Genomic DNA, 115,284 nt, shown 5'->3' with positions numbered 1-115,284 from the left:
GCTGTGTCACCCAGGCTGGAGTGCAATGGCATGATCTCAGCTCACTGCAACCTCTGCCTCCTGGGCTCAAGCGATTCTCCTTCCTCAGCCTCCAGAGCAGCTGGATTACAAGTGCCCGCAACCACGCTCAGCTAATTTTTGTATTTTTAGTAGAGATGGGGTTTCACCATGTAGGCCAGGCTGGTCTTGAACTCCTGACCTCGTGATCTGCCCACCTCGGCTTCCCAAAGTGCTGGACTATAGGCGTAAGCCACCACGCCCATCCAAGGAGGCAATTTTTAACTGGATAGGGACACTGACTTACCCAAGGGCACTCAGCAAGCCAGTGGTAGGGTCACAGCAAGACTCCCTGCAGTCAAGGAAGATGCTTAAACACAAGGACTCTTCATCAAAAGGAGCTAGGGCTGACACACTGTGGAATGCCTCATTCCTTAGTCTTTCTGAGTCTTCATTTCCTCACCTGTGGCATGAGAATGATAGCAACCACTCCACACAGGAATGTTTTGAGATGTAATTAGAATAAGTATGCACTGTGCTTGAGCACAAAAAATATTAGCTGTTACAGTCATTTATTCTTATTTTGTCTTTGGAAGCAACTCTATAAGACTGAAAGAAAGAGAAGTACCACCTCCTCAAATACTGGCCCATAAATCTTTTATTTTAAAAGACAAAGAAAGAGCCACAGATCACACATGCATGGATCCATTCAAAATATTTATTTATTAAGTTCTTACTAATGGTAAAGGCATTATTCAAGGTGGTAGGAGAGAGAAAGGGGACTGTGAAATAGATTTCCTGCCCTCGGGGTCAGATTACATCTTTGAGGAGTTCCCAAGTTTCAGAAAATCAGATGTGAGGGCTGAGACATCATCTTGATTATCCCGTCATTTCATAGGTGGGGAAACTGAGGCCTGGATCAGGAGGTTGGTGGCTGATCTTAGCACTCTGGCCATTTTCCCTGCACCTTCTCTCTGTTTTTACCAGCTGCAGCCCTTTGATCTCAGAATCTGCGTTATGCCCCTCACTAAGGAACCGCCTTTGCAGAATTGTCAAAAGATGCTTGTGGAGAGTTGGAAAAAGCCCCCACCCTTATCTTTCTGAGGAGGAGCAGAGGAGGCTGAGCTCTTTCAGCATCCTCTGAAATTTTATCAGTGCGTATCAGAGAGCCACTGCATAGGGAGCTGGCTGGTGGGTGCTTTTTTATGTAGGCTTCTTCTTCCTTTCAATGGACAGTTCTCAGTGCTTCCCAGCCTCCTCCTTCTAATTCAGGTATCCTGTCCCCATTGCAAACCTGCCCAGAATGGGGTGGGTTTCTGGGCTCAATTATCACAAGTTGTCCTTGCCCATATGGATATAATGCATTATTTCATCTCTTAAAGGGGGCATGATGTGGCCAGGCATGGTGGCTCATGCATGTAATCCCAGACCTTTGGGAGGCCGAGGCGGGTGGATCACGAGGTCAAGAGATGGAGACCAGCCTGGCCAACATGGTGAAACCCTGTTTCTACTAAAAATACAAAAAAATTAGCTGGGCGTGGTGGTGTGCACCTGCAGTCCCAGCTACTCAGGAGGCTGAGGCAGGAGAATCACTTGAACCCAGGAGGCAGAGGTTGCAGTGAGCCTAGATTGCACCACTGCACTCCAGCCTGGCAACAGAGAGAGATTCCATCTAAAAAAAAAAAAGTAGGGGCGGGGGGGCATGATGCAAGGCAAAGCTGCTTGAGGTACATCCTGGTACAAAAATGGTTTCTCTGAGACAATAATCTCCATTTTCCACAGGCACACTTGACTTAGCTGATGGTTTAGAGGTGCTGCTTGCTAATCCTTGGACTGAAGTTGTTAATTTCCAACAGCATGGCAAACAACATTTTATTTCTGGTTTGTTTACAGATACATTTTCAGGGGCTGGACTGAGTGGGAGCGTTCTTGGACTAGGGTGGTAGGGATGCCGGGTCAGCCCACAAAACAACACAGCCCGGGCATGAGGCTTCTCTGAAGAACCCATTTGGGGAGCCACCCAGCCCCCTGCCTCTGGGACAGTGTTTGGGGACCCTATTCAAATGGCAGAGAGCGGCCTTCCTAGCCTGTGATGCAAGATTCTGCTGCCAGTGCTATGTATCAACAATTACCCTAGAAGTCTTTCCTGTAATTAACCCCAGCTTCAGGGACACTGCTATTTGCACATCATTCCCTCCTAAACACCGCCTCTTTGCCATTATTCCCTAGGAAGATGAGTCACTGAAGGAGATGGCTTATCTCAACTCAGTTTTTAACTAGCTTTTGTCTCCTGGAGATATTTGTCGATGATACTTAACATTTCAAACCAGGCACTTCTTTTCCCCTTCAACTTTTTTTTTTAATAACATTTTCTTCCTTTCTGCTTTTATATTTCTTCCTCTCCCTCCCATAGCCTTTCATGCATTCAGGATGTAAGAGAACCGGCATCAAAGCCCAGAGCCCTGCTGAATCCTCCTCCCCTATAGTAAGCGTGCCCTTTTCCTGTCTGATCATTGACTCATAACCACAGAGCGTCCCAGGCACAGGATGGGGGAGAGGGAGGGCTGAATAAGAGGTACCACGGTCTGCAGCCCCGGAGGAGACAAAAGTTGAGGATTTGTTGAACAGGACTTTTTTTCCCCTTTGGGGATAATTGTTCAGGACACTCTGAGCTGACCCAGTACAGAGTGGGAGTGAGGGGAAGCCAGCACCCCACCCCCAACCCATCAACTGGCAACTCCAACCAAGTGAGACTCCTGTGGTCAGGCTCCAAGACCCAAGGACAGGCCAGTCACCAGCCCATGCCCTGGGCACCACCAAGACTTTTGATTGCATTATTTAATTTTAAAGCAATTGAACATAGGCGTATTGATTGCATATTATGCGCTGGACTTTGAGCTGACAGGTGACAGATACAGGCAGGCTTAAACGCTGTGGAAGTTACTGTCCCCCTCCTACAAGACAGAATTTCCAGGCCAGAGACAGCCCCGAGCTCCCCACACTGCCCAGGTCCTCCCTCCCCTTCTGTCTCCATTAGGGATGAATGGGGATCACATCTGTTTCTTTTCTTGCTGAAAAGCAAGAGGCAAAGACCCTAAAATGGGGACAGACCAGCACACACCTGGGTGGTCTTTAAATTAGAAAAAGTTTTTTTTGCCAGAGTTCCTCATTTAAGCCTGCATTCTCAATATTTTTCATTGCTCTCTGCCCCTGTAGGTTGGGAGAAACGAGGTGGGTTGGGGGCAGGACTCTGGTGGGAGCATAACAGGGTACACCCCCCGCCCCCCGCATTGTCCCATTCCTCTCTGGGGTTCGCGCATGCTTCTCCCCACCGTTTCCAGCACTGGATTCTTCACTGGGCTGGCCAAGCATGGTCCAGGCACTAACAGCTCAGGGGCAGAGGCAGCGGCGGGTGCAGGCAATGAGGCTGCAGCCATTTCCATTTTAGCATACATGTGCAGTTTAGGTCCTTTGGAAAATTAAATTGTTTATGTTCTGGCTTGGTATTATTTTTATTTTAAGTGTAGAGTCTCAAGCCAGACTCTCTGGGGCAAAATCTCTGTGTTATAGCTGCCTGGCTTTGGAAACTGTGCCTCAGTTTTCTTATCTGTAAAATGGAGATAATAAAATCCGACCTCATTGGGCTGTGAGCAGTATTTGAGACTAGGTGTGAGCTCTGGTTTGTTGCTGGGGGCGGCCTCTAATGGTCTGCTTCTGCCTTCCTGTCCCACACTGAGACACCTTCCTCAGAGAGTTGTTGTGTCTCATTGAGAAACCTGGACATCTGTGGTTTCACTCAGCACTTTCTTTGTTAATTAAAATCACAAAGTAAGAAATAAGATGCCCAGGGTGAGTCACTCTCCTGGAGTCACCAGGCTCAGGCTTTCTCAGGGTAGTGGTGGTAGAGAAGTATACACCAAATATTATATGGGGATGTAAGTATACTAACAAATTATTTGGTTACCTGAAATTCAAGTTTAACTGGGGCATCCCATATTTTTATTTACAAAATCTGGCAATCCTGTCTGAGGATTTTTTTTTTTTTAAACTGGTGATTTGGTCAGATGCCCAGCATCCCTAAAGTAGACAGAGGCCAGATGGGCTTCTAGAGATGGCTCTTCTCGCCCGGCATGGAGGCTCACATCTGTAACTCTAACACTTTAGGAGGCAGCAATGGGAGAATTGCTTGAGCCCAGAAGTTCAAGACCGGGCTGGGGTACATGGTGAAACCCTGTAGCTACATAAATAAATAAATAAGCTGCGTGTGGTGGCATAGTGGTTCGTGCATGTAGTTCCGGCTACTTAGGAGGCTGAGGCTGGAGGTTGCTTGAGCACTGGAGGTCACGATCTTGCCACTGTACTCAAGCCTGGGTGACAGAGTGAGACCCTGTCTCAAACCAAACAAACAAGCAAACAGAAAGGCTCTTCTCAGGAATATTTGAAAGCTTCAGAGCAGATGGAAAGAGAAAGGGGTGTCAATGGGAACTCAAGTCTTCCCTGTTTCTTATGAAAATAGTGACAGCCATTCTCAAAGTAGCTGCCTATGGCTAAGAGGACAGAAAAATATGCCTTCTGGAGGTGTTGTGGTTTTTTTAGGCTTCAATATAGTTGTGTGTGTTTGTGTGTGTGTGTGTGTGTGTGTTATTAGGAGAGCAGAGGCCATGGGAGCAATTCAATTAGTGGCTTCTATACATCTCAGGGTCCCATGAACTATGTGATGCACAACATATATGCCATTCATTTTTGTATAAACATATACAATGTTTAGCCAAACTGCTTGGTATAACGGTTTAACTTTCCAAGTTCTTCTTGCTTAATTAACATATTCTGAGTTACAGAAAATTCTAACTCATTCATGAATGGGAGCGATTAAGTGGAGGAGGAATCAGCTATAAGGCATAATCCTGTGGTTGCTTTTTAGAGTTTGCCAAGAGAACCATTAAGTGAGCCTAGTTAGGCTTTTGTGTTTGCTATGTGAGGGGGGGCTGATAAGAATTATTATTATTACTTATAATTGTGAACAAAAAGTAAAATTACTGTCTTATGGGAGATTTATTGAGTGTTCATTTCATAGACGATGCTTCTTAATGAGCCAAATCGTGATCCACTGGGCTTATAATGTCAATGAGTGTAGCTTGAGTAAGAATGTTGTTTAGAAAACGTGTGTGTGTGTGTATGTGTGTGTGTGTGTGTTTCTTTTTCTTTCTTTTCCTCCAAAGAGAGTGATGAGAGAAATTTAGTCTCTGGCCACAACAGTGGTGTGATTCAGATCCCAGCATTTATAGAGGCAAATTAGTTGGTGCACCAGCATACTAATGTGGCAGACACCAGCCTGAAGGCAGAGGGGCTACAGGAGGGGCTTTCTCTAGGAGATACTTAAAGGTGACCAGAGACCCAAAGAGGGACTTTTAGGATGGAACAGCCCCCTGAGTCAAAAGAGGAAGTTTGCTTAGATCTTTGTGTTTTTCAAATGTTCTTTTCTCCTTTCTTTGCAAAACGGCAGATAAATATAATTTTCTGTTTGTTACATCAGTAAGTTTTGATCCAAGTCCCACAGTGAATGAATAACTATATAAATAAATACATACATAAATGAGGTCATCATTTCTTATTTAGATTTCTAGAGGAGATGGCTAGGAAATACTTTACCAAAATTAAAATTCCAATCTACATTTAGAGTGGCTAGATGATATTTCAGCCACTCCGTGCCTGATCTTTTCAAAAGCATGAGCTCCTTTGCCTATTAATTCCACAGCTTCTCTTTGAGAGAGAGTGAGGGATGAATTTGTAGGCTGGAGTTTGTGGCATGGCAGGAAATCAGAGACAAACTCTCAGAGATTAAAGGAGCTGGGACTTAAGGGTAAAAATATAATGGAAGCCAGTTTTTGACAGAAACTTTTTCCAACACATGTGCAGCCATCATGGCCAAAAATAACGTAATTTAGATTCACCTCTTTACCTGCAAGACAAGTTACTTTGTTTCCTTTCATTAATTGGATTGACAATGCATCCTTTATGAATTATAAACTAGTTTGATTTAAAAATATCTCCTTTTCCCTTCCATCTAACTTTATCTAGGATTTTCAAATCTCACTTTTGTGAATAAGTCACTCCAGTTTAGCTCCTAGGCATTGCACAGGATCAGCTGCCACATGGGTTGCCACTTGCCTCACCCTATTTTAAGATTTTTAAAAACTTAATTACAACAAGATGGAATATCCCTCTGTCAACAAGTCTTGGTACCTGCTGGCTCACTCTTTTTCTTCTTACCCAGGGCCCATCCTTTTTCTTCTCAAATCCTATTTAATTTTTGCATTTCCTGATTTTTATCTTGGGAAAACAAAAGCCAGCTGCAGTCAGTTAAGGAAACAGCTGAGGGATGCTGGCAGGTAGAGGCCTTGCAGGTTTTCAGCCTCAAATTGTGAGAACTGAAATGCAGCGTGTCAGGTTGCAGTGACTTCTGCACCTCCCCAGTTCTCTCCCTTCTGCCTGCAAACACACACGCGCGCTCACACACACACACACATGCATATGCATACGCTCATGCACACACAAGTCCCTTTTTCTCGCCTCTTGCCCGGCGTCCCCCTCACTTTCTACAGCTGTATTTCTAATCAGCAGAAGATACATCTTGCTTGGAGTCAACACTCCTTTTCTCTGCGCATTCTTAACCTTCTATCTTATGCATGGATCACTGGTTAGCTTAGAAATGCGCAGACACAAAGGGGGAGCTGACATGTGAGGTTTGACGGCCATAATGGCTGTTTATAAGCCTAATCCATCACGTTTAGTGGACACCTCCATTTTTGTCCCTCTGAAAAGGTATAAATAATAAAATGGGATAGCTCCAGCTCAGAGGTGCCTTGGTAAATATTTTAACTATTTACAAGATCTCACCAATAACAAAAGAAGCATCTGTACCATGCACAGAGGGGCCCCCGGTCATTAAGAGAGACCCAGATGGTTCATACCATTTAAACAACAATAACATTTCTTGATGAGAGAGCTTTTGTAACATGGTTTACATTTTTTTTCCATATCACATTGTGATATTCTGAATTTGCGCTCCTTTTTCTTCATTGCCCCCAGCAACCCTTCTAAAGAAAATCTCGCCAAATAGCCTTTGCCCCTAAGAAAAGAACAAGGCCTTGGAGGAACATGGCAAATGTGTGATTCAAAGCCCAATTCAGAGACAATTCTGAACAGTTATAAACCAGGCCTTCTTAAAGTCCAAATATTGACATGGGCCCACTCATTCTGTGGCCCAGTTCAAGGTTAGCGTTGGGTAAACACCCCCCTTAAGTCCCGAATGAGCTGTGCCATCTCAGACTGAGTGCATGAATCTGCCACACTGGGTTTGATTTTACTCTTTCATGCCAGGCATAAAGAGAGTAAAACGGAGGTCTGGGAACCCCAAAGGAGACTTTTGGAGTTAAACGTCTTTTTTCTTTGAGGACCCTGTGCGTGACTATATGGTTGGGGGCAGAGTGGCAGTGAAGGCACTGCATGGCTTTTGAAATCTTTCAGCAAGTCAGACTTTTTTTGTTCTGTGCCCAACGAAGCAGGGGGTATCTGCAGCCCGGGGCTGCTTAGTAACTGTTGGAAACTTTATTCTCTCTGAAGCACTGGGAAAGTCAAATTTTTCGTTACACAAAATACAGCAGAGAGAGAGGCAGGAGAGCGAGGCGGTTAAGGAACCCAGGTTCTCGTGTCAGGGTAGACCTAGTTTTCAGTCTTCTCTCTGTCCACACTAGCTGTGGGGCTCCTAGCAAAAGTTTCTCAGCATTGAGCTTCATTTTCCAACCTATAATATGAGGTCAATAATGATGTGAGCTTTGGATAATAACTGTGAATTACTAAAGATGACATACATTTAAAGCCAAGTGCTAAATGCGCTACAAAGGTTGCTATAATTAATACGAACAAACCTCTCATGGAGAAATAAAATCTTTTAAAACTAGAAGATGAGGTGGACAGCAATTTCACTTCATGCTTTCTAAACAGCACTGGTGTCTGAAATTTCCTATAGGGAAAAGAAACCAAAAAACGAGGCCATGTAACCACTCTCTAGGTCTTTCAGAAACCTAAATGTTCATTTTTTTTTTCCAAAGGCTCTATTTAATTTTGGAGCTCCCACTTTCCAAATTTGGTCAATAAAATTAACAGCCTCCTTTTGAGTGGAACATCACACCTCCAAATGAGCTCAAGCTGGCCCTGGGATTGTCCTTCGGAATGTGAGGTTTACATTTCACAGCTCCTCGCCGAGTAATGAATGAATCGGAGCTCGTAAACAAACGAGATCCTCGCTTCCCTTGTTCTGTGGCCCCCAACGTGGGGTGTGTGCTGCAAAGAAAAATATTTATCCTGTTTGTGTGGCGCTGGGTCCCTGAATGGTCCACCAATAAAACAACACCATAAAGGGCATTTCACAGCTGAGCTTGCAATTTAATAAACAGATGCAAACAGAAGGCCTTGGAGGTCAACAATTAAAAATAAACCAGCAGAGGTTCTCCTTGGAATTCCCTTTCTCTATAAAGCAGAGAGGACCAGGCCCCCGCAGCTGTGGTGGGGGAGGGTGAGGGGTGGGAAAGAAGGCTTTCCAACCCGTATGAGCTTGGGGGTGGGGTGGGGTTGTACCTGCTCTAAATGATTATTCCAATAACTCTCTTTCTAGCAAGAAAGGGAGACTTTGAAAGCAGACGACATGTAACTCACGGACCCAAAGTGGGCTGGAGAATGATACCGTAACCTTGGTTGACAGCAAATGCTATATCTCAATTTCTCTGTTTTATGCACCAAAGACAGTAAATATTGGAGCCAATGATCTGAAACAGTGGGAGAATCAAAGAATCACTTCTGTAGAGTTGGTTTTGGAATGGGTTTTCTACTTAAATTTGGAAATGTGTTTGGGTCTTGTGTCTGTCTGTGTGTATGTGTGTGATGCCTATACAATAGCAAAGCCACTAAATAAAGTCCTGGAAAGTTGGCGAGAGTCACCATTCCGTACCCATTTCCAACTTCTCCTTATACACCCTCTTATTGCTGCTCAAACCAAGGCTGTCCACGGCATGGATACACCTGTCAGATCCATAATCTGCCATCTACCTGTGTGACCTCAGGCTTCTGTGTCAATTCCTCCTGGCTAATTTTTCTGTTAAAAAAGGGTAACGACAGTACCTGGTTACTACTGGCTAAAAAGTGTTGGGTGAAGATTCAGTGAGGTTGTTCACGTGAGTCTCTTAAGACAGTGTTTGCACAAAGCAAGGACTCGAAAATGTTAGTTCTTGTTCACAGTATCTGTGCAGTCCGAGAAGGTTACACTTTCTTTCAAGGACCTCTGCTGGGGCAGATTACACTCACTTGATTTGCAAATGTGTTGAAGGCCTATAAGCCTCCCATTCCCACACACTTACCCACACAAAATCCCAAATGCCTACACAGCTAATGCCTGCAATCTTCCCACATTCCTCCACTGATAAGAGGGTGAAGGACGGGTTTAAAGATAACCATTTGCCATGGGGATAGACCTCCCACTGGGACCCAGGTCCATCTGATAGGCAGAATGGAAAGGAGCCCAGTGTCATGTGGCTGGTTGCACCAAGCTCCTCTCCCGCATCAGCTGTGAGTCCCCAGTGTAAGTAACCACTATGATGTGTCTGACTTATGCAGTTAGGAGCTTCCCAGCCCCATCTTCCTCACACAGGGGTGGTAGAGGCTGTGACCTCAGGAAATCACTCAAGTACTGGGTATTCAAGTGAATCCCAGTTATACCAGGGAGCTCCCACACAGGCTTGAGGCAGAGAGAGTGATGTGGCTCACATTTGGAGACTTGGGTGTTTTATGCACATCCAGACCCTCGTTCCTCTTCAGTTAGTTACTTGGGAACCACATAGGCTTGGGTTTGAGTTCTTCCACTGCCTTCTTTCTCTCCTTGAAACAAACAAGAGAAAATGCCAAGAGCATTGCTAGGAAACAGGATTCAGAACTAAAGTCTTCTTTTCATCTACATGTCAAATACCAGTATTTTCCACCTCTGTATCTAGTTTACTAGTATTTAAAAAATTCTTTTCTAGGCATCTTTTTATCTACCCCTTGGGAAAGCTCGAGTGAGACTATTATCATCCTACTGTCATCAAAAACAAAACAGATGTTCAGAGGTGATGTAGCCCCTTCCCAGCACATCAGGGTTAAATAGCAAAATTGGATGTTTTTACCCATAACTTTTATTTTTGCATTTTGATTTATATCTGAACTTTAAAAATCCAACTGTGGTAAAGTATAACACTCATACAGAAAAATGCCTAAAATATAAAAGCACGGTTTAACAAATAATTGTGAAGTCACTGCCTGAATAACCATCATTCAGGTCAAGATATAGATATCTCTATTCCCCTGGGTTCTCCTTTCTAATCAGGACACCCAGAATAGATAGAGGCACTGTTTCGACTTTTCTAGTAACCATTTTTCTTCCTTTATTTTATGATTTTACTGCCTATATGAGTTTTCATAAACAATATAGTTTAGTTTTGCTTCTTTTTGAATGTTACAGGAATAGATGCATATTGTATTTATTTATTTGAATTTGCCTGCCTTTTTGGCAATCATAGGTTTGTAAGATTCATCCATGTTGTTGAATTATACTGTGGTGCATTCATTTTCTTTATTGCTATAATATATTTCACTTTGAGACTGCAACTTGATTTATTTCCCCATTCTAAGTTGGTTGACTCTAAGCTATCTTCAGTTTTGTTTTGTGATGTAGATTGCAAAAATTGTTCACACCTCTATACGTCCAGGCCCTCTGCCAAGCAACTTACTTTGGGTCATTTTTAAAAAAGGCAGTGGTTCCCCAGGTGTGAGCTATGGCTTCAAGAGGGCTTATATGTCTCTACCTCCTCTCTTGCAGCTCTCCCACCACCATGAGAAAAATAAGGGCAGGCTAGGCTGCCAGTGCAAGGAGGAGGGTGAGAGCTGTGGAAAGAAGTAAACCTGAAAATAAATGAACAAGGCTAACCAAGATCTGCTGAACCCTGTAAATACATAAGCAGTAAATGCTTATTGTTATATAATGCTAATATCTTGTAATTGTTTGTTATGCATTATTTAGCAATAGATAAGTGATACAAGCTGCTCTAAGAAACATGCTTACACATCTTCTTGTCAAAATTAGAAATTTGCGGATTTTCCAACCGCAAAGCCTAAGTTATTTCCATTGCACTGGACCCTAGTCTTTATCAAGTAGTTTTGGTGAAAAATGTCAGCTAGAATTTAAAATCATACCCCTAGCATATGAGTCTAACTGTGAATAATCCACCCGTGGCTCTCATAGAACTACCTCTGTACCTTTTTTGTTTATTTGTTTTAGTTTTATTTTTATTTATTTATTTTACATTAGAAAATTTCAGCTTTTAAAATCTCTTCTTTGATTAACTGGGAATCCTTCTTGCTCATGGCATTCTCTTTCTTTGTTTTTATTTCTGAGTTCTTCAACAGAAATTGTGGAATGATCATAGAGTAAAGGTGTCTAGGTCAGATTAATACATGTTCTGAATCAACTGGAATCCGAGGTGTCAAACTGATGGCCCTGATGACAAATTAAGTCCACAGACACACCTTATTTAGTCTATAGAGTTTAAAAGTTGTTACTGAGACAACAAGAAAAAACAAAAACAGACATTTTACATAAAAACAGATTTTACACTTTTCTAGAGTCATCATAATATTTATTAACACTGGGTCTGTAGTCCTACTTGGTAAATATTGAATGAAGCTGAGGAGTGATTTTCCCTTTTGAGGAGTACGTGGCCTCTAATTTGCCACAATTCCCTTATCTCCTATTCTGCCCAATACTGGGACTGGGTACTGGTTGTCATTTATAATAGTCCATATGATTCTGTTTTCTAATGAAAGAGAACTATTTTTCTAACAAAAAATGGGGCAAAAAAGGGGGATTAAAAGGGAATTCTAATTTATTTTTCTGGCCACTATGGCTCTAATAAGTCTTTACTCAATGATTAATGTGCATTAGATCTCGTCACTTAGTTCTCAGCTCCAGAACCTTCAATGGCTCCCCACTGTCTATGGGATAAAGTCCAACCCCCTTATGTGGCATTCAGTCCCTTCACAGTCTACTTCCTTGACAGCCACATCTCCTACCCTATACATCTGTGAATTGTAGGCTCTAGAAACCCTGCACAAATCAGAACTTCTGGATCTTCTGCTCACTTCACATCCTCTTATTTTGGTCTATTTGCCCAGGCTGGAGTGCAGTGGCACGATCTCAGCTCACTGCAACCTCCACCTCCTGGGTTCACACCATTCTCCTGCCTCAGTCTACCAAGTAGTCGGGACTACAGGTGCCTGCCACAATGCCTGGCTAATTTTTTTTTCTTTTTTTGTATTTTTAGTAGAGATGGGGTTTCACCATGTTAGCCAGGATGGTCTCGATCTTCTGACCTCGTGATCCACCCACCTCGGCCTCCCAGAGTGCTGGGATTACAGGTGTGAGCCTCTGCATTTGTCCTGCCCATTAGTCTTTTTTGTTTTTTTTTTTTTTTTTGAGACGGAGTCTCACTCTGTTGCCCAGGCTGGAGTGCAGTGGCGCAATCTCGGCTCACTGCAAGCTCCGCCTCCCGGGTTCACGCCATTCTCCTGCCTCAGCCTCTCCGAGTAGCTAGGACTACAGGTGCCCGCCACCACACCCAGCTAATTTTTTTGTATTTTTAGTAGAGACGGGGTTTCACCGTGGTCTCGATCTCCTGACCTCGTGATCCGCCCGCCTCGGCCTCCCAAAGTGCTGGGATTACAAGCATGAGCCACCGCTCCCGGCCCCATTATTCTTAAATGCCATTTATCTGCTGTTGTATTAAAATGCTGCTCATCTGCTAAGGTTAAACTAAATTCTTCTTCCTCTCTGGGCCCCACTGTCAGTGTTAATTGTCAGAGTTCTTTTGAAACTTGAGCTCTATGTATCATCATTTTGAAACATAATTCCTTCTGTCCTGATGTACGAGCATGCACAAATGAATAGTGAACATCTTACTGAGTATTCACTCCATGCCAGGCACTATGTTACATGCTTCATGTGTGGTTCACTAAGCCTCACAACTGGTGTCTGAGATGATGTGAGCCTTATCCCCATTTTACAGATGAGGACACTGCGATCAGAGAGGCACAAGGTCACAGCCATGTAAATCATATAGCTGGGATTTTCATCCTGGTGTTCTGGCTTTAGACCCCAAGTTTCAAACCACTATGCCACAATCCCTGTCTAGTGTCTCTTACCGGATGACCAGATAAGTAATTGCCTGTTATTTATTTCTTTTTCTCAGTCAATCTTAGCATGATGCATTAAACGTAATATGTATGCAAAGAATGTTAAATGAATGATGGAATCAGTGACAGAAAACTGTGATGATCTGTTTACCATCTTCCTTTGCTTTTGAGAAACTGATGGTGTTACATTACTCCCAAAGCCTTTGTTTGTTGGTGGTTTGGGGTTACACATCTGAGACAACCTATCCAATCATCATTCTCTAATCTCCTGGTAACACTGGGTAGCTCCAGGATTGGCAAATAGTTGGCGCTGAACCAATTGGAATTCTTCCCTTGAACTTTGCAGACTGTAAGCAGGAGAAATCAGCAGTCTGTCATCAGTGGTTGGAGCTGTAAGACCTAAAACCTGGATGTTCTTGAAGACCATGTTTCCTGCCATGCGAAGAAAACCAGGCTGCAGACAGTGAAAATTAACAGAATAGGCAAAGAGAAACAGAAAGGTAAAACACAGAGAGATTCTGAATAGAATCCACTGTTTGTTACTGTTATTGTTCCTAAAATTAGTCACCTTCCTTGACCTTCCCCCAGCTTGAATTGTCAATCTTTCCTGGAATCCATGAGCCAGTATTTTCCCTTTTGTAGCTAAAGTGGTGTGAACAGCATTTCTGTTACTTCCAACTGAAACAGCCCTGATGGATATAGGCAGAAGTAGAATGTGGACTGAAAAGGGATTCTGTGTCACAAAGCTATTTTCTTGAACCTCTGGGCCACCCGTTAAAGAGATACAAAGAGAACACATTCTGTATTTATTATTTATTTAGGACTGCAAACGCATTATCCTTGGAAGTTAAAAAAATGGATAAGACACTTGCTGTCCATGAACTCATAGTTACAAATAATTAGAATTTTTATTCACTTCTGTACACTCAGCACCTGGCCCCAGGACTGGCACCTAGCAAGATTTCATAAGTATTTGTTGAATAAATAGATGGGATACCCAGAATTATGGAATGATAGCAAGGTAATGGGGGCATAGAAGAGAAAAATAAAATTCTACTAGGGTAGGGGAGTTGTAAATGGTTCAGGCAAAGTTTCGCAAAGAGGAGGATGTATTTGAACTGAGCCTTGAAGGATGTGTAGGTGTTTAGTAGGTAGAAAAGGAAATATGCAAGACGGAAGTTCAGATAGAGGGAAATATACGTGTTACAGCCAGAGGCATAAAGTGCATGGCAAATTACAGAAACCAAAGTTCCAGGAGGCTGGATGATGGTGTTAGAGAAGGCTGGGAGAAGGGGCTGGTGAGGTAGGCTGGGCTGAGTAATGCAAATAGAGAAGATTAAATATTTACATAAGCTCATTAGTGACACTGTGTGCATGTGACAAGTATGATTTAGTTTAAACCTCCAAGGTTTAAATACCCTAAGTGCAACTGTATCTTTTTTGAAATTCATTACATGACATTAATAGGCTCTTTCTCAGCTTCAGTAGTGATCATATTCATGATTTACTCCATCTCTCATCCCTGGGGTCAGGGATAGTCCATTCTGACCTCCATCCGTCCTCTCACACCTTCCTCAGGAACTAAACATTGGCTGCTAGAAAGCTCCCATTTTTTGTCCCACATAAAGGGAAGCAATTTTGCTTCTAAAGATTTAATAGGAGAATTCCCATTATTATGAGAACCAATAAAAAAAGGGATTCTGTGTCACAAAGCTATTTTCTTGATTTTCTGTGTCACCCATTAGATGCAATTCTATAAGAATCTTTTTTTTTTTTTTTAACAAAAAGAGGTTTAATTGGACTTACAGTTCCACATGGCTGGGAAGAATTCTTTAAGAACTTGTCAGGAGTCCTATAATATGGTAGGTATATCCTAGAAATATCTAAGCTCTCAAATTCCTCAAGGACAGAATCTCTTCTTCTAAAGACTTTACAGCCTAATTGAGGGGGCAAGATCAATATCATTAAGTCTGATAGAATCACTTGCTTTTCCAAAATGTTTGTAAAATGTTTATAGATTACAAAGCACTTCTGTGTGTCTTCTTATATTTGACCTTATCTGTGCAGTGGATGGTAATTAATGATTATTATGATATATTAGGCAGTGGCTAAGGCAATACTGAGTCTGAACCCTAAATTTCAATTAGGCCGAGGAGGGCAGATCATGAGTTCAATTAGGGTAAGTTTTGCTGCAGTAACAAAGAACTCGGAGATCTCAGTGATTTAACACAACAAAAGTTTATTTCTCATCTATGCCTATGTCCACTGAGAGGTGGTTAGGTGCTCTTCTTCTCACAGCCTTGTACCAGAACTCAGGATGATGGAGCAACCACCTTCTCAAGTGTTGCTTTCAGAGGGGAAGAGAGCTCTGGAGGGTCTCAAATCAGCAATTAAATGCTTTCTTTCAGAGGTAGCATACTACCCACTCACAACTCCTTGGTCAGAACCAGGTTCATGACCCCAGCAAAATACTACCAGGTGGGCCACTTGCTAAAGATAAGCAAGTCATACTTTTTGCTATGAGATTTCTAGTAGTTAATGCAAACAGGTTTATCTTTATGATGTCTGTATTTTTTTGGTGTCTATCAAACTTAAAAACAAAACATTGTTCAAGATAAGTAGATAAGTAGTTACTCCTGGGGCTGAACAAAATTTGAAACTTGCTGAAAATAGATTCCTGAACCTCACCTCCAGAAAGTTTGACTAATAAGGCTAATCGGAGATAGTTCAAGTGGAACATATCAGGACAGATGAATTGATTATTGAAATATTAAAATACTTCTTTATTTGTTGGTAAATACCAAATGTCACAGTCCCTCTGACATTTGTCTACCCCCCAATCCCACTACCTGTCCTGACCCCAACCCAGGACTCCTTGCAATTCTCCGGTGAATAAAGAGTAATGTTTTGCTGAGTTGAGTGTTTTGAAGTCTCTTATTGCTGCAGGTGATGTTCTGCCTGATTGGTATGATTCCCCCTAGTTGTTGAATGTTTCATATATGACCTTTGATGGTGAGGCCTGGGAACCGGAATTATATCAAGTACCCCAGAAGATTCAGATTCAGAAGAATACTGGCCATCCTTTTAGAAACACTGATCACACGACCTGATGAGCCAACCATGATAGTGACTGTATCAGAAATTCCCTAATGGAAGTGTGCAGAGGATGCAACGAGACCACAGGAACAGGACCCAGGCTTCTGGCAATGGGGGACTGGCATTGTTGGGGAATCTTCCAAGGAGAGATAAAGTTAGCAACACCTTGAAAGCCACTCTAGACCTCTCTAAGACCCAAAATTAGTAGAAGCCTTGGTTCACTTTCTCAGCTTAGCAAGAGATGCAAACTATCTATATATGCAACGGCCAGAGATTATGAAGCAGCTGCCTGCAGAGTGAATACAAAATGGCAGTATGGAGGAGGTATAGAGAGGGACTTCCTTCCAGTTGGTCCAGGAACAGAAAAGGACCATTTCCCCATTTCTGCACCTGCCCAACATGCATCACATATGAGAATGTCAGAAGTGCATATTAGAGTACTGTGGGAATTAATGGAATTTGGAGTGGTGTGGTGGATTAAAGAATTCCTTTTCAGAAATAGTTGCTCTCTCTCTCTTACACTTCCATGAAAGAAATATACTTCATTTTTGATCTTGGGTGTGATCACCTGACTTGTATCTGCCAATGGAATCTTAGCAGATGGGATGTGTCAGGGACTTGAAATGTGTCTGTGTGCTTGGTTGTGTAAGTGTACTCTGGTGTGTCCTCCATGACTATGAGAAAGACATGCCCAGACTAGCTCACTGACACCACAAGGAGGATGAGATCAGCTGCCTCACGGGCATGTGAACTAAGTAAGTGCCTATTGTTCTACGCCACTGAGATTTTGTGTTTGTGCATTGTGCAGCTAATGCTAACTACTGGAGAGGTTTATAACAAAATTGTGTCAAGGGCCAGAGAAGTCTACCCAAATGAGACTGAACTGTCTTCCTATATTGCTCCAAGGTAGCTGAGCTATTGGCCATGGTTCCAGGATATTCTCTTAAGAATAGAAGAAGGCCAAGCAAATAAAAAAGCCAAGGGATTTAAAGTCTACAGATAATTGTAATGTTGTATTTTCACAATTTATGGAGCACTATGGTGTACCAGGTTCATGGTGTGTGCTTTAGATGGATTAATTCATTAAATTAAAGTTCCTCTGTCAATCAGCCCCATGTCCGTATACTCTTTTCGGAAAAATTGTGGGGCCCACAGGGGGACCTGTATGCAGACTGTGCATTTTTTGGTTCCTGTCTAGACCATTCAACCCAAAACTGAAATAGCTGAACTGAACAAGGGGCTGAGCTTTAGGGAGTTGAAGTAGGGGAAAGGCAAGCCTGGGGAGCTTAAAAATAGTGGGAAAAACATTGCATAAGGCCTTGGAGATAAACAATGCAGTAGTTTCAGTGTCTCTTCCCATGACTCAAATCACGGGTCTTGGGAGTGTGTGATGGTTGTTTCTGGGTCATGAAAAGGTATTCACTTTCCAGTAAAAGGAAGGGTCCCACACCAAATAGCCTCTGGCGGTCTTATTAAAAGGCCACGGTGGGGTCAGCGTGGGACTCTATCAGTATCAGAAGAAGAGTGTAATAGTGGCTGACATGCCCTGAGCTTTAATGTTGTGCAAGTCAGAGGAATAAATGCTTTGTATGAATTATCTGCCTTAACGCTCGGAAGCATGTGTCCAAACTCTCCCAATTGTACCCACAAGGAAACTAGGGTTTGGGGACGCGGAATCACTTCCCAAGTAAATAACTCAAAGGGCTGGAGTTAGGGTTTAGAATCAGGATCCGTGATTTTCTAAATTTCATGCCATCATTAACAATTAATTATATATTGAGAAATGATACATTTGAAGTCTAAAAATCAAAATTCAATTTCAATCATGTGTTTCTGAGGAACAAGGCAGGGGAAAGGTTAGACTGTCAGCAGAAAGTAAAGCTGCTGTTAGCCTCTTAGACTGTACATTTTACCTCATTTCAACTCACATTGAGAATCTCCAAGTCACTGGTGACTGGACAAAGTCTCATGTAAGCCAATTGTTTTAGGACAAGGCAAAAAAGTAGAGAAGCCTTTATAAATTACATGAGCCCCCAGTCCCTACAGACTCCAGAGCTCCTGAGACATGAGGTATGGGGAGAGCTCTGAGGTGGCTCTGAGGCACAGGCTGGTGTGAAAACCCAACCTCCCCATTTTAGCGAGAGAGAAACTGAAGTCCGAGAGGGGAAGTGATTTTCCCAAGGGTCTGCAGTGAGAGAGCGGGTACCCCCACCCCGAACCCGGGTGGTCCCACACCCAGAGCAGTGCTCTGTCTCCTGTGTCATGCCCCCTTACCTTGTCAGTTCTGGGGTGTGACTCATGGGAGGAGCTGATTTGGGACTCTGCCATCCCAGGGCTTCTTTCTCACAAATGTCACTTTCTGGTTTTGAGGAATGAAGGAAGACTTCCAAAAAATTAAGTATTTGTAAACTAGTGCACTTTGTATTGTTTCTTAAGTTGACCCCTCTTGGATTTCCTCTCTCGATCTTTTTAATTTTTTTTTTGGTCAGAAGAAGGGGTTTGCTCGCCACCTCCATCATGACAATATGAGAGCTAGAGCTAATGAGAACATTTAGAGGTGCATCAGCCCTAGAAAGTGAGAAAAAAGAATCCCTGATACCCATATGATTCTTGGTAGAGAAAATTCTCAGTATGTTCTTGCACATGTAAACTTGGCTTTATTATCTTTGTGAGTGTGCACGTGCGTGATGGTGCTAGAGTCTACCATTCATTGAACATGTGGTTTCTGAGTAGCTATAAGACATTGCAGGGATTTAAGAGATGGCAAAGTAGTCCCATCCAACACGTCCATCAAGACTGGCTTCATCAAGGCTCTTTGCTTACAAGGAACAGAAATCTGCTCAGAACAGCTCAAGCATACCAGAGATATTTTTGGAAGGATCCAAGGATATCTCCCAGAAGGAGATATGAATGGGAATCAGGACTGGGCAAGTCAGGAACAGAAGTACTTCAGTGTTTCTCCTAGGGTGTCATGGTGTCTCAATTTTGTTTCTCTCTATGAAATCTCTGTGAATCTCCTTTTGTGGATTCAATCAGTCAGTTTTCTCAGTTGCAAATAAGAAATTCTAGCTGTATCAGGAGGGGACAATGGTGTTCCCATTGTTTTTAATCCAGTCCAAGCTGACTATATGTGGGTCACCTTCCATGTGAAGCAGTGAGTGGTGTTTCTTGTAGCTTCTTTCACATTTTGACATTTCACAGGATTTTATTCTATGCTGCCTTCTACCAAGCCGTTTGCAGGTGCTCAGGCAAGCTGCCCTTGCCATAGGAGAGAAAACTGGAGTGATTAGAATGATGGGTTGAGTGTGTTTCATTTCAGGAGAAAAGTTAATTTGATGATGAGCAGGTTATTTGGAAAGCAACAGCTTTGCAGATGGGAAGTCTTTTGACTATCCTCCTGTAATCTTAACACTTTTTTTTGATTGTGTGCTATATGCCAGAAAGGACTCTAAGCATTTTCCACATATCAGCTCATTTAATCTGCACAAAAATCCAATGTAGCAGCATAATTATGGCCTCCCATTTACAATCCGGGAACCTGAGGTACAGGGAGTTTAACCTAATTTGTCCAAAATAGAGCTGGGATTTGAACCCGGGCAGTCTAGCTTCAGAGTCTGCGTTCTTAACCACTATTCTAGTCAGTATCCTACAGTAGCATTAGTGCGTTAACTATTTGCCTGGAATACAGTAGCACCTTGTGCATACAATACTATTTCATTAAATGTACGCAAAAACCATGACTTGTAGTCAGAACCAACCTGCATGTGAAGAAACTGAGGCTCAGTGAGGTTAAATGGCTGGAATCAAGTCACGAAGTGAATAGTGACAGGCCAGGTGTGTGGGCTCAAGTCTAGCTGGACACAGTCTGGGCTTCAGCCCCCAGCTTAATACTGAAAAACAGAGGCTAGAGTGTTAGCCTAGAATATGCTAGGGAATAAATAGTCAAAAATGAAAAATGTTTTTAGGGCATTAAAAGAGCAAAGCAAAGATTAGTCTGAAGCAATTTTCTGTGTAGAGAAGGAGAACTTAACGAAACAAAGCCCTTCCTCTCCTCTCCGACCTATCCGAAGCAGATGCGTCAGAGAGAAAATCTGGCAGATATTGAGCAACTTACAAGTTCCCAACAGCTGAAAAGGGTTCAGCTTCAAACTGATCATTGTCAGAAAAGCAAATACAAATTTGCCCCAGAGCAAAATAACTTTCAGAAAATCAGGAAGAGTAAATGGACAGTAAGTTATGAACATAAAACTCTTTGTACTCGGCCCAATTAACCCTAACCCAAGGCAACCCTGTGCCCCTAAGCTATTCATTTAAGGGTTTTACAATTTATAGGCAGCCTTTCTCAGGGGAGGTCCTGCCTGGCTCTGATTTCAGGTTTCACAGCAGCACATGTGTAATCCTGCTGCGTCACAGCTCCACGACTCAGAAAATGCACGCTTCTCAGGATGGAAAGAGACCCGGGGAGTCCTCGGTGGGTGAGTTCTGCTTCCCTCCAAGTGGCAGGAGAGAGCCCTGTGGAAGAGTGTGCACTGAGACCTGCCAATTTCCACTCCGGGGATGAGTAAGGGAGCTGGGGCTGCTCCACCCTTGGCTCCCATTACACATTATACGCATATTTCAAAATATCATATGTACCTCATAAATATGTACAATGATTATGTATCTGTATTTGGCAGTATGTTGTGAGTGTCAGACACAGTGATAAATTAAACCCAAAGTAACAACTGCTACCTTCAAAGAGTGGCAGTCTATTATTTGATGTGATAAGAGCACCCAAGACTGCTACATAGACAAAGAGGCCAGGACAACGAGAGATGTGCATCTCCAGATCATTCTTCAGCCAAAGTGTCATTGTGGCTGCAGAAGGTGCGGCTGAGTGGAGGAGCAGAGAGAAAGTGTTCCTGAAGGGTAAGTAGAGGCCTGGAGATAGGATGGAGGCTGGAGAAGAATAGCTTGAGGAGCTTAGACCACATCAGATGCCTCATGCCCTGCTCTGGTGGGGGCTCATGCTGAAAAGGCAGGTGGTAACCAGGACGTAGGAAACTTTGAAATCAAAGCAGAAACTTTCAGACCTGATGGGCTGGGCAAGAGGGAGTCGTGGTAGGCTCTTGAGAAAGAAAGAGAGTCAAGAGCTTTCAAGTTTCATTTTACTAACAATGTTGTACTATATAGGCTTATTTCTAGGTTTTGCCAATTGCATCAAAGGGAAGAGATCAGTTTGCTGAGAGTGCTCACCTCTGTTGGAGGAGTAGAGGAGTTGGGGAGCGGGGAGGATGATGGTAAGGTGCTGGCGGCCAGGGCGCTACTTGTAAGCTGTCATTGGAATCAAGTAAGGGAGGGTGAGGACATCAGGCAGTGAGAAAGAGGCTTCAAAAGAAAATTGCCAGGGCATGGGAAAAGCAGAGTGCCAAAGAGGACCGTGTCTAGTTTTCTGGCTTAAGATTTAGAGAAATCTGACCCTCTGGTTTTAGTCTCCTGGAGTTTGCCTGAATGCATTAAATAATCAAAATGGAAAAGAGAAAAAGAAAGAGGGGAGAAAAGAAAGAATAGAGATGGAGAGAAGGACAGAAGAGAGAGGGGTAAGAGTGGAGGAGAAGCGAGGGGAGGGGAGGGGAGAAGGCTGGCAGGAAAGAGACAGAAACATCACACCTGCAGACATCTCCCAGTCAGTAAATCAATCATGTAGAAACAAGCCACGCATGGAAGTGTGTGGAGGAAGATGGTCAAAAATGGACTCCATGTATCCCTCATTTCCCTGGGTCATCACCCAATACTCTAAAGTTCAACAGAGACTATCCAATGACTACAGGGAAGAAAAGAAACTAGACTGTGTGTCTGAGTCAAGAGCTTTCAATTTTCATTTTACTCACAATGTTGTGCTGTATGGGCTTATTTCTGAATTTTTCCAATTGCATGCCCTTTGATATCTCAGGCCAGCAACGTTGACTTCATATGCACATCTTCTTTCTGCTATTGGTTCATACAAACATGATTGAAAAGCTGAGCATGATGGTTAATTTTTATATTTCAACTTGACTGAGCCATGGGGTGCCCAGACATTTGGCAAAACATTATTGTGTGTGTCTGTGAGAGTCTTTCTGGATGAGACTGACATTTGAATTGGTAGACTGAGTAAAGCAAGTTGCCCTCCCCATTGTGTGCACATCTCATCCAAATAATTGAAAATCTGAATAGAACAAAAAGGCTGAGTAAGAGGGAACCCCTTCTGCCTGACTGCTTGAGCTAGGACTTGCGTCTTTTCCAGCTTTCAGACTCAGACTGAAGTTTTGGCCCTTCTTGGGTCTCAAGCTTGTCAGCTTTCAGACTTTAGCTATACCTCAGCACTCTTGAGTCTCCAGTTTGCTAACTACAAATCTTGGAACTGATTTCTTCGCCTCCATAATAGAGTAAGCCGTGGATAGTCATGGGCTGCCTGATGATGTTTTGGTTAATGATGGATTGCATATACAATGGTGATCTCATAAGATTATACGATTCTATCTTTACTGTACTTTCCCACGTTTAGATATGTTTAGACACACAAACGCTTACCATTGTGTTATAGCTGCCTACAGTATTCAGTACAGTCCCATGCTGTGACAGGTTCATAGCCTGGGAGCAATAGGCCATACCATAGAGTCTAGGTGTGTCATGAACGACACCATCTAAGTGTGGGTAAGTGCACTCTAGGATGTTTGCACAGCCTCAAAATCACCTAACAATACATTTTTCAGAATGTATCCCCATTACTAAGTGACACATGACTGTATATACATAGTCTTTCTTTTGGTTCTGTTTCTTCTGAGAATTCTAATACATTCATGGAGATCTCTCTAGAAAAGGGTTGGGGTAATGGTAACAATGGTGCTGAGATCCAGGAAGTATTTGAAATTAACAAATATAGGAAGCTTGGAAGCAAGAGAGTCCCCAGCAGAGGCAATGGCCAAGGCAAAGGCTTCAAGAGTGGAGGAAGGCTGGTGGAGGGAGGGACTGACAGGTCAGTGTGGCCTGAGTGAGGAGTAGAAGGGGACACAGGCATGAGATTGGCTGGATATTCTGCATGCACCAGGCCACTCCAGGCCTAGGGAGGCTGATCGTATAGTTTATCATCTTCCCGGGACATGTCTGAGGGAAGAAGGTGCTATGAAAACCAAAATAACACTTTGAAACCAGAACTGTTCTGCACAAATTGAGGCCCTCCCTTTCAGGCCATTAGGAGTTTGTAATTTATTCTACAATCAATAAGGGATTCACTGAAGTATTCTAAGAAGAAATGTCACATGATCCTATTTGCATTTTAAACTCACCGTGGCTGCCATGTGGGGAATGGATTGAAGAAGGCAAGAAAAGATAAGGGCAGACCAGTGGGGACTAAATCTATTTAAGACTGCAACAGTGAAAGCACGCCTGTTTCCAGCCTGCTGCTCTGAGAATTTTAGACTCAAAATTTTACCATCAACTCTTACCTGACTTTCTAACCTGCTAGCCTGCCCTGTGGATTTCAGACTTGCCAGCCCCTACAGTCACATGAGCCAATTTCTTAAAATCTCTCTCTCTGTCTCTCTCTCTAAGTTTGAGTAAATAGTGTATGTAGGTATGTATTTACTATGTATGTATGTATTGTGGAGGAGGGAAAATGGTTCCCTCTACCTTTCTAGGTTCCTTGGCTGAGCTACAACTTAAATGGACACAAGACAGATCAACAGGATCTGTCTGACAGATCAACAGGAGCAAAACCATATTTATTACATATATGAGCACAGGAGTCCCGCAAATATATGAGACTCCAAGAGAGGCCAGATGATTGAAGCTTATTTAATATCCTGAGCTATAGAAAGGAATAGGGGCTTTGGCTTCTGAGGGTTGGTAGAGACAAATTTATGGAAGGGTGAGGGGAGGAAAAGTATAGTGAATAAAATTTGTCTTGTTATGCAGGTTAGTCTTTCAGGTAATAAAAGCTGTAATGGAGCTGCTCTTTCTGATACAGATACTAATGCATATTTTCTTTATAGATGTACATTTCTTTTACAAAAAAAAAAGGCTTTTCAGAGCTACTCTTGTGTCTGAAGTTTTTCAGAATAACCGACTCCAAATATGCAAAAGAAATATATTTTGGGGTGGCATATCTGGTCTCCTATAGTCATATTTGGAGTAGTATGTCCTGAGCCCAAACATTATACACACACACACACACACAGACACACACACACCGCCATATATGTACATATCCATATTATATATAGTATGTGTGTTATGTATATATTGCAAAAGTTATCAGTATCAAAATGGAGTCACTGATGTCAAACCCTAATGGAGAGACAGGAAGATCTGAAGGAAGGGGCCCCTCACACAAGCCTATGATGGGGATGACACATGGAACTCCTTGAAACCTCAGTGTTTCAGGTAGGCCACTTGCATGAGGAGACTTGGGTAGCAATGGCTGCCTTCACTAATTTATATATAAATATCTATCTATATAAATATATATTTATATGTAAATATATATGAGGTGAATATATAATTATATATACAATACACATATGTACATAATATGTATGTGTATAATACATATGTATATACAATTATACATATTCGTTCCTCATATATTACATATATAGAGAAATAAATGTAGATATATAATTATAATTCATATATAATTATAACTCATATATAAGTATATATGAGTTAATTATATATAATTATAACTCATATAAGTATATATGAGTTAATTATATATATAATTATATATATAAATTATATATATGGTTACATATGTATTTATAATTATATATATATGGAGAAAGAGGAAGAGAGAAGGAGAGAAAAAATACGTGTATGTCTCCCATTGGTCATTTTTTTCTTTTCTTTTCTTTTCTTTTTTTTTTTTTTTTTGAGATGGAGTCTTGCTCTGTCGCCCAGGCTGGAGTGCAGTGGCACAATCTTGGCTCACTGTAACCTCCACCTCCCTGATTCAAGCAATTCCCCTGCCTCAGCCTCCTTAGTAGCTGGGGTTACAGGTGCACGCCACCATGCCTGGCTAATTTTTTTTGTATTTTTAGTACAGATAGATGTTGGCCAGACTGGTCACGGACTCCTTACCTCAGGCAATCCGCCCACTTTGGCCTCCCAAAGTGCTGGGATTATGTGCGTGAGCCACTGTGCCCGGCCTCATTGGTTCTTTTTTCTGGAGAACTCTGACACAGAGTGGCACACAGAAACAATGCCATGTGATGACTGCAGTCATGCTTTTTTTTTTTTTTGGCTTAGAAGCCAAAAAATTGCCAGAAGGTAGGAGAGAAGCCTGGGACACATCCTCCCCCAGCTCTACTACCTTCAAAGAGAAGATAGCCAGGCCTACACCTTGATCATGGACTTCTGGCCTGCAGAACTTTAGACAGTACATTTCTATTATACTAAGACACCCAGTTTGTTGCACTTTGTTACAGCAGCTCTAAGAAACAAATACAGATTTTGGTGCATTAGTGAGATGGCAGAGGGTTTGCAGAGGTTATGGAAAGAAGGGAGTGGATTTAAGTCAAATCTGGAGGGCTCAGGGAGGGCTTGGATATGGGAAGAAGGAGGGGGATGGATTTTGACTTCCCCTGATCTGCTGCCTCTGAAACCCTGACCCTTCCTCTGACCCCCATGCTAAACTGCACACGTATCCTGGGAATTCTGTCTCGAGCAGTATTCTTGATCTCATTCTCTGCTCAAAGTGCTACAGTTACTATGTGGGGCTGCATGCAGATATTTGAGAACATAGGGTATTTTGTCCTAATGTAGACATGGCCACAGGGGACCTGGGTCTCTGTCCTGGGGTTTCCATGTGCTGGCAGTCAGGTCCCCTTGGAGCCTCTTGGAGAAAAATGGAATAAGTCTTCTCCAGTAATTGCAATAGTACTGCTGCTGAGACAGTCAGTAAATTATTTTCCACATTCACTGCTGAGAACTACAACAAAACCCACATGAACATTTTTTTTTGGATATAATCATATAATAGACCAGCTAACATTTGGTTAGCAGTTATCATATTCAGAAGACTGTGTTTCACACTTTGCAAAAATTTAACCCTCATGGCTAACTATGTAGTGAGTCCACAAATTACTCTCATTTTGGAAGTAAATAAGTAGAGATTCCATGAGTCCTGTTGAGGTGATCAGGTTTACCATGCTGAGACATGGTGGATCTAGGGCTGGTACCCAGGTCTGAGGCAGAGCAAGGAGTCTTAATCATCTTTCTGTCTTCTGTCTTTATCCCTCTCTCTCTTCTACACACACACACTCACACGTGCACACACACACACACTCACACACATGCATGAACCGTCACAGATAAACCCAAGGGAAGTGGCTCTGCTATTGTGGTTTCCAGCATTTCCAAGCTGGTGTGATTCTGAATGCCTCTTCTTAGACTAAGCTGATTCTAGAATAGTTTTATTATCTTAATGTTCTGCTATTCGGTACAAAAGATGCTGTTAAAGACAGAACTTATTCTTTTCCCATCTGCCACCCCTAGGTTTGAACCACTGCATGATTTTCTTGGGTCCTTTCTCCTCTGGGAAATCACCTAGTTGGACTTCCTGGGTTGGTTTTTTCACCTCTCATTCTCCACCACTGAGAGCTGACTTTTTTCCCACTGGGTTAGTGTTTCATCATACTCTTTAGCATTTTCATGAGGTTTGTTGGTAGTCCCAATCACCACCACACTGGGATACAGATGACAAAAGTTTAATTTTTTGAAACTTATATATCCATCCCCATACTCTTTTTACAACTCTGGCTCAAGGTGGGCAACTGTCCAAGGTAGATCAACTAGTTGTTTGCTATTCTTCTGTCTTCCTTGCTGTCACCTTCTGTGGTTTGTTTGAAAATCAATGTCCCCAGCCCCAGGGAAGACTTGTGAGGGACATAATCAATCTGAGTGGGGGTTTCCCAACCCTGGCACTAATTTGGCCTAGGTAATTCTTTGTTGCAGCAGACTATCCTATGCACTGTAAGATGTTTAGAAGCATCCCTGGCTTCTACCAACTATACATGCATAGCAGCAGCCTAAGTATGGACAATCAAAAATGTCTCTGGGAGGCAAACTCACCCCTAGCTGAGAAGCACTGATTTAAGCTGGTACAACCTCATGCTGTTTACCTTTTGCACTTACAGTTGGTCATGAAAGCTTTAATAAGATATTTTACCTAATGTAAAAAAAGGAGAACTTCTAAACACATGGCTGCTTTTTTCCTACTTTGAATGTAAACAGGAGATGCTTAGAACTGTGACAAAATATAATAATCAACTATATTTTGATCTCCAAACTTAGGGAAGCAGGGACAACATACAGGAGAAAGGTCAAGTAGAACCTGGACCATTGATGACATTATAGAACCACTATATCAAACCTGGAACCAGCAACCTCACCAACTGCAGACCTTGCTATATAAGAAAATTTAGTGGTGCAAATGATCTGGAATACTCAAAGTAATTATAAGAAAGGAGAACAAACGTGGGGGACTCACGTTACCCAATTTTAAGACTTTTCATAAAACTATAGTAACCAAGAAAGTGAGAAAGGATTGTTCAATAGATTATTGATACAGAATAGAAAGTCTGGAAACAGATCCACACAAATAGACTTGACTGATTTTTGACAAAAAGGCAAAGGCAATTCAATAGAGAAAGAATGTTTTTCTTCAACAGATGGGTCTGCAACAATTGAATATTCAAATATGACATAATATTAGTTATAATAATGACAATAATAATCGACATTGACCTATACCTCAAGCCATATACAAAAATTAACTCAAAATTGATCATCGTAGACCTAAATGTAAAACATAAAACTATACAACTGCTAGAAGACAACATATGAGAAAAGTTGGGTAATCTTGGCTTATACAAAAAGTGTTGAGATATGACATCGAATGCATGACACATAAGGGAAACAACCCAACATCCTTCAATGAGCAAATGATTAGACAACATGTGATTAATCCATTCAGTAGAATATTACTCAGCAATGAAAAGGAACAAACTTGATTAACGTAATGTAGATACATCTTAAATGCATTTTGCTAAGAGAAAGAAGCTAGATCATCCCAAGGGCTACTTATTGTATGATTCAATTTAATGACATTCTGGAAAAGGCAAAACTATGGAAGCTGAAAAGAGATGAGTGATAGCCAGGGGTGGTGGGATGGGGAGATGGGTTTGAATACATAGGCAACAGCACGAGGGTGATGGAAATGATCTGTAAGTGATGAATGCACAATTCTATGCATTTGTCAACACTCATAGAACTGTAGACTACAAAAAAATGAATCTTACTTTATATAAATTTTTGAAAAAGTCAACCAGGATGGAGGAGAACCCAAGATGGATTGCAACCTGTGACAATGAATCAAACTGTTACAAATGAATAATAACCACACTGAAGGCAGTGGAGATGAAGGAACTGATCTAAGTCACTTTGGAATACAGTGTTCTCACTGGATACTATCAGGCTAAAGGCAAAAGGAACCGCACACAAACACTGTACTCAGTTGGCAAATGTGTTTTTCACAGGGGAAGGGTTAGCAATTCCGAAACTATATGTATAGTAGCACTGGACAAATAGTATATATATTGCAGATAATGAGAAACAGGTTTCCCATGGTTGGAGGAAGAAATTATAATACAAATGAGGAAGTGAAGAAAGCTAGACTAAACCCTGTGGTGGAGATTTAGAGTCAGAGCTGTTAGTATAAACTCATGATTTTAAATATATATGTGTGTATACATATATATATATATATATGCAGATAGTTCAATAACAAAGTAAACATCAATATGTGTGTACACATGGGCTAGTGTTTATATATAGATTTACATTTCCTAGCTCTGTCTCCTTAAAAGACATAAAAACCATAACATTCCAGTATCAAGCAGCACTCCTAGCACTTAAATATCATTCTCCAATAAAAGAAACCAAGGCTCCTTGCAAAAGTGGTTGATTCCTGGGCTAGGGCAAAAAAAAAAAAAAAAAAAAAATCAAGATGAGCCTGGGGCATATTGTGGTGCCATAAAGCAATGAGTTAGACAGGAAGACTAAGTTCTAGTGATCTATTGCATGGCATGGTGACCCATAGTTATTAATACTGCATTGTATATTTCAAAATTGCTAGAAGAGTAGATTTAAATGTTCTCATCACAACAAAAGACAAGCTAGTGGATATGTTAATTAGCTTGATTCAGTCATTCCACAATGTATACCTACAACAAAATGTCACATTGTACCCCATAAATATATATAATTATTATTTGTCAGTTAAAATTTTTACAAAAGGAAGTACTTTAAAAGAAAAAAAAAGTAATATGCATGTTAAAAGGGCAGAGGAGACCAGGCATGGTAGCTTGTGCCTGTAAGCTCAGCACTTTGAGAGGCCTAGACTGGAGGATGACCTGAACTCAGGAGTTTGAAACCAGCCTGGGTAACACAGTGAGACCCCTAACTATACAAAATTTTTTAAAAAAATTAGCCAGGTGTAGTGGTATGCACCTGCGGTCTCAGCTACTCGGGAGTCTGAGGTGAGAGGATTGCTTTGAGCCTGGGAGGTTGAGGCTGCAGTGAGCCTTGACTGACTGTGCCACTGCATTCCAGCCTGGGTGACAGAGTGAGACCCTGTCTCAAAACAAAAACAAAAACAGCAGGAGGGCACAGGAGCCAACCTGAAAAAGTTCCCAACGATCTACACGATTGGGAAAATTTCAGCAACAAAATAAACAATGATATGATTGCTATAACCTAAAGAATAAAATATCCTTGTGTCTCTACTGATAAATAATCAAATAAAAACAGCAGAAAAAACACCTCTTCATCACAGAAAAATTCCAATTAATAGACAGAAAGAAGCAAGAAGAAGAAAATCACCACCGGAATACCTCAGTGTAAGATCCACTGATGGATGTTAAAATTAGTGAGCAAAAGTTTAATGAGAAGTAGGATATTTCTCATTAAATATCTCTCCCCACATATATTTATTAATTGCAAAGAGAAAACAGCAACTTTACAGTGGAGCAAGCTGGCAGTCACTACCTAATCCAAGTGATTCAGGTTAACATCACCAATGATGAGACATCATCACGTGCCTGCAGGTATAGAGCACTTTGCCTTGATGGCGTTCTTCCCATAAGGACAACCCTAGTCTAGTCATGGAAGAAGACTATATAGAAATTGGGGACCATTATACAAAGTAATTGGCCAGTACTCTTCAAAAGTTTCCAGGTCATAAAAGACAAGGAAATACTAAGTTGCCATAACAGATTGGAGAAGAAAATGAGGAAAATTAAGTGCAATGTAGGATCTTGAACTGAATCCTGGAACAGAAAATGACATAAGAGGAAAATCTTCAAAAAAAAAAAATCCAAATCAACCCTGTAAATTAGTTAATAGTCTTGTGCTGATGTTAACTTCCCATATTTGACAAATGTACCTTGGTTATGTAGGATGTTAATGTTAGAAGATGCCAGATAAATGGTGTATGGGACTCTCTGTACAATGTTTGTAGTGCTCTGTTAAGTCATTTCAAAGTAAAAAGTTTTGCTTTCAATTTATTTTTAAAAATTATTTACTTATCTGTTTTAGACACAAGGTCTTGCTCTGTTACCCAGGCTGAAGTGCACTGGCTTAATCATGTCACTTCATCTTTGAACTCCTGGGTTCAAGCAATCCTCTCGCCTCAGCCTTCTGAGTAGCTAGGACTAGAGGCACATGCCACCATGCCTGGCTGCTTAATATTTTTTTTTTTTTCTGTAGAGACGAGGTCTTGCTATGTTGCCCAAGCTTGTCTCAAACTCCTGGCCTTAAGTGATCCTTCCACCTCGACCTCCCAAAGTACAGGGATTACAGGTGTGAGCCACTGCTCCTGGCCAAAAGTTTTGCTTTCTTAAGCTACTACTAGTCAATGTTTGCTGCTGGCAAAAGCATCCTGAAGTAATACAAAAGTCTATTTTGGAATCTGGTTGTGGTGACAAATATAACCTGACTGCATTGTTGTAAGTTATGGGTACAACTAAGAAAACAGAATTTCGGGGAGCTCCTATAGGGACAGTCAACAAAAACTTCCTAAAGTGGATATATAAACATTTTATTCAGTGGTAGACAGTGAATTAGGTCTTCTTTATAATTTTCCCCATCTCTAAGTTTATATGAGTCATTTGTTGTATTTGCAAGAGGGGCCCACTTGTTTTGTAGCCAACACTTACCACTAATTTTTTTTTTTTAAATGGATCGGAATCTATTGTAGGAGGGGGAATGGTAAGCAGTGGAATGTAAAACGCAAACCAATCTATAGTTTCCAAAGGGCCTAGGGAGGCTGCCAAAATTAAAGTTGGCAGCAAACAGTTTACTAAATCTCTAAAGAAGAAAAAAAAAAGGTTATATTACAAGTCCCATAAATATTTCAAGAGTGGTAGGTAAAGTGTGTTTAATACTGATGAACAAAGTTTTAGCATGTATTGGAAAAACAGTTTCTAATATAAAATTACCGACAACTGGAAGTTATCTGCAAAATTTTATACCTAAGTACTTGCAGATGTAATTTATTTTTCTGACAGCACCGCCTGTGTAATGAAAGTTGCTTTTAATAAAACATGAATGCAGTTAGGTTTTGCCAATTAGGTTCAGAGGAGTTGTAATCAGTCTGATTCAAGTTGATATGTAGCTCCTTAAATTCAGCACTGACCCATAGAATGGCTTCAGTATTTCTAAAGTGTTTGCGAAAGACGAACTCCCAAAGCTCCAACTGCCCAGGCAGAAGGGAGGTGATCCTGGCCAACTCAGGACAGACGCCCCCCAAAGGGACCACAGTGGTGGTGGCTATAGAAAGCCATGTGTTCTGGGTTGGGTGTTAACACAAGATTACAACTGACATGAAAATAAGCCCATTCTCCATTTCATTTTATTCATGAAAACATGAGCAAACGTCTAATGCATGCAAACATCTAATAGCCATAGATCAATTATCATTTTTACACAATCAGCCAGAAGACAAACCCTGGTTTCTACTATGTTAGCACACTTCTTGATGCTGGGTGAGATTTCAAGATCTGTAAAGACATGCCCTGTCACCTTGAGCACCTTAATAACCTGTCATCAGAAGAAAAAATGCAACAAAATGCAGTTTTGGGGTCTAGAATGAGGTCATCAGTATTTTGAACTTTTCATTTGGGTCCCTGAAGTCTTATATTCAACAAATATTTGTTGTTTAAATATTTGCAAAACACAGGGGGCAAAAGATTTGAAACATTAGTTGGACTCAGCCAGAGACCTCTTTCTAATAGTTGCTATGTTTTCATATTTAAAAACACTAATAATAATTATTGCCCTGCCTAACTTATTGGAATGTTGGAATGGCACAGTACAATGATTTTAAAGGAAAGTTCTTTGAAACTTTAAATGCACTATGCAAATGTAAGTTACTGGTAAGTACCGGGAATAAAATAGAGGGCTCCTGTCAGTTGGAAATCTTATAGGTTGGTTGAGAAGGATGGTTTTTGCCTCTTGGGTTTCAAGTTTCCTGCTAGGTCACAGATTAAAGCATTTCATAGGCATGATCTCATACCAGTCCCGCAAGGATGAAGAAATGGATGCCTGGGCTAGTGCAGACACTCAGGTGAATGGTTGAGATAGACTCTGATACCGCATCTATTTTGCTCCAAAGCTCGTCTATTTCATCCGACGACTTCATTTGCTCCCTCACGAAGCCAATTAACAACGGAAGAGCCTAGAAATGTTCTGCATAAATGATGCAGACATAAACACCGTGGGGATATCAAGGCATTGCCTCCCCAGAGCTGCGGTTCAGGGCACACTTTGTCAGCTCTTCCTTCTCCGTTCCAGCCTGCACAGAGTTGGCAAGAAAAGTTAGTATTTTCTTGGTATCTGCAGCTGGTACTCCCCAGACAGGAACTGAAACACGCCTAACGGTGATTCATTCATTCTCAACTGTGTTTCTTCTTTCCTGTACCCCAGGGCACTTCCAGGTTCTGGCCCTGAAACGGAAGTCTATGTGTGAAAGAGACACAAAGAGGCAGCTTCCCAGCTATTTTCATCTCGGCTGGCTTGCCAAAGCCCCGTTTCAAACCTCTCTCCTCCCCCAAAGTCACTGGAATATCAATCACAGTAAAGGCGTGTTTCATTCCTTAATGGTAACTCCGACTCTTGGTTTGGCATTTAGATAATGTCCCTACTATCTGTCCCTTAAGCAGGTAATAGGGACAAAAGATGGAGATGGGCTGGTTCCCTGCAAAATCAGAGACTATAGCAGTAAATACATTTTATTGTCTTTTAGCCTGTTTGGCTGAAGCATATTGAACCCTCCTAGAGTTGGCATGAAGCATTTTTTTCAACTTGAAAAGCATTTTTTGTTAAATTTATTTTTATAGGTTTGAAATCATACTTCTTGTTCAGCGGCTTTTGAGGGACAAGTAAAAATAGCAGGAGACAATGGATTACAGAAATATTTAAACTGGCATAAACAGAAGGTGAGCTGGAACTAGAATAAGGCGAGTTGGAAAATTATGATATTTTGTATATTGGGTTTCTTTGCATTAATTTTAATTTAAAAAATTATTGCATTAAAGTATTATTGATCTTGAGTGCTAGGTATTTTGGTACCTCTGTAAAATTTGCACCTTGGGCAAGTATCTTACTGGCCTCAACCTAGTTCCGTCCCTGCATAAGACACGTTTATTATGCTACCCATGGACCTGTGGACTTCAGAAGACATTTTGTGGCTCCTTTGAGTCAACTCAAACGGGGCCCTGTTGGAGCAGGATGCTATCTCCCTCTTCTCCGAAAAACAACCCATGCTCTGCTTTCGTAACAGAAAATTATTCCGCGTGTCTGCTCTGGGGTATAGAGGAAGAAAGTATGCCATCTAGGCTCTGTGCACGAGCATGTTCAAGCCGGCACTGCTCAAACTTTAGCACGGATATCAGTCACCAGGGACCTTGTTAAAAATGTAGGTTCTGATTAAGCAAGTCTAGGATGAGGCTTCAGATTCTGCATTTCTAGCCAGTTCCCAGGTGATGCTGATGCTGCCGGTCCCTACATTATATAGTCCCTGGTAAGCCAGCAACTATAGCAGTAAATACATTTTATTGTCATTTAGCTTGTTTGCCTGAAGCATTTTTAACCCTCCTGGAGTTGGAATGAAGCATTTTTTCTTACTTGAAAAGCATTTTCTGCTGAATTTATTTTTATAGACCCTTTGAATAGCAAGGGTCTACAAACTGGTGGTTCATGGGCTATGTCCACAAACATGGTTTGTTTGGACCAGATTTTTTTTGTTTTTTAATTATCCAGATAGTCACCTATTCTTTAAAAAACCTCTGGAATATCTAGTAGCCTTGGACCAGCCTTTCTGCATAGTAATGAAAGGCTAGAGAATGGTAGGAACTTTTTTTTTAGACAGGGCATAGGTCCTGTATTTTCCTGTAATCCTCACCGCATGTATGCACAATGTGAACTTACTTAAACTTTTCCACTTTATTTGTTATTGGTCTGGACTACATAGGCCTTTGAATTTTGCAACCTCAGTCTACTATTTAGTTTGTCAAAAACATTGACTGGTATTCACTCAAATCAGAAACAAGCATATTGTTATTTGTTGACTCTTATTCTTTTATTTATTTATTTATTTATTTATTTATTTATTTATTTATTTATTTTTGAGACGAAGTCTTGCTCTCTCGCCCAGGCTGGAGTGCAGTGGCGCAGTCTCGGCTCACTGCAAGCTCCGCCTCCCGGGTTCACGCCATTCTCCTGCCTCAGCCTCTCCGAGTAGCTGGGACTACAGGCGCCCGCCACCACGCCTGGCTAATTTTTTTGTATTTTTAGTAGAGACGGGGTTTCACCGTGGTCTCGATCTGCTGACCTCGTGATCCGCCCGCCTCGGCCTCCCAAAGTGCTGGGATTACAAGCGTGAGCCACCGCGCCCGGCCTGACTCTTATTCTTAAGCAATTGGTCTATGTATCTTTGTGGCAATATTACTAACTTACAGCATATCCAAAGCTATGTTTAAAATTAGCCTCATGAACAAGAGGAAACAGCAGTAAAATTAACTCTCTAAAAGGCTTAGACCTTACTGACTCTTGGATTTTGAAACCATTGGAAAATTTTATGTGCGATTAAGTTGAGGACTGAAGAATTAATGGAAGCACCATCTACTAATTTGTGTTTAAATTTGGCCAAGGTGTATTGTAGCATTTGAAGCAGAAAGCATGGGACTATTACTTGAATTTGGAGTCTAAATGTTGAAATGGTACTCAAGCTAGTATAATTTGAATGATAATTACCAACTAAGTGACTTTTTAGGACACAGATGTTTTAAGTACCCTAGTTGTTGTTAATCACTGGCCATGCCCAGTTGCTCCTCAAATCCTGCCAATTCTATTCCCTAAACAGGTCCCCATCTATTCCCTCATCTTCCTTCTCCAGCCACTACTCTGACCTCCTCTCACATGGATCATTGTAAGGGTCTCATAAATGTCTTCTTGACTTCTAGTGTTTCCCTCTGCAAGTGGTCTTCCAACTTCCTGTGGAAGTAAAAAGCAAAAATTTACCAAGTTGCCCTCTCCTTAGACCTCCTCAGTGACTGTCCATCACCGACAGGACAAAAATTTAAAATTCCTTCCTGCCATGAAAGGCAGCACCAGCAACCATCTGTCCACCTCCCACACCGCACAAACCCCCTGCCCCATGATGCATCCATGCTAAAGACCCTAGAGCTCTAGGAATTTTCTGCAATGTATTAAATCTCTTTGCTTCGTACTTACTGGTCCCCAGGCACACTGGTTACCCCTTCAAGGTGTGCCCCGTAGCACATATTATATATAGTGGAGTTCCACATTATGTGGGCATTAAGCTCTAATATCAGAAAGCTTAGGGCAAAAATGAAGTATGGTTAAAACTATCTTGAGAAATTCTTTCTATCACCCATACCATAGAGTATATATGGTTTGTGATATAAGCAAAGCCAATAGTTCTCCATGTGGAACAAGGAGCTTTTAAAAAAATTGATTGCTGATTGACGTAGTTGAACTTTAAGAACTAGAGAGAGAGGAATTGAATTTTTGTTGGCCCTCAGTTTCCCTGGCTATGAAATAAGCAAGTTCAACTAAGTAATCATTAATAATTTCATTCAGCTTTACTATTCGAGACTAAGAATCAAATACAAGTGTCAGGCAGAAAAGATATGTAGGTGCTATGCTTGGGGTGCCAGGTACTTTGGAAGACCTACAACAATATTTAAGTGCAGCAGGATGGACACATTTTTGTGCAGTAGAACTCAAGGCACTTGGGAATTCCAGGCAGATCAACTTGGATCGTCCATTCTCCAAAGAGAAGCAATTAAAGTAATGCGTCCAAGCTACTCTTCTCGGATGCATGCCAGAGAAGGACATGGGTGAGAACATGGGCTTTTGGAATGTGCCGACACCCAAAAGATATAGGAGGGCAGCAAGATGGCAAAAGACTGCATGGTGCAATATGGCACCTCTCCACACTTCTTCAAGGCTTCAGGGAAATTACTGACTGAGGCTGTCAGGTGATTGGAGTTTTTGAAGAACATATCACAAAGGGTGCAGTGTGGCATAAATCTAAACCGAGAAGGCAATTGAAGAAACAATTCAGGAACAATCTTTTAAAACAATGATGCCAGGAAATTTGCAAAGAATTGAAGAAGGACTGGAAGCTTATCCAACTCTGGGTGATTCATATCAATCTCAGACATCCTCCAACCCTTTCTGGAAAAAGTTTCTGAAACAGAGTAGGGAGCAGAAGGTGGGAGGGAGAGCTTAAGTCGAAAGCTGTGACTATCTCTCCTCCTGATGAATCGATTTTCCAGAGTAGTGAGTTTCAATTCCCTCCAGACGATGTCCGAGGGGCTCTTCTGTTCATGAGAAACTAGAGCTGGAGGAAACTCATTTTGACGTTTTTTCCCCAGAATTGTTACGACAGTTTCCATTTGTGACCTGTGGTTACTTTTCTTTCAGGCTGTATGCAGCTCCCACTATTTCTAGCATAGCTCTGGTTTTTTTTTTTTTTTTTTTGCCTCCTTGTTATATAGACATCTGTGGTGTGTATTAGTTTTCCTTTTTGTGAACAACATTCTAACTTTGAGCTGTGGAAAACAATCATTTAATCAATAAATCTGATATTGACTATGCCCACATATGCTTATGACTCTGGTAAACTTAATCATATGAAGCAACAAGCAAATGAATAATAGATCATAGCGTTTTGTACCTGGACTGAACCTTTGAGATTATCCAATGTAGCACTCGTTTAACAGAAGCATCTGAACTTTAGCAGGTTTCAAGGCTTGTCCTTAGGATCATTTCATGGCAGAAATGGACAAAACCCCTCTCTCCCTCCCTTGTGTTCTTTGCCCTTCACTCTGGGAATCTGGGGTTGTTTCTGCTAGACTGCAAACAACATCTGATGAGGAATATCATTCCTTAATTTTGCCCATAGATCAAGAATCCAAAACTTTAATTTCCATAGGTGTGAAAAAGACAACATAAAATAGGGAAGTGGCTAATATATGATGTATTTTTGTAATTCATCCACTCTGTTATACATTAATAGGTAAAATCAAGCTTTATTCTCCCCCATCCCCAAGAACTTTTCCCCATTTTTTTCTTGAAATATTTATTATTTTAGGCGTCTTTAATTTTTCCATTTTTTGGTAGATACATGAATATAGACAACTGTTCATTAAAAGAAGGAAAGAAAAAGAAAGAAAGAAAGAAAGAAAGAAGAAAGAAAGAAAGAAAGAAAGAAAGAAAGAAAGAAAGAAAGAAAAACAGACTAGCAACATGATCAATGGCAATTGTCCCTAGGCCACATGGCAGGGATTGCCCAGGGATGGCGCATGCAGCAGCAAATTGCCAAGTTTCTACAGTGCCCAGCGCTATCCCACTGCAGCCACTGTGCTCATGTGACAGAGGAGAACCAGTGAGACTGGCTATTCTGATTTTCAAAAAAAAGTAAGATATCTGTATTTTTTTGTGAAATCTGAACATTTATATTTATTTTTTAAGAAGTTTTATTATTTATTTTCTTTAGAGACAAGGTCTTACTCTGTTGCCCAGGTTTCTGGAGTGTACTGGCTTCATCATAGCTCACTGCAGCCTTTGACCTCCTGGGCTCAAACGATCCTTCCACCTCAGCCTCTCGAGTAGCTGGGACTACAGGTGCATGCCACCATGCCCGGCTAATTTTTGTATTTTTTACAGAGACAGGTTCTTGCAATGTTGCCCAGGTTGGTCTCAAACTCCTGGCCTCAAGAAATCCACCCACCTCAGCCTCCCAAAGTCCTAGGATTACAGGCACGAGCCACCACACGCAGCTGAAATCTGCTGATTTCTAAAATGCTGACCACCTGTTTTTAGAGCGACATGAAACAAAAAAACACACTTGTCTGAGATGGAAAAGATGGGTGAGCTTTGGATGGAAGAAGAGCAGCAAAGAGAAAAGACCACAGTCTTTGAACTGGCTACAGATGTGCTCAAGTTCCAGCTCCACTACAGACTTGTTCCTTATTTTGGGCAAATACAGCGATCTTCCTTCTCAAGTTGGTTTCTCCAGGAAATAGACTCTGAGGTTCTGAGATCTGTGTGTGGGAGCTGTATCAGGGGAATTTACTAGAGGTGCTATCCGGAGCAATGTTGATGAGGGGAGAGTGAAGCATCACTGGGCAGAAAGAGAAGCTGAACCTCAATGAGGTAATGCTAGAGTCCTTAGCTGATCCACGGGGAGCTCTAGAGCTGTCATGGTCCTTCACCAACGTCTTGAACTAGGCAAGGGGGCTGAACCTTGGTAGCCCTGCACCACTAAGTCATAAGGTTTGGGCTATCTCTGAGGAGGGAAAAGCCGTTCCCTTCTAATTCCTGGGGAGGGATGAAAGTGTGAGCTGTTTGCAGCCAACACCCGCAGCAGCAAGGAGAATGAGAGAATGAGTGCCTTGGTCCTGAAAATGGGGTAGTGCTTGGGGTGGCACCTCAGCATCCACAGCACTTTCTGAGCCTCAGTTTCTTGTTTGGTGTAAGAGGGATAAAAATACTTATCTTTCTTGGGCATTATAAAGGTAAGGCAATACACCATATGCAAAGGGTCTAATCGTACTCGGCACATATCCAGCATGCAATAAAATGTAGTTATCAGTAGATATAAGCATGAAGTCACTTGACAGAAAATACTAGAAGCAGTGTAAGAGGAAAGTAATGGAGGTAGAAACAGTTATGACAAGTTTGGGATATTAAGAAAAGCAGAGGCCCAGCATAGTGGCTCACACCTGTGATCCCAGCACTTTGGGAAGCCAAGGCAAAAGGGTGGCTTGAGCCCAGGAGTTCAAGACGATCCTGGGCAACATAGGGAGATTCCCATCTGTACTAAAGAAAAAAATTTAGCTAGTGGTGCACAATTATAGTCTCAGGTTGTTGGGAGGCTGAGGCTGGAGGATTGCTTGAGCCCAGGAGTTCAAGGTTGCAGTGAGCTATGGTTACACCACTGCACTCTACTGCACTCTAGCTTGGGTGAAGAGTGAAACCTTGTCTCTCTCTAAAAAAAAAAAAAAAAAAAAGAAAAAAAGAGAAGAAAAAGAAGAGTAGAAGAAGAAAAGAAAAGCAGGAAGGGCAGCCATGGGTTTAATGTAAGCGATCACTTGGTATATAGCATGGATTAAATATCTTGAGACCAGATGACAGAGATTCTTCATATTTAAGCAAGGAAATCAGGACTGATGCAGCAGATACTAAGGCTTGAAGATGGCTGTAACTTACTGAAGGCAATCTGTGCTCCGATTCTGCATGTGTTCCTATTGTGGCAGAAGATGGTCAGTGGGCAATCAGCTTCCCTGGCTCTATGCTTAATGAGACATTAACTACAAGCAATGTAGGGTGGGCATAAAGAAAGGCTTACTTAAAATGGATAACAGAAAGATTGTCATGCTGCCTCTCAGAATGAGACATTGATTATCCTAGACCTATGGATTGAACTGGAAACTATTCTTTTATCCAGCCAGGTGGAGAAGTAACTTGAAGCTTTGGAAATGTGGACAAGGGTCTCTTGGGATATACCTGGTTGCTTGGAGTAGATCACTACACTACACCCCACCATATACCCAGAGGGGTATATAAGGCTAGAGTGCAGCATTGTTGTCTTCAGCAAAATACATGGAGGTCTGGCAGAAGCAGAGATGCTCAGTGCATCCAGTTTTATGAAAAGTTCTAAGAATATTACACATCAGAAGGTTGTCAGCTTAGTGTGACCAGGCGTCCAAAGTCAACTCAAAGCCAGCAAACAAAGGTGAACTTTTCCGTTTTCACTCTGGGACAAAAATGCACTGTGTGCTGCTCAGAACCAGCAAAGCCATGGGCAAGATGGCCCATATCCTGTTTAATGGTGGCCACAGATATTTCCTGGCTGAGAGCTCAGGTCAGAGTTACATATGAGCATGTGATTATATACAGAACTCATTTATACACAAGCAGACGAGACTTTCTTCTCCTTTTTTCTCTTTCTGTGCCTCTTGTAAAATGCCACTTTTGATCTGGTGTTGAAAAATTGCCGGCTTCCAAAAGTTGGCCTACTTAGTCCCCAAGGGACATTTTTAAATGTTGAGGATATGCCTGTTGAAAATATTCCCTTTGCAAAATTGGAGGAGAACTTCCTGCAGATTTCCACCGCCTTGCAGCAGCCCCGTCTTCTCCTAATGAAGAAATCACTTTTTACAATGTTCGTTATAAAATAGGGAATGGCTTGAATTATCTTTCTCTGCAGGGACTTTCATTTATCTGGAATATTCAACCTAATTAGCTAGCCCAACTGGTCAAGACTCAAGTTGATAGCCAGGGGCAGTCTTAATATGTTGAAAAAAAAAAAAAAAAAGTATACAGTAGCTCTTTAAGCAGATCCATAGTGAATATTTGAATACTTAATATATTTACTTGAACAAATAAAGAAGACTTTGATGACAGGGTTTCTAAACTCATCACCTGGAGACTGTGAGGGGTGATATTTCAAATTAGCGCAGATGCATCTAGAAAGTTAGCCAAGGCACGTCAGTGTTTCCTCTTAAATGCATTATTTCATGTGTGTGTGTTTTAAGTGGACACAATGATGTTTGTGCTGTCTTGTGGCCCAGCAAACACAAACCAGGGTATTATTTGGTTATCATGGGTGTGAAAATTCAAGTACGGGTCAGAGACTGAGCATCGGAAACAGTGAGCTGTTTCTTTGACAAGCGTTAACCAGCTTGTCAGGCAGGGACCCAGGAGCAAATGTTTCCACTCCCTTCACCGGATAGCCTGGAAAGATAACTATGCATCAGGTAGTTACTTAAGTGGAACCACTGGTGTAGGGTTACCAGAGTCTTTTCCTTTTAGTGCCCAAGGGCAAAGAGCATTGTTAATGACGTCTACACCGGAAAGTAGGTTAAGAGGCTTGACACCGAACTGTTGGCGGTATTACAGTTTAACACTTGGCGTCCTCTGACTCAATGCGTAGATGCCATTTCATGCTTTGTAGCTTCACAGAAAACTGAAGTTTAGACATCTGTAGGCGGAAGGAGTGGAATTGATGAATCATCTGTAGAAAAAAAAATGAAATATATCTTTGTTTCTTTGAACTCAATAATACCCGGTGCCTGAAATGTGAATGTGCTAATTACAGAGATTTCAAAGCAAAACCATAGCTTGCAAAGGGTAAGTGTGTTTTTACTCAGCATATTAACAATACCTTTAGAGTAGGTGCTGTCATCTCCTGAACAAAGGAATGTTTATGGAATTGAATGACAACAATGCATGGGAAGCCAAATCATAACAGGCACAATCATAAAATGTCTTTCTATGATTACATTTAACAGATTATTCTCTTATCTGTCCCTTTATTAAGAAGATGCCATTTTCCCATGAGAGCCAAACACTGCATCCAAAAACATACAACAAACAACACTTTCCTGAAATGCGTGCATAATTTTAGACAGAAATAAAGAGAACCTTGAATCTTGTTCTTTCTTACAATTAAACTCATACATTGTTTTAAATACTGCTTGAATGCTACTAAATTCACATGGATGCAAGATGGTGTGATGGTTAAGAGGCTGGGTTTAGCGATCAAAGTTTCCTCTTTTCACTCCTTTATTTGCAAAATGGGAATAAACATGCTGACTTTAAGGACTAAAGGATATAATACACAAAGGCTGTTTAGTGCCTAGCATATAGTATGTGTTCAGTAAACATTACCATCCCAAATATTATTATTTTTCAGGTAGATGGGTGAAAAGCTGAGCAAGTTGTAACAAAAGGAGGGCAAACTTTTTTTTTCTGTTTGCAAACATTTTTAAGCAGGAGAATCTGAAAGAAGTCTTAGGGTTTTTTTTTAACAGTAAGAAGTGGTTCTAAGATGATCTGATCCAATTCATCATTTTACACCACAAGAAACTAAGGCCCAGAGAGGGGGAAAGGACTTGCTCAAAATCCAATTGAATTCTCAGAAGAAAGAGGACTAGGCCCTAAATCCTGATATCCAGGGCAATATTGTTTCATTACATTCCCTGTCAATCTTTGAGCATGAAACTATGTTGATCTGGGAATGTATCATTATGTGTTATCAGTTAATGCGAGCATTGAGTCTAACTTATTCTAGCTGGTAACTGGGGTGAGTAATAATATTGCATACTTCACTAAAATTTTTAGATGGTTATTGTTTTAAAAGTTCCTTTGTACATGTACCTGAGTTCACATTATGTATGAGTTTTGGAATATGTAGTATCTATCTGTCTATAACTCTATAGGTGTATTTCAAGTGGAACTTACACACTGAGAGTAGGGGCAGTTTTTTACATGAATGTTAGAGACTTTTTAAATTTTAAGGCATTTGTCCTAAAACGTTGCTATTAGATTGATCCTGAGGGGTTAAGGTAGACTCTCACTAAGAAGTTCATGAGAAGATACTGCTAGAATACATTTTAGGTAAGAATAAATTTTCCACGGATTTGTTTGTCAACTTCCGTGATCAGTATAAGCCAAGGAACTAAGGAAATAAAACAGGAATATTTGAAGCAACATGAGGGGATGTTTCTAAATAGGGTGCTTTTCCAGAAGAGTAGATCCAGGGAACAGTATTAGGACATTGGACATCAGAAAAGTTAACTGAAAATGGTAAATACCAAGACAAGAGGAATAATGGAGGTCCCAAGCATCACTGAATTTGGAAGACTTAGCTACGATAAGCCTTTTCTTGCTAGTAACCATTGGTTGTCATGGTTCCCATAACTAACTTGCTCATTTGCAAAAACACAGAAAATGTTGGTTTGTGTGTTACAGGTTAATTTCTGGGATGGTTATCACCATGACTGACCACCAGTGTGTTTTACAGCAGGGGGATCTTGAAACTCAACACACCTTCTGAAACACTATAGGTAAGGAAAAAACAGAAAAACTGGCTGGGTTTTGTTTGTCTTGCAGGAGAAAGTTTGTCATTTTGATCAGGTAGAAATTACTCCATCATGGGCAGTTAACCTGCAGGAATATCTTTTTCAACCTCTGTCTGTAACCACTTTACTTTAATGACCTCCAATGCCCTTCAGGCTTCCACTGGCCTGAGGCTGTAAGAGAAGACTGAGAAGGCAAATACGACACACTCTAAATATTACTTACAAATAGCCCCATCTTCACATTCTTCTTGGAAACACACTTTGATTTTATTTGAGGTCCAGCTCAAGAGAATGAAACATGATTGTTCCAGGTCCTGTGGCCATGTGATTTTTTTCTTGGCAAAAGTTCTTTTTACACTGGAAATAAACCAATAGAAGGAGAAATCCAGCTTTTCAGGGGAAGTTTCTCTTCCAAAACGAAAAGACAGAAACTTACGCGGACAGTGCCTTGTACCTATGCTCCAGTCCCCTACTTGAAGGGACCATGATGTCTGGAGCCATTATAGCCATCTTGGGAGCATAAGAGAAAGTTTAAGAGATTTCCAGAGAATTTTACCCAGTGCTGTTACATTGTTCAGCTGCTGAATTAGCTCTGGAGGGCCTGTCTGTAAATTCTTGAGATATTTAAGCCTTTGATGTTTAGGTTTTTTGTTACTTGCAGCTAAATGTCTTTAATTAGATATAATGAGACTTTAGAGATGGCCTTAGTTTTCTTGTGGTCTTGTTCCTAACTTCCCAAATATTGGATGTGTGGTTATTTGAGTTTGGGAGATAAAACTCGGTCTCCTAATGATTTTGTGAGTTTGGCCAAAGTTGAAATTCTTCCAAAGGTCTGAGGACCATGGTTTCAGAGTAGGAGCTCTTCCTGAGACTACACTTAAAATATAAACTTCATTACTTTTGTATTCATATTAGTAATTTTTTTTTGAGACAGAGTTTCACTCTTGTTGCCCAGGCTGGAGTGCAATGGCGCAATCTCAGCTTATTGCAACCCCCACCTCTAGGATTCAAGCGATTCTCCTGGCTCAGTCTCTCAAGTAGCTGAGATTACAGGTGCACACCACCACACCGGCTGATTTTTGTATTTTTAGTAGAGATGGGGTTTCACCATGTTGGCCAGGCTGGTCTTGAACTCCTGACCTCAGGTGATCCGTTTGCCTTGGCCTCTCAAAGTGCTGGGATTACAGCTGTGAGCCACTGCACCCGGCCTTGTATTAGTAACATTCTAATTATTAAAAATTGGATAAGGCTGAGAAAAAAGGCAGATAAAAATTACTCAGAAAACTATTAACATTTTAACATGTTTATCTATAAGGATATATCTAAAATGGGGCCAAACTAAATCCTCTAAAGTTTTTCTATTCTTGATTATTATGAAATGTATTATAATTATTTTATTTTAGATTACTAAAAATTCTTAGAAAACTTGATATTTAATGAATGCTATAATACCTTTTAAAAAATTATCATATTTCAAAATTCACTTTTCCAGTTTATAGTATATTGGTGCTGTTTCTGAGTTTCACTCTTGTAAGTTACACTGTAGTGAACATCTCTATGCACCAATTTCAACTATGTATTTTATTAGTTCTTTAGAATAAGTCATAGCAGTGGAGGGATTAGGTTAAAAGGGATGAACTTTTTAATGATTTTAGTTGGAATGTAAATGTTACAAACTTTTTTCCCTCTTTTAAATTGAGGCGTAATTTACATACAGCAAAACGTACAGCACTTGGATCTTCCAGTTACAGAACATTGGTGCGGACATTTTAAAATCTCAGTGTTGATTACGTATTACGAATTGCTTTCCAGGAAGGTTGTACCAATTCACACTTCTTCCAGCAGGCTATATTATTATTGCTCTCATTAAAAACTCACCAGCATTGACCCCTAACACTTTAACATAGCTGATAATTTGGTGGACAAAAGTATCATTTTAATTGCATGCCATCTTCTTTCTTAGCTATTTGTATTTGTAGTGTCAATCACCTTTTGACTTTGAAAATTGGCACGTAAGTGGCGTCCCAAGTTTGGAAGAGTTATTTAAATTAAGGTTATTAATACTTTGGCAGTTACTTAATCATCATTTTGTGTTGGTTGTTTGCCTTTTAATTTCATTTTTATTGCTTACCAACTAATATTTTTAAAAAGTCTCAGATATATTACTTCTCAGATATATTATTTGTCTTTCTTTTATGATTTCTTCCATTGCTTTTATGCTAAGGAATTCCTTGCCCATTTTAAAATAATCACCTATATTTTCTTTTAAGAAAAGAAAGACTTATAGGTGATTATTTAAATCAGGATCATTTTTCAACCAATAATTTTGTTTTCCATTTGATCCACCTGTAATTTATTTTAGTAATGGTGTAAACAGTGGCACAGGTGCCCTGTAAGGCTGCTTCTCATCATACACTAAGAATTCATCCATACTAAAGGTCTATTTAATGGTTTTCTCATTTGTTTCTTTCAACCTGCCCATTTAAACTATTTTAGATTTTTAATACATTTTGATATTTTGTAGGGCAAGTCTTTTCTCATTGGCCTTATTTTTCGTATTTTTCTCCACTGGTCTGGACCATTTGTTCCCTAGATGAAAATCATCACTTTTTCAAAACTCTGGTTTGAATAAACCTATACGATATTGTCTTCCCAACCAAAAACATGATTCATCTGGTTTTATTTTATTTTATTTTATGATGGAGTTTCACTCTTTTTGCCCAGGCTGGAGTGTAATGGTGTGATCTTGGCTCACTGCAATCTCCACCTCCCAGGTTCAAGCGATTCTCCTGCCTCAGCCTCCCAAGTAGCTGGGATTACAAGCATGTGCCACCACACCCAGCTAATTTTGTATTTTTAGTGGAGAAAAGTTTCACCATGTTGGCCAGGGTGGTCTTGAACTCCTGACCTCAGGTCATCTGCCCCCTTTAGCCTCCCAAATTGTTGGGATTACAGGCGTGAGCCACTGCGCCCGGCCTCATCTGGTTTTATATACCAAAACCTAGTGTGGCTGACAGATAGTGTTCACAGATGCTCACATGGTCCCCCACATCCCAGACTCTTATGTAGCTGGCTTTGGATTAGATGACTAGTTCTGACCAATACACGGTAAGCAAAAGTGACCTCGTCACCTCTGGACAAGAAAGTCTCAGCTGGAAGCACCTCTGTCTTCCCCTTTTGCAGTGACCTCCTAGAGTCAGCCCAAGCCCACAGGAGGCTTTGCCCAAATAAGCAATAAGCATTTATTTCATAAGCTGCTGAGATTATAATTTTATTTTATTTTATTTTTTATTTTTCGAAATGGAGTCTCACCCTCGCACTCAAGCTGGAGTGCAATGGCACGATCTCATCTCGCTGCAACTTCTGACTCCTGGGTTCAAGCAATTCTCCTGCTCAGCCTCCTGAGTAGCTAGCTGGGATTACAGGCACCCGCCACCATGCCTGACTAATTTTTTTTTTTTTTTGTATTTTTAGTAGAGAGGGGTTTCCTAATGTTGGACAGGCTGGTCATGAACTCCTGACCTCTGGTGATCTGCCCGCCTTGGCCTCCCAAAGTGCTAGGATTACAGTGTGAGCCACCATGTCCAGCCTGAGATTAAAATTTTATTTGTTATTGCATCACCAATTTCCTTATACAAATCTCTTATTGTAAGACACTTAGGTAACATCTTGGAATCCTTTTATCTCATTTATACCCCATATCCAGTACTCCACCCTCAAGTCCCGTGCTCCAAGTCCTCTCGCCACTGCCATTGATAAAACCCTACATCAGTGGACTTGAAACCAGAATTTTTTCATCTGTTGGGTTACATAAATGTTTTCCCAGGGGTATGAGGAACAATTGAACAATCAATTTAAGGCAATCCATTTCCAGATCTGCAGCTCCCCTCTTCCCTTTACCCAGACACTCTGCCTCAGAAGGCTGCTGAGCTCATGGCTAGCCTTGGTGCCCTCCCCCTCCTCTGACCTTTGCTTTCTGTGACCCTTCTTTTTTTTTTTTGACAGAGCCTTGCTCTGTTGCCCAGGCTGGAGTGCAGTGGTGCAATCTTGGCTCACTGCAACCTCCACCTCCTGGGTTCAAGCAATTCTCCTGCCTCAGCCTCCTGGGTAGCTGGGACTACAGGTGCCCATCATCACGCCCAGCTAATTTTTGTATTTTTGGTAGAGACGGGGTTTCACCATGTTGGCCAGACTGGTCTCGAACTCCTGACCGTGTGATCTGTCCGCCTTGGCCTCCCAAAGTGCTGGGATTACAGGCGTGAGCCACTGCACCCAGCCTCTGTGAGCTTTCTTATCCATCACAACAGAAAAACTGCCGCTATCCCTAGTGGACCAGGGCACGTTGCCCTGCAGTGGAAAACCCCTACGGCTCCTTGATGAAGGTATGAAAAGGAAGGTATCTAACGACAGAGAGACATCCTTTAGCAAGTCAGGTCGTTTCCAACTCCTTGTGCTCAACCAAACTGAAGGAAGAACTAAATGAATGGATACATCATTAGAGCATATTTTGAAGATAGATTCGCTTGTCACATTTTGGCATATAACACAGGAGTTCAAAATATTGGCAGATTTTGCCAAAAAATAGTCCTTTCATTCTATTTACATATTTTTGTAAATAAGTTTTCTCATATTTTTGTGAATACATGTCCTCAGCAATGCTTATTATCAATAAAAACAAAAATAGAAATAGAATTGGGCCAGGGCAGTGGCTCATGCCTGTAACTGCAACACTTTGGGAGGCTGAGGCATCAGGATCACTTGAGGCCAGGAGTTTGAGACCAGCCTGGGCAACAAAGCAAGACCCTATCTGTACAAAAAATTCAGAAACTAGCCGGGCGTGGTGGCATGCACCTGTAGTCCCAGCTACTCAGGAGGCTGAGGCGGGAGGATCACTTGAGCCCAGGAGTGCCATGCTGCAGTGAAGCTTTGATTCCACCACTGCACTCCAGCCTGAGTGACAGAAGGAGGTTGTTTCAAAACAAAAAACAAAACAAAACAAAAACAAACGAACAAAAAAATTGATACTGAGCACTGTAGCAGTAACTAAAAATCATCCAAGGGGAATAAAGCCTCATAAACCTCTTGAAGAGATATATTTCTAATAAAACCCATTTTAATGTCTAATCGTTATTAAATAGCATTTGTAATGTGATTATGTTATTTTGATAAATTGTGTGTTAGTAAGTATAATTGTAATTCAATCAGAAACTATTAGTAGTTAGAACTTTATAGCCACAAAAATTAATAAAAAACAAATTTCCATTTTCACACATATTTTTGATGCCGAGAATTATGCCAAGATAATCAATAAAAGACATTCGAATATTAAAATATATTACATTTGGATAAAAATCAGTGAGGAAAATATAATGGAAAACAGAATGAAAATACAAATGAAAAGATAAAAGAGAATAAAAAAATTGACTGTCATGGAAGAGCATGTTAATGTACTTTTAAAATGAATGCAGGCATTAGATAGTATTTAATATGTTACAGTATGTAGATTCAATTGAGTATATTGAAAGGGATTTTATTTTAAAATGTCAACATTTATAATAAGAAGAAATTACATTTTGTAACTAGGTAGATTGGCAAAGATTAGATGCCAACTTAAAAATGTGAAAGGAGCTCATAATTTTTTCAAATCCTTTTAGGGTGAATAAGAGAAAAATGCTTGGAAACTCCTGAGTTGGGAGAACACCCTTGTCTGTTGCATGTAAAATTCTTCACGATCACTCCCTAGCTGCTTTCTAAATTTCCACATTTCCACTTTCCACCATTAATCTTCACATTCCTATTGTCAATTCTCCAGTCAGTAGCCACAGTGTTCTCTTGGTTTTGGTTTTTGTTTTATTCATTTATTATTTATTTATTTAGAGACAGGGTCTTGCTGTGTCACCCAGGCTGGAGTGTGGTGGCAGGATCATAGCTCACTGCAGCCTCGACCTCCTGTGCTCAAGTGATCCTCCCACCTCGGCCCCCCGAGTAGCAAGGACTACAGGTGCATGCCACTGCACCCAGCTAAGTTTTTAATTTTTTGAAGAGACAAGGTCTTGCTTCGTTGCCTAGGCTGGTCTCGAACTCCTGGCTTTGAGCAATCCTCCCTTCTCAGCCTCCCAAAGTGCTGGGATTATAGGTGTAGGCCACCGTATCTGACCTTGTTTTTGTTTTTGAAGCTCAATCAGATGATGTTACTCACAGATCTGCTTGCAAATTCCCCAATGTCTTTTCATCCAATGCAAACTCCTCATGGGCTATAACGTCCTATGTAGACTGGCATCAGTCATCTTTCACCTCCTTTCTCCTTATTATCTTGGCTCCAGTCATATTGGACATTCTGATCCCAGCACAGATAAGCTTGTCCCTGCCTCAATACCTAGGCACTTGCTGTTCCATCAGACTGTAAAGCTCTTCCCTCCCATCGTTCAGTGTCACTTACTCAGAGATACTGTCCCTAATAACTCTATCTGAAATTGCTACCTATCTACTGCCTCTCCCCTCACCTGCTTTACCTTCTTCCTAGCACATAGTACCATCTGAAATTATAATACGTGATACTTGCTTCTAAGTTATTTGTGTGTCTCCCTCCGGCGAATGTAAGTTCCGTGAAGGCAGAGGCTTCTGTCTGTCTTATCTCTTTGTCCCCAGCCCCTCGAATAGAATGTGGTACATACTAGGCATTCAGTTAATATTTGTTCATAAATGAATGATATAATTGGAAACAATTAGATAATTGTTTCTATAATTAAACAATTTAGGTATTTAGACATTTGTATATTTAGATATATAAACAACTTACATGTGGACAATTTATATAAATAATTATTATATAAAGGTATAATTTGAAACAATTTATATGCCCACAAAAAAGATAAATACTTCTTCAGTATGATAATATTCAACTTTAAAAATCATGTTTAAACTAATTTATCATAAGAGAAAAAGTTAAGAACGTAATTTCAGTGGAAAAAGAACATGGTGCAAATATATTTAGTTATATCTACATCTGTATCTGTATCTATATCTATATCTGTATCTATATCTTTCTCTGTATCTCTTTATCTATATTTCTATCTATATCTTTATCTATAGCTATGTCTCTATCATCACACTGGAAAAGATTAGATACCATCCCATAAAGAGGATAATACTAGTTTTGTGGGTATGGATTATTTTGTGCTGTTGTTATGAAAGTCGTACTTGTATTGTGTAGGGGTTTAGGAAGTTGGAGAAGAATAAAGAAGGAAAAAGGGCACAATTTGGCAATAACTGGAAAGCATCCGATTCATTCACAGGTCCTGTTTTGGAAGTTCTTGTATCCATCAAACCCAATTCCCAGGAAAGGGTATGAAGTCCATGTGTGTAAGGAAGGATAGAATATAGTAACAAACAATCCCAAAATATCAGTGACTTAATATGAGCCAGCCAACTGTGGCTCATGGGCAAATCTGGCCTGCAACCTATTTTGGTATGGCTTGCAAATTAAGAGTTATTTTTATTTGTAAGAGTTTTTTATTTAAAAGAATATGTAATAGAGATATGCTCACAAAGCCTAAAACATTTACTATCTGCACCTTTACAGTAAAAATTTGCTGACTCCTGGGTTAAAATAACAACTTCCTCAGCCTCCCAAGTAGTTGGGACTACAGGTATGCACCACTGTGTCTGGCTCATTTTTTTGTTTTTCATGGAGATGAGGTCTTGCTTTGTTGCCGAGGCTGGTCTCAGACTCCTGTCCTCAAGCAATCTTTCTGCCTCAGCTTCCCTAAATGCTGAGATTACAGGCTTGGGCCACCTGTAATCCTGAGGTTCATGTCCCTGTGGGTTTGGAGGCTATTCTCATCCGTGTCCATCCTGAACCTGGGCTGATGGAGCAGCTGCCATCTTGAATGTTGCTGCCTGCTGTGATGGAGAGAGAGAGGGAGCTTTAGGCATCACATACCTACCATTAAACCTTTAGCCCAGAAGCAACATATGGCATTTCTATTCAAAATTTGTTAACCATAAGTTATCGTGTGGTCCTTCACAATCATAAAGGGACCAGGAATTACGGTTATACCCTGCCATAGGGAATGAGTGCCATAGCTTAAGAGGAACCATGAGATTCCTTGAGGCCCAGAGAAGTTAAGTGGCTCTTCAAGGCCTAATATCCTGATACAGGCAGAGGGATTAACACTAAATCTGCTTCTAGTGATTTCTGGAGCATATGACTGCCTCTTAGAGTGTGGAACCAGGCAATTAATTATTGGAAATCACTTTAATCTCTACTACTTATTTAAACATTTGGGAAATATCATATTTACATAATTAAAGCAAATGATAAATTGGAATTATAACAGAAATTGTAAACTCTGCTACCTCCAGGATCAGTTAGGTGATTAGGACAATGGGAATAAATGACCACTAGAGAGAGGTGAAGACTGCAGTGAGCTAGAGTGTACAGGCCCTTTCTAAAGGAGGGTGGTACCAGGCGTGATGGCATGCATCTGTAATCTCAACTATTTAGGAGGCTGAGGCAGGAGGATCGCTTGAGCACAGCCCAAACAACATAGGAAGAACCTGTCTTTAACAAAATTAAATAAAAGATAAAATAAAGAGTGTGGCTACTACTCACCTCCAGCTGATTCTAGCAAATGCTACGCTGTTTTTAAATTTTATCTTACGTTGAAGGGGAAAACAGTAATCTGGGTTTTTACGTGAGATCATCCAAAATTTAAAATTGGAAACAGATGTTGAAAGTTTACAACAAAATGATTGGGTCCAATAAGCCATATCTGTGGACTTTTATCTGAAGAATTCTACTTTGCAAACTCCAGAGTAGGAAGACTCAGTTTTTCATTTAGAACAAGGTTCTGTCTGCTTGGGGCTGATGCCTTTGGATGGCAGAAACCTAGTTTTCCTGCCTTTTGAGTTAGCTTCTGGCTCAAAGTAGTGAGTGTGTGTCTCTTAACATGTCATGGTCCTCTCTATCTCTCCCACGTCTATGGATGAGGTTTGTAACACTATTGCAGTTTCTGGATGAAACTTGCAAGGGATTTGTCAAAGCTGGGCTCAGAGTGACTCAGCCCTAAAATCTCGGGCTCTCTGAAGAGGAATTAGCCTGGCAATAGGCTGGAGCACCCGGTCAAGCCTAGCAATGTGCCGTCATTGCTGATGGACCAGATGGTGACAGTGACAGCACCTTCTGTCTATAATGAATCGACTGTCAGTTGGTGGCTCTGCCTTTACAAGATCTTCTTGCTAATGCATTGCGGCGCTTGTGCCTAGCCTTGGGTTGGTATAGAGATGGTATATTGGACACCGCTTGTGGCAACCCGTCACATTCTCTTGGGCTGCATTTTGGTCCAAAATGCAGCAACTTGCTTCTTGAGAGTATAATCTGACTTTGCTCTGCCCCAGCATGCTGGGTGTAGGCTTCACTGTGTATCTCTAAACTTTCTGCTTCAGGTCCGCCTGCATGATCCCATTTAGCTTGGCACTTACACATATGCAAGAGATTTCACACTCCTTGGGGCAATTTTTGATCCCCAAAATATGAAGAATCAGGGAGCATAGGTAAATACTCCCCTGCTCAGTCCTCAGTCTTTTAAGCAGACAAGGCTGGAGAACATTCTAAAAGTTCCTCAGAGGCTCCTAAGGAAATCAAGCTCACAGTGGTAACACCCTGATGAGACACCCTCATTTCAACTTTCCTTCTTTCCAGGTGTCGCTCTTTGCAGTCCCTCACAGAGGTTCCCTGAGCTCATGTCCTATAACAAATAAGCCCTGTCTCAAGCTCCTCTATCCTGAGGAAGCCACATTAGGACAAAAGGCACGCAATACATGTTGATTGAATGCTTGGGACCCATCCTTTAAAATGAGGGCTTGCAATTTACCATAACGTGGTCATTTCTAGGAACCCCCTAACTCTAGGGGAGAAGTTATGATTAAATATATTAGGAAAATCTATGGATTACAATTCTAAATTGCATAAAAAAAAAACCCCACAGATCTCCTTGGGATTGTGCCACCAGGATAGATTTCCAGCCTTCTCATCAGACCACTCTTCTCCCTCTTATCTGGATCCATCTTGGCATCAGTTTTTCACTTTCCTTCTCCTCCCTTCAACACATCCCTTGTTTGTAGATAACGAAGCCACTAGGCCAGGGACAAAAACTGAGTACCACCTCGTGAGCCATTGCCAATAGGTTGTTCCTGGCTGGCTGGAGCCCTGGATGGAGGAGAATTCTGAGGCTATATGTGGCCTTTGGAAGGGCTCTGATTCCGTAACCATGTCTGTCCTGCATAGACCTGGGGGAGGGGGATATTGGCCCTCCATCCATGAGGCTGTCTTCTGAGATTCTTAACTGTTGTCCACGCCTATTGTAAACACCCTTGTCGAAAGCAGAGTTTAAGATTATTTTTATCAAATCATATATTTTTGGTTCACTAAGGACAACTTTGGACCCGATCTGTCCTAGCATTTTTCCTTCCACCACTATCATTTTGACATCATCCCCAGTTCTATATTACCATTTGAACCAGTTTATTTTTTTTTAATCATCCCCAAAACAGTCTGCTGATCTTAAGGAATTACAGTACTTGGTCCAAATAACCCAGGAAGATGCCACATGCATTTATGTGTTACAAAAACAGAGTCTCCTAGAATAGCAGGCGTAGAAATGAGAGATGGCAGATATCTAACGGGTCATTGGCAGTCCTGTACAATTTAGTTAAATGCCTGGTATTTTTTACAGAATTTCTTTTAACACTCTCTACTTCGCTACCTAGTTCAGTCACACCTGTTACATAACACCATTCATGTCTTCTACTCAGACATAGTTAGAATTTACTCTTTCATGCCAGTTCCCTATCTTCATCTTAGTTCTCAGAAAAATTTCTAAAGCATCCCTAAGTTAGTCTGTTTAAACAATAGCAAAAATAATAACACTTCAATGCAAATATTCACCCAGAAGGTGGTTTGCTGAAGCCATTTTCAGCACACACACAAGCTGGAAGTAGTCTGAATGTCTAAGAATGAGGGATTGATTAATTAAGCCTTCATACAACCATGAGATAGAATACTAGGCTGTCATTAAAAATGATGTCAGGCCAGGCGTGGTGGCTCACGCCTGTAATCCCTGCACTTTGGGAGGCCCAGGGCGGACAGATCACCTGAGGTCAGGAGTTCAAGACCAGCCTGGCCAACATCGTGAAACCCCATCTCTACTAAAAATTCAAAAATTAGCCAGGCATGGTGTTGGGCGCCTGTAATCCCAGCTACTCGAGAGGCTGACACAGGAGAATCGCTTGAACCTGGGAGGCAGAGGTTGCAGTGAGCCGAGATTGCACCAATGCACTCCAGCCCGGGTAACAGAGTGAGACTCTGTCTCAAAAAGAATAAAAAACAAAAAGCAAAAAGATGTCAATGCAAAGTTATCAATTTCAAATACCGGCCACAATAAAGACTCCAAAGCGACAAGGGTATATTACAAAATAGTATGCATACCATGGCCCTGACTTTTGTTAAAAATTGAATAGTTATTTTTCAAGTTTGAAATGTTATATGCCACAGTTAACAATAGCTAATGTGGAATGCTGACATAATGGATACTTTTAATTTTTATTTTTTTATTAGTTATATTTCCTAATTTGTCTGTAATGAACATGTACTGCTTTTATAAACAGAAAAATAAATGTCCATTTTAATAAGCAAAAAGCCTTACACCTTTTTTCTTTAATTTTAATTTCTGGTTAAGAGGGGTCATTCTCCATGAGTTCATTCAAAGACAACCACTGAGCTAGAGACTTTACAAATCAATATTTACCTTCCTGGCTCACCCCAGCTTGTGCTAATTGATAACCCCTCTGAAGAATTTTCTGAAGTTGAATTGCAAAGGTCTCGGTAGGGGTCTTGCCTCCTTCAGTAAAGGCGTCTTCTAGTTTTGTTATTTCTGCCAGGTACATCTTCTGACTCTTTCAAGTTCTGGCAGGTTCATGCTCATTTGAGCTACAGATATCCAGGTGCAAACCAGGTAAATAACTGTCCCCAAATGCAAGGTTGCAGTCCTCTAGACTCCTGCAAACCGGATCCTTCACTCCAGGGACAAAGAAGACAGCGTCCCCTATAAAGTTACCCCCACGGGATTGCAGAGTCTTTCTGTGGGTTCACCTAAGCTCTGTTTATATCCCTGCAAACAAAGGCGCCGAAAGTCACCAGAGCAGCAAGGTGTGTCCGGTGCTGAACGTTTCTCCAGGAGTGCTGCCTGGGCTACGTGTAATGTAACTCTTTCCCATCCCCTTCTCCCCCACTTTTAAAACCCAACTGATTACAAGTGTTGTTAAAGGTTACTGAACTAGAAAAACAAACCGTGCCATGGTTGGTGCATTCCTAATTACAGACGGGAGTGCATTGGGAACAATTGTTTTTGTACCTCGACATTTCTCAGAGCCCCAGTCAGGAAGTTTCTCTTTGGCCACTCATAAGAAAGGATTACTGACAATCTAGAAACTGCTATCAGCTTTCTTTTTTATCCCAAACTAATGCAAAACAATTTCTCAAGTATCAGCTTTTTCAACAAAAGTCTTCAGCGACTGACATCGCATTATAAATACAAACTCAACAGATTTGACCCTGAGGTGTGCATTACTCTCTTCCGATCATTTTTTAGCTAAGAATACTGCCTGTTGCCGATAGCAAGGGGAGGAAGAAGAGGTAAGCCAGGGCTGTTGAGGATGTTCTCACCCTGAGCAGTGGCCCGTAAGTGAACACCGGAGTTTCCTCTCCTTGTCGTTTGCTGTTGTGTTTGCACAGTTAAAGGAATCAGGGAGCCTGCCTGTTAGGTCTGCTTCCATCCTCTGAAGCTTAAAATTGAATCAGCTGAAGAAAACATGATGGATTGACATCACTCATGATAAAGTCCTCAGTGAGATGAATCAGAAGTTATTTTTATTTTGCAACTTTCATTACCCCCCAAAGCATGGAAACTACTACCCACACTCTCTTTACTTGTACAAGAAACTCAATGCCCTTCAAATATCAGGGAACCCTTTGTGCGGTGGCCCTCAACCTCACCTAATTGTTAAAAGAATACAAAGAGAGAGAGAAAGAGAGAGTGAGAGAGAGAAAAGAAAAAAAATCCCACTATACTCCACTAACACTAAAAGAGACATGGAGAATAGGAAAACACCTGGCCTTGTGCTTGCTAGATGTTTGCCGTGGAAACAATCTGTTCATATTTAATGAGAAATGACATCATAAAGCATTTGCTGCCATCATTTCAGCCAGCGGATCTCAAGAGTTGTGCTTTCTCAGATTTGGATAAAATTTAGGATGCAAGAAGAAAGATTTCTATACAAAAGAAAATCAAACTTACAGAAAGAAAAATGGCCCTCAGGACAGGGCTTGTGACAATTGCATCTGGACCATCTTGTCACTGCGCCAAGCCTCCATCTTCACAGAGTCCTGCATCCTTGCCAAAGGGCCTAGGTACTATAAAATGCTTTCAAAACATTATATTTTAACAACGCCGAGCAGCAAAAACGGTTTGCTTTTAATGGCCATCTGTATAAAGTCTCTTTTTATTTAGGAAAATCTATTTTAAATTAAATATCATAAGCCCACAAGCCATAGCAAACAATATTTTTCACCATATGCTCTGAATTAATATGCCAAAGATTGCAACCTCTATTTTTCTTCATAAAAAGCTGCCCCACCCTGATGTGGGTAGGGTGAGCTGGAGGGCGGGAGGGTAGGAATTTTCAATAAGGCCACCAAGGATAGGATGACAGCAAGGAACCAAAGGAAAAAAAAAATGTAAAAAAGAGAGAGATATCTCCAGGATGATGTCTCTTTTGCATCTTCTCAGTGCAGATCTACTTCCCTTTTAGGAAATTCCCTTTGATCCACTTTTCTCCCTTGTCTAGAAACTTTATACCCAAGAGTGCAAGCAAAGCTGGCCACACCTTGAAAGACTTTGGAAAGTCGCTGTAATTCCTTTCACCTGTTGTGTGCCACACTCGAGGGTGATATGGTTTGAAATCAAGTTTCTTTTCTCAGGTGCTGGGCAGACATGGAAACTTGGTGTTGACGGTCCCTAGTGTAGGCCATTCTGCTCTCTGCCCTTGGCTGGCATCCTTCCATTCCCTCCCTCAGTTTCCTTCTGCAGGTCCCTTTCTAATGAATGTCAAAGAGTGGGTGCCATAGGACGTGGTGCCCCAGGACATGGCGCCCCAAAATGACCAAGAATCCAGTGAGCTTCATGAGATTATGGAATTAAGGAGATTCACTTAGGGGTGGTCTGGCTGCCTTTTGTCTTCACAAAGGGACCATGGGATGATTTGGGAGCCAGTTTCATGGGAGTTTCAGATGCTCCTAACCTCTGAACACGAACATTTGATGCTTGGCAAGATCACAGGGCTTGACTGCATGGGGCTGCTGCCTCTTGTGCAGGGGTGGTGGCACCACGAGTTGCTTCAGGCTGTAGCATAGCTTTCTGCAGGGAGACTTTAAAATCATTCAGCCTGAGACCTGATTTTCTTTATCCTTGCCTCTCCTGCTCTCCCCTAACAATAATTTTTTCTTTCTTTTGTCTTTTTCTCCCATCTTACCATGTGTCCTTACTTTTTTTCCCCTTTTTTTCTTGTCCTCTATGTTTTTTGGCCTCTGTCTATGCAACCTTACCTGTTACTACAATTATTTTTAATACTTAGGATTACTTGTGACATTTTGATAACTACTAAGTGCTATCCAATTTACAAGTATCATCTTCAAATCTTGTCACAGGGATTTGGGTATTATCATCTGCATTTTAGAGATGAGAAAACGGATTCTCAGGGAGGTACATCCATATGATTTCAAAGCCAGTGTTCTTTCTCCTTTACCTTAATGACTGTCATGTTCTATGTTTGGCTCTAATTTTTTGGTGGGGAGGTAAGCTGAGGTTTATGGCTTCCTAGTATTATTGGGCTTTTCCAACTGGTCTACTTGCCCATTCATGAATTTCTCACTATTGTTTTCCTCATACTCTTCTCTCTATATTATAAATTGTCTACTGGGTCATGCAGAAGATGTGGTAGAAATACAGGCATCAGAGGAACAGCTGAGTCTGGTGTAATCCCTGAGCCTCAATTTTATTTTCCCTTAAATGGAAGCAGAGGTTGCATTTAAAAATAGGACTTATCTCTTCTTACTGAGGTGCAGATGAATGAGACAGTATGTACTAAGTACTTTTGCTGGCTTGGGACATACTAATTAGTTAATACTAATGCCTCTCCTTCTCCAACCTCACTTTGAGCCACTTTTCCCTTCATTCCATGCTCTTCAGCCTCACTAACTGTCCCAATTCTTCTTAAGGTTCCAGGCTGTTTCCTGAACAAGTATTCAGGTCCCCGGTTTCTTCTCAGTCTGAAGTTTCTCTTCCTGTCCTTTGCAAGGGCTACATATCAAGGTTCTTTGATCATAAGAAAAGGAAACAAACTTCAGTTAATTTTATTAAGAATAAATTGACCAACAGGATGACAGTTTACAAAAATGAAAAGAGCTGAAGAGCTGGGTCATAGAAAGAAGGAGAATCAGGACTGCTGTTCTAGTGTCTATTGCTGGGTAACCAACTGCCCCCAAACTTGATGGTGTAAAAAAACAACAGTCATTTATTTCATTTATGGCTCTTCAATGTGGGCAGGGATCAGAGGGAATAAAGTCTCAATTCCATGTAGTGTCAGCTGGCATGGCCTGGCTGGGGCTAGAGGATCCACTTTCAATATGGCTCCCTCACATGGCTGGTAACTTGGTGCTGGCTTGCTGGGAGCTTGAATGCAGCTGGAACTGAGATCTTGGCTCTTAGGCTTCTTCACACTGTAGCCTCATTGCTATGAACCTGGAATCCGGAAGGTCATAGAACAAGAGCCACTGGATTCCATGGTGGCTGGGCTCCAAGAATAAGTATTCCTGGACAATTGGACGGATATTGTACAGCCTTTTTTTTTTTGAGGCAGAGTCTTACTCTGTCACCTGGGCTGGAGTGCAATGGTGCAATCTCGGCTCACTGCAACCTCCACCTCCCAGGTTTAAGCGATTCTCCTGCCTCAGCCTCCTGAGTAGTTGGGGCTACAAGCACATGCCACCATGCCTGGCTAATTTTTGTATTTTTAGTAGAGGTGGGGTTTCACTATGTTGGCCAGGCTGGTCTTTAACTCCTAACCTCAGGTGATTCGCCTTCCACAGCCTCCCAAAGTGCTGGGATTACACATATGAGCCATCACACCTGGCCAGATATTGTACAACCTTTCATGATCTAGCCTCAGAAGTCAGAGAGCATCATTTGTACCATAATCATGAGGCCACTCAGATTCAGGTGGAGGAGGCGCATCTCATTGGCAGCAAGTCAAAAGTCATATTGTAAGGAGTACAGGTAAGACGGAAGATACCGTTGGAGCAGTTTTTGGGAAGTATAAACTGCCACACTTCCTCTGAATTGGTTCCTAGGACAGGCTTACTGCATTGCCATCCAAGAACTCAGAAACTCCTGCTTTCTTTTCCTATGTGTTTGATTTGAACTTCACTTCCAGGGAAAAAGAGTCTGATTGGCCTAGGTTGTGTCATGTGACTTCCCAGAGTCATGTGACGGGCATCCCTTCTAGGATCAAACAGTGAGGCAGGTGAGACCCCAGCAACATATGTCCACTGCCCCTGCTTAACCCTCAGTTTAAATTTCACCCATTCATGGAAGGCTTTCTTGACTCCCCGTATTTAACTCTAGAGCCATGGCTGTTTTCCTTTACTCATTCAATTTTTTTTTTTTTTTTTTGGGACAGAGTCTCACTCTGTTGCCCAGGCTGGAGTGCAGTGGTGCCATCTCGGCTCATCGCAAGCTCCGCCTCAGGCAGGTTCACGCCATTCTCCTGCCTCAGCCTCCCAAGTAGCTGGGACTACAGGTGCCCACCACCAAGCACGGCTAATTTTTTTGTATTTTTAGTAGAGACAGGGTTTCACCGTGTTAGCCAGGATGGTGTTGATCTCCTGACCTGATCTGCCTGCCTCCCAAAGTGCTGGGATTACTCATTCTACTTTTTAAATTCACAGCACATTTAACTTCAAAATTAAAATTATTTTTATTTAATCTCTCACTCTTTGATATTGTTTGGATCTGTGTCCCCACCAAATTTCATGTTGAATTGTAATTCCCCACTGGGGACAATATTGGAGGTGGGGCCTGGTGGGAGGTGATTGGATGATGGAGTTGGTTTCTCATGAATGGTGTAACACCGTCCTCCTTGGTACTGTCCTCAAGATAGTAAGTTCTTGTGAGATCTGGTCATTTAAACGTATGTGGCTCTTTCTTGCTCCTGCTGCATAAGATGGCCTGCCCCCACTTTGCCTTCTGCCGTAAGTATAAGCTCTCTGAGGCCTCCCAGAAGCAGATGTCACCATGCTTCTTGTACAGGCTGCAGAACCATGATCCAATTAAACCTCTTTTCTTTATAAATTACCCAGCCACAAGTATTTCTTTACAGCAGTGTGAGAACAGGAGAACAGACTAATACACTCCTCCACTAGTCTAACATCTCCATGGGCAGAGAACATGTCTCTTTTGTTATCTTTTACTGGATATTTCTTGGTTACCACTTCAAAATCCCCCCAGCCCCGCCTTTTATTCCAGTTAGGGTAACTAGTTCCACGTGGCCTTGACAGGCTTAGAGCAACTGCAACTGAATATTCTCTATCCTTGTGGTTTGTGCTTTGAACATGGGGGGAAAGGGACAGCTAACTTTTGAGGAGGAGTTTCCCAGGCTCTCATGTCAGTTGCTTTCTGGCTGTTCTGGCCTGTCAGAGACACTGGTGAGAGACTGAAGAACAAGAGGAAGGGAGAAAGGGTATTTCCCTGTCTGCCTCTAGTGGCAACTATGGCAGTGGCTGGAAGCTTTCTCCTAGGGTCCCTCTTTCCCTGGTCCTGACTTCTGCTAGAACACAGGATCAGCCAGCGTTCTAGCCCATCCTGGATGACCTTGGCTTCTCATTGAGACTATATTTGTTGCGGGTTGAAGTTTGTCCCCCCAAAAGATATGTTCAAGTCCTAACCCTCAGTACCTGTGAATGTCACCTTATTTGGATATGGAGTCTTTGTAAATGTAATTAGCTAAGATGAGGTCATATTGAAGTACGGTGGGCCCTAGTCCATTGTGACTGGTGGCCTTCTAAGAGGAGAAGACAGAGATGCAGGAGAAGGCCATGTGAACATGGTGGCAGAGTCTGGAGTGATACCTCTACATCAGTGGTCCCCAACATTTTTGGCACCGGGACTGGTTTCGTGGAAGACAATTTTTCCGCAGTCAGGTTTGGGGTGGGGGAATGGTTTCAGGGTGAAACTGTTCCACCTCAGATCATCAAGCATTAGATTATCATAAGGAGAGCACAGCTTAGATCCCTCGCATGCACAGTTCACAGTAGAGTTTGAGCTCCTATGGGAATGCAATGATGCTGCTGATCTGATGAGAGGTGGAGCTCAGGTAGTAATGCCTACTTGCCCGCTGCTCACCTCCTGTTGTGTGGCCTGGTTCCTAACAGGCCACAGACTGGTACTGGTCCCAGGGATTTGGGTCCCCTGCTCCACGTGCCAAGGAACACCAAAAACTGCCAGCCATATCCAGAAGCCAGCAGAGGAACATGGGACAAATTGTCCCTCAAAGCCCTCAAAGGAAACCAACCCTGCTGATTCCCTGATTTTGAACTTCCAGCCTCCAGAAACATGGAATAACACATTTCTGTTGTTTCAAATCACCCAATGGGTGGTCCTTTGTTTAGGCGTCCCAAGGAAACGAACACAGCCTCCTTTCCACGTTGCCCCTGGAGCTTCTTGCCAGTTGCTGATCTCTAAGCTGCTTCACTCATCTTCTGTGCTTTCCCCTAGACCTTTAAACTGAGATTTAAACTGACATTCAAACTGAGTGTTAAGCAGAGGCAGTGGACATATGTTGTTGGGGTCTGACCTGTCTCACTGTGTGATCCTAGAAGGAATGCCCATCACATGGCCCTGGGAAGTCACATGACACATCCTAGGCCAATTAGTCTCTTTTCCAAGGGAAAAGAGTTACCCACAAAACCAGTCTCTTGTATTAAGTTGCTACTGTTTGAAATCACTGGAGTGCTTTCAGCTTTCTTATTTTGTTTTAAATCCTTTCTTTTCTTTTCTTTTCTTCTCTTTTCTTTTCTTTTCTTCCTTTTTTGTTTTTTTAGAGACGGGGTCTGACTGTGTTGCCAGGGTGGCCTCCACCTCCTGGACTCAAGCAATCTTCTTACCTCGGCCTCCCAAAGTGCTGGGATTAAAGGTGTGAGCCACCATGCCTGGCCTTGGTTTCAGTTTCCTTGACAGGCCCTGAGTGATACTATCATATAATATCTACCATTTATAATATGCTTATTACATGCCAGGCATTGTGGTAAGTATTTTATCTGGATTATTTCATTTAATCCTCATATCCATCCTATGACGGAAGCATCGTGCTTGCTTGCACTGAACAGATGGAGAAAATGAGAAAAAGTATAACCCAAGAAGGCTGTCTAGAGATGAATGGGGAAATCAAACCCAGGGCTGGCTGACTGCACGACCCAGTCTCTTGAGCATAGCTCTGTTCTGCCTTCCCCAAGCAGGCTCTGAAGCCAACAGTTCAGGTGTGTGGCATCCGTGGCCTGTTCTATGGCCCTGTTCTTCCTTCTGTTCCCTGCAGCATCACCTCTGCCAGACTCAGCACCTGCCCTGTCTTGGCTTCTCAGTGAAGTTGGATCTAATCCCACAGTGGTGAGTCTTTCCTCACTGCACATGCAAGAAGCGTTTCTCCCAGTCTTCCAGACATTTCTCTTCTCTGTTCAAGAACTAAAAATGATTCCTTACTCAAGAGTACATCTTGGCTGGGTGCAGTGGCTCACATCTGTAATCCCAGAACTTTGGAAGGCTGAGGTGGGTAGATCATGTAAGCCTAGGAGTTTGAGATCAGCCTGTGCAACATAGTGAGACCCTGTCTCTACAAAAAAATAAAAATAAAAAAGGGTGCATCTTTGTTCAGAGTTGTCTTATAATAGAAAATAAGATGTACAGGCTGGGCGCAGTGGCTCATGCATGTAATCCTAGCACTTTGGGAGACTGATATGGGTGGATCACTTGAGCTCAGGAGTTTGAGACCAGCCTGGGCAACATGGTGAAACCCTGTCTCTACTGAAAAAAAAAAAAAAAAAAATTAGCCAGGCATGGTGGTGTGCCAGTAGTAACAGCTAATCAGGGGTCTGAGGCAGGAGATCGCTTGAGCCTGTGAGAAGCCAAGTAGCAGTGAGCTGAGATTGTGCCACTGGCCACTGCACTCCAGCCTGGGTGACAATGTGAGACCCTGTCACAAAAAAAAAAAAAAAAAAGAAAATATAAGGTACAGAAAAAAGAGAGAATAATGTTGTAAACATCTATTTATACATACATATCTAGGTCAAATTTAAACATTTTAAAAATACACTTGCTTCAGATATTTCTTCTATTTGCAAACAATTAAAGCTTCTGTGTATCCCTATTCATTCCCATTCCCTTCTCTTCCTCTCTAGAAGTTACTGTCATGTTCAATTTGTATGCATAATTTCCATGCATGTTTTCATACTGTTAGCAACTGTAAAGGTTCCTATAAGCAATATTCAATATAATTTTGCATTTTAGAAAATTTTATTGTAAATGGTATCATACTTTATGTGTTTTATAAAGATTTATCAATGTTGATTCATATAGCCCCAATTTAAGTACTATATAATATTTCATTATATGCATAAACAACAATATATTCATCTGTTCTATTAATTGCCATTTAGGTTGTTTCCAAAAACAATGCTGGAACACTCTTTAACTTATTTCATTGTGCACATAAGCAGGAGTTTCTCTAGGGTGTACACACAGTTCCAAATTTTCTAAACTTTTTCAAATTGCCCTCCAAAATGTTTATACAGATTGAGCATTTCAAATCCAAAAATCTGAAATCAGAAGTGCTCCAAAATTCAAAACGTCTTTAAAGTTTTGATGCTCAAAAGAAATGCTCATTGATACATTTAGCATTTTGGACATTTTGGATGCTCAACTGGAAAATATAATGCAAACATTTTAAAATTCAAAAAAAAAAAATCCAAAATCGCAAACAGTTCTGGTGCTAGCGATTTCAAATAAGGGATATTCAACCTGTATCAGTTTATCCTGTGATATAATAAAAAAAAAAAATTGGTCTTAGTACCTTGTTCCTGACACACAGTTCTAAAAAGGTTTGGAAATCTCTGGAGTGATGAGTGTCTTTGTGTGCCAGTTAAATGACTGGGGTGGCTGGTGGACCTTAGATAGCTTTAGGTTGAGGGTTGATCTCCAGAAGACCTAAGCATGATTAGAGGTGTGGCACTTTCAGCCTCACCTCCTGACCTCCAGGGAGGGGACAGGGGCTAGAGATACAGATAATCACCAATGGCCAATGATTTAATAAATCTTGATTCTGTAATGGAATCTCCATAAGAGACCCCTAGACAAAGAGGCTCGGAGAGCTTCAGGGATGGTGAACACATTGAGATGTTGGAGGGTGGTAACTCCAGAGATGACGTGGAGGCTCCACACACCCTTTCCCACTCATACATTCCCTGTGCATCTCTGTCATTTGGCTGTTCCTGTGTTGTAACAGGAACACATTGGTAATAATTATGTTACCAGTAACAGTTGTAACAAACTGGTAATGATAAGTCAAGTGCTGGCTTGAGTTCTGTGAGCCACTCTGGCAAGTTACTAAACCTGAATGGAGGAGGTTATGGCAACCCCTAGCTTTGTAGCAAGGTTGAATAGAAGTGTAGGCACCCTGAGTACTCAATACTTGAGACTGGCGTCTGAAGTGAGGGTGGTCTTGTGGAACTGAGCCCTTAAATTGGGGGAAACTGATGCTAGCTCCAGGTAGTGTCAGAATTGACCTGAATTGTAGGATATCCAGTTGATGTCCAGAGAGTTGGCACACTGGTTGGTGTGAGGAAGATCCACTCACATTTTTGGTGTCAGAAATGTGAGTAAAAAGTTTGTGAAGCCCTCTCAGAACATATGAGATTTGCGTGCTGAATTTCTTTATGAGCACTTGGTAGTGGTAGAGATTAGAAATTCTGTTAAATTTATTATGCTTTTAATTTGATTTGTACTTCCCAATAATTCTGGAAGTTGAGCATTGATTTGCATATCTATTGATTATTTAAGTTTCTTTCTTTGTTTATTACCAGCTAATACCCTTTGCTCTTTGTACATTCTGCATAGTCTCCTTGCTGGTTGTGTGTATTGCAAATATCTTCTCATAGGCTATGGGTTGTCTTTTCACTCGGTTTAATAGAATTTTTTTGTTCTATGGAAATTTAAATCTTAACAACATCAAATTAATCAGTCTTTTATTTTATGGTGTGCACTTCGTGTAACTTGTTTGTTTGTTTGTTTTTGTTTTTTCGAGACAGGGTGTCGGTCTGCTGCTCAGGCTGGAGTGCAGTGGCATGATAATGGCTCACTGCAGCCTTGAATTTCTGGGCTCAAATGATCCCTCCCCAACTCCCCACCCCTGCCTCAGCCTCCCTAGTAGCTGGGACTACAGGCACATGCCACCACAGTTGGCTAATTTTTAATTTTTTAAAAAATTTTCTTAGAGAGATAAGGTCTCACTATGTTGTCCAGGCTGGTTTCAAACTCCTGGCCTAGGACAATCCTCCTGCTTCGGCCTCCCAAAGTGCTGAAGTTATAGATGTGAGCCACGATGCCTAGCTGAGTATAACTTGTTTTAAGAAATTATTCTTCTGAATCATTCCGTTTAACCTGCAAAGACTGCAACATTTGACCACTTTTCTTCTTAACCAGCTTCTCTCCTAACCGCATTCCAGAAAACTATCCAGGCTTCCAGGGGACTCTCACACATGCCTTTCATTGTGTTTACTCCTTCCAGTGTCTAGAACTCTTCATCTTTCCATAGATCTAACCTCAAAGTTGCACCTAGTATGTTCCAAAGTGTATTGTCTATGTCTCAGGACATAGATCTGTAGAATATCTCATAATAAAAGGGATCTGTGGTCAATTAAGTTTGGAAAAAATTGCAGACTATACAATGAATATTTAGTGTACTAAAGGGTCCAAAAGATCCTACAGAAGAGAAACCTGTAACTTTGTTTAATCCAATGTTCCTAATTTCACCATGGTATCATCTTTGGGGTAATATCTATTAGCATTTTGTAGAACTAGTTTTTTTTTTTGGATAAATACTCCTTGGATTGTTGCCAGCCTTTGATTAAGTTCCAGAGATCTTAAAACTACTGATTTTAACAATTTTGACAGTATTCTCATTGCTTTTATAAAGAAGGAGATTTTTGGATTCCCACCATTCTGGAAGTCTTGCCTCATAGCAATAATATATATTTTTATTATTATTTTTTAAAAACTTTTCCTTTAGGTTCAGGGGTACATACATGTACAGGTTTGTTATATAGGTAAACTCAAGTCATGGGTGTTTGTTGTACAGATTATCTTGTCACCAGGTACTGAGCCTAGCATCAACAGTTATTTTTTCTGATCCTCTCCCTCCTCCCACCCTCCACTCTCAAGTAGGCCCCAGTGTCTTTTGTTCCCTCGTTTTGCTCATTTGTTCTCATCATTTAGCTCCCACTTATAAGTCAGAACACAGGTATTTGGTTTTCTGTTCCTGTGTTAGTTTACTAAAGATAATAGGTTCCACTCCATCCATGTTCCTGCAAAGGATGGAATCTCATTCTTTTTTATGGCTGCATAGTATTCCATGATGTATATGTACCACATTTTCTTTATCCAATCTGTCGCTGATGGACATTTAGGTTGATTCTATGTCTTTGCTATTGTAAACAGTGCCACAATGAACATATGCTGGCATGTGTCTTTAGGGTAGAATGATTTATATTTCTTTGGGTATATACCCAGTAATGGGATCGCTGAGTCCATTGGTAATTAGGTTTTTAGCTCTTTAAGGAATTACCACACTGCTTTCTACAAAGGTTGAACTAATTTACACTCCCACCAATGGCGTATAAGCATTCCCTTTGCTTGGCAACCTCATCAGTATCTGTTTTTTCATTTTTTTTTTAACTTTTTAGTAAGCCATTCTGACTTGTGTGAGATGGTATCTCACTGTGGTTTTGATTTGCATTTCTCTAATGATCAGTGATATTGAACTTTTTTCATAGGCACATTGGTCACATATATGTCTTCTTTTGAAAAGTGACTGTTTTTGTCCTTTCTAGGAATAATATTTTAAGACACACTTTGACTAATGCTGATTTCTCCTTTTCTGTGAAACCATGCATCAAAGCTATATTACTTACTCTTTTCTTCTTCAAATCTCTTTATTTATTTATTTATTTTTGAGACAGAGTCTCTCTCTGTTGCCCAGGCTGAAGTGCAGTGGTGTGATTTCACCTCACTGCAACCTCCTCCTCCCTGGTTCAAGCAATTCTCCTGCCTCAGCCTCCCAAGTAGCTGAGATTACAGGTGTGCAACACCATGCCTGGCTAATTTTGTTATTATTATTAGTAGTAGTAGTAGTAATAGAGACAAGGTTTTGCTGTGTTAGTCAGGCTGGTCTTGAACCCCTGGCCTCATGTGATTCAACTGCCTTGGACTCCCAAAGTGCTGGGATTATAGGCATAAGCCACTGCATCTGGCCCTTCAAATCTCTTTATATTGAGGGTCTCTCCTGAATTATCTTGGACTCCCAAGCACCTTCCTAATGTCCACGCATTTGACAGTGCTGTGAAAAGGATTTACATGTTTTGTTCTTTTTAAATTATATTATAATGTTCAACTTTTTAAAATTTTTGGTAGAGGCCAGTTTACACCCTTGTTGTATGTCTCAAGTGTTTGTTTTGTTAATCAGTGAGTTACTGTACCTCAGGACACCTTTTCCTGTAGAAACAATGTTCTGCATCAGAGCTTATCAAACTTTAATGGGCATACAAATCACCTGGGGGGGACCTTGTTAAAATGAAGATTCCGGTTGGATAGGTCTGGGGCAGAGTCTGTTGTTCTGCTTTCCTAACTTCCCATGTCATGGTCATATGGTCAAGGTCTGCAGACCACAGTTTGGGTAGTGAGGCTCTGTAAGGCTATCTATTATGCAGAATGTAGCCTTTATGAAAGACTGCATTAGGTTCTAATTTGGTGAAAATGTGTTCCTGAAATACCAAATATCGGAATAATGCATGATGAAAAGACTTCAGATTTCCATCAAAACTGCATGTCATCCGGTCATTCATAATATAGATTAAGAAAGCTTTAGAGACCATCCTGGCTAACATGGTGAAACCCTGTCTCTACTAAAAATACAAAAAATTAGCCGGGTGTGGTGGCGGACGCCTGTAGTCCCAGCTACTTGGGAGGCTGAGTCAGGAGAATGGCATGAACCCGGGAGGCGGAGTTTGCAGTGAGCCAAGATCATGCCACTGCACTCCAGCCTGGGCGACAGAGCTAGACTCTGTCTCAAAAAAGAAAAGAAAGAAAGCTTTAGTGGGCTGCTGTGTGAACCAATAATCTGGTATTGTCTTAAGCCACAGACAGTCAGATATGTAGCTGATATTCATATTCATGGAAGTACTGCATCTAGCAAGACCTATCTCCTCACTGAAACAGGTAGCATCTTGTGCCTGCGACACATACTCACTTCTTTCGCTTCTCAGGGCACCTAGCAGAGTGGGAAGAGCTGAATGTGGGCAGGTGGTTTAATTTCTAGATTCCAGTATGTGATGCTGGCTGGCTTAAGAGTATAGTGAGCTCTCTATTGACCTTACAGTAAAATACAATGCCCTTCTCATGGCCTTCTATATGCTATATAATCTGATCCTAGCTTGTTTCTTTGACTTTCTCCTCTATCACCCCATCCATTGCTCATGGCACTTTAGCCACCTGAGCCTACTTTCTGTTCCTCAAATATCCTGAACTTGCCACCCTTTGAAAGAGCCCACTCATAGGTTATGTGACCTTTTGTTTTATCTGCTTTAACAGTTGCCCCAGATCTTCATATGGCTGGCTTCAGTTCCGATGCTAACTCTTTAGAAAAGCATTTCATGACATGTCCACCTACTGTTGATCACTGTCTTTTATTTTATTCATAGCATTATTTCTGACTTAAAATACTGCATGTATGTATGAATGTAGTAGGAACTATGTGCCCTGACTCCCTTGTCCAGCTGGCATGCCCACTCCCCAGCTGATGTAAGTTTTGATGGTCAATGGCCAACATCTGCACCTTTCTTCCAAGCATTACTCTTGGTCAATAGGAGCTGCCTCACCGAGGGATGCCTAGGAGGCTGTGATGGCACACACCTCCTCCACAAGGCAGCGTGCAACCAATGACTCACTAGTTCAATGTCCCTAGGTGGGTCAGCTTGGTGGGGCCATTTGCACTCCAGAGCTCCTGCTGAGATCAGACAGAGGCTAGACTCAGCTTTGCTTGGCTTCTTCCTCTGCCTGGTTCTGCTCTCTACACCAACTTATAAGCCCCTCGTACAACTTGTTTATTGGGTCTTCAATAAATCACCTTCACAAGAAAACCCATCTCAGATCCTGTTACTGGAGAACCCAGAATCAACAACGTATTAGTTTACTTATTTAAAATCTGTCCTCCTTAACTAGGTGGTGGCACACACCTGCAGTTCAAGCTACTCAGGGGGCTTAGGCAGGAGACTTGCCCTGAGCTCAGAAGTTTGAGGCTGCAGTGAGCTATGCTTGCTCTCTGGCATTCCAACCTGGCTGACAGAATAAGACATCATCTCTAAAAATGATAATAATAATAAATGAATAAATAACTAAATAGATAAATAATAAAATCTGTCATCCTTACTAGAGTTAAAGCTCCATGGGAGCAGAGGTTTTTTATATTTTTTTCACCACTATTTTCTCAGGCAATATTCATTTCATAGTAGATGCTCATTAAAGAAGTGTTGAATACATGTTGAATGAATAAATTCAGGTTCACATAATCAGCTTCATAGTAATAGCAGTTCACTATTATTAGGGCTACAATCCACCGTTCTATCCTATTCTCTAAATGGACATACCATGCCATGTTAGAAACAAGCATAGACCTTTTTCCATGGAGTGAACTGCAAGTTTGCCTCTCTTATTTTTATCCTTACGAAATGCAAAACCATAAAAAGCTGGGGGTGGGGTGCGGATGTCAAATTCAACCCCACAATACGCCTCCTTCAAGTATCTGATTACACAAAGTCCTCAAAGAATATGATTAATGTAACTAAACCATATTCACACTCTGACATTCTTCCCAGCCAAACACATATTTTAGCTTCACCCAATCCCTTTCAACAAATAAGCTGTTTTGAAAATGATTTCCAGGGCGATGTCTGTTGCCATAGGAATGACATTAAATGAAAAGGACAGAAAATATAGAGGGTGATAAACTGCATGCTTGGATGACACACTTGACTTGGAAGCCTGTGTTCAAATGAGGCATACATGCCAAGATTTTTATGAAAGACAAAATTAAAATGTATCGCTATCAAGCTGTAACTGACAAGGTATTGTGTGGAGGCTGTTAACATACTGCTCCATATATTTATTGTTTGTCATTTTACTGGCCCTGACAAAGGTCTCTCAGTGCTGTAAATCATACCATTAAATCTGCCACGAGCAACAGAGGCTGTTGGAAGGAAGAGAAAGAAAGTGTGGTGTTGAATCTCGGTTTCTGATACATGCTGAGCTTCTGGGTGAGCTATCATGTCATCCAAGGAGTCTTCCCCCTTTGGGCTGACACTTTTACAAGTGTCAGATTGTTGGCTTTGGACCCTTTGAAAAGAGAAAAAACAAAATAAAACAAAAGCACGCACCCTTCCTCCACCCTGCTTTCAATTGCTCCTGATTTTCCTGTTGGGTAAGATGCCCAGAAGTTGCCGCCAACCTCAGCCCTAGTTTACCTTCATTTTGGGCATAAGATCTCAGATGCACCAGGGTGCCCTATGGATGGTGCCCCGCCAGAGGTGGCTTTTGTTGTTTTCTGGAAGATGTGCTTGGGTTACCATCAGCCTCTTTTCTACACCAGCGAAGGCTTGTTTGTTCTTGAACTGGTAAATTAATAGAATCTTTATACCTGCAGCTGCAGACCAATGTGGGGATGTATAAGACAACATCAAGTAGCTAGGTGCTGCCTCTCTGTCTAGCTAAATCTCGGAAGACTTGACCTTTCACTCACCTTCATCCTTTCTTTTCTAGATGTTAGCATTATGGAGACTCTGCCTGGGCACTGGGTAGCTTGAGTTTTATTGCGGAAGAACAAAAAGGCAAGTTAAGAGCTAAGTTTGTGTATCAGTTTGTTTTCACACTGCTATAAAGAACTTCCCTGAGACTGGGTAATTTATAAAGGAAAGAGGTTTAATTGACTCACAGTTCTGCTTGTCTGGGGAAGGCTCAGGAAACTTACAATCATGGTGGAAGAGGAAGCAGGCACGTCTAACATGGCAAGATGAGAGAGAGAGTATGTGAAGGAGAAGGTGTCAAACACTTATAAAACCATCAGATCTCATGGAGCTCATTCACTATCACAAGAACATCGTGAAGAAAGCTGCCCCCATGATCCGATCACCTCCCACCATGTCTCTCCCTGGACACATGAGGATTACGAGGATTACAATTCGAGATGAGATTTGAGTGGGGACACAGAGCCAAACCATATCAGTTGGAATCTCAGATTCACTGCAATGAAATGTGTGTTTTGGGCAAGTTTTCAAACCTCTGTGGACCATAGTTTCTTTATCTGTTTGAATAAAAAGGGGGTAAGGGGTGTTAGATTTCAATTCCTTCTAAGTTGCCTTTGAGCTCAAAATTCAAATAAAATTAAGGGACTATAAGTGGCTATCTAGAGCATTCTATTGCCTCTGGGAAAGACTAGCCTATATTATCCAGAATATATCTCAGTCAGAGGAGAGTCTCAATGAAGAGCAATCAGGCAATATGTTTTTCTTCCAGTCAGAATAAAGGAAAAGAAAAAGAAAAAAACAACACCACCTCCAGCATCTAAACTTGGGGGTGGGAAAACAAGAATTCAATCACTAGTTTGGAGTGGGGACAGTGTTTTCAGGATTCACTAAATATAGGAGAGTTCTCTGCCAATGCTTCTCTGTCATGTCTACATTTATTTTTGCAACACAAATGGATGTTTTAGGCAACAGAGTTTAAAGGGAAAGACAGCTTTCATTTACACACGTATGTGCAGAGTCTCTTTTTCCTGAAACCTTCTATGCTCAGAATCATGTTTGAAGATATCTTCGCACAAAAATTAAGAAGTGTGTTTTTAAACATTTTTAAGGCATACCTTTTACATTTTTGTCAGTTATTGTCAGAATTGTATACATGCGTGCTTCAAAATCAGCAACCTATATATTGAGTTTGCAATAATCCTATAATTACAGATTTGAGGGAAAGTTAAAATTGCTTGTAATTGAGAGAAGGCTGACCAGTGAACCATGCCATTCTTTCCTCCACTCCCTAGCCTTAGAAGCCCCACCTTAGCCTTAGAACTGCTTGGAGAGGCTCTTTTAAGATGCCCCTGTGATAAGATCAGGCAAAGAACAAAGTTCCAAGTTTATGTTTGGTGTTGTTCCTAGGCCTTCGTTCTCGTTCTATAGGTAATATTGATTTGCCCCTCTTCCAGTGGGGTTAATCAGTGCTGCTTAAATGAGCAGATTCTAGAATCTGCCAGGGTTGAAGTCATGACTCCACCCTTGCAGTGTGACCTTGGAAAAGTCATTCCACCACTGAGCTTCACTTTTCTCATCTGTATAATGTGGTTGTTATGACTCAATGAGATAAAGCATGGTGGACCAGATTTATTGCATCATAAGGGCATAATTAATCTTAATTATCATTAATTATTATTATTCACCATAATTCCAGAAAAGTCATGTAACATCTCAAATTTCATCTTTCCCATCTATTAAAAAAAGTAACTATATATATGTACTACTATTATTACAATATTCATATATTAAACCAACTTTAATAATAGGACAAAGTCATTTGAGATTTATGAAGTATAGATAAAGGTAAAGAAGTGATTATTACTTCGATTTTTATCCTTTCTTGTGTTTCAGACCACAACGACTTCAAATGAGGCAGACTGAAAGATTTTATCTCCAGATTGATTACAAAATTTTTAAATATTATTTAGAAGTATTAAGAATAAAAAAACGCATCTCATATGCACAGCATGGGTCAGTTAGCAAAAGCTTGAACCTATGATCCTTCCCTTGACAACTGTGAATGATTTTTAAAAATTTAAAAACATTTAACTGACAAATTGAGATTGTATATATTCAAGGTATACTATGTGATTCCATACACATAATTGTTTAACGATTATGACAATCAAATTAGTTAACATATCCATCATGTCAAAATGTTAATGAGATTTTCTCTGTTAAGTATTGAGCTGGGTGCAGTGGCTCATGCCTGTAATCCCAGCACTTTGGGAGGCTGAGGCAGGTGGATCACTTGAGGTCAGGAGTTCAAGACCAGCCTAGACAACATGGCAAAATGCCGTCTCTACTAAAAATACAAAAATTAGTTGGGTGTGGTGGCAGGCGACTGTAATCCTAGCTTGTTGGGAGGCTGAGACAGGAGGATTGCTTGAACCCGGGAGGCAGCAGTTGTGGTGAGCCAATATCACGTTCCACTGTACTCCAGCCTGGGCAACACAGTGAGACTCTGTCTCAAAAAAAAAAAAAAAAATGCCCAGGTACCTGCTGTGAGAAAATATCTACATGTGTGGTATTTCTAATACTTATGCACATTTTATTAATATTTTCCCAAGGTAAAAAATGCTCTATCAAGGAAGATTGTCTGAATTTATTTCAGCTGGGTGTGGTGGCTCATGCCTGTCATCCCAGCACTTTGGGAGGCTGAAGCAGGAGTATTGCTTGAGAAGAAGTTAGAGACCAGCCTGTGCAACATAGGGAGGCTCTATCTCTACAAAATAATTAAAAAATTAGCTGGGAGTGGTGGCTCATGCCTATAGTCTCAGCTACTTAGGAGGCTGAAGTGAGATGATTGCTTGAGGCTGGGCTGTCAAGGCTACAGTGAGCTATGAAATTGCCACTGCACTCCAGCCTGGGAGACAGAGAGAGAGACCTAAAAAAAAAAAATAATTTTTATTATTTATTGTCTCTAAAAAAAAAATAAAAAGATTAACTTATTTCAAAGGATTAACATGCGTATTCTATTTAGAACTTTTAAAAAACAATATGAGACAAACATTGAAAAAAGTGTACAAAAGAAATGTATATACAATAAGCCAAAGGAAACACACATAACTTATACTCCTAGATAATCAAAGAAACAAACAAAAATACCAAACAAGGTTGTGGTATTTTCCTCTTATTGCCTTGTCAGAATAAACTGATTGAGATTGCCTGGGGTCAATGAGGTTTGAGGAAAATAAGTATCTTCTATTAACAATGGAGTTGCCTCTGGGAGGTGAGATTATAGATAATTTTGACTTTAAAAAACTTTGTGTATTATCTGAGTATTTTTAAATGACGAAGGAAAAAATAAGTTTTTTTGTTTTGAAATAGTACACTAAAAATATATTTGAAAATATTATGTAAAATATTATGTAAAATAGAACACTGATTCATACTTTTGTTTGTTGGTTTTCTTTAGTACCCCCTTGTGCTGAGTTTTTCACTGGGACAGGGATGTTTGAATGAACATAGATTCATCACATTATCTCATTTCTCACTGACAGTGGCCCTTTAATATCCTAAAATCATAGACACCCCATACAATTGCTTTGTTATTGATTTCCTTATAATTTCCTTGAGGATGAAGCTACTTCCATAAATAGAATTAATTAAATGCCAAGAACAATTTGCCTTATTTATATTTTACAAAAAAATAAAGTCAAAATTTAAAATATTTCTATGGGGAAGAAACTGGATTACATATTAAATTCTACCAAAAATTAGAAAGAAAAGGCTTAGAGGAAAAGTTTGGGTGCCCCTTAGAGACCTATCCAATTACTATAATCTCACCATTTTAGTGGCTTAACATAATGTAAGTTTATTTTTCACTTCGGTGTGGGAGTAAGAGTTTGGGAGGCTGCTTCCTGTAGTCATTCAGGGACCCAGGCTGATGGAGCCTCCACCATCTTTACCAAGGCTTCCGAAGGCATTGAGTGTGCTGAACAGCCAACCACTCTCTGACACAATCTCTACTAGCTATTATGTTCCATTAATCTATTATTTTTAAGACATTCGTGACATTCAGTGTAGTAAATTACTTTTCCTTTCCACCAGAGAATTCCAGGTGTTTTCTCAGAAAGTTGGCTTTTTCTGTGCCTCACTCTGTCCCACAGGCCAGAGTACAGTGGCGTGATCATAGCTGACTGCAGCCTCAAACTCCTTGGCTCAAGTAATCCTCCGGCCTCAGCCTCCTAAAGTGCTGGGGTTACAGACATGAGTTACCACACCTGGACATTCTCACAAAGTTTTAAATAGTTTCCAACTCTCTTACTTCCTAATTTGGCAATGGTGCTGTGTCATGTGTTCACATTTATTTATTTTGTCAATACATTCCCTGAACCATTTTTGCCATCCTGTTCCATCATTGTGGACACTCTTGTACCTGAGTATCACACCTCACAGTAAGAGCTACTCTCTGTAGAGTCCTTTCAGGTGCTACATTTAGACATGTTATGTGCCTTTTCATTAGGACATCAGGGCAAGCCTTCAAAGTAGCCTTTAATAACAAGGTGTATGAATGAGGAGCTAAGCATGGGAAAAAACAGATCACATGACCAGGGCCATGCAACTAATAATGGACAGAAATGATAAATGGGTCTCAAACTTTCTAATTCCAAAGAATTTCTACTCTTCTATGCTGCTTCTTAGCCTCTACTCTTATTTCTATTTTCTGCAGACCACCTCTTAACACCCTGACTTTTTTTGTTCAGCTCACTTTCCCCCTGCCTGGTGTGATATAGCTACCTATAACTTTTCAACTGAAAACTCTCTGAAGGCAAAGTGTTCCTGTGCTTCACAAGATACATTGCCAATCATTTTTGCTAGCTCTGACTTCTCTCCTCAGCCTGTAACATGATTCAATTTGTTTGCAGTGTTCCCTCTGTAATAGTTAATAGCATTTATTGAGTTCTTCCCGTGCACCACACATTCTGCTAAATGTTCTCCATGAATTATCTGAATGTAGCCTTAAAACCACTCTGTGGGGGTAACCACCATGATCATCATCTCCACTTTATAGGTGGAAAAACTGAAGCTTCATTATCCTGCCCAAGGAGACCAGCTTGTCAGTCATCAGCTGATCTTGGAATCCAGGCCTTCCATCTTCAAAGCTTCTCCTTCTCATAGTTTTGATACTCTGCTGGGGGCACATTGTGAGGGTGGAAGAATCACCCACGTGGAGTGAGAAGTGCCTGCTAGTGCTGGCAGTTCTAAACCAAATGTAGTTTCTTTCCCTTGTTTTTCCCCCAAGTACTTCAAACAAATCCCGATGAAGAGGGATTCCAATCTAGCACCACATAGCTTCTTGTTTTCATATGTGATTGAATGCTCAAATTTGTTCAAAATTCTTTTTATGGAAAACTGTTTTCGAACAGTATAATTTTCAAAAGTTCTCAATGGAGTGGGGAAATTGGATCGGCACATCACCTGCATTTATTTTCTTTTCCCAGGCAATTTTGAAAGGACTGTAAAAGATCTTTTTTTTTTTAAAAAAAGTTAATCTTCAAAATTCTTCTGGGTCATATAATCCTGAAGTGAGCTTAACTGCAACCAATACCGAGTTTTCATTTTTTCACAAGCAAACAAATACAACCACCAAAAAGATAATTTACCAGTGTAAATTCCTTTCTGTTGATCTCTTTTTTATATAAACATATTTTTAGATGTTTTGCTTTAGTCATATGAAGTTTGGAGATCTAAGTTTTGAAGGGATGTGGATTTTTTTACACACTGTAAGAAGATTATAGAGAATGGGGTTTGATAATACCACCTAATTTGTACTAACCTGTAGTGTCATTTTAAGTTTGTTGCATTTTTTGGGAGTGTGCTTAAATAAGGCACCCTCCAGAGCCCTGCTTGAAAGTATTAATACATCTGAATATAAGAGCAAATCTAATTACTTAAATTTCTTTAAAAAAAACTGAAGCTGTCAAATGAGCACATTAATCAACCAACTTCCAAATTATCACATTTTAAAGGTGTCTTGAAAGCTTAAGCAACCTCTAGTATAAATATCACATAGATATTTCTCATTAATTTAAACGAGCAAATTTGATAAGATGCAAAATTTTGTGAGCTTTAATTTTTTTCTTCTAGTGACTGACAATAAGAAAACTAACTAGCAGGTTTGTAATCACACATTGCTATTGTGTTCTTACAAAACTTGATTTAAAAGCAAGCAAAGCCTTGAAAATATGTTTACTTAAAAATCATCCATGGCCATTTTTCTTACAAGATCCAACCAGAATCTTGGTCAAAATGTCAAGATTTTTGTTCCTTTCTTTTTATTTTTAAAAAATTATTTATGTCTCTTATTTGACTGGAATCAGTAAAAGGTAGTAGATAGTTGTTATGAAACACAGCCATGAAAATGAATGCTGAGCAGGCATTTTGGCCCCAAAATTCTGTTATATCAGAAAAGTACCTTAAGCCAATGAAGCGGCACATGAATCTCTTTCCTTTGCTCACTGATTCTTACAGCAGAAAGGAATGGCCTATCCATGAATAGTTCCTCCGTCAGCTTCAAATGAGATCCTGTGTTGGCCAAGAGCATTATCTATCACCTAGGAACCTCAGTGTTCAGATCTGAAAAAAAAAAAAAAAAAAGTAATTAAGGGTCTTGATATAATTAGCTAATGCTTCATGTTTCTTGCCTGCTAGAAATTCTTTGGGACTTAAGCATTTTATAGGTAACGTTTTAATAAACAGGCCAAAACATAGCAAGAAGACCAGAAGGATCAAGATATTATTAAAAATGAAAATGTAAGTAAGGAAACATCATTATTGAGTAGTTGTTAATCCTGCGTGTTTACTAATGATCATTTGCGATTCTCTCTAAATATATCTCAACTTAAATAGATGCAATTTTCATCCATCACACTAACTACTATGCTACTTTTGAACTCTAGACATTGTCAAAGGATCTGTTTTAACAATGGGGGTTTTGCCAGTGGAAATCCCAATGGGATGAAACCTGTCCTTTAGAAGTAACCAGAGAGAAATGAGAACTGGGGGAAAGAGGCAAGATTGCATGATGATCTGGCCACATATTTCTGGATGACAATGTATCCTGGAGCCAGTAATTTCAAAATGTGAAAGGAATTCCACTAGGCTCAACCTAGAAGACAGCCGCCAGTGTTTTCACCGAGAAGCCCAGCGGTCAGGCTCGTTGTGTTGTAGGCCCAAGAATGACTGATCCCTCTGAAAGGGCTTCTGAAATCTTGCTTCCTTTGTCTAATTGGCTGCATCAGTAAATTGCTGGTGGAGAGTTTTAGAGGTTACAGAACAGGAATAGGCCGCAGTTTTACAGAAAGGAGGTGTGAGGCGATTAAACACTCACTGTCTCCCAGCACTTTTAATCCCTCTGACCAATTACCTGGAATATAACTTGGAGCAAGTGACAGAAAATGAGGTTCCTACTGAGCCCACATGTGTGTTTTAAATACATATGTGTAACATATACTACAACTGCTTATGAAGAGTAATTTATTTCTGTTTTCTTTTTCTTCCTTTTTTTAAATTTATTTGAAATTTTTGTGATGACTATACATAACATCCTAAAAAAAGCTTCTTTCAATAACTTCTTAAGAAAGGTTAGTAAGAATTCAAACTTGGATGGAAATTTGTACCAGATAAGGTGTTTTCAATCCTAATAATTCAATGAGTTTTTAAATAAAAAGTTAATGTGTTTTTATTTTGTGAATTAATTGCTGAAAAAGATCTAGTCTTTCTTCTTTCTTTCTTTCTTCTTTCTTTCTTTTCTTTCTTTCTTTTCCTTCTTTCTTTCTTTTTTTTGTCTCATTCTGTCACCCAGGCTAGAGTGCAGTGGCACGATCTCGGTTCACTGCACCCTCCACCTCCCAGTTCAAGCAATTTTCCCACCTCAGCTTCTCAAGTAGCTGGGATTACAGGTGCCCGCCACCACACCTGGCTAATTTTTGTATTTTTAGTTGAGATGAGGTTTCACCACATTGGCCAGGCTGGTCTTGAACTCCTGGCCTCAAGTGATCTGCCCACCTCGGCCTCCCAAATTGCTGGGATTACAGGTGTGAGCCACCACGCCCAACCTAGTTTTACTTTCTACTTCTCTTTACCTTTAATGCATCTATGAAAGTACACAGACTTTGTCAAAGCATTCATCAGAGAAATCCAATTTAACAAGTATTCGTTGGCCATCTAATATATATTTAGATTGTTTAGGAAGTAAGAGTTATCATATGAAGAACAGGAGGAGTTTAAGACATGGTCTCTGTTCTTGAGGCATCTATACAAGGTTAAGATGACTCTCATGGAAAAGGTAATTAGAAATAAGTACAAAACAGTATGTTATCAATTCCCAAAATGAATAAAATAGATGTCAAATGCTCTGAGAAGTTAGAGAGGTGTGCAGACTAGATGATTCTGGCAAATTTTTTTAGGGGAAGAGGGACTCGAAGGATGGTTTTTAGATGGAAAGCATGAGATAAACAAAAATAAGGATTCCTGTAAGTTCAATAAGTTGAAAATTGGAAGTCCCTGCAATTTCCTTTTTGTCAGCAAAGGGAGCAGGTGTTCTTTCAAAGACAAGCTGGAGAACAAATTAGGCACTATAGCTTTTTCTTCATGGAAAAAAAGCAGTTGGTTCATTTCTCTTATTGGCAGATCTGCCTTGTGTTATAAATCTTGGTAAAATTTTAGGGTAGGGAAATGTATGATTTGGAGACCTAAGCATTTCCTACAGAATAACTCCTGAAAGGATAGAGAAGAGAAGCTCATTGAAACCCAATGGTGGGGTAGGATTCCCTAGAAGATGTCTTATTTGCCCCTTATGCCCAAACTGGAAGCCAAAATAAGAACGAGTGGGTCCACTGAAATAAATGGGACCCAGCTAAAGACATACTGGTGGACACAGATGGGAGCTGCACAAGAAGACCTGGGATCTCTGTAACTAATGCACCTTTCCCACTTTCCCTGTCCATGAGATCATGTTATTCATCTAAAAGAAAGGCCAAGTGGAGACAAAAGACTGTCAATAAGTAGAATATTGTGAACCTTTCTGGCTTTTAAAAAGAAACCACAGAGCTAGCTGGATTGAAGGAGCAAGCCTCAAAGCTGTGGGAAAGAGTACAACACATTTTATGAGGATCTTTCCTTTACAAATTAAATGCCCATCTGTAAATACAGGGTTTGAGGATGAGAGCTTCCGTTCTGCGATGGAGGGACATCCCAGCTTTGGGCTTCCCGACAGTTCCTCCTTTCTTGAGTTCCTGTTTGGCTTGCTTTTGAAAAGGGCAGCAGGAGGACTGTGTCATCAATCATTGGGTCAGAAGGCATAGATTGTGGATTTTCTAAACATGGATCTGAATGGGAGCGATTTATTGGATTTTGGAGTTATGTTTGTTTACTTGGTCTTGGTGTGTATATTGAATCTGGTATCCGGAGGACAAGAATAAGAGGAATCAAATATTTCTGAAGGAAATGGCAAACTAGAATTGGAATTGTCAAACCAATGCTCTCACTAAGCTTTGGATCAAAATAACCTATAACAAATTCAATTATGATTTGGAATCCCCTACCCAACGAGAGAAGAATGCTCATTCTGCTGTATGATTCAGAGGCTGAACAACTGTGTAATAACTCCAACAAATTATTTCCAGTCAAAAATAAAGATTGCAATTTAAATATCGCTTATCCAACTTCATGTATACCTATAAAATCTTGCTGAGTTTTAACTAATCAGCACCCCAGAGATGACCTGGAGTTTAAGATGAGTTTAGAAACTAGCAACTTATCAGGAGATTTGTAGTCTGTGTTTTATTTCTAACTTTAAAAAAAGCCCAAGAATCAATATTTTTAAAAAATACAATCCCAATAAAACTTTGAAAGTCATATTTTGTGCTAAAGTCTATAATTATAGTTTCCATTTCCTGAGTGCCAGGTACTGTTGAATGAACTGGACTTGAGCATTATGTCATTTCTTACAGAAATACTTTGAGGGAGCAGCTGTTATTATCCTCATCTTAAAGATGAAAATGTTGAAATGCTGAGGTAAAGTGAAGTGACCAGGTCTTAGTAAATAACCACAGGGAAGAAGGACAACCTGGATTTCTCCAACTCTGGATTTGATGATCATTGCAATATCTGCCAGCTTCTTGATTCTGGCTTAGGGTTGAAAAAATAATCATTCTAAGGTCAAGCAGCAAGGAAGATTGATTAAAATTCAAGAGGATACGCACAGAGATAAACATAATTTGTGGCAAAATAAAACAAAACACACACACACACACAAACAACCAAAAAAACCCCAAAATGTAACTCTCCAGGAAAAGTTTAACTTTTTTTCCAAATGCTAGTGAAATGCTGATACCACCTGTGACATGGTTATATAAACAGACCATTGAAAAGGTCCATTTTTATCAGCCCCATTGCAGAATTTGTCTGAATGAAAATGTGTCCATAATCAATAGTAATGATTCCTCTGTGGTTTGGGAATGACCTGTTCTAGGAAAATGAATTTTCTAGATGGTTCTTATCAGTCCATCTAAATGCCAAACCTAATCACTTCCGATAGAAATATTTCTAAAATGTACTTCATATTATTCATGCCTTCTAAAAGAGATTATACTGAGTATTTACTTTGTCTGATGATTTATCGTCCGCTCTTGTCCTGGCTGTAATATTACTGATAGCCACTCAGAGGCAACTGGGGGTGGCAGCCCAAGACTTATACACTCAATGGCCCCTGTATTGCTACGGTTTTACTTCTTATGTTTGCTTTTTGTTAATTTTCTTCTGTTTTCCTTTATTCCTTGCCCCAGTGTCTCACCTTTCTATTGTTCTCCTGCCTTTTCCACTTGCCTTCCTTTTCTCCCTGCTTCCATTCTTCACTTATCCAAAATGTATGTATTAAGAGCCACAATGACCAGCAAAGAGCTAAGCAGTGGGAATGCGTCAGGGAACAAGATGCAGTCCGTGTTTTTGAACAGTTTTCCGTCTTTTATTATTATTATTATTATTTTCCAAGACAGGGTCTTGCTCTGTTGCCCAGGCTGGCATGCAGTGGCGTGATCTTGGCTCACTGCCACCTCCGCCTCCCAGGTTCAAGCAATTCTCCTGCCTCAGCCTCCCAAGTAGCTGGGATTACAGGTGCCCACCACCACACCCAGCTAATTTTTGTATTTTTATTAGAGATGGGGTTTCACCATGTTGGACAGGCTGATCTCAAACTCCTGGCCTTGTGATCCACCCGCCTCAGCCTCCCAAAGTGCTGGGATTACAGACATGAGCCACTGCACCTGGCCAAGACAAAAACAGTCACAGCGTTCCTTGGTGGGCTCAAAGCAGCTTGCTGTCTTGAACTCTCAGGCGTCACTCATTCTAGTTCCCTGTGTGTCTCTAGAGTGGGCCTCTGCACGTTCTGATTGGCTGATTTCACCATGCTCCACAGACTTCCACCTAAAATGAGAATAAATAGCCTCTGTGTCCAGGCTTGAGAGACCTATGGGGATTTTATGAGAATCAGTGATTTTAAATGATTTTTAGCATCTGTCACAACTTACTATTTAAACAGTGCTATGTGGTGAAAAGAACTCAGACGTATACGCTGCCATTTACAGGCTGCATGACCTCAGCCAAGTCACTCCACTTTTTCAAGCCTTGATATTATCATCTGCCCACCGAGAATGCAGTGAGGGTTCAATGCTAAAATATACTTCAATTTCAAACCCGCTGCCGGGCATGATATTAATAGTATTTACAATTTTTACTGTTTTAGAGGAGAAGTCTTTTTATTTTCTTTTTGGAAAATGAGATTTTTCAAGAATTTTTTTGTTCTATTTTTATTTTTTGACTGATGACAGAAGCAACATATGTCTCATTGTGGAAAATTTGGAAGTCACAGACTGAAAAAAAGTAAGGTGAAATGTTTTCTTTTGACATTTTTCTATATATACCTATATTTTCCCACATAAACAAGATATACTATCTAGTCAACTGCATTTCCTAAATTTTCTATAAACTAACTTTCAATACATGTGTGGCCAAATATATAAATCTTTTCCATTGTCAATTGTGTGTTGGTAAACATTCTCAAAAAAGCCCTGATTTCCAACATTTACCAATTAATGTGGTATAAATACTCCTTTTATGACTGATTTCTGGTTATATTCTTAGTAAAGACGGGATTTCACCATGTTGGCCAGGCTGGTCTCTAACTCCTGACCTCAAGTAGTCCACCCAACTCCGTCTCCCAAAGAGCTGGGATTACAGGCATGAGCCACCACGCCCAGCTTGGGGCCACTTGCTCTTCAGTTTCAGTTCCATAAGCAGGTATTAAAATTTCTGAATAATTATGAAAATCAATATAAGTATAATATTACTGACTGTGAGTACTCTCTACATTCTCTATACATGAGTACTCTCTATATATGAGATGAGGTCTTAACTTCATTTTTTTTCTATTAGCTAATATTATTCTAGTACTATGTATGGAACATTTTTTCCTTTCTTTTTCTTTTTTTTTGTTTGATTTTGATATGGTTGCTGTTTTTACTATATATTGCGTGCTAGTATTTATTAGAATCTGTTTTTAGAATAGTCTACTTTTTCATATCTCTTTCTGTTCTCCTGCCAATCCCAGATTATCTAAATTATTTTGGCCTTATCATCTACCAAGCTTGTTGAAGACATTGGTTATGTGTTTTTATCAAAGCACTCGCCTGGGCCAACAGACATGCCTTCTATATGGTAGATTCTCAGAAAATGTGTGTTCTTGGTATATTTTACTTCCTGGAAACATTAGTCCTTCAGGGGACCTTGATGTTTTAAGGGATGTACCAAGTACTCATTGAACCCAAATATTTAGTAACAATTCTCTAGAATTTGGGCCCTAAAAGTAATATTTGGATGTCTGTATTCATTATCTAGTGCTGTGCAACAAGCCACCCTAAAACTGAGGTTTGGAATAATTAAGGTTTCTCGATTCCCATTACTCTTTTCACTTGCTTGGAGCATTCCTCTGCTTGTTTCAGCTGGGCTCACTCCTGAGTCTGCATGGAGCTAGAGGATCAGCTATAATGGTTGGGCCTCTCTCTCCACACTGTCTTTCATCCTCAAGAAGGATAGACCTGGCTGTCTTAGGTGGTGACAGAAACATTTCAAGAAGGCAATTCCATAGAGATTGCTTGTGAAGCCTCTGCTTGCAGCATATTTGTTGATGTCTCATTGGCTAAGACACGTCACATGGCCAAGCCCAGTGTTCTTGTGAGAGGAGATAACACAAGGTGGTAGAATACGGGGGATGGGATTCATTTTGGGAGGGAGGGATGTGATTCACTGGGGGAGGAAAACATTAGCATATTGGTCTATAGCAATGTTTCTTTCTCTTTTTTTGATCCAATCTGGTCACACAGTTGGCCTCCATGTAAATGGAATAATAAACAATGGCTTATCTAGAGCATCTAATGATAGAAACAAAAGTGTATTTTTAGGCAGATCATCACTTCTTATATTCTTGGCACACATGATTTTATGTACATGTGTTATTTATACACCAGTCAAGGAGAACTAGAGGCTCCTTGCAATGAAAAGCAGATTCACGGTTAAGCATTAGAAATGCTCAAAAGCCTTGAAGGCTAAAGCTAACTTTTTTGTTTTAATTGAATATTCAATTTAACCTTGAGCTTCCTAGGAATCAAGGCAAAAAGGGAGAAACATGATAGGTTGTGTGCTCTTTATTACTTACTGAGGGAAAGCACACTGCTTTTAGGAGTGATCTTCTTTTTCTTGGCTCTCTTCATAGAGTGGCATAGAGGGCTGTGTATTCTATAAAGCCTCACTGAGAGTAGAGAAGCATTTTTCATACATCCTGTAATAAAAACCAAAGGCATAACATCAAAATGAGACTCAGTGGAGATGTTTTTGACACCAGATAAACTATGTGATGAAGGAATGCAGATTTCTTGTCATTAATACTACAGATAGAGAACTTTGAACTTTGAATACCGAAGATTATCAATGCAACCTTAGACCACAGGGACTAACCTTTGAATACCTAAAGTTATGAGTGCAACACTAGACCACATGAACACCGTCAGAGATACTTGGGGCCACTTGTTTTTGTTTTGTTTTGTTTTTTTGAGACGGAGCCTCATTCTGTCACCCAAGCTGGAGTGCAGTGGTGTGATCTCAGCATCGCAACCTCCGCCTCCTGGGTTTAAGGAATTCTACTGCCTCAGCCTCCCGAGTAGCTGGGATTACAGGTGCCTGTCACCATGCCCAGCTAATTTTTGTATTTTCAGTAGAGATGGGGTTTCCCCGTGTTGGCCAGGCTGGTCTCTAACTCCTGACCTCTAGTGATCCACCCTCCTTGGTCTCCCAAAGAGCTGGGATTACAGGCATGAGCCACCACACCCAGCTTGGGGCCACTTGTTCTTCAAACACATCATACACTCTCCACCACCACAGAATGACCCCTCATCAGAATGCCACTCAAATGCCCCCTCATCAGAATCCCTCCCTGACCACGCAATCAAATTAGTGACTTTCCCAATGTCCCCCATCAATATTCATATAAATATTCATTTATCCTGCTATATTTTCTTAATGGCTGATGTCACCACTCAGCAATTGCAAGATCAACTGAATATTGCACTGTTGAAAACAGTGCAACATCAATGTTTTACAGTGACCTTTCTCTGATTGGAGACTTAACGTCAATTTTGTTGGAGTTATGATCAATCATTTTTATGAAGGTATTAGATACATAAAATTTAAGACAATGTGAAAGTGGGTCCAAAGTTCTTTTTCATAGAGTAACTACTGCCTGTGCAGATGGGATCTGCTGTGAGGATAAGTACAAGCAGTGAAGGTGGTCAGAGAGAGCTGTGTTTCAGTGTCACTTGGATGCCAATCTTAGCTCTGTCACTCACTGGCTCTGTGGCTTTTGGTGACTTCTGGCCTCAATTTTCTCAGAGGTGAAATGGGGATAATGATTGTGCCCATTTAGCAGATGGTTTTGAAGATTCAGTAACTTAACTTGTGGAAGGTGCACACATTGCAAATTTTTTCTTTCTTGCTGTAATTCTGAAAGAGGCAGGAGTTGACAAAAAAGCGATCGAGCTGTTTTTTTCTGAAGGCAATTTATTGGACTACCACAGGGATGTTTATTTTCTTAACTAGAGGTCATGAGACACAAAGGCCACTAATGAGTGAAATTGGTGGCTGGGAAAATCCAGGGCTTTCCTCACTTCTTCCAAGTTCTTCTTAGACTGAAAAAAAAAAAAAAAAGGAAAACAAACAAAAAACAAAAAAATCGTTCCCTGTAAATTTTATGACTGCAGTGTCAAAAGTCTTCTATCCAAATCGCAGTAAATATTCTAATGAAGTCTGGAAAGAAAGCCATTTGTAATGGCTCGGGGCAGAGTATTAAGATGGCCTGTTTCTAGTTAGCTGGTCATTAGAGAGATCTAACATGCATGGGAAATGGTTTCCTGTTCTAAGTGCTTTAAAACCAAGTTTTAGGAAACCCCGTTTCCTGCCGGCTCATTTGGAGACAACAGTGTGCCAACCGGTCAGACTTTTCAGATGGCCAAGTGCTCACCTTCTCAGCTACAATTTAGTTTCGCTGCAGCAGCCTCTACCAGGGAGAGTGGGCTTTGCATCTCAGGGGTCCTGGCAGGGAGTAGATAGCTCCACAGAGCGAGGACATCTGGATAGGGCACGACTGAAGGCTGTCTTTTGCCTCTGTTGTAAATGCATTGGGATTGAGTGATTCATGGGATGAATCAAAACCTACAGAAGAATCTTCCAGCCATCAGCCTAGATACATCTATCTAGAAGCAGACTGAGGGGGATGGTGAGAAAATGGTGGATAAACTCCCTGGTTTCGGAGGGACAGGGCAGCTGATGGGAGAGGAAATTCTTTTGGCTACCTGATGTGCTGTGCATTAAAATGGGATTTTCCAAAACAAGGAAGTCCCAGAGACTTCAATTAGGATGTAGATGAAAGTATTTGCTAATCAAATCCATTCGTTTTCTTTGGTGTGTGAGGTAAGGACCAATACTGTACTTGGAAGCAGGAAATTGATGGATCCAGGAAGACTGCACATTTCCTCACCTTCAGAAGATACCCCCTCTAACAACTGCCCAAATCAAAGAGGAAAATCCTTAGTCCCAAATTTTTCATTGCAGCCTCACCCAGTAAAGGGCCCACCTCCAGGCATCCTACTATTCTCTGAGAGGGCACAGCCCTCATAAGCACTTTACAGACACTTTCAAAACTAATTGTGAGGGCAATGCAATGAGAAAGTACTTTTATTATTCTTTATGGTAAATTACATTTGAGGGCCCAATTCTTCACTGCTCACTTCATCCACATTTTTGCCATAGCCTCATTTTGGGCAGAACTTCCTTTCATATCTCTTGACTTGACTTTAGCTTTTGGCCAGCAACACATAATTAAAAGTACACAGTGCCAGTTCTGAGCCGTGGCCTTCAAAGACCACATTTCTTCCTGCCCTTTTGCAGCTCTGCTCTCACCTTGAGAAGAACCAGCTAGTCTGCTGGTTCCAGGAGGATGATGAGAGACATATATAGCAGAGTCACCACTACTAAACCACAGACTGCAGTGAGAAGCAAAGCCTCCGCAGCCAATCCTCAGATGCATGAGAATAAATAACTGGTGTTTTAAGGCTCTGAGTTTTGGGGTGGTGTGTTACAGTACAATAGCTAACTGATACATCCTCATTTTACAAATAAAGACTTGGAGATCTTCGTAATGGTTTTCCCAAAGCACAGAACTGTTAGCTGGCTGAATCAAGATTCAAACCTAAGCTGAGTGCCTGTAATCCCAGCACTTTGGGAGGCCAAGGCAGAAGGATTGATTGAGGCCAAGAGTTCAAGACCAGCCTGGGCAACATAGTGAGACCCCCATCTCTACAAAAAAAATTTTAAAAATTACCTAGGTATGGTGACTTATGCCTGTGGTTCTAGCTACTCAGGAGGCTGAGGTGGCAGAATTGCTTGAACCCAGGAATTCAAGGTTGCAGTGATGTATAATCATGCCACTCCAGCCTGGGCAACAGAATAAAATCTCATCTTCTTTTTTTTTGAGACGGAGTCTTGCTCTGTCGCCCAGGCTGGAGTGCAGTGGCGCCACCTCGGCTCACTGCAAGCTCCACCTCCCAGGTTCATGCAGTTCTCCTGCCTCAGCCTCCCAAGTAGCTGGGACTACAGGTACCTGCCACCATGCCTGGCTAATTTCTTTTTCTTTTTAGTAGAGACAGGGTTTCACCATGTTAGCCAGGATAGTCTTGATCTCCTGACCTCATGATTCACCTGCCTTGGCCTCCCAAAGTGCTGGGGTTACAGGCGTGAGCAACCGTGCCCAGCCTCTTTTTTTTTTTTTTTGAAATTAAAACCTAGAGACATTCTTAACCATTACATTAAACTGCCCTTGCAAGTCTTACTGATGAGCTAGAAATTCCCTGGAAGTTTTTAAGAATTTGACTTTTCTTTCTTTCTTTCTTTTTCAGATAGAGTCCATTGTCATCCTTTTGACTGGGACAAATAAAGGGCAGAATTGATTTTTCAGCCAGGTATTTACTCCTTATCAGTTGGAACAGGCAGGATGAGGAACAGAGCCCTAGAGACCTCATCTCATCCACTGTCTTTTGACCTAACTGCAGAGCTTGTCACCACTCCACATGTCATCTTATTTCTGCCAGGCCTTGGCCTTATTTCCTACCCTTCTTTTCCACCTAAGTTGATTTCTAGTGATAGATATTTGCATTTTAACAAGGGAAACATGATAGAATTTCAGATACGTTGCTAGGCAGTTGGGATTAAATGTTTGGTCTGCCTAACACACCTCAAATCTCAATCCACAGGTACTGTTCGTTAGGCAGGTCCTGGTGGAATGATAAAAATAGCATCACAGATTAACAAAGCTTGGGCTGAGAGGTCAGGACACCTACACACCAGGCCCATTTTTGCCACTAACTCCCTGTGTGAACTCAAAAGTCTCCCTGTCTGATACAGTCTGGCTCTGTGTCCCTACCCAAATCTCTTGTTGAATTGTAATCTTCAATGTTGGAGGAAGGGCTTTGTGGGAGGTGATTGGATCATGGGGGTGGACTTCCTCCTTGCTGTTCTCGTGATAGTGAGTGAGTTCTCACGAGATTTGGTTGTTTAACAGTGTGTAGCACCTCCCCCTTCACTTGCTGTCTCCTGCTCCACCATGTAGGATGTGCCTGCTTCCTCCTCCCCTCCATGATGATTGTAAGTTTCCTGAGGCTGCCCCAGCCATGCTTCCTGTGCAGCTTGCAGAACTGTGAGTCAATTAAACCTCCTTTCTTCATAAATTATCCAGTCTCAGGTAGTTCCTTATAGTAGTGCGACCACAGACTAACACACTATCTCTCTGTGGACCTTAATTTCCCCAGTAGTCACAGGAATGGTTGTCAAGAAGGCATAATCTTTTTGATTTCTTCCAACTTTATCATGCTCTCACTCTCTGCCACCAACCACAGGGCCCAGAAGATCCAGGCAGTCCCAAAAATACTGAGCTGGAGTCAAGTTTCCCCCTATTTAGATGATCAGACCTGAACCTGTTATTTTCATGATGTACTCTGAACAACCCAAGATTTCATGTCACTGGGTATAGCATAGATAAAATTTGGAAAAGAAGAGGTTTCTAGGAAGTACAATAACATTCCCCATTATTTATTTTTTAAATCTTATTTAAATAAAGATTGTGCATTTAAAGTTGTATTTGATTGAACAACGGTCCTTTTTTTTTAAATTTTCCCTGACAAAAGCTATGAATTATTAATTTCTGTCATTGTATTCACTGAACAAATGTAATTGCAAGTAAATGTCTAAAGTTAATGAAAAAAAATTAAGAAAAAAGGATTTCTTTATAAGAATTAATAAAACATTTCCACAAACCTCTTTGAAATCATGATTATGAAGGCTTACAATGCTTATTTGAAGCTGCATACCCAGAGCAAAGAGGCTTGAGCTCTGCTCTTTCTGCGGCATGAAGGATGAAAACATTCTATTACGATTGTACCAGCTGTGGAAATCAACACACACAAGGATCCTAACCTTAACCCTCCCATTATGTCCATTCTGTTTTAACTGTTTTTCATTCTTTCAGAGCCACCTTTCATTTATGGGAGGTCACAAGAGCTCTCCCTCTTGTACTTTGGCTGCTGTTGTAACCCTTTAATATTGTTGTATTCACATACCACAACAAAAAGTGATGCTTTCATTTCCAAAAGAGAGAAATGAAAGAAAAGAAGTGAAAGAAAGATGAGAAATTAAAAACAAAGGTGTATGGAAACATACAGGGATTGGATCTCTGAATTAAGCTGGCATTTAGCCTCAAAGTAGAGAACTGAAATAATTTCATGTCTCACCCCTCAAGCGTCCTATAAGTCCTTACCAACACCTGGATAAAACCAGAACTAATCTTCCAACTCCATCTAGTTCCCAACTCAGTTGAGGAGCTCACCTTTCCTTCCTAACCCCATTCCCCACTTCATTTACTCCTATTCTGTTAGTACAGTAGTAAAAACTGCAAATCCAATACAGGGATACCTGGGTTCTGATTCAAGTTCTGTCCCATTTTTTTGTGTCCTGGGGCACAGGCAAGTCCCTGCTCCCACTCAGCGCCCCATGTAAAAGCAGAGACAATACTTGCCTTGCCTCCCTCATAGGATAGGTGTGAGTGCTGAGGAAAATTAAACCCACTGTCAATGAGACATAAATGTAAAAAAAATTTTTGTTTTTCTTATTTCAATTCCTTTAGTCTCTGAGGAAATCCCAGAAGCCTCTCAGCAGTGCAGCACGGTAGTTTTTATATCAAAATGGAAGCTGGAAGCCAGTTTTCCTTCCTGGGATCAGAGCTACTCCACATTTTCCAGCACCTTCTGCAGGTAAAATGGAGCCATGTGACCGAGTCTGGCTAATTATCCATTAAACCTCCCATGAAGTTCTCCTGGCTTGTCTCTCTCTTTTTCATTTCCTAGGAAGATGCAGAGTATGTGGTAGAGTACTCCAAGTCTTTGCAGATTACAAAGTCACCAGTTGTACTAACACTGGGTATTTGAATCACCATGTAGAAATGCACCTTCTGAACATCCAGTAGGTCTATGATATAAGCAACAGATAGACCCTTACTGTGTTAAGCCACTGAAATTTGGGGCTGTTTGTTACATCAGCTAGTGTAATTTATTCTTGCTAATTCACCAGAGTAGACCTATGAGAAACTTGAGTGCAAATCTACAGTCAATGCATGTTAAAATTAAGTGAGTCATTTTTTTTCTGGGGCTATTTCAAAACCATTTTTCTAGGATAATTGGCTCCCAATTTGTACAATATAAAGAGAGGTTTATGTTGGGAAAACTCTGTCCTTGTGGGGTAACTGCTGTCATAGGCAGATTTAGCAAGGATTTCTTGATAGAAAACTACCAGGGTGCCATGTCCTTGGTCACCTCCTGTAGCCAGCACAACCATATTGCCACCAAGAGATGCCTGTGTGGGGTGAGAGCCTGTGTGCGGTTTATGATTCTGAGGTTTGCAATGCAGGATCTTTGCTTTTCTCTCTAGTATTGCCAAAGAAATATCAATGACCAAATAGGGGCAAAAGAGAATCATATTTTGAGTGCTCTCTCATTCTCTCTCTCTCTCCCCCCACCCCCGCCTCCCCTACCCCATGCATCCATCTCCCAGATCTAAAGACTTTTGGAACATAAAAAAGAGATTAAGTGGAAAGGCATATTCCTATAATTTATCCAAATGTGCGCATTTCAATCTATGGACAACAGCGGCTCCAAATTACCCCCAGACCAACACACTATCCTTATTTAAGGGATCCTCTTAACTCTTACCCTGAAGTCTCCATAAATCTGTCTGTTATATAGATGTCAGGCATTTTCTGGCAGTTGAAACATGAAACATGACATCAGCTGGGGATTAAGTTACAACTCATAAAGACCATGTTTATTTGCTGGTTCTGTTTAAAAATTTTTCCACTATCATTTTACTCAAATGGCCTCCTATTTTATGAGAAATAAAGTTAGAACTAATGAAGGAAGGTCTTTCTGAGCTCAGCTGGACATACAGGCTGTGGCTGTCTTTGTTGTAACCAAATATTTAAATTATTTAGAGCCAATTGTAACCTAATGTGTTGATGAAATGGCACCACATGCTAATACAGAGACTCCAGACACAAAAATGAGAAGAGGAATTTTAGAACTAAAGAGGGAGAGATGTTAAAAATTAGAAGAAGGCCAAGTTCAGGGAAGCAGCCAGGCCGAGGACCTGTGATGCTCCCCCATCAGCAGCCCTTGAATCTCAAAGGGATCTCTGAGCCATTTGAAGGAGCACTCCAGGCACGTGGACAGAGAGAGGGCCCCCTACTGCATCCCTCTGTCCGTTGCCCAGCAGGGGATATTAGAGTCACTGACTAGGGGCTCTATTTTCAAACAGCAGCAGTTGATATGAGAAGAAATGCCTCTTGTTTAAAGGCTCTGGGAGACAGGAACAGCTATGATATAAACTAAGTTTTTATAATTAGAAAATCTGGAATAATTTATATCTTGCGACCCACCCTCTCTCAACAGCCACTCCTCCAAACCAACAAACAAACTCAGAATATGAATTGAATATTCAGAGTATGAACATGAGGGAATCTTGTGTCTCAAGTGTTTAACTCAAAGTAGATGCTCAGTAAAATTTGTTGAATTAAATTCTACTCATCCAATGAATCTGGTCATGTATACAATGAGGTAGATGCCTGAATCATTTTATTTTAGTAGTGTTGGGAAGCCCCTATCCTCTTTCCCTGCAAATTTCCTTCCAGAAAGTATGCCATTGCTATTTTAAAAAAATTATGCCTGGCATTGTATTTTAGTAGCAATGGGAATTTCCCTTCCTGAGAATATGCTTTCCATAAATTTTACCACAATCGTTCTCTTCTTTCATTCTTTTTTTTCTTTCGTATGCATTTTGCTTTATTTGAAGTGTCTGTTGCAGACAAAAAAAAAAAAAAAAAAATTCCTGTAAGAGATGTTAAAAGGCATTCTTAGCATCCTGTAGTGAATCAAATGGATTTTCTCTCTGGTTGGATCGATGGAGCATCCTGCTAGCCCTAGGGGCCTGATCCGATAGTAGGGCCAAATTTCAAGAGGGAAAATGAGCACTAACTTCAGGTTTGTCTCAGTTGTAAAATGCCTCATGCTGCCTGAGCCACTGGAGAACAGGTTTTCCAAGGAGGATGTTTCCCACTTGTCATGGAAAACCATCTCTAATATTGGAAGAAATTCCACATGTTACCAGTACGGTATTGTCTCAGCCTTGATTTGGGAGTCTAGCTCAGGGATCAGCAAACTGTGGCCTAGAGGCCAAATCTGTCTGACTTTATAAGATCCATGAGCTAAGAATAGTTTTGACATTTTTAAGTGATTAGAAAAAAAGTCAAAAACGGAACAATATTTTGCGATATGTGAGAATTATAAGAAATTCAAATTCAGTGTCCATGAATAAAAATTGGCTGAGAAATCAGCCATGCTCATTCATTTACATGTTTCCTACAGTCACTTTGCAGACTCAGCGACAGACTTGAAGGGATGTAAGACAGACCCTGCAGTCTGTAAAGCCTGGAATATTCACTACCTGATCCTCTGACAGAAAGTTTGCCAATCCCTGTTGTTATTGGGCATTTCATGGCTTAGACAATATGGTAGCTGTGGCGGTCTTATTTTCTAAACTTTATTTATTGGTGACATCTTTTTAAGCAAATCTCATTCGCCAGGCTGGGCAATTTTGTGTCTGTGCTTGGTAAAATGGTACAATACACGTAACATAAAGTTTACTATTTTAAGCATTTTTAAGTGTAAAATTCAGCCAGGCACGGTGGCTCACGCTTGTAATCCCAGCACTTTGGGAGGCCGAGGCAGGCGGATCACGAGGTCAGGAGATCGAGACCACGGTGAAACCCTGTCTGTACTAAAAATACAAAAAATTAGCCGGGCGTGGTGGCGGGCGCCTGTGGTCCCAGCTACTCGGAGAGGCTGAGGCAGGAGAATGGCATGAACCCGGGAGGCGGAGCTTACAGTGAGCCGAGATTGCGCCACTGCACTCCAGCTTGGGAGACAGAGTGAGACTGCGTCTCAAAAAAAAAAAAAAAAAAAAAAAAAGTGTAAAATTCAGTGGCAGTAAGTACATTTACAAAGTTGTGCAATCATCACCATTATCCATTTCCAGAACATTATTATCATCCCTAACAGAAATTCTGCACCCATTAAACAATAACTCCCTATGCACTTGCCCTCGGCCCCTGATAACTTCCATTCTGCTTTCCATCTCTATGAATTTGCCCGTTCTGGATGCATCAGACCAATAGGATCATATATGTGGCCTTTTGTGTTGGCTTCTTTCACTTAGCATCATGTTTTCAAGATTCATTCATGTTGTAGCTGGATGAGGACTGTATCCTTTTTTAAGACTGAATACTAGTCCATTATGTTTCTGTATCATTGGGTATATGTACACCACTGGGTATTCATCTTTAGCCAAGGTTGCATTGTGTGGGATATGATTCTTCAGGCTCGCTCAACTACACGGTATCCATGTGAGAGCCACAGGCCAAGGCCTTTGTGCTTAGAGGGAAGTTAAAGGCAGGGAAGAAGACCTGGTTCTGGACATATGCACCTTCATCCACCTTTGGATAAAATCAAGTGGTCCAAGCAATTTTTGGCTCATACACTTACATCTGTGTATGTTTGTAATGTCTTAGGGAGTGTATTAGCCCATTATCACACTCCTATAAAGAACTACCTGAGACTGGGAAATATATGAAGAAAAGAGGTTTAATTGACCCACAGCTCTGCATGGCTGGGGAGGCCTCAGGATATTTACAATCATGGCAGAAGGCAAAGGGGAAGCAAGGCACATCTTACCATGGCAGAGTAAGAGAAAGAGAGAGAGAGAGAGCAAAGCGGGAAGCGACACACTTTTAAACCATCGGATCTTGTGAGAATCACTTACTATCACGAGAACAGCAAGGGGGAAATCCGCCCCCATGATCCAATCACCTCCCACCAAGCCCCTCCTCTGACACACAAGGATTACAACTTGACATGAGATTTGAGTGGGGGCACAGAGCTAAACCATATCAGGGAGAAAGCAGGTAATGGAACTTTTTAAGCATTTTCCTAAGTTTACAGAAAATCTAGGAATCTTCGAGATAAAAGCTTTCTTCACAGAGAAATATCTATAAGACATTTCAAATAGAGATGACTCCATCAATTTCCTCCACCTAAGCTCTTTGAGTGTATGTAAGAAAATATATTCCTCTGCATCGGTAGTGACTATATATACATTGGATACATGTTATCAAATTGTAGTACTGTGATTAAAGTAATCTAAACTAGAAAAGTGTTAACCAAAAGCAACGTTCTTTAAACAGTGTTTGTTGAGTACATTAGTCCCCATGCTAGGCACAGAAAATATGGATATGGACATGGTATATTTCTTTTTTTTTTGAGACAGAGTCTTGCTCTGTCACCCAGGATGGAGTGCAGTGGCATGATCTCCGCTCACTGCAAGCTCTGCCCCCCGGGTTCACGCCATTATCCTGCCTCAGCCTCTGGAGTAGCTGGGACTACAGGTGCCTGCCACCACGCCCAGCTAATTTTTTGTATTTTTAGTAGAGACGGGGTTTCACTGTGTTAGCCAGGATGGTCTCAATCTCCTGACCTTGTGATCCGCCCGCCTCGGCCTCCCAAAGTGCTGGGATTAAAGGCGTGAGCCACTGTGCCTGGCCTGGACATGGTATATTTCATGACATCAAGAAACATTAATTCTTGTGCCTCAGTTTCCAAACTGTGCACCAGGGCACCCAGTATGCTGCAGTGAATTCACATGGGAACTGTCTGACTTTTTAAATTTTTGAGGAAAACACAGTAACATTTGTCAGACACTGTGCAAACTACTAGCTTGAGGTAGTTTTAACTTCTTTTTAACATTAGATCACAGTGTATTTTTCTGGATGATAGTCTATTTTTAGGCCAGGTGCAGTGGCTTAAGCCTGTAATCCCAGCACTTTGGGAGGCTGAGGTGGGTGGATCACGACTTCCAGAGTTCAAGACTAGCCTGGCCAACATGGTGAAACTCCGTCTCTACTAAAAATACAAAAATTAGCCAGGTGTGGTGGTGGGAGCCTGTAATCTCAGCTACTCAGAAGGCTGAGGCAGAGAATTGCTTGAACCCGAGAGGTAGGGGTTGCTGTGAGCTGAGATCACTCTACTACACTCCAGCCTGGGAGACAGAGCGAGACTCCATCTCAAATAAATAAATAAATAAATAAATAAAATAAGATAGTCTATCTTTGTGAGGCTTGGTTTTCAGAGGCTGTGTTAAAAAGCAAGAACCATATGAAGATCAGTGTGGAACAGGAAATGGTGGTGGCGTCCAATCTGACGTTAAGACTTGACACATCGCAGACATCTCATTAGTAATTCTGAGTATTGGAGAATAAAATAAACACATTTTTTTTCTTACAAATGCATAAGTTTAAAAAATGCCCATTAAGTTTTTTGGACGTTCATGCTTGTTGAGTTGTTTGGCCCTGACTACTTACTAAAGGGAACTGATGGGTAATTCTTTTGAACTAGGAGCACTATGAAGAAATTACTGAGCCACTAAGGGCGCTACGAATTGAGAAAGTTGTTGAACTTCTGATCTTGTGAATCAAGCATGCTACTCATGTTGAATATGAACGCTTTTTAAATTAAACAAAAGCAAAAGACAAAGGCTATATGGTATGTAAACAATGCAGCAACCAGCAATGTCACTGCTGTTATAATTCAAGGGTAATCAATGGGATGCCATCGACATTAATGACACAGAGTCAATATACACAAACTTTTAATATAAACCTAATTATGAGCATCTCTTTGCATAAAACTGAAAATATTGAAAATGTTGACTTTGGGGAGGTACCCTTGGATCAAAACTCCTGAAGAAGTCAATAATCTATTATGATTTTCATTTTGCAGAAGTAGTGCTATTATTTCAAAAGGTCTCAAAAATCAATATGGCGTTCAGTATATCTGTGTAATAATGACATCCTAATTAAAAATCCCAATCTGAGTAGTACAAAGGATGATGTTTAATCTCTAATCAATGAACACCAAGTCCAGAAGTTATAGATGCAATCACCCTTTTTAATGAACTTCACTACTTTTCTCAGATTTGACCTGCTTTTCTCTTTGCAGTTTTGGAAGCCTTTTCTGTTTAAGAACATATCTGAGGAAGTGGAGACAATTTGGTGCAACAAGCACATAAATTAAAGCCAGTAACATCAAAGGAAAATGCCCTCAGAGTTATGCGGGTTTCTTTTTAATTGGAATTTATAATTGCTCCTAATTATAGGACATACTTTAAATGTTACTTTGAGAGGCTGAGGGAGGGGGTGGAGCCCTGTCCACTCTAGCCTCATGAGCTATAACCTTGACGTTTTAATTAGATATTATTTTGAAATATGTAAAAGGGATTTACATACTTGGTGAAACATATCATTGATTGTGCAATTTGCCCAAGAAGACAAAATGATACACAGTTTTAAAAATAATCAACTTCACAAAGGCACGGTAGAAATTCTTAAGAGGGGTGAAAGCAACAAAATATGTCAGCATTGTGTACACATTCAGGTTTTCTAGTTGCCTCTGGGCAAAATTTCTTCTTCATAGCAAGCCTGTGTAGTTGGCAGCATACAAACAAAGGGAAGTGGGTCCAGTTGATTTATGGGCCACACACACCCATCCTGTAGATAAAAAGAGAGGTCAGGAGAGAGTCGGGAATCTTCTCTTTGAAGACAATTTCTGATGCCATATTACTTGACTATAGGAGAATTATTAAAACAAACCCTTAAGTCTCTCTTGCTCATGAGATGCCTTGCTTTTTTATGCTTCAATAAATTAACGATTTGGGACAAAATTAGTAGGAGAGATGCGACAAGACCATCTTTCAAACTTTGCCATCATAGGTTAACTAGGGGTCTGATGACATGGAATTTATTGCTGATATCCAGCAGTTGGGGAAACATAGAATTTATGGAATTCTTCCAGGAGGGAAGAGATAGAATGGAGAGCCTCATTGTTCTCCACCCAAATTAAACATTATTGTAATCTTTCAGAATAATGGGCTCTATTCCAAACCCAAAAATAGGGAGGAAGAAGGAGTGTCCTAAATTAACTTTCGAAGAGGTTTGAAACAGAAGGCTGGTGGTGAAAGGGGAGCTTTGCCATACATGAGGCTCTGGGTGCCAGACCCTACCCCACCATCCTGGGCCTTGTACCTTGGAGACTTTGTAGGAACAAAGATACCTACTTTGAGTGTGGGTTCTCTGGCAGAATTTGGAAGGAATGCCCTGATTGTTGGGCTCCACTGTCCATTGAAGGACTTACCACCAAGGTCAGGATCTGAACTAGAGGATGTGGTGGCCTTTGGAATGCACAGCTTGCCCAGAGCCCCTCATCTCAGCAGGCACCCTGGGCTTCAGCCATGGCTGCACCAGAGAGGGGAAATGTTATCCATCCCGTGTCATGTCTAGGGCCCCAGTGAGGGGCACTCACATCATTGCCTCCTCCATCCCCAAGGGGATTCCCCTTAGCTATGTCACAGCATAGAGAGAGGTCAGGACTAGGAAATTCTTATGGTGTTCATGGGCGGGGTGATGCCAGGGAAGAGAAGAGTAAGCAGGAAATGGGATGGAATTGCTTCAAGGAGATGTGACCACATTCCTTTGACTCCACCTAAGCAAAGCAGATCAACCCCATTAATATAAAATCCCGAACCTGAAACTCTGAGTAGTTGGAGAGCTGGTGGAGTGGGAGAAGACTGAAGACTGCCTTTCAGGACACCACCTTATTCTCTACACTGGTTTGCCACTCACGACCCTTTGACAGGGAGGCATTACCTTGTTAGAGGAAGAGAGATGCAAGAAGACTCTCCCGGACTGTCGGCCACTGACCCTTGGCATGACAGTAACCAGAATGCTTTCCCACTTCCTGCCTTCAACTGCTCTTGCTATGCTACCCCACACTCTGACGCAGGACACTCACTCATCACCACCAAGAGCTGCCGGTGGATTGCTCCATGCCCTCCAGCACTGGGTACTCACTCTTTGTCACACACTGTTCCTGGACTTGCCCTACAAAGCAAGATAATGCTCCCGCGGAGAGGAGAAAGAGATCAAAGTGATTGTTGTAAGGCAATGCAGAGGAAGCCTCCTACTGACTCCTCCATTCTCATGTTTATGGACCACCTTCCGGTCTCACATATGGCCATTTCTTTCCATTGAGGACAGAGACACTGGGAAAACACTCCTGGAGAAACTGCAGAGTAGGGGCACATCCCATAAAAATCTACCTTGTGTCCAGGATGGGACTGTATTTCCTCCACATGCCTCAACCTAATTTCCTGTGGATTTCAGATCATCTTTTATTTCCAATTATGCTGCTGTTCACATTATCGATTTGGAGGATACAAATGTTGAATGACAAGAGAGGGAGAAGAAGGAGGGGGGAGGAGAATTCCATTTTGCCTGAAGGATAAGATACTCGAAATGCCACCCTGCACAGCATCTCTGAAGCGTTCATCAACGTGGCAGAGGCTGGCTCAATTATCTTTGTGTCAGATGATTATCTGAGAGCTTAATTTAATCTCCATTATCCTCCCCCATCATATTTCAATTAAATCTGCTATCAGAGTGTTAACACATCTTTGAACCTGCTATTTCTTCAGTTAATTTTCCACTAAGAGGTGCTGGAGAGTAACAGATGTCATAATTATGCAATTATTAAGTGTATTTGACACTCGTTCTCTCAGGATTTTGTGGTTAGGATAGGAGGGTTGGAAAATTAATCTGATGACAATATGCTTCCGTTGTGATCTGTAACACCACTGCAGGCTGGGGGACTGTCCTCCCGCTGTTTCCGAGGCTGTCGCCAAGGAAGATAAAGGATTACCTGATTGTGCATCAGATTCGTTTCACTTTTGTATGTCTGGTAAATTGGATGAGTTCATTAGGCTGAGCAGAAGACCAGAGGCATTTTTTTAAAAATAAAAAAAACCTTCTTTAAGACCTCAAGAGGTACAACAAGTATATCTCAGGGAATATGGTAAAGTTATCAACTATAGAGTTAATGGCAGTTAATCCTGACTTTAAAATCTTGGATTTTAGTTGGGGAATGAATGCCAAAGAATTGTATGACCTTGGTTAAGTCACATCCTCTCTCTGAGCTTTGGATCTATGAGGAATGAGCAGGCTTGATTCCATAGTCTACTACCTCTCCCAGCTCTACTACCCTCTGGAAATTCTTACAAGCTATCTATTCCCTCTCCTCCCTTAATATAATCTATACCTATAGCTATTTAAATCCTCAAATTTGTTAAATTCGAAGGCTGAAAAGATGTCTCTGTCTATCTTTTGGTCTATAGTACCTACTCATTAAGACCAAAAGCTCATCAGGTCTTCAAAGCCTGGTTTTGACATTTACTAGCTGTGTGATCTTAGACAAATTGCTTACCCCCTCTGAACTTCAGTTTCCTCCTCTATAAAATGACAGTTATGATGAAATCTATTTCCTAGGATTGTTGAGATGATGAGCTCAGTCCATTTCTATGTGCCTGTCTGGCTCATGGTCAGAAAAGGAGTTGGAAATGCATAAGGGAGGTTGAAGTGAGGAATGGATAGGCAGACTGCATGATTGTAGATATCCCTGGAAATTTCTTTCTGACATCACATAAGAGTTTCTATAGTACTAAAGAACATGGTTGTGTCTTTGCAGGCTTGAGAGGTCATGCGGGTGGCAGCTTTGTCCTTAAGCACAGAGGGAGGGGACCTTCTCATGCATACTACCTGCTGCTGGGACAGTGGGGCTAGGAACCCAGTTCTCCCTTCTCCTGGTCCAGGGACTTTTCCTCACTGTACTTGGCCTCTTAATCCATGTGAATCAGTTTTATGTGAACTCTGAGTCACCAGTCTGCCAAATCATTCTCAGACCTTTTTCTGCTCTTCATCAAACCTAGAAATTTTCTACCTTATTACTCTTCCAGTGCTACCCATGTGGGGTGAAAGGTAGATAATAGCCACCTACAGGCCAATGGACATGCTTATGGGCTGCCTGGAACTCTTCTTTTAAGGGAAATATTATTTGGAAGCCAAATAGATGAAAATAGGTCAAAATAAAAATGCTCTGATGAAGTCAAGATTATGATATTGGTAGCTCAGTGTATGTACTTACACCACTCTGTCTCTGCAGGTTTCTGAGGAAACCTTGGGTCTTGTAGATGACATTTGGAAAACAATCTTTCCATGTCGTAATTTTTGCCTATAGAGAATTGCATTGTATGGATGTAGAAAATCCATTTGACTTATCTCCTTTTGTTGGGCACCTAGGTTGTTTCTGATTTTTCATAAAAAGAGCTGCAAGAAACTGGATATTCCACTTATGAAAAACTCTGTTTCATGGGGACAGGATCCTAGACAGATTTCCTGTCTGAAAGGCGTCACTTTCTTTCTCTCAGGGAGGATATTGAGATTGGCCAGAAAGACCTTAGTGTGGATCCCTGTGTTTCTCAGAGCCATGAAATTAAGTAAAATATATTACCATTCTCCAGCATTTAGGTGTTTGGAGACAGTAGCTCAAGTCAAAGAGGGACTTTATTGTATCAACAATAGTGGATTCCAAGGATGAAAGCTTCAGGTATTGCTGGATCAAGGGGTTAAATGATAGCAACAGGTTTGCTCATGTGCCTCCTGCTCACATACTGGAGGGAGCAGCCAGGATTCTTTCATACATCCAGGGAGGGGAGTTACCAGCAACCAGGTTTGGTAGCTCTTACAAAAAGAGAGTTTTGTTTAGTTTTTAACCTAATACCTTTCCATCAATCTAGTCTCATAGTCCCCGCCTGCTGGATACTTTTTATTTTCCCCTAAAGATTCAGTCTCCACCTTTCCCATCCTTTTATGAATGGCTTTGGCAGGATCCTTTCTCCTCTGGCTTTTGATTGGACTTGGCCAATGGAAAGCTATCTTCTTTTGCTCGTGCTACCTTGACAAAGTACCACAAACCAAGTGGTTTAAAACAATAAAAACTTACTGTCTCACAGTTCTGGAGGCCAGATGTCCAAGATCAAGGTATCAGCAAGATCATGGTCTCTTTGAAACCTGCAGAGAAGTCCCTCCTCTCCTCTTCCAGCTTTTGGTGTTTCTAGCAATCCTTGGCTTGTAGATGCCTCACATCAGTCTCTGCCTCTGTGGTCACATGGCTGTCCTCTCCCTATGCTTCTGTCTCTGCATCTCTCTTCTTTTCATAAGCACACTCATACTGGATGAAGGGCCTGCTTTACTCCAGCATGACTTTTCTTAACTAATTACATTTGCAGCAACCCTATTTCCACATGAGGGCACATTCTGAGGTCCTGGGGTTTAGAACTTTAGTATAAGGGCCACATTTCAACACATAACAAAAACATTCACAGCAAAAAGAGGGGGAAATGAGGGAGAGATGGGGTATCTCTTTCCCCTTGGCTGGGAAAGTGTACATTCCCCTCTTCCTCCACTGAAGGCCACACTTGCCATCAGAGGGCTCCCTCGCACAGCTTCTAGGATTCTGGTGACTTCTTGTCTTTGCCCTCTCAGAGTTAGGGGTGGTGGCACCTCCCTAATTTGCTAGCCTTATTGCTTCAATTTATTGATTTCCCATCATTCAACTTTCTTCAGTTGTCCTGTTTGAATATACCCTCTCCCACGTGGCAGAAGGGAGCACCAAATGCAGGTGATAGGGGACTGTGAGAGCTTCCTAGTGCAGCACGTCTGGAACTCTAATGTGTATAAAAATCCCTTGAGGATATTGTTAACTCGTGGAATCTGAGGAAACAGTTCCAGAAAAAGAGCAAGGCCTGAGGTTCTGCATTTCTAACAAGCTATATCAGTCCATTTTCATGGTGTTGATAAAGACATACCCGAGACTGGGAAGAAAAAGAGGTTTAATTGAACTTACAGTTCCACATGGCTGGGGAGGCCTCAGAATCATGGCGGGAGGCAAAAAGCTCTTCTTACATGGAGGCTGCAAGAGAAAATGAGGAGAATGTGAAAGCGGAAACCCCTGATACAACCATCAGATCTTGTGAGACTTATTTGCTACCACAAGAACAGTACGGGGGAACCGCCCCCATGATTCAAATTATCTTCCACCGGGTCCCTCTCACAACACATGGAAATTATGGGAGTAGGATTCAAGATGAGATTTGGGTGCAGACAGAGCCAAACCATATCACAAGCTTGTAGACAGCGATGCTGATGCTTCAGGATAGATCAGAATATGTCATCTAGCCACAGCAGGAATGAGCAACAGGAAGAGGGAGAAGTCACAGTGTCCACCATGGGCTGGAGATGAGGAGATACGCAGGAGCGTGGTGAAGTCAGAAAATGAAGCCTTTATCATGTCTATAGCCAGAAGCTTCTCTGGATTGTGACTTCAGACTAGCACAGGGTTTTACCGAATGGGGCCTGTACCATTTCTGGGAAGGGAAGTAAGAACTTAAAAAATCACACTTCTTTGCTTCTCTGATATATTTTCACTAAAGTCTTATCTGTCTATTATTATGTTTTAACAAGGCAAGACACATTACCTTAGAAAAGAATGCTCAGCCCTTTCCAGCTACCCTGGCCCACAGACCTCAGAGACAATGGCAGAAGGCCAGTCACCAATGCTGTTTACAGGCTCAGTGGATGCTCTGGAAACTCTGTGAGCTGGGAAGGTTCATCTCCGGGGCTCCAGCTGCTTCTTCTCTGTGATGTGACAGTTGTCATCTACCCCCACTGTCAGTGCAAGTCCCTGGGCACCCTCTCTTGGAAGGGGCCAGTTTAGCTGAATCTCATCTCCCTGTGTCTAGAACTGAGTGACTCAAGGTGTAGGCCACAAAATGATGCTCATTCACTGCTTGCTACCTATCCATGATGAGGCAAGGCTAGAAATACAGAGGAAGTACTTAGGAATGTAATCCAGCAACCTGACCTTACTGAGACATCCACGTGCTATGGTACAAAATACTACTACTATCAACCATAATAATATTGGTCTTCAGTAGACTAAAAACAAAAGACACTGAGGATTTGAGAAGCACCTTCTAGAAGTCCTTATTCCAAGGAAGGGAATTCCAGGCAGTCTCTGGTCAGGGGAACTTGTAAGAGGCCAGGGCCTCCCTTTCCTTGGCCTCTGAAGTTGGGCTGTGTGGGTGGCAGTCACTCTCTGTGGCTTTCCTGTGAGGACATGCTGAGTCAGGAAAGTGGGGTCGCCGTGAATATTATCTGCACTTCAGCCCTCGAATTCCATGGCAAGAGGTCTGTGATTTAGGCACAACAAGCACTGGCAGTGAAAACACTGACCAGAGATAGTTAACAACAAGTGTTGACCCTGAAGATGCAGACTTTTCTTTGGTGGAGCTTTCCATTACAAGTCCACCAAACACAAGTCTAGTTCACCATCCTCATGCACATGGAATTCCAGTGTGTGCTCACTCCCACTCCATTACATAACCCCTTTCTGCTCTCCCAGTTTTATTTCTTTCCTTCCTTTGCCCTTTTCCCTCTTTCCACCCCTTCAACCTTTTATTTTTTGCAAAGCAATCTAGTGAAAGACCGCCCCATGGAAGGTTTCATATACAAGAAATTACTATTTTTATGCACGCTCCCTTAGGGTACACTCAAGCACAATCCATACTTTTGTGGGTTTTTTTTTTTTCCTATAATATGTTTGTAGCTGGAATGTGGAACCAGCTCTGAGAAAATTAAACAGAACAAGAGAATGCATGTGCCCCACAATTAAAGGAAACACTCCAAGTAGCAATGGGAACCCAACAGGACAATGTGCTGTGCCAAGCAAAAAATGTGCAGCTGGAAAATCTGCCAAGTGTCCCTGATTTGTAAAGATTTTTTTCCATATTTAGGTAAATTAATGTAATTATTTAATGCCTCCTGCAATGGTAATAGGATTGTGCTTGGGCCCTTTCAACATATGGTGCTGGCACCAGAATCCTCTTTGAGGGAGGAAAAAGGTGGGGGCAGAGCAAGGCCCAGATCATATTTGCTGGGTTTCATGTTAGAGGTCTGCCTGGCCCTCAGCCAGCCTGAGGCGTGAGAGGACTGGGGCAATTGATTAAGGTCCTTTATAAGTTGGTGGGTACAGCAGGCACAAATGCCACCTACTGCCATAATTTATGCTCCTTCCTCAATAACTCTGCAGGCTCCTTTGGGAAGCCTGGCCTTTGAATTTGGAACCCACCTGTGTGTAGCCTCTTCCTTAGGACTTCCAAAAGTTACTGAACAAGGAGGAGGCTGAGTTTCTTTGCTTTCTCTTAGGCCACCCAGTTTCCAAGGATGCCACCATTTTTAGTGACCTGTGTGCAGGGATGCCTAGGAGAATTATACAGATTGTCCCATACTCAAAAAGTTTTGTATTGAAAACCATACATAGCAGATGGCAAACCCACTTAAATCCAAAATTTGGATTAACTCTTTAGAATATAGCCTCTAATAATAGAGGCCCGTGAAGACACAGGCCACATGCATTGTCCAAAAGACAACAGCAAAAACAGCAACATTTAATTTTTTTTTAAATTGAGTATTTAGTTTACGCACTCAAAGGATATAAGATATATTGCCTGTTTTGCACAATGCTTATCATCTCGGAAAGGAGATGAGATAACACACAATACAATTCTCCTAGGCATCCATGCACATAGGTCAGGGAACTAAAAATGGTGACATCCTTGCAAATGGGGTGGCCTAAGAGAAAGCAGAGAAACTCAGTCTCTCCTCTCCCTCCCAGTAACTTTTCAAAGTCCTAAGAAAGAGGCTCACACAGGTGGGCTGCAAATTCAAAGACCACGCTTCCCAAAGGAGCTTGTAGCACTATTGGGGAAGGAGTATTTTTTTCTCATAAAACAATGATAAACACAGGGAGATAACGAATGGGGTAGTGTGGACCCCTGTCTCCAGGTTGTAGACAGTTTAGGGGAAAGAAGTGATTCCATGCCAAAGTTGAAACTGCCTTAGAAGACTGGGTAGGACTTGCTTCGACAGATAGAAGGGAAAAATGCCTTTCAGATAGTTTATGCAAAGTTGGGGAAGCAGGAATAAAAATGGTGTGATTAGGTGTTTATGAGGAGGCGAATAAAGAGTACCTTCAGGGTAGGGGGGAAAACGAGATTGGATAAGCAATCTTGGAGAGCAGTAAAAGCAAATTCTCTAAGGATCTTTTTTTTTTTTTTTTTTTTACAAAGGTATTATATGCTCCAAGATCTCTAAACCCTTATTTTTCTGTCACAGTTAACTTTCAAGTCACAATGCCATCATGCTTCTTCAAGGAGAATTTCTATTCCTCTAGGGATCAGTCAAGGAATTGGCGCTTCTGTGCATCTCACAGTGGTTGAAGGAATGGCCCCTAGTGGACATCCTCAGCTCGCTACCTTCTTGTGTTGATGAGAATAGCCTAGGCTGGGAGTCAGCATCTGAATCAGAGTGTCCTAAAGTGAGGGGAAGTGACCAAGTGGCCAGTTCCACATGGGATTGTCCCATGCTTGTCTCAGATGCCACAACAGCTTGTAGCCAGAAAAGCTGGATTGTGGTGTGAATGGATATAGGCTCTGAACTGACAGCTGCATTTTTCAAATTGTAAATCTGAAACCTAGGCTAAGGCACTGAGAGAACTCTTCCAGACTCTTGGGGGCCCACCAAAGTCCATCCAATTCTTGAATTTAGATCACTTCTTCATTATTTCCAGCCACATTCAAAACTGTGCATATTTCTAGAAGTGAGCTTCAATGCTTTCTTCCCACATGACATCCTTCCTACAACTTTGTTCATAATAGTCTGATAAATTAATTATTTAATGCTTCCTGTAATAGTAACAGGATTGTGCTTAGATAGACCCTTTCAGCATATGATGTTCTTTGGGGTAAGAAAAAGTAGGGGCATATCAAGGCTCAGATCAAATTTGCTTGTTTTCCTTCCACCAAGAAAAGGAAGAAAGGGAAGGGAAAGGACTGTACTTCATAAAATGCCAAACCTGAGAGTGTGTGATGAAATATCCATCTGCACTGTGGAAGCATGACATTTTGATGCATTAAGTGACACCCAGGGGCTAGTAGGTGCCTGACCAATAAGTACACATTGAATATTAGCTGAATGAATAAATGAAAAAGTCTGGGGTTCTGAACCTGAGCTTATCTTTAATATTCTGTGATGTTATTAAGTCACATCCCCTCTGGGATTCTCTCTTCATCTGTTAAATGGGTGTATTTCCTTTTGTTTTCTTTACTTAAATAGATAAAATAATCAAATGAGATTATGGATGTCCAGCTACTGCAGTTGGTACTTTACAAAGGAAAGGGATGACCATCAGCACTGCTGTATACATATATTCTTGGAAGACTCCAGTTAAACAATTTAACTAGCTATGACATTCAAGACACCACTCAAACAACAGAGGGGTTTTCCCCCCATGTCTTCTGACACTGGATCTCAAAGCAGATCTGAACAATTTGGATTGCTTTTTCTGTATAGGCAAGGTAAAGCAAAGTGTGAGAGGTCATCGATGACGACAGACCTACCATTCTAGGAAGGCTCCCTCAAATCCATTAGGAGTCTCAATATCTGAGTTTAATTATTCTGATAATTATCAGTTCCCATGTTTTTAGCAGTTCTGACCCAAGGAAGGCTGCAAATATATCAGAATAAGATCTTTGCAGAACACCTATTAATTAATTAATTAATTCACTCATTCAGCAACATTTTTGAGCTGCTGCCCTGTTTTGATGATGTGCTACATGATAGATTTGTAAACACCTGTCTCCATAAACTTACAGTTGTGTCGGAATAGGTATTATTCTCAGTTACATCTTCATGAAACTCATAATAAATTGGTAACAATTACAATGTAAGAAGGATTCTGAGGCCACAGAAAGAATGATAAAAAATGTTATAATCTCCTAACAACATTTCTAGTGGGCGTAGTAGGTGAAAGCAGCAATATATTTGCTACACATTAATGCATGTAAAAAGAAGGTAATGATCCTCAGTCTTAGGACTTAATGTTACTGTATTGATTTAATACTAGCTGCTCTTAAAAAATCCCAAAAATATAATGGCATAAACATAATAGAAATTTACTTTGCACTCACTTTAAGTCTGAAACAGATCTTCCTAACTGGCCATTAGCTTGTCTCCAGGTGGTGATTCGGGGATTCAGGCTCCTTTTATTTTGTGGCACTGTGACCTTTAACATGCAATTTCCAGGTGACTGTGCTCTTCCACACGAAGCTAACAGAAGGAAAAAAGGAGGGGGATTGCAGGCCCTTCTGCTTCTCAAGTTCTTTGGTCTGAAAGAGTCACCTGGGACTTCTGCTCATATCCCATTGGTGACATTCCACAGCCCCACCTAGGTGCCAGGGAGACAGGGAAACATAGCCCTGGTTGGGAAGCAGCTTCCTAGCAACAACCAGACACTACCTTTGGTGAACAGGGAGCCATCTCTTCACAGTGTCCTGATTTCTCCCAATCAAGCTTGCTGGAGCTCATTTTTGTCTTTTCTTCAATGAACTTGAGCCTGACATCCTTTATCCAGTCTGAATCCCTATATATAGAAACTGTCCTCATCCAGCTTTTAAGTAAAGACAGCCATTTTTAATTCCCTTCTGACTTGCTATGGAGCAAAAACTCAGAGACAGATCACACCTATTCATGTTCAGGGCTCTGCCAGGTGTTGTCAGGAGGGGCTGTTAAAGGAAAAACACCCAACAGAATATACAACCATAAAAGCTCTTACTTGGCCCCAGGGAGAATGCAAGGACCTGAGCTTCTCTTCCTCAAGCCCCTCACAGCGACTGGGCCTTTACAACTCAATGTTTGAAGCTCTGGGACTGTTTAAATAAACACACCATTCTAACAGTGCCTGGCAGCCCAATATACAATTAATTTTACTGTATCTTGCAAGCCATATAGAGCCTTTATTGTAGAGGGCAGCATTAGATCTTTGTATAAATACTAGCAGATAATTTTATCTAATTTCATTGACTGGTTAAGTGGTGTTTTTTCTTTCTTTTTAATTTAACCCCTGTGATTGCTAATTATGAGTCTCCTCCCAATTTCTCCATCACTCTGTCCCATGAAGCATAAAAGCGGGCACTCTGAGTGACCGAGTCATTCCTACTGATTTCTCCAGAGTTTCTGTCTCTGGCAGTTGACTCTAGTGTTTTTCTGGAGCAGGAACGAGGATGAAACCAGTGTCTGGACTCCTCTGAGGGGTTGGGCTAGCCCACTCAAAGCCAGGAATGTGCGTCTTCCTCCACTCTCTTCCCACATCCCTCCCCACTCCAGGGGAGCAGGCAGAATGACTCAGTGGAAAGAGGAAGCCAGGATTGGGTTTGCATCCAAGCTCCTCCTTTACTTGCTGTGTGACCTTGGCCAAGTGACAACCTCTCTGAATCTCATTTACTCACTTATAAAATGGGGATACTAATTCCCTCTTTTGCGGTTGTCATGAGGTTGACTTGGGCTAACCTAGCACAGTACCTGTGGAGCATCATGGGCTGAGGTATCCATTAAGGCACAGTGATGTTACTTCATGTAGCAAGCAACCCCTTAGCTCAGCGCCTTAAGACCATCTAAGTTTATTCCTCACTTACTCAAAGTCTAGTGAGGGTGTTTCTAGTGGGACAGCTCTTCAGAATGACTATCTTCTAGGGGGTGACTTGAGGAGCCAGGCTTCTACCCTGTGACTCTCCCAGGCTGTCTTCCTTCTTTTGAGATGGAATTTTTCTCTTCGCCCAGGCTGGAGTGCAGTGGTGCGATCTTGGCTCACTGCAACCTCCCGGGTTCAAGCGATTCTCCTGCCTCAGCCTCCTGAGTAGCTGAGATTACAGGCTTGCACCACCATGCCTGGCTAATTTTGGATTTTTAGTAGAGACAGGGCTTCACCATGACTGTTCTTTGAACTCCTGACCTCAGGTGATCCTCCTGCCTCAGCCTGCCAAAGTGTTGAGATTACAGGCGTCAGCCACCGTGCCTGGCCCCAGGTTGTCTTCTATAGCCTTGGAGGATAAGAGAGAAAAAGACAGTGGAAGAGACTGCAGGAGGCATTCCGGCCAGCCCTGAACATGTTGCATACATCATTTTTGCTTATGGTTCATTGGCCAGAATCAGTCACAGGCTCCCACTTAAATGCAATGGGTAGAGGTGGGGATATGGGAAATATAGTTTAGCTGAATAGAAAAAAGGAGAATGGCACATGAGTGAACACCAGCAGCCTGTGCTATAGCAATCAATAAAGACGGTGCTCCTCCCTTTCCTCTCTGGAATTCATGCTCCCCCTGAGCCAGCACACAGGCTTTGAATATCCCTGCAGACGCCCTCGCCTGCCTCCTGCTTGCTGTTTCTTGGTCTTCACGCTAGTGTGCTGGATTCTGCCTCCTCTTTCAGACTGGCACACGATACTGCATCCTGGGGAGAGAGATGACTCCACTGAGTGGCCACCGTGGGGACAGATGAAGCGACCTGAAAGCAGTGAATCTTTACCAATGGGAAATGGGAAAAAGGGCTGGGCAGATCAATCTCCCTTCTTCTTGTCTCCCGGGAATGGTCCCAGTGTGCAATCCCTCCTTGCAGCTCGGGGACAGTCTGCCATGTCACTTTGTGGTGCATTACAAAGTGGAATGCACTAAGGTGCGTACTGCATTGCCTCAAACCTTCCTTGTGTCTCATCCTCGCCATTCTGCGCTTGTACATCCTATGTGAAGTGAGGCATCTCAGTCATTGCCATAGACTCTATTTGCCAGAAGACCAGGGCTAAGGGTGCTGTCCTTCCATTATTAATTATCTATTCTATTATTGATCCTCCCCAGCCCTTAGTTTCTGAGTTCTGACAGCACTGGGCTACTTTCAGATCCTCAAATGAAGCATTCATTGCTCCTGTCATCTCTGGGTTTTTGCCCAAGCTCTTCCGTCTACTGGGGGCCCTTTTCACTGTAAAACAGCTGTTTCTCCAGCTCCCCTTCAGGACATCCATCTTGCATGACTTCCAAGTAGACCCAGGTCTCTCTTGTGATTTAGCTGCCTACACAGTACATGCAACCTAGTAGGTAACTTAAAATATATTTTCAATATATGAGTGATGTTCTTACTTCTTTACTTAGGAGACCCTCCTGTATGTGGGCTGTCTTCACACGTGTGTTTCAGCGCAGAGCTATAATAATCATAATAGTAATAATGATAACAAAAAATCATCCGTATCAAGCACCTGCTCTATGCCAGCCTGTAGCGATTTCATAGTCATTTATGGGCTTCTGGATTCCTCCCAGTTGCCCTGCAAGGTGGATAAGTGACAGTGATTTGCTAAAGGTCGTGGTTAATGAGTGGCAGCGCTCGGATTTGAACCCAGCCTAGTCTAATTCCCAAGCATGTTCTACTACTTTTTTTACTCCAAAATGCTGCCCGCATTCAAGCTCCTGAATGATCCAACAGCAGCAGCGCAAACCATCCCACAGGCCGTGGAATCATATGGATGGTCAAGAAAGGTCATTGCCCCTTGGCCTGTGTGTTCCTGGGTGGAGTCCGTCTGCTGGGTGCGCTGCTTCCTTTCAGGGCTGTGCGGGCTTTCCTTCGCTGCGTGGATCAGGATGCAAGATGGACTTCCCCCCACCCTCCGAATCAGTCTGTTCCTCCTGGGGCCATTCAGCTGACAGCTGCGGAAAGGACAGCGCCTGCTGAAAAAGGGTCCATAATTTCCCTCTGGCAAGAGACGGCAGCCCAACTTTGGAGGGGACAATTAGCGTGCTCTCAGCTGGAACAATGGGGAGCAGCAACAGATGCTTCTCGTCCCAGGGACGCTCCGAACCGCAGCCTCCTGCTAATGGGAGGCTTTCTTCTTCCCTGCCCGGGAAACCTGGCAGCCTTGCCAGCAGCTCGGGTAGGGTGGGGGTGGGGTTGGCTGCTGAGCTGGGAGGAGAGCAGCATTATCAGCGCAAACCAGAAGAGCGGGGCCTGCAGGAGTCAGTCACCGCCCTCCTGGGGCTGGTGCGCCACTCCACCTTCCTCCCAGATGAGCAAGAGGCCAGAGCCATTTCTACTCTGAAGCAGGGTTTTGGCAGACTCAGAAAATGTTGCCAAATGGTTAAGAGCAAGAAATCCACAGTGGACTCGTGCGAATTTGAGGCCCAGCATTGCCATTTACTAGCTGTTGCCCTGGGAAAAATTCTTAACTTCTTTAAGCCTCTGTTTCCCCACTTATAAAATGAGGAAATGATAGTATGTACATTACATATTTATTTTGGGAGATGAAAGAAAATAATATGTGAAAACACTTACCTTACAGTGAAAGTGCTGAAAAATACCTTTAGAGTTAAGCTCTACATAAAAAGGGCTGTTTGTGTCATAGTCGCCTTTGTCTCTGGGCACTAGCAAACAGTCTCTCCTCAATAAATACATAATCAGGCCAGGCGTGATGGCTGAGGCCTGTAACCCCAGCACTTTGGGAGGCTGAGGTGGAAGGATTGCCTGAGGCCAGGAGTTCGAGACCAGCTTGGGCAACACAGCAAGACCCCGGTCTCAAAAAAAAAAATTAGCCAGGCATAATGGCACACACCTGTAGTCTTAGGAGAGGCTGAAGAGGGAGGATCACTTGAGCCCAGGAGTTTGAGGTTGCAGTGAGCTATGATCGAGCCACTGCATTTATACATACATAATGATTTAGAGCCATTTAGAACTAGAGGAACTTTTATAAATCCTCTAGCTTAAGGATGTTCAGATTGTTTACTTGGAGGTGCTTCAGGGGACCCAAAAATATTCTTTTGAATATTTATTAACCATATTGTGGAAATTAAAAAAAATCGGCTGCTCATAAGTTAATAAAATATACTTTAGCTTATTGGTGGCCCCAAACATGTTAAATTGTATTGCCAGGTTAACTTACCTCTCTGAAGACTCGGAATAAGGCTTAAGTTGCCATTTTGGTTAAACTGAAGATTATGAGATTGAAAAATCAGCATGCACTGTCTGAAATTGCTTGTCTGTGAAAATCTCCCTGTTTTACATGAAAACAAAATTCAAAAATAAATTTTGTGATGATAGCAAATATAAAGTTGGCTCTTTCTTCCATTACCATAGATTTCAATGTTTGGTTTACTCTCAGGGGTATTACTGTTCTTATTAATATAAGTAAATGCTATATGTTTGAAAATACTATAATATACGAGAAAACTAAGTTCTGCTTTTTAAAAAATATATTGGGGCTCCTTTTATGACTCCATAGCTTAAAAATAAAGCCCAAGTACTACTGATTGTCTTCATCCCCTTAATTTTGAAGATAGGATTCCAGGCACAGAGAGGAAACAGTTCGCCCAAAAATCACTGGTGCAGAACTGTGGCTGGTAAAACTACTCCTTTACTTCCCTTTTTCTGGGCACCCTCCTTCATTTCCCATTTAGAATCAGTGTCACCAATTTATCTCTGACCTCCAGGATGAAAAGCAAAATGACCACAGCAACATCCACAATGCACTGTGAAATCCATTGACTAGCTGGGTGCAGTGGCCTATGCCTGTGGTCCCAGCTACTCGAGAGGCTGAGGTGAGAGGATCACTGGAGCCCAGGAGTTTGAAGCTGCAAGGAGATATGAATAATCACACCACCCTCACTACAGCCCGGGTGACAGAGCAAGACCCTGTTTCCAAAACAAACAAACAAACAAACAAACAAACAAACAAACAAACATTTAGTGCTCAGCTAGTGCTCAGTTAGCATTAAGTGATTCTGGCCACGTTGTGGCCCCATGAAAATATTTTGACACAGTAACAGAGGGTAGAAAATCCTAGATGTGGGATCCAAAGATAACCTGCTACTTAACCCCTCCAACCTCCAGAACCCAGATTTCAGGAGCCTCTAACTAAGCCTCTAAGGCTGGTTCAGGGAATGATAATGAATTACTTTCTGCTCTCCTTATTTTTTCTCCAGCCTTGCTTTTTTTCCTCCCTCCCTCCCTCCCTCCCTCCCTTCCTTCCTTCTTTCCTTCCCTCCCTCCCTCCCTTCTTCCTTCCTTCCTTCCTTCCTTCCTTCCTTCCTTCC

The 115,284-nt window shown here is 41.3% G+C and overlaps 1 long non-coding RNA gene across 1 annotated transcript; it reads right to left on the bottom strand.

Annotated features, from left to right (window-relative positions):
* Window positions 1–41,737: 41,737 nt before the first annotated feature.
* Window positions 41,738–101,771, bottom strand: LOC131382553 (uncharacterized). Its single transcript, XR_009212112.1, has 4 exons — window positions 101,691–101,771; window positions 85,835–85,957; window positions 78,539–78,699; window positions 41,738–41,995 (listed from the first exon to the last, which is right to left on the bottom strand). It is a non-coding gene; the product is annotated as an uncharacterized LOC131382553 (long non-coding RNA).
* Window positions 101,772–115,284: the final 13,513 nt, after the last annotated feature.

The sequence above is a fragment of the Hylobates moloch genome, unplaced genomic scaffold (genome assembly GCF_009828535.3).
Source record: "Hylobates moloch isolate HMO894 unplaced genomic scaffold, HMol_V3 SCAFFOLD_50, whole genome shotgun sequence".
Classification (NCBI taxonomy): domain Eukaryota; kingdom Metazoa; phylum Chordata; class Mammalia; order Primates; family Hylobatidae; genus Hylobates; species Hylobates moloch.
The sequence above is the reverse complement of the archived record's forward strand: the minus strand, read 5'-3'. Positions and strand labels throughout refer to the sequence as shown.